At 37.3% G+C, this 144,179-nt stretch overlaps 1 protein-coding gene across 4 annotated transcripts; it reads left to right on the top strand.

The window, feature by feature from the left end:
• The first annotated feature begins 26,993 nt into the window (after nt 1–26,993).
• On the top strand, nt 26,994–139,930 carry LOC131060384 (vesicle transport protein GOT1). Of its 4 annotated transcripts, XM_057993585.2 has the most exons (8): nt 26,996–27,236; nt 59,460–59,611; nt 88,127–88,318; nt 107,818–107,909; nt 108,007–108,087; nt 139,143–139,240; nt 139,396–139,477; nt 139,568–139,930. In XM_057993585.2, exons 3-8 carry the CDS (start codon nt 88,291–88,293, stop codon nt 139,604–139,606), a joined length of 420 nt encoding a protein of 139 aa, XP_057849568.2. In that variant the 5' UTR covers nt 26,996–27,236; nt 59,460–59,611; nt 88,127–88,290; the 3' UTR covers nt 139,607–139,930. The 4 variants fall into 4 exon arrangements, with proteins under 4 accessions (XP_057849570.1, XP_057849568.2, XP_057849567.2 ...); XM_057993584.2 differs by lacking the exon at nt 59,460–59,611; XM_059219904.1 differs by lacking the exon at nt 59,460–59,611 and having other exon boundaries at nt 88,112–88,318.
• The last annotated feature ends 4,249 nt before the right edge of the window (nt 139,931–144,179 follow it).

The following is a 144,179-nucleotide window of genomic DNA, read 5'->3' as shown; positions in this document are numbered from 1 at the left end:
CATTCTTCTCCTCATAACCTACTTATTTCTATTTCTATAGTCTTGCATTCTTCTCCTCAATTGTGAACCATTGATTTTAATAAGTAGGCGGTTCACTTATATCGAGAATGACTTTGGCATAATGATTATAATATAATACAAATTTAATAATGAAAAAGTATATTTTTCTTAAAACCATAATCTTAATTTAATTATTAATTTGTAGTGGAATATTATATTATTTTTAATATTTATGTAAAATTAATTATAATTAGTTTTAAGAAAATAACTATTAATAATTATAAAAGTGAAAATAAACATTTTTTGAATAACTTAATGAAAAATATTTAAATTTATGATTAAAAGTTATTAAATTATTTTGTATCTATTAAAATGATTAAAAAATTTGTGATTTTCAAAAAGCATTAAAAAATAGATTGATTTTGAAAATATATAAAATAAAATTATAAAGAATACATATAATGATTAGGTTTATTTTTTAATAGAAATATTTATATATAATTTTTATTTAATTTATTTTTTATAAGTCTTATAATTGATTTTATTATCTAGGAAAGTTGACTGGCGATGAATTGGATGATGGCTCTGCGTGTGGGTGGATGTCATGCTAGGGCCGAAGTGCCCTAGCTTGTGATTTGCGCTCTGCTTGCTTCATTCTAAGGGGGGAGTTCTTGCTTGCTAGGGGTCGACTTGTGCTTGCCTGTGGTTGGGTTTTTGGGCTGCTGTAGGGTTTTTTTGCAACCCGCTTATGTTTCTTCTGCTCTAGGTTGTCGTTGGGGTTTGTGGGGTTTTGGGGTTGGGTTTTTCGCCCCTTTTATTTTTCTTCTTTTGGTATTTTCTCTGGATCCATGGAGAATAGAGGAGTATCCTCTTCTCAGATGGTCTCTGGAGATCTGGCTATGGCAGATCCATCTTATTTGATGCATGCAGGTGGAAAGGAACACATTGGTCATTCCCAATCAAGGGCAGGCATTTCTTCTTCTAAAGAGCCTTTTTGCATGAAAAAGGTGAATGGTTGTTTGGAGAGATCCCAAGATTGACCAGTTCTGGTTATTCAACCTGAGCAAATTTTAGAGGATGTTGAATATTGGTGCAACCATGCTCTCATATGAAAATTCACCGGTCTTCGCCTCTCTATTCCTGCTTTAGAGTCTTGGGCACATCGTATTTGGAATCCTGAAGGAGACATGGAACAACGTATGGCAGCCAATAACTATTTTTTGGTTATTTTTTCCAACCTGGCAGATAGGAACAAGGCTTTTGAAGGTGGCCCTTATTTTTTCAACCAGGTGGGACTCTTTATCAAACCTTGGCATATTGGCTTTAATTCTGCTGAGGAGCTTCCCTCTCATGTGCCCGTGTGGATTTGATTGTCGAGGCTTCCGCTGGAGTTCTAGAGAGAAGATATTCTTCACTCAATCTCACTGCTTCTTGGTAAACTTGTGGGTTCGGCTTCACAAACTCAAGATCAAAAGATAATTTCCTACACTCGCATATGTGTAGAAGTTGATTTAAATAATCCTTTTCCAAAGTCAATGGAAATCTGTTTGGGGACATCTTCTTGGATCCAACAGTTGGACTATGAGACCCTACCATTTAGATGCAGAATTTGTCATGATTTGGTCATTTACAGCGGAGATGCCCTAGCAATAAATCTTATAAACCAGCTGTTTCTGATCCTCCTCACTCTATTCTGGGGGAAGATAAGGGGAAAGCGCATATGCCTAATGGTTCTGCTGATAAAGATGGCTTCATTCCTGTGAAACCTCAAAATAAAGACAAGGGAAAGAAGAGAACCTAGTTGGATAGGAAAAATGATGTCACCCTAAATAGGTTTGAGGTTCTAGAGGATTTGGTCCAAGAGGAAGGAGTTCCAATTGAAATGTCCTTGGGTGCCCAATTTTAGCATGAGGTGCTGGATGGGGATTCCAAGAAAGAGGGTCGGGCCCTATCTTTGGAGAATCAACAGGAGGTTCAAATGGTTATGGATTTGCCTTCCCATGTTCAAGACAACAAAAATCTCAGTGAGTCATAGGTCCCTTAAGGTGTAATGGTCATGGTGTCTACTCCTCCTTCCACTATTGTGGCCTCAAGTTCAGCAAAGAGTAACAAAGCCCCACCTATTTTAGGCTTGTAGCAGAAGATCCTCAAAAAGGGTTCTTTAGACAAACCTTTAAGGAGTGGATTAAAAATGAATCAGGAAAAGGTTAAGCTTATTGGTGATACTTTGGTTGAGTCGGGGTCTGTAAATCCCATTGATTCTCACTTCTCTTAACCATATAAATGATTGTGCTCTCATGGAATGTAAGGGGGTTGAACAACATCCCTAGACAAAAGGTTGTTCATAGATTAATTGACTCTGAGTCTCCTGATGTTGTTTTTATTCAGTAAACCAAGCTTTCAGTGGATGGTTTGGCCAGTTGTGCTTGTCGTGTCTGGCCCCAGGGCCTTTGGCAGGGAGTGAGCTCTCATGGTAGTTCAGGGGGGTTTTCTTGCTTCTCGAACCCGAGGAAAGTTTCCCCTTTGTGGTGGTTTTCTAGCAGGTCTTCCATTTCTATGGTCACTTCTCGCTTTGAGACAGGAGAAAGATGCCTCTTCTCTAATATTTGTGCTCCTATGGATCTTGTGGGTAAGTCTCATCTTTGGACTCACATCAATTTTGTTCAGGCTCAGGATCCTTTTCTACCCTGGATTTTGGCTGGAGATTTTAATGTCGTTACTAGTTTGGAGGAAAAGCGAGGTGGATTATTCAGGCTTGATCCTTCCTCAAATTTACTCAAAGATAATATTGGTCTCTTGAATCTCATTGATGTGAAGCCAACTAATGGTGTCTTTACATGGAACAATAGGAGGAGTGGTGTTGAGGCTATCTTTGAAAGGCTTGATAGATTTTTGGTTTCCTACTTTTGGGTGCATGATAGGTGGTCCACGAGTTCAGAAATTCTTGATTGGAGGGGTTCTAATCATTGGCCTATTAAGCTTTTTATTACATCTTTTAGAACCTCCAAAAATCCCTCTTTCAAATTTCAATTGATGTGGCTTCATGATCAGTCATTGAGGGATCTTATGGTTGATTGGTGGTATGAAGGGGTGCCTGCCCATGGGTGGGCTATGTACTCCTTTGGGAAGAGATTACAACTTGTAAAATATAGGCTGAAGAGGTGGAATAAACAATGTTTTGGGAACCTGCATAAACATAAGATGGCAGCTCAATCCAAGTTGGATGTGGCTATGTGTCAAATTAGGGATCAAGGGATGACTGTGGAGCTCAGTATGGCCGAGTCCCTTGCTCTAAAGGACTTAGAAGAGTGGGAGTTGCGTGAGGAGATTTTCTAGAAGCAAAAGTCTCATGTGGATTGGCTCCAAGAAGGTGATAGAAACACTTCTTTTTTTAATAATTATGTTAAGGCTCGTAGGTATGGTAACTCTATTACCTCTCTCATTTCTTCAGAAGGGGTTCATCTTTCATCAAAAGAAGAAATTGCTACGGAAGCTGTCAATTTTTTTTCTAATATGTTTACCAAAGAGGATCCTGAAGCTATGGTGGAAGAGAGGGTCATCCTAAACTATATTCCCCCTCTTGTCTATGTTGAAATGAATGATGCTCTCTTGTGCCCCATTTTGTTGTCTGAACTTGAGGGGGTTGTGTTTCAAATGAAAAAAGGCAAGGCTCCTAGCCTTGACGGGTTTCCTATTGAGTTTTTTCAAGAATTTTGGGAGATTATAAAATATGATCTTCTAGATGTGGTTCAAGAATCTCATAGGAATAAACAAATGCTCAAATCTATGAATTCTACCTTCTTGGATCTCATTCCTAATAAGGAGGGGGCTAATAGCTTGGATCAGTACAGGCCTATTGCTCTATGTAATGTTGTTTACAAGATAATCACTAAATTGATTGTTGAACGACTCAAACCTCTCCTCTACACTTTGGTTTCTAAGGAGCAAGGTGGTTTCATTAATGGAAGACAGATCCTTGATGGAGTTGTGATAGCAATGAAGGCTATTCATTCAATGGCTTCCTCTAAGGAGAAGGCTATGTTTATTAAACTTGACATAGCCAAAGCTTATGATAGGGTGAGTTGGGATTTCTTACAGAAGATCCTTTTGGCTTTTGGTTTTGGAGAAGAGTGGGCGAATTGGGTTCTTAGTTGTGTGACTTCTACCTCTTTCTCAATTCTTATTAATGGGGAACCCTCAAAATTGTTTAGCGCTTCATGGGAGCTTCGACAAGGGGACCCTTTATCTCCCTATTTATTTATTCTCATGGCTGAAGGTCTTGGCAAATTTCTCACTTCCCAGGTGAGACATGGTCTTATTCAGGGCTGGAGTTGGAATAATGCTTTACCTCCCTACTCCCATCTTTAGTTTGTGGATGACACAAGTTTGATGGGTAGGGCCAGAATCAATGAGGCGGTGAATTTCAGGAGAGCTTTGGATATCTATTGTAAATCCTCAGGTCAAAAAATTAATGAAGATAAATCATCCATATATTTCTTTAATACCCCTCGACTTATTTAGAATAGGATTGCCAGGATCCTCAGATTTCAGACAGGGTCTCTTCCTTTGTTGTACCTTGGGATTCCTTTAGATTTGGCGGGTCAGCGTGAAGATTTTTGGCTAGGAATTTTGGATGAATTTTGTTATAAGGTTAATCATTGGACCTATAGCTGGTTATCCTCTACTGGAAGAGTGATTCTTTTGAAGACTATGGTGCAAGCACTTCCCATTTATAGGTGTTTTGTGCAGGCTCCCCCCTCCAGCTTTGTGAGAGAGTTTGATGCTCTTTCTTGTCAATTTATTTGGTCTGGTAGTTTTCTTTCTTCTAAGTGGAGTTTAGTTAAATGGGACTTTGTTTGTAGACCGAGACATGCTGGGGGTCTTGGCCTCAGATCTATTGTTTTGGTTAGCAAGGCCTTGGCGGCTAAGTTGTATTGGAGGTGGTGTAACAGTCAGGATTAGGACTGGGCCAAGATTTTAACCCACAAGTATCTCCTTGGTGCTAATGATCATGAGGTGCCTCGTCTTAGTTTAGTGGGCAGGGGCTCTTGTATATAGGATACTCTTAAAAAGGTGCCCAACTTATTAAAGATGGTCTTTTTTGGATTTGTAATAGAGGCTCTGAAGCTCTTTTTTGGCAAGACTCTTGGGATGGTTACCCTCCTATTTTGTCTAGTTATCCATAGCTTCAGCCTCTTTCCAACATTTTCACTGATGCTGGATGGGTTAAGGTGGAGAATTTTAAAACGGTTAGGCGTATTGGACAAGTTGAGGTAACTTGTTAGAAGGATCCTCTTGAATGGACCTTGGGCAGTTCAGATGAAGATCGTGTGGTGTTGTTTAATATCTTGGAGGGTAGGTTATGTAGTTCCCTCAAGGAGAGAGATATTCTGGCTTGGGGTCCTAATCCAAAAGGCAAGTTTTCTGTTGCTGAAGGTTATGCTCAGCTTGATAGGCAATTGCATGGCCTGACGAATGTTCCCTAGTGGAAGAAGGTTTGGAATAGCTTTTCTTGGCTGAAATGTAATTTCTTCATATGGTTAATTGCTCAGATGAAATGTCTCACGTGGGAGAATCTTCGTAAGAGAGGCTTCCAGGGACCATCTATCTGTTATCTTTGTATGCGTAATGAGGAAGACTACTCCCATTTATTTTTTCTATGCCCTTTCTCTATGGATATTTGGCACAAGTGGTGGGAGGCTTGGCAACATTCTTGTTTTCATGCTACCTCCTTAATTGAATTTTGGGATAGCTTGGGCAGACCCCCAGCAAAGATCTCTTTTCTTCAAGTGGCCTGGGCTATTGGGCCAGCTCTTATTATCTAGAATTTATGGTTGGAAAGGAATCACAGGATCTTTTGTGATTCACATATAGGGAGTTCTCAGCTATGGCAGAAGATAGTTAATAGGCTTCAGGAGACAATTCGGCTAAATGCAATTTGTCTATAAATGTTGATCCGAGTGATTATGCTATTGTAAGGAATCTGCAATTGGAAAACATTAAAATGGACTATGTTGCTGGAAATAGATCTCATCATGCAAAGCAATAGATAAGTAGAGATGGAAGGTGGATTCCCCCTCCCGTGGGAATCTTAAAAATTAATATTGATGGCTCTTCCCATGGGAATCCTGGACATGCAGGTATTGGAGGTATAGGTAGAGGTGATGATGGTTGTGTAGTTTTTTTCTTCTCTATTTATACAGGGCAACACTCCAACAATCTTATGGAGGCCCTAGCTATTAAGATTGCAATTGAGCGAGGTTGTTCTTTAGGATGGAGGAGGATTATTTGTGAGTCAGACTCTCAGATTGTTGTGGACATGTTGAACAAACAAAATTTGAATGATGTGAGTTGGCAATTAGCTTCTGTGGTCAGACGGATTTTACAAATGTGTAACACATTGGAATTTGTCTCCTTTTGTCATATTCCCAGGGAGTGGAATAGAGTGGCTGATTGTTTGGCTAAGTGGGCTTTAGAGCATGTTGATGGTTGGCATTTTAGTGGAGGGATGGTATACCTCATGATTATCTTGAAACTTTAGACAAGTTAATGCTTGAAGACAGGATGATGCAAGAGCACCCTGTGGTGTAGGATCAATTTCCCTTTTATGTTTGTTTCATTTTCATTGTCATTTTTGAGGCCCTTCGAGGCTCCGGATGAGCTTGGTTTTTTGTGTATTTCCAAATTAGTTGGCCTTTGGTGGAACATCATCTTTTTGAGGGTTTTCTGAAAAGGTATTATCATTCGAAATCTGACGGTCGGATCTATTGCTATGGTCACTAGACTTGTAGTGGTGGTGTTGGTGGTTCCTTTAGGATCCTTTTGGTTTTTGTTGTTGTCTTGGTGGGCCCGAGGCCTCTTCTTTGTATTTCTATGATTTCTAAATAAATCTTTACCCCCTTTTTTCAAAAAAAATAATAATTGATTTTATTATCTATATTTTCAGATAAAATTAATTTTTTAAATTTATATGTTTATTTTAAAAAATAAATTATTTACAGTATTATAAATAATAAAAAACAAAAGAAAAAATTTAAAATAAATGATAAAAAATCTATCATTCCTAAAAATATATAATTTTTATTCAATGGCTAGTAGTAGCAAGTACTAGGGGAAGAGCACCAGTAGCCGTCATAGCTAACTTCGCACACCCACAGATCCTAAACGATACATCGAATTTTGATTTTTTTTTTTGGGTTGTCTTCGTATGCGACTTAACTTCTTCAACCTATTGATCTGGATTTTGGGTAGTAACGATCTGATCTCTAGGGTTTGTTATGCATTGAAAGGTCAAAAAGTGGTCATTTCAAAGTGTTGCCCAATACTTGACCTATTTTGCGTCAATACCCGCACACCAAAAGGCCAACATCCATTTATAAAATACTTAAAAAGTAATATATTTTTCATCTTTCTATAAAAATAATTAACTTAAAAACATATCATATGCATATAATTAAAAAGGAGATGAATATAAAAATGTTTAAAATGGGTGGTCAAAAAACATTTTGACCACCCATAACCCCCTTCTCACGTACGTATGGTGGCCCCACGTGGCATGAACTCCTGCTATCTTTTTTGCCCTAAAAACTTAGGGAAATGAAGGTTTTTGGTTGAATTTTGTCACTCGCAACCTTGTCTCTCTGTCAGCGGCCTCCTCTGCGAACTCTTCTTCACTCGCAACCTCATCTCTCCGTCGGCGGCCTCCTCTGCGAGCTCTTCTTCACTCGCAACCTCGGCCTCCTCTGCAACCTCCTTGTCGACTTGTTCCCAAGTAACAGTCAGTCTTCCTCCTTGCATATTGGATGTCCAATGATGGTTTTGCTCCTTTGCAGCTCCATTATGCTTTGTCTATTGATGATTTCTTCGTATGCGGTTTAGGGTTTCGTTTCAATGTTTTGTTACAGTTTAATAATGTCGAAATCCTCACACAAAATGGCAAAACAATTGAATATCTCTTCGTTTACTTCAAAACCCCTTCATTATTTTTCATTTCATTTTTTGGTTGCACTATTAAATGGTGTTTCTCTGTTTATAATGCCAAAATCCTCACAAAGAATGGAAAAACAATTGATTATTGTTCATAATTGTTCGAGACCCCTTCATTATTTATCATTTCTTTTTGTGGGTGTGTTGTTAAATGGTGTCTCTTTGTTTATAATGCTGAAATCATTATAGTGAATGTGAAAAAAATTGATTATTGTTCATAATTGTTCGAAACCCCTTCATTATTTATCATTTCCTTTTATGGGTGGGTTGTTAAATGGCGTCTCTCTGTTTATAATGCCGAAATCATTACAATGAATGCAAAAAAAATTGATTATTGTTTATAATTGTTCGAAACCCCTTAATTATTTATCATTTCATTTTATGGGTGCGCTGTTAAATAGAGTCTCTCTGTTTATAATGTCGAAATTATTACAGTGAATGCAAAAAAAATTGATTATTGTTCATAATTGTTCGAAACCCCTTCATTATTTATCATTTCTTTTTATGGGTGCGATGTTAAATGGTGTATCTCTGTTTATAATGCCAAAATCATTATAGTGAATGCAAAAATATTTGATTATTGTTTATAATTGTTCAAAACCCCTTCATTATTTATGATTTCATTTTATGGGTGCGCTATTAAATAGAGAGACTCTATTTATAATACCGAAATCCTTACAGTGAATGCGAAAAAAATTGATTATTGTTCATAATTGTTCGAAACCCCTTCATTATTTTTCATTTCTTTTTATGGGTGCATTGTTAAATGGTGTCTCTCTGTTTATAATGTTGAAATCATTATAGTGAATGCAAAAATAATTGATTATTATTCATAATTATTCAAAACCCCTTCATTGTTTATCATTTCTTTTTATGGGTGCGTTGTTAAATGGTGTCTCTCTATTTATAATGCAGAAATCATTACAATGAATGCGAAAATAATTGATTATTGTTCATAATTGTTCGAAACCCCTTCATTATTTATCATTTCCTTTTATGGGTGTGTTGTTAAATGGTGTCTCTTTGTTTATAATGCCGAAATCATTATAGTGAATGCGAAAATAATTGATTATTGTTCATAATTGTTTGAAACCCCTTCATTATTTATCATTTCTTTTTATGGGTGCGATGTTAAATGGCGTCTCTCTGTTTATAATGCCAAAATCATTACAGTAAATGTGAGAATAATTGATTATTATTCATGATTGTTCGAAACCCCTTCATTATTTATCATTTCCTTTTATGGTTGCATTTTTAAATGTCGTCTCTTTATTTATAATGTCGAAGTCATTACAGTGAATGCAAAAATATTTGATTATTGTTCATAATTGTTTGAAACCCCTTCATTATTTATCATTTCTTTTTATTGGTGCGATGTTAATTGGTGTCTCTCTGTTTATAATGCCAAAATCATTACAATGAATGCGAAAATAATTGATTATTGTTCATAATTGTTCGAAACCCTTTCATTATTTATCATTTCCTTTTATGGGTGCATTGTTAAATGGTGTCTCTCTATTTATAATGTTGAAATCATTACAATGAATGCGAAAAAAATGGACTATTGTTCATAATTGTTCAAAACCCCATCATTATTTATCATTACATATATACATATATAAACACACACACACATATGTGTGTGTGTTAAATGGTTAATGGGTGCGTTGTTAAATGGTGTCTCTTTGTTTATAATGTCAAAATCATTACAGTGAATGCAAAAAAAATTGATTATTGTTCATAATTATTCGAAACCCCTTCATTATTTATCATTTCATTTTATGGGTGCACTGTTAAATGCTCTCTATGTTTATAATGTCAAAATCATTATAGAGAATGCAAAAAAGATTGATTATTGTTCATAATTATTTGAAACCCCTTTTATTATTTATAATTACATATATACACATATATATGTATACATGTGTGTGTGTGTGTGTTATTGTCGACATATAACAACCTTCTCACATAAACGTGGCACGAACTCCCACTATCCTTTTGGCCCTAAAAACCTAGGGAAATGAAGTTTTTTGTGGCATTTTCATTGTTTGCTCTGCCTTCAATTTGTTAATATACTCACTGTAAATAATATTATCAGGCATACCATATATTACTTCCAATAAATTTCATATGAGAAATACAACAACATCATTTAGCCATTTACTCATTTGAGAAATGAATCTGCATCTTAATACTATATCAACAATATTCACTTTTTAATCACATCACAGTTACATCTTCCACTCATGCATCTCATGCTTCTAGTTTCTCTCCTTGTTATATAATGTTTCAAGTTATGTACCTATGTCTGTTTATATATATACACACACGACACCATTTTTTTTTGTTCAAAGATGTTCAATGATGTAATTGTTCACTATCTAATAAAATATCAACAATATCCATTTTTCAATCACATCACAGTTCACTATGTTGTGCTTCTAGTTTCTCTCCTTGTTATATAATGTTTCAAGTTTTGTACCTATGTGTGTGTGTATATATGTACACACACACACACACACACACACACACACACACACACACATCACAGTTACATACTGAACTCTTGCATGGCTTTTTTGAGTTCTCTAGCTATATGGTTATTGTCTATATTATCATGCATACAGAAATAGAGACACAATACCATTTTATTTTGTTCAAAGATGTTCAATGATGAGTTACAGAAATAGATTTCTTTTTCATCATTTATCTCAATGGCATTGAGGGTTTCATTTCAATGATCTGTCTCTCTCTATATATTTATACGGTAGCATTTTTTGTTGTTGTTGAAAGATGTTAAATGATGAAATTGTTCACTATCTAATAGAATATCAGCAATATCCACTTTTCAATCACATCACAGTTACATATTTTACTCTTGCATCTCATGCTTTTAGTTTGTCTCCTTGTTATATACAGTTTCAAGTTATGTGCCTATATGGTTATTGTCCATATATATGTATACACATACATATTGTAGACACTTAAAAATAATTATTTTTAATTATTTTTAATTCCTCACATAATTAATTAATTAATTAATTATGTTAATTCAAATTCTCCTCAATATTAATTAAATATAATTGATATTGTCACTATAGCATGTGACTGATTTATTTAATAAATCAATCCCTTTCTTTATTCTTCTAAAAGATTAAATCCTCACAAATCTTCCTCTTGGATAATTCAATTAATTAGCTAACCTACATGATTCCTACAAATCATCTTCTTAATTCATCATTAACCTAATAAATTCTTCTAGAAACTCCCTAAACTCACTTAACCTTATTCTTCTAATTTTTAATTCTCTCCACTCATTCTCTCTTCTAGTCAAATCCTCCTACAAATCCTAATCCCACCTAACATTTCCTCTAATCCCCCTCCTAATGAGTTGCTAATGGCTAATCATCATGATTAGCCACGAAGTCAACTCCTTGTCCCTTCCATCCAACCACTAGCTTTTAATGCTCTTTTCCTAGGTGAATGTGAGATCTTCAAAATCTCACAATCCTCTAGGCATCTCCTCTCCTAAGGAATTTTTACTTCCTTCTTATTCCTCCAATCCCCATGATTATCCCTTTTTGGAGAATTTTAAATTCCTCCTCCCCATTCTTCAAGGAATGTCACATCCCTTGCTCCTCTCAAGGCACATTGGGAAGTCTTCCCAATGTACCTTGAGGAGTGTGGAGACAAGAAATGTCTTTAAGGCATATCTCTTCATCTCCACACCCTCTCTTGGACCTTGTGTGAGCTCACAAGCAATCCTAGCCCTTCATCTAGAATCCATCTCAACCGTCCATTCTTCTTCTCCTCCTCTTATAAACTGAGGACTTCATCCCTTCATTTTTCATCTCTAAGTTCAGTAATCTTATGCTACCCTTTTGAGCCTAGAAAAATCATTTTAGCATCCTTATCATGTCAAAATCATCCTACATCCACACTTAATCATCTCATTTCCATTATCTTCCAAATCCATTCCATTTGTGCACAACATTGGAGAGCCATCCACATCAAGCAAGCAAGAGGAACACATCAAGTGGAGCATCATCCAAGGTCGCCTTCACTTCATCAAGCTTCATCCGAAGGAGAAGGTAAAAGGACTGTGTGAGGTATATACATTTTCATTATTCATGTTTTCATGCATTTCAAATTATGTCTTTGATTTCATATGCTTCCATGTTTGATTTGCATGTTTATTAACTAATCCACCTCACAGGTTTTTTTTACCTCTTCACATATATATACACACATATACATATATATGTATATGTATATATATACATGTGTACATGTACATGTACATGTATATGTATATATAGACATGTATATGTATACATGAACACACAATAGCATAATATGTTATATAACGATGGTTGATTCGAGTTCTCTGGCTATATGGTTATTGTCTATGTATATTTTTATATGTATATGGACAATAACCCTATAGCCACAAAACTTGTTGTAATCAACAACAATTTCCTTATTCAAGGGTAGTCATTCAGATTGGAACACATTGAATAACTAAATTCCTTCTACAGTTAATGTTAAATATTATAAATCTTTTTATTTAAATTATACTATTTTTATTAAACCAACATTTCTTTCAATATAGTCACTATAAATAATATTAACAACCATATTGGACATCCAATGATGGTTTATGCTCCTTCGTAGCTGCATTATGCTTTGTATATTGACGATTTCTTTGTATGCGGTTTGTAGTTTCATTTCAACGCTCTCTTACAATTTACTGTGCCTATATGTTTTTTGTCCACACACACACACATACATATATGGTTATTGTCCATACACACATACACACTCACACATATACATGTGTGTGTGTGTGTAGAATAAAACTGAACAATTCGAAGCAATGGAGGTCTGCATATTCAATATGACATGAACGACTGTTTCCCACAAAAATTCAAATTTGAAAATTTCTATCTACCACAATTGAATGCATTGCACATTTTAATTATATTATAAGACAAAATTTTCCATGTCGCTTTCATTACAATCCAATTCATTGCATATTTTTGAGTTCTGCAAATTCTCTTTGCACATTCCTTAGGTAACTATTTATTTGCAATATGTATGTACGTTATGCATATGTATGTATATGTGCAATTCTATGTACATGTGCATATGTATGTAGGTGGATATGCATATGTATGTACTTATGCATTCAATAATGTATGGATGATTTGTTGTTACAACGTTATGCTACCCTCGATTATTACTATTTTTTGTAGGCGTGCTAGAGCATCAAGGGAAGGACCATACTTGTGGAAGATCATCATATCAATGTAAATGTGTTTATTAATACACTTCAATTCTTTAGAGATTATGCCTTTAATGCTTACATTTTATATTAATTTGTGTAGATATCTTAGGTAGTTATGCATTTCTTATTAAATGTGTTTCTTAACACACTTTAGTTTGTTTTGCAGTTTGTTGTGATTGTTATGGCAGGCAATGATCTAGGAGTCACTATGTCAAAGACAACAAGCATTCCTCTCAGGTAAAGTCAATATGACTTTACTTTGGTAATGATCTAGTAGACAATGCAATTTGTGAATTGTTTATGTTTCAATTTCTAAATTGTTTGTGTTTCAATTTGTTTAAATTTCTCACTTAGTTCATATGTTTCAATCTTCTCTTTGTTGGACCTGTACTTTGGCAATGATCTAGTAGACAATGTAATTTCTAATTTGTTTATGTTTCAATTTCTAAATTTTTTGTGTTTCTATTTGTTTAAATTCCTCACTTAGTTTATATGTTTCAATCTTCTCTTTTTTGGACCTGTACTTTGACAATGATCTAGTAGACAATGCAATTTGTGAATTGTTTATGTTTCAATTTCTGAATCGTTTGTGTTTCAATTTGTTTAAATTCCTCACTTAGTTCATATTAATGCAAGAAACACACTTAGTTCATATTGATCAAAAGGAAGTGCCCTATTTGAGAAAAAAAAACTAGACAAATAATTGTCTTATATTGCCTTAAAAAATGTTTTGTTAGATACTGGCAAGGAGAATAACTTGGTAGCTAACAAGATATCTTATAAGGTAGTAGAAAATAGTTCTTTGTCTGGTGCCTTTTTACAAATTGGACACTTCCTTTTATCATTTCGATGCAATGACCCAATGGACATATTACACACTACAATTTATATATGATGACTGCAATTTGAATACTTATAATATGATGACTGCAATTTGAATACTTATAAGTGTTCAAATTTCTCACTATCAAAAGAGGACATATTAGTGGCATCTGAATAATCAAATGCCATTGATATGGCCTTTTTGATAGTGAGTAATTTGAATACTTATGTGGCCTTTTTTGATAGTGAGAAATATACAAGATCAATTCAATTGATATATGAGAAATATCACATCACAAAAAACAAACATATGAGATTTACAACAACACCATCAATTCATTGGAATATCCATCTGAGATATCTGAAAACAATGGAGTTCTGAACACATTACAAAATATGGCAGTATGTCATTCTATAATCACATCACAGTTATATCAAAACTCAAAATCTACTCTTTGGAGGGATCACAAAATATAATTCATCATACTCGATCAATTCTCTATTTGGGTATTAAATGGAGGAGGTGTCACAAATCCAACCCCAACGGACTATGGCCTACTAGGGTATAGCCCAACAAATGTGTTTTCTTTGCTGGGAGGGGTTTGTAAGCAACTTGCTATTTGAGCAAGGAATGCTTGGTTTACACCTAAAGTAAGTTGCATGGTGTTTGAGGATCTAGGTGCAGTCCCAACTTGCATAGTATTAATAGCTACAAAGGTTGGGGACAAGAGGTTCATCATTTCCATGAGAATTGGGTGTCAGATGGGTAGAGGTTCTGTGACTGTGGCCACATCTTTTGTCCTCTTCGCACGCTTGGCTGCCTTTTTAGCTTTCATCCTCTCTTTCTCAAGCTTTGCTTTTGCATCTTTCTTTGCCTTGTCTTGTCTTCGAATGAACTTGTCTTGGGAATCCTGCAATTTTTGGCCTATTTTTCCACCCTCATAGCCTCCTTTTCTATCGCTTCTACTTCACGTTGTTCCTTCCTCTATCTCATTTGTTCTTTCTTTCGTTCTGCCAATTCCTCTTCTCTTTTCCTTTTAGCCTCTTTATCTTTTTCCCTTTGAATGTACTCATCAGATGTCAAGATCTATGATTGGCTACTAAGACGTAGAACCCCTTTCCTACCTCCACGTGAAGATTGATTCATTCTCTACACTGGAAGTCTTAAGAATTTGTTGATTTGCCTTGGCACTTGCTGCCCATCCTCTTGTGTGCATGGCATAAACTCAGGTTCATTTTCACTTATGTGAACTTCATCTTCACAATCAACACCATCTTGCTGCTCCCAGTTGACTGCATTGGTGAAGTAATGTATCACATCTGCTAGATCAATTTCTGGCAGACTTGGCATGGAAAGCATTACATCATCATAGTTGGCTGCTTCTTGGGCCAACTCTGGTATGTTAGCTTATGTTGGCAAAGACATGCAGAAACCCTCATTTGGCTGGCTGGTTTGTGGGGGCAGATCTGCTTCGGTAGTTTCTGGTGCCAAACTTGTACCCTCAATCATTGCTTGTGTTCTGCTATGGAGCTCTACAAAATCTTGAATGTCTTCCTCATTAAAACTAGCCAACCGCAAGCAAGCTTCCGCTGCCATATACTTCGGTTCTTCATCCCTTGAAGCGACACCATGTTCTGTTCCAACAGCTGGTTGTATATCAACTGCAACCTCAAATGCCTCACTTGGTCTCATATCATTCTGTAATGTGTTTCGATTAAGTGGCCAAATCCTTGTCCTACGGAAGCCACAGATTATATTAGTCGATGTTAATGCTCGGGCAAAGGCCTTGCTCACAAGAGTTGCCAACTCTTCCCTTCCAATTTTAATTTGTGGGAACTTTGACATCCATATACTCCTCTATTGTTTGAAATAATTCTTGAAAGGTGAGAATACAAAGACATCAAGTGGCTGCAGTTTGTGGCTTGTATGAGTCGGAAGGGTTACCAAATCTATACCTATCTGCCTTGCTTCTTCAATTGTCTTGAAGACTACATGTCTACCATGACCGTCAAAGATTAGTAGGGCCCTCTGTGAGGGTGAAACTCCACCAGGGATTGAATGTGCAAAATGTTCCAACCAATTTAAGAACAACTCCTTCGTCATCCATGCATGTTCTTGGACTGCCATGCATGCTCCTAGCTCGCAGTTTGCAATGTAGTTTTGGATATGCCTCTTAGATTTGAACAAATAAAATCCAGGAATGCAGAAACCACATGCACTGACACATGCCAAAACAATGATCCACTCTCTACTCTTCAAAATTAGGTGTGGTACACACCTCTGGCCCAATTTGGCTATAACTCTCATTCCACAATTCCTCCCAACGTGCACACCAGTCTCATCACAATTCCAAATCTGACTGCTACCATAGTGATTGAGGTTGTACATCACCTCCAAGTTGTCATAGAAAGAGGCAACAATAGAAGGTAGAAGCATAATAGCCCTATCGAAGTCCACTCCTTTTGCTGTTCTCATCGTCAGATCAGGGTGCCTTCGTCTAAAACCTGTCCACCATGACCTCCCTGGCATCCTATTTTTGAATGGATTAGGCCTATTCTCATTAATTTGGGAAACAATTGATTGAAGTTGACTGATTTGGAGACCGTGACCAATTTCAACCATGTCTTTGCACCATTGGACATCTGCATCCTCCTCCTCTGCTGATAAAATGGTGCGTGGGCCCCTCACAGTCGTAGTTGTGGTTCCCATCAACCATGCCCTCAAAGAGGCAATGGGGATACCATACTTGATTGATGTGCCTCTAAGAGACATGTGTCTATTCTCTATGCATGATATTGCCTCTTTCATGTCAAATATGCTCCATTTTGGTTTGGGAGCCTTTGAGGCCACCTGTACTTGTGGTGTTTCTTAAATAGGGTTACAATCTGTAGTAGGATGGTCATGTACAACAATAGTTTCCACATCAGTTGCATTGTTAGGTGAATGGTCATCTACAACAAGAGTCATTGGGTCTTCATTTTGGACAAAATTATCTCTTCGGAGAAGTGCACCCCACGAGTGACTCTAACTGTTCGACATCTAACAGATCTGTTTCCCTTTCTACCTGCAATGATTATGTTCAGTGAACCTGCAATGATTATGTTCAGTGAACCTGCAATAGATCATTGAAATGAAACCCTCAATGCCATTGAGATAAATGATGAAAAACAAATCTATTTTTGTAACTCATCATTGAACATCTTTGAACAAAATAAAATGGTATTGTGTCTCTATTTCTGTATGCATGATAATATAGACAATAACCATATAGGTAGAGAATTCAAAATTCGCCATGCAAGAGTTCAATATGTAACTATGATCTGATTGAAAATTGGATATTGTTGATATTATATTAAATAGTGAACAATTACATCATTGAACATCTTTCAACAAAAAAAAAATGCTACCGTATAAATATATATACAGGGACAGATCATTGAAATGAAACCATCAATGCCATTGAGATAAATGATGAAAAACAAATCTATTTTTGTAACCCATCATTGAACATCTTTCAACAAAAGAAAAATGCTACCGTATAAATATATATACAAAGACATATCATTGAAATGAAACCCTCAATGCCATTGAGATAAATGATGAAAAACAAATCTATTTCTCTAACTCATCATTGAACATCTTTCAACAAAAAAAAAAGCTACCGTATAAATATATATACAGAGACAGATCATTGAAATGAAACCTTCAATGCCATTGAGATAAATGATGAAAAACAAATCTATTTCTGTAACTCATCATTGAACATCTTTCAACAAAAAAAAATGCTACCCTATAAATATATATACAAAGACAGATCATTGAAATGAAACCCTCAATGCCATTGAGATAAATGATGAAAAACAAATCTATTTCTGTAACTCATCATTGAACATATTTCAACAAAAAAAAAATGCTACTGTATAAATATATATACAGATTCAGATCATTGAAATGAAACCCTCAATGCCATTGAGATAAATGATGAAAAACAAATCTATTTCTGTAACTCATCATTGAACTTCTGTAACTCATCATTGAACTTCTGTAACTCATCATTGAACATCTTTGAACAAAATAAAATGGTATTGTGTCTCTATTTCCGTATGCATAATAATATAGACAATAACCATATAGCCAGAGAACTCAAAAAAACCATGCAGGAGTTCAGTATGTAACTGTGATGTGTGTGTGTGTGTATTTATATAGAGTATTGTTGATAAGTATGAAAAATTGATGAAATTAACCAGCGCTTAGAAGAAGATGGAGCGCAAGGAAGAGTAGGTTTGCGAAAAAGGGCAAGAGCGCGAGGTTAGACAAGGGTCTAGTTACATCCTTGATAGTAGGAGCAAGCGCAACACAGATGTTCCCCAAGACAAGCAGAGAAATGTGAAATGGAAAGTGGTAGATGTAGATTGGGATGAGAATGGCTTCACATAGCACGAAGAGATTAGGGAAAACACTATTCCTCGGGCGTGATTCAAAGATACTAATGTAAAAAATATTATCAGAAACCCTAAGCAGATTGAAGTTGATTTATCAGACGAAGTTGATGATGATAGATCTATTTTTGAGAACCACGCAATCATTGGGCGAGTTGTTGGCCCTAAACTACCCAGAATAACAATTAGATCCTGGGTGGATAAACATTGGGGGAAGCATGTCGTCATTAAATTCTTGCCGAAAGGTTTCTTTGTTGCAGTTTTTGCGAAGGCGGATGAAAAAGATCTGATACTTTGTTCGCAAAACTGGTTCTTGGATAGCCACCCAGTATATCTACAACCCTGGTCTCCTAATTTTGATCCTACTTAGTTGGCGATATATGATAAAGCTCTATGGATCTGTTTATATAATCTCCCATTAGAATATTGGAGTAACCCTAGTTTAGAGCGAATAGGCCAAACTTTGGGCACACTTCCGAAAATCGATGAAGCAATTATTGACGTGGATCTTTACACTTATGCTAGACTTAAGATCGCGACTGTAAAGGAAATTCCTACCTCCATCTCCATTGTGACAAAAGAGGGGAGATGGGAACAACATGTTGAGATCGAAAAGGAAATCACTCCTTGCACCAGATGTGGAAGCAGGATTCACACCTTCGAGAGATGTGGTATGTTCGTTAGGAAAGCATTCAAAAAACCCCCCAACAAATCCAACAAGGTATGGAATCAAAAGTCTTTAGGAATTTCAAAGAAGTTACTACTATTGAATGGCTCGGAATCTAATAACATCAATCTACCTCCAAAGGACATTTCCCAAGAGAACTACATTTCCTCATAAGGTCCCACTTCCAATAACATTCCAATCCATGTTCCATCCGTCCAAAATTCTCCTTCCCCTGCTCCTAAACAAGATGATATCGAGGATGATAAGCTATCTGTGGAGGGGTCTGAATCTTCATGGCCAAATAATGCTACCGAAAATTTGGATGACTTGGATAATTTGGATCCCAGATGTATTAGTCAATCTGCGAACGCACTCCTGGGTAGAACAAAAGGATCGAAGGGGCGCATGACTCACAAAACTATCAGGGAACAAAGAGCCAATGAGAAGGGAATTGTTAGCATTTTGGAATATCTTAAAGTATCCAAGGGAGGGAATCCCTCCCTTGGAGAAAGATGAGGATCTCCTCTTGGAATGTCAGGGGCTTAGCTGCCCTTGACAAAAGATGCTTGATCAAAAGGTTTTTGACCAAGCTTGCGTCAAATGTAATTTTGTTGCAAGAGACTAAGTTAAATCTAGAGAAGGCTCTGGATTTTAAAAAAAAATGCTTTAATTGGGATGGTATGTTTCAGGAGGCAAGAGGCTCAGCAGGCGGCCTTGGGATCCTTTGGAATCAGTCATACATCGAGGTGAGTCCTATTGCTTCACATGAGTTTTGGATGGCGTGTATTGTCAAGTGTAAAAAGTCAAACTTGTGTTTCCCTCTGTTCGACATCTATGGGCCAATCAAAATAGAGGAGAAGCGTAGGCTATGGAGTGAGGTGACTGAGTTGGCTCTTACGTTGGATCTTGGGAAAGTTGTAATGGCGGGGGATTTCAATGCTATTCTTAGTCTTGATGACAAAAGTGGAGGATTAAGGAAGCCCTCTAAGGTTTTAGAAGATTATCGGGAATTTGTGACCAATTGTAAAGTAGCTGATATCATCCCTAAGAATAGGACATTTACTTGGAATAACCGAAGGAGAGATTTTGCAAACATCGCTGAAAGGTTGGACAGGTTCTTTGTGGGGGAGTGGTGGATGTTAAGCCACCACCCCATATCTTTTGCAATAGAACTCCAAAGCAGATCAGATCATTATCCCATATCATTAACTATAGGTCAAGACACGAAGGAGTATAAGAATTATTTCAAGTTCCTAAGTATGTGGTGGCAGGACCCTTCCCTCATCAACCATCTCAAAAATTGGTGGATTGAAAGTAATGTTTTCTCTGGTTCCCCGAGTTTCAAATTCACTAAAAGAATACAATATGTCAAAAGGAGATTAAAGGACTGGAACAAAACCACCTTCAAAAATGTCTTCGCTGAGAAAGTTAGAATAGAAGCAGTTAACACACAAGTGATGGCTTGAGGAATGACAAATGTGGAATTCGAAGCCAAAAAATCCCTCAAGATACAGTATTCTAAGATTATAAAAAGAGAAGAATTGTACTGGAGGGATAAGTCAAGGGAGAATTGGATCACAGAGGGAGATATGAACACCAAAATTTTCCATGCTTCTGCAAAATCTAGAAAAAACGCCAACAAAATCTGCTCAATCAAAGACAAAAATAATTCTTGGGTCCATACCTCTAAGGAAATAGATCATGTTGCACTAGATTTCTTCAAGAGGCTTTTGGGAGATGGTCAGGCGGATGCGACCACTTCCTTCCCAATTCTTGATGATATTATTCACCCGATCATTTCAGAAGATGATAGAAAGATGTTGACTGCCCCTTTTACCTTAGATGAGATTAAATCTGCCACCTTTGTGCTGCATCCATACAAGGCGCCAGGTCTAGATGGGATAAATGTTGATTTCTTTCAAAAATGTTGGGGTTTTTTGGGTGAAGATATATGGAGGGTGGTCGAAGATTTCAACAAATGTGGGAAATTTGTCAAGGAAATAAATCATACCTTGATTTTCCTTATTCCCAAAAAAGCAGTATGCCCCACTATGAAGGATTTTCGGCCGATATCTCTATGCAACACACTATATAAGATCATTTACAAAGCTATGGCAAAGAGACTTAAAGTTTTGCTCCACAAACTAATTTTGGAGCACCAGAACGGATTCACCCTAAGAAGGGAGATAGCTGATAGTATAATTCTAGTTTCTGAAGTCATACACTCCATGCATAAAGAGAAGATCAGAGGAATGGCAATTAAGCTTGATGTGGAAAAAGCTTATGACCAGGTGGTATGGCAGTTTCTTCTCTGTGTCCTTGAAAAATTCGGTTTTCCTCCTCAATGGATTGCTTGCATTGAGTTCTGTATCTCTTCGATTAACTTCTCTCTTTTAGTTAATGGTAGTGTCTGTGGTTTTTTTCCTACCACAAACGGGCTGCGACAAGGCGACCCCCTTTCCCCTTCAATTTTCATCATAATGGCAGAAGTTCTGGGGAGATTAATCCAAAAAAAAACATTTGCAAGGGGAGTGGAAAGGCGTCTGTATTCATGACCAGTTAGATGCCATCACACACTCATAATTTGCGGATGACATTGTGGTATTCAGAGAAGCCTCTTTGGTAGAAGCTAAGTGTATATTGGAAACTTTGGATCAATATTCGGAAATCTCGGGCCAAGTAATGAATAGAGATAAGTCACAACTATACCTTTTTAACACCTGTAGACGAATGTAGTTAAGAATCTCGGGTCTCATGAGGATCAAAATAGTGGAACTTCCTATGAAGTACTTGGGCATTAAAATCGACAAGGGCTACCGCCAAAGTCATACTTGGGATGATGTGAAACAATCTTGCGAGGCTAAGTCATCACAATGGAAGAACAGATGGTTATCATAGGCTGGGCGTCTAATAATGATTCGATCTGTTCTTTCCACTATTCCAATCTATAACATGTCTTGCTTTAGATTGCCACAGGTGATTGGGAGGAATTTAGATAACATGTTGAGAAAATTTGTATGGGAAGGAGCGAAAGATGCTTGCAGAGTTCCCCTCATCAACTGGGATAAGATGTGCTTTCATAAAGAATTAGGTGGGGCTGGATTGAGGAAAATGAATCTCCAAAACATTACCCTGGGTGCAAAAATTTCTTGGAAAATGTATCGGGAACCTCAAAAACTTTGGTGCAAAATCTTTCAAAAAAAGTATCTTGACACAGATCGATTAGATAGAATCCTCACAGTGGTGAATGCAGACAGAGGATCTGCAACATGGAATTTTTTATGGGATTGTAGATCAGTGATTACGGACCACATCTCTTGGCATATCGGTATCGAGGCCAAAGAAAATTTTTGGGCGGACTCATGGGAGGGAGAACCAACATTAAATGAATTAATAATTGACCGGGCATGGATTAATACAATTGAAGCTCAGTACGGTTCCTTTGTTTGTGACTACTTTGACATAGATTCCTTTAATGGAAATATCAAAATGTGGAAATAGGTGGATATTGGTGGTTAGGCGATCTACAACCAACTGAGAAATATACTAAGCAAAAGACATATTCCAGTTTCCAATGTAGAAGACAATATCTTTCAGTGCGGCTCGAAGTCAAGTGAGTATAGTGTGAAACTGGGATATGAGGCACAAAGGGAAAAAGGTCCGTATACTGATTGGCCACATAAGTTATGTTGGCACAATAGACTTCTCCCCAAAGTTGGTGCCTTTCTTTGGATCACTCTACATAACAGAATTCTCACAGGGGATAGGCTCAATCTGATTGGCATCTCTGGCCCGAGCATATGTGTCTTATGTAAAAATGCGGAAGAAACTACTGACCATCTGCTATTTACATGCCCAATGGCAGAGGCTTGTTGGAACTGGTTTTTTTATAAAATAAACTACACTACTGTTAGGAACTTGAAGCTAAAAGATTTCCTTGCCTCTTGGCCTACAAAAACATCATCAATGTGGAGTGACATTTGGACTACAGGCCCTTCAATGATTGTTTGGCATATCTGGAAGGAAAGGAATAGAATAATTTTTAAAGAAAAATGTCTACTAGTGGACAGGCTCATCGAGGGTATTAAAGTGTCAATTGAAGAAATGATCAACAAGAAGCAGAAAAAACAGATCCTACACTATAGTGAATGGGATAGAAGTATGGAGAAGAATTGGCTCTTGATCACACCCTCCCAATTGCCCAAGCCCTTCAATAAGAAAGGCAATAGAAAACACATTAGATGGAAGGCACCACCAGTTGGTTGGTTGAAATTGAATTTCGATGGGGCATGTAGAGGCAATCTGAGGGCTTCTGGATTGGTGCAGTGGTACGTAACAACGAAGGTAAGCTAATCTTGGGAATTTATGGGGCCATCAGGGAGGCTACAAATAATGACGTTGAAATTCGTGCCCTCATGGAAGGCCTTAAACTGTGTGTGACTAATAATATGTCCAATTTAATCATAGAAGGGGATTCCTTAATTGTAATACAAGGGATAATCAAAGGCAACTTTTAGAGTAGGAAACTAAACAAATGGATCCCATGCATATCTCGACTCCTCAATGATATAGGCACTTATGAAATTGTTCACACATATAGAGAGGGAAACCAGGTGGCAGACTGTGTTGCCAATTTGGGAACTGACATCCCTCATTGTTCTGTCACATTTGATGAAAGTTCTGCCACGGATGCAGTCCGGGATCTAATAAAAGCCGATCACGTTTTTTAAGGTACCTCCGATAGACTCATATTTGTTGGCATGCCTTGGTCGACTGATGGGATACTGTTGGAATTCGGTTCCTTTTTCGAACTTTGCATCCATAAGGACCGATGGCGCTTAAGGCATGTGGACCGGAAGTATAGTAGAACTGAAGACACTTTCGACACTTTCAGATTTGTTGGATTCAAGGCAGATTCTCTAATCCTCATTGAAGATGGTGCGGACTTGATGAAGTCTCTAGATTTGGTTGTGTTGTTGCTATTTATGGGGTCCCTCTCAGTCTGCTTCCATACTCAAACTGCCTCCTCCTAAGAGCGATCCGTGCATTAAATAGCCTATTTTGGTAACATATCGTGTGTTAACTGTGAGGAGGATCTGCATGGACAACTGCAAAATTTGTTCTATACAATGGATGCTGCTTATGATGCCATGGAGGGACTGGTTGGCCTAGTCCTCAACCACCAGAGGCACTGGTGTGATTCAAAGATCTTCGAGGCTATGCTACTCCTGGTGGTCGATGTTTTGGAGTCATGCGAAACAATGGTTGGGCTACTTGGAGGTTTTGTTAAACCTTTGGTGGCGGATGAAGTGGCTAATTGCATTCTGAGCTTACCTATCGACCATAGGCTGAGCATCCTTAAGGTCTACTTCCAATTGGAACTCTACCTGCCCTCGGACAGCTCGGAAGATGGGTCGACTGAGGAGTATGGGGAGGATTCAGATAATGATAGACACAACTGAGCTATGGAGAGATATCTGGAGAAGGAGGCTGAGCGTGAAAGAATGAGGATCTTCAGTGAGAACGCTTGGGAGGTTTTCCGTTGTGCAGTAAGGAATGGCAACATGGAACCCTTCCGCAGGGTTACCCGCTCCGTTGGCTGGTGGTTGTCTGACCAATCAACCAACAATGTCATCAACGTTGGTGAATTTACATCTGCTATTTTACAAGCCATGCATGGCAATTATTAGTAGGAAGCTTGGCATTTGGGTTCTTGTTATGCCATTTTTGTAATGGTATTATATGTTTTCTCGACATGTACTCCTTTTATAAGTAATATGGGGCGTTATCCCCTTACTTGATAACACTTACCCAAAAAAAATAAAAATAAAAATTATATATATATATATATATAGGTACAAAACTTGAAACATCATATAACAAGGTGAGAAACTAGAAGCACGAGATGCATGAGTGGAAGATGTAATTGTGATGTGGTTAAAAAGAGGATATTGTTGATATAGTATTAAGATGCAGATTCATTTCTCAAATGAGTAAATGGCTGAATGATGTTGTTGTATTTCTCATATGAAATTTATTGGAAGTACTATATGGTATGCCTGATAATATTCTTTATAGTGAATATATTAACAAATTGAAGGCAGAGCAAACAATGAAAATGCCTAAAAAAATCTTCATTTCCCCAAGTTTTTAGGGCAAAAAAGATAGTGGGAGTTCATGCAACATGGGGCCATAATGTGTCAGCGGGAAGACTGTTATGGGTGTTCAACATATTTTTTGACCACCCATTTTAAACTTTATAAAAAAAGTTGTCTGGCCCGGTGTGTGTGTGTGTGTGTGTGTGTGGTCACTATAAGTAATAGTATCAGGCATACACATTATTGTAATGATAAATAATGAAGGGATTTTGAACAATTATGAACAATAATCAATTTTTTTTGCATTCACTGTAATGATTTCGACATTATAAATAGAGAGACACCATTTAACAATGCACCCATAAAATGAAATGATAAATAATGAAGGGGTTTTGAAGAAAACAAAGAGATATTCAGTTGATTTGCCATTCTCTGTGAGGATTTTGGCATTTTTAAACATTCTTTGTGAGGATTTTGGCATTATTAAACTGTAAGAGAGCATTGAAATGAAATTGTAAACCGCATACAAAGAAATCATCAATGGACAAAGTATAATGCAGCTAGGAAGGAGGTAAACTATCATTGGACATCCAATATGGCTGCTAATATTATTTACAGTGACTATATTGAAAGAAATGTTGGTTTATTGAAAACAGTATAATTTGAATTGAAAGATTTATAGCAGGACAAAGAGAATTTAGTTATTTTGTGTGTACCAACCTGAATGTGCACCCTCGAGTAAGGAATGTGCAGAGGGTATTTGCAGAGCTCAGGAATATGCAATGAATTGGATTGTAGTGAAAGTGACACAAAAAATTCTGTCTTATAATATAATTCGAATGTGCAATGCATTCGATTATGGTAGCTAGCTATTTTCAAATTTGAATTTTTGTGGGAAACAGTTGGTCATGTCATATTAAATATGCAGTCCTCTATTGCTTCAAATTGTTCAATTTTCTTCCATGCTTTGAATGAAACTTGGTTTTTTAAATTGGATTTTATGCAAATTCTTGGATATTGGGGAGCCTTACACTAGTTGTTACAAATGCAGGTACCAAATAAAGATCCATTTAATGCATGAAGCTATGAAGCTGTGAAGTGATATTTGGAAGAATGTACACTTGAGTGTCTAAGAAGTCTACAATTGATTATTTTTATGTCATGTAATGTACCAATAGTTGTGCATATGTAATTGTAATTGTAGTACATTTGTACTCTCAAGCCACTTGCATAAAGTGGCAAATGTAAACATTAAGTTTAAAAAAAAAAAAAAAATGTTTATTATTTGTCCAAGATGTTTTGTATTAAAATAAGAAATATACCAGTAGTTGTTTACTTTTTTAACTTTTGGTTTTCAACTATTAATTCATTTGTGAACATGTATTGGTGTTAAAATAAATATTTACTGGTATTTTTATTTATGTACTGACAATTTTTTTTTATGTTTTGGGGGGTTAACATAGTATTAAGATGATGGTTATTAGAACTATTTCAGCTATTGGTACTCTTCCTCTAATAATAACATATGCAAAAAAAAAAGAAAAAATAAAAAAGAAAAAATAAAGGTTACCTAAAAAGAAAGAGTAAAAAAGAAAAAAAAAGAAAGGGTTCACCTGAAAAGAAAGGGGAAAAAATTGAGAGAAGTCGAATTCTAACCTACCATATTATATGCATAAAAGTACACCCCACAACAAATTATCAACTGTTTTAAATTGGTTAAAATCAGTTCATTGAAAGGGCCCATCGCTGTACATCTCCAACCCCTTCATCAAGACTGTCCAAAACTTCAATTTCTGTCTTATGAAAACAGGAGTCTCAGATCTCCAGTAGAATGGCACTCTGATATTCATAACGTTGTCCGATCAATCCAATATTGTTCAGTCCGAGGCCAATTCATTTCGCTGATCTCAAACTAACCTCAGAATTTTTGTTAGAGGTATATATATATTTTGAAAATATTCACATATCCTTCCATGGGGATTTTCTGTTTTAATTGGCATGGAGTAAATACTCAATGAGAGATTTTTTTTCCCCTTTTTATTTGATAACTACTTTTGTTTTCAGAAATCAATAAATCAGCTTTCTTTGTGCCTCAAATATCGCATTCGTAAGAATAATAAACATTAGGTCCTAATGTGCTAGAAGATCTTTACATGGCAACCTCACTAGATTTCCACTTCCACAGACATTCTGTGCTACCTTATCGTGCTAAGGGATTTCGAAGCTGAACTACGCTCTCGCAAATGTTCCTAGTTATCATTGCTACACAATTCTTTGAACTTGGACCATACTCCCATGATTAATAAACGTGAAAACCACACTGGAATGTGCCCCAAAACTTTTACAAGACAACCGCATCGGATTTTGACGCGCGCTTTATTCCAGTTATCGCTCACTCAGCAAAATTGATAGTATGGAGGCGCAAACCGATATTGTTTGAATCGAAAATCTGTAGAGTTAGTTATCCAAGTTGAAATTCAAGTCAGGTGAAAGATTGCAGCTTTTTGTAGAATCTGCCTTCTTTCAGTAGTACTGGGTAAACTGCTATACTTCTGGCTGTGCTTATACCTATTACACCGCCTTTCTCCTCGGTGTTACCGATAGATACCTTTGCCATTGGTAGATAAGCTGGAACTACCGTAACTTACGATAGGTATACTCCTATTTTAGCCACAGATGCTGGTGATACTATTGGTGGTGCCACCGATACTTCCACAAGATCTGGTACTGGATACACTACTGGTTATGGACATGGATGAGCAACAACTTTAGATAATGTTTCCGCGTCACTGAGGAATCTAATATTGGGATCACTCCCTTATTAGTAATGAATTCATCTAGGGCATGAGGGAATTGCTTAGAAATAATTACTGGACCTTTTGGATACTGTATCTTTAAGAGTTCATCGGCTCCTTAGTTTGCTTCCTGAAGTTACATCTCTGATCCTCGGGATGCCAATGAAGTCAACCTGTTGATTTTCATTCCTTTATATGTTATGTATTGAAAGTTCATAGCTTGTAATAACAAGTGCGAAGGATATGTGTTTATGTCCAGGCCTATCCAACACTCACTTTGGTAGGGCAGATCCTCTTGCCGAGAACATATATGTGAGGCTAATGGGATTGACTATTGACAAGGCAGGGGTGATTCATTCTTTAATGGGGTCCAATTTCCTTCTCATCATGATCACTCTTTAAAGGTGTATAGTGCATATTTTCTACTCGACCTTCTCTAGCTTCTGCAACTTGGGATCAAACCAATAAGCAAGGGGCATTTTTTTTATGTGCTGAACCTCACCAAATGAAAACAAAAGCCTAGCCACTGTTGTTGTTGTTTTAATTTGTCACTTTTGTGACAACACAAAACAAAACAATGGATGATGAAATCCTGTCTTCAAATTTGTAGGTGAAGCTCCTTGATTTAATCTACTCTAAAATCTAAAACAAAATACAAGCTCCCAATATGAACATCAATTTATTCGTTGAGGTTTTGCATAAGGAGCAGGAGACTTTAAAGAACTCCTATCTCACCAATGAATTTTGATCAATTTATGATAGCTAAACATAGACAAGAATACCATCCAAGGTTTAAAACATAGGTCCTTTGGAATCATGTTGTAATGTCCCCAAATCGGAATAGACCTATTTTTGCCTAAATTGACAATTCCAACAATACAATTTATCTTTTTTGACAATAACATACTAAAGTAACTTCATCTAATCATTAATAAACTTAAGAATTGATGAATAAATAAATGGATTAGTGAAAAAATATATCATGTAGAATGATAAACACAATTATTTTTTTGGTCGGTAATATATATATTTTATTAATCATCAGAAAATAAGATTACAAAAAGTAGTGTGTGTCCATCCTATCCATCCAAAAAGCAGACCACCCACCAAATCAAAACCTGAAACATCACTAAAAAACCCCCAAACGACAAAACACCAAAAGGCAGAAGAACGGTCATGATACATCCATACAATTAAGAAACAAAATCTCAGCCTTGAGCTGATACGGCTAGCAAAACAGAAAAACAAAAAAATTCATTCTGCAATTAATTGTTTTGAGCAGACTCATCTTGAGGCTTCGACAGAGCCATCACTGCGTCCAATGTGCGCTTCCTAGGCCTCAACTCACGACCCACCTCTGCCTTGGCCACCTCGTGCACCGCTCGCAACACTTCTTCCACTCTCATCAACTCTGCAAAGGTTTTCAAGGCCTCCCAACCACATCTAGTGTGCACCCTAAATCATGCTTTCAATTCATCCTCTTGCCATCAGACAAAAGGAATGAGATTCACCAACACATTCACACCTTCTGAGACATCAATACCAACTCCAAGGATGACCCATTCAAAAATAGAATCCATACCAATCAAATACTCTTCAGCAATGAAATCTCACAACACCCTCTTCACCTTATCCACTGAGTCCTCAAACTCTAATCCCCGTGCTGCAATTAGGGAGTAAATCTCCATATTAGTCCGGTTCCGATGGCCAACATGTGCAATTTCCTCTCCCAAGATTAGCTTCACCGCTTGCACTAATCTCTCATCCTTGAAGAGGAATAGACCCTGCAAACGCCTATCTGTGGCTTTGCCCACAAAAGGCACTAGCTTTTTCTTCGTTTTAAAAGTAAAACTCACCTTCATTACGCTAGTCTCTACAATGACACCACCTTTGATTTCTTACCTCTTGATCACTGCAACTCAATCTTTGCTTAAACTGGAAGAAAAACGAATAGATTAAGTAAGGTCGACAAAGATAGATATAACTATGAACTCATCTTTATTATCCCCAATGTCATCGTCCTTCGCCGTTGATAGTTACCAAATTCATCAATGCATTATCATAAATGCATTGTCCTTGCAGTGTCCTCAATCTTGTTTGCTCGATTTGGCATTAACTCCACCACCACTTCACACCAATTAACTTGTTCTACTCCCATCACTTTGAACTTGCAAAAATCTAGGAGTTGCCACATGTTGGTTGAAATTTTTGTACGCCTGGGGGATGTGCAAAATTGTGGTTTTAGTCACAGTGTGTAACTATGATACTCCTAATTTAGGGAAGACCCCCCCTATCTACAAACTAAAGTAATCTAATATGGATGAGACTACAGTCTTTCTTCTTCTTTCAAGAAAAACTATACTTTTTTCTCTTCATAGAAAAGTAATAGCAATTGGAAATAAATAACAACAAATATAGAAATGAGACTTTTTTGTAGGATTTTTGGAATATAAAGGGAAGCAAAGTTTCCATGAAGACACAAAGACCTCCGTCACTTCCCCGGGACAGGAAAACAGAAAGAAAGCTCAAAGTCTTCAACTATCTATTCTCCTATCAACCTTTTCAGATGATTTTCTGCTAACCAAGCATTGTATGTAGCAGCTCAAAGTCTAACTACATGATGCACTTCACCTTACATGCACAAGTCTTAAAAATAGAAGCAGCACAAAGTCTACAAGCTATCTTCCCACTTGAGCATCCTACAATAGTTTCAGTCATGACAAGCAGCTCAAAGTCTGCAGTATCAAATCTTTAAAACCAATCTAAAATTCCAAACACAATAAGCAGCTCAAAGTCTGCAAGATTCAGCTTGAATCCCTCTTATATAACACCTCAAAACTCACAATCAATCACTAGAAAATATTGTCACATAACACCTAAAATCAACACAAAGTTTGAAAGTAATTTGCCTCTTTTAATTGACTGCAATCTGATTTACAACTAAGCTCAAAGTCTTAGAGTGTACATACAAACTGGTAGAGTTTTGTTGCATTGCCAAAAGATAAAAATTACAATAGACCCCCTCAAGTATTTATAGGAAAGGAGGCTTGAGAAAAAGGTGGGAGTATCCCAACTAACTTGAGAAATTCTCTCAGCCACCATGACTTATTCCAACTACAGTTCTAATTGAACTCAACTTGTAGTTGCTTTACATGTAATTACAAAAGTGTAATTACAAAAGTGCAAGTGATGAGTTAACTTGTAATTACAAAAGTGCAAGTGATGAGTTAACTTGCAATTACAAAGGTTTTTTTTTTTACATGTAACTTGTCAAAACAATATTACAAATGCATAATTAATCTAAGTCTCCAAAGACACGACTCCAACTGCATCATCCTTTGTCTGTGATGATCTTCATGCCGTTTCAGGATGCTAGAACTTGAAGTATTCATGATTTGTGAAGACATCTCGAACCTGTTGATGTGTATTTTGTACACAATCAAACACAGAATAAAATACCTAAGGGTACCTTATCCTCTCTTGAATAAAGCCTCTGATTGCTGAAGATATCGCGAAAAAGGATCAATCAGGATGACTCCAAGGTTCTTGTATGGAGGGTCTCTACGTGTGGATAAGCTCTCTGTGGTATGATGTGATTTGCTGGAATCACAAGGGGACTTACATTTGATGATTGAGCGTCTGATCTGCTTTGAATATTGCTGGAACATAGGCTCTTACTAACTTTGACTTGAAAAAAAGGAAAAAAGAGGAGGGTGAGGAAAGAGTCTAATCCTAATACTAAGGAATGTAGGAGCAATGATTGATCTTTGATGAAATTCTAACTAGGTCTTGTTTTGACATCGCAGGACCATCTCTACAAGGCTAGTGCGATCTTCGAAGGAAAGCTTTATGATGTTCAAATCATCACTGCAGGCATAGACACCATCAGGTTGATGCATATCAATGAAGAAGCGACAATTGAAGTTAATCTTAAGCTGAATGATTCCAGTTGACTACGCAAGGCAAGTCTGCAATCAACAAACTGCTAGTAGTATGGATATACGAATTCCACCATCAATCAAGCACATTTCTTCCATTCATCTAATAACATGAAATCAAATATGAGAAGTATAAAGACCATGCAAATTGTTGAATCGACCCATAAATTTCACCATTTCTTCAATGAAGTTACAAGTCTTTTACAACAACATCTTGGCAACAATCTTTGCCTTCTCTACTCTACTCTACTCTAATTGCTATTCTATCAACTATATTCTAACTCTTCCAACTATCTTCTAACTCTCTAACTATTGCTAATTACTTTACAAATGAAATGCCAGGGCTTATATAGTGCCCACAATACAATTCGATGGCTAAGATCAATTTGAGATCAATGGCCAAGATTCAATAATGAAAACCCTAATTAGGGTTTGTTACAACCATTACCTAACATTTAATGCTCGACCAATGAAATAATTGTATTGCTTGGACACATGTCCTCTCTGGAAAATTCCACCAATGGATAGCTGAGGTAGGTACATCGGAGTTTGTGCCACCTTCCATGAGTTAGGTACATTGAATCTGGACATGCTGAGGTGGACCACACTGACTGGAGGAGTGATGACTGGGATGCCACCTCATCTGACACTTGTAACTTGGTAGATATTCAACTTGATGTTGTTGAGAAGCTATCTTTAATTAACTCTTCTGAAATTATTTGCTTCTTCAACAAACCCTTGTTCTGACTTCTTGTGTCCTTGATGTGTAGGATGATTGATGTACCTTGCCTTGGAATACTGGATTGGAAGAGGTCGCCCTTATCTTGATGATGCTGGATCGAAGAAGGCCGTCCTTGTCGATGCTAGGCTGGAGGAGGTCGCCCTTGTCCTTGCTAGGCTGGATCGAAGAAGGTCGTCCTTGTCCTTGCTTGATCGTCCTTGATCTGGCTTGATTTTCCTTGAGAAGAGTCTTCCGACTTGTAGATCTTTCGAGCTTGGAGTCGCCATCTTGATACCTACACAACATTTCAAAATTAGTAATATATCTTGAAATCTAAAAATTAAACTTTAAAAGGAATATTCAAGATTTTAATTAGGAAACTTCATGATAAATCTTGAGTTATCATTTCCTAATTAACCATGTAATACTTAGATTTTTCCCAAAAATGCTTAAAAAAATCAAACCTTGAATAAGGGTGTCAAGATGATTTTGCCATACCTCTTGAGAATTAACTCTAAAAAATAGATGAATTTTGGCTAGGCAAAGTGTAGATCAAAGCTCTCCCTTGGATAAAATGCACCTCCTTTAGCTTGGAAAAGAACTCCACCTTCCTCTTCAAAAATCTGGAAATTCGCCTTCAAATACCTTCAAAACATCTGGATTTTATCCTCCAATCTAGCAAGAAATACGCCTCTCCAATAGCCTTCAAGATGAATTTCGCCTTCCTTAGTATCCACACTTGGTAGAAATTCGCTCCACACAAGCTAGATTTCGCACCTTGTTGTCCTTCTCCAAATCGCACTTGTGTGAATGAATGAATGATGGATTAAAATCGCTCAACACACCTCTCTTATACGGGCGCTCATCCTTTCATTTCCCATAGGCCGACTTGAAAAATAGGCCAAAAGATAAATAAAAATTAAATAAAAGGAGAGGCCGACTTGAAAAATAACATTAAATAATACCCCAAGCGCTCCCATTTTATTTTTAAAATAATAATAATTAATTTTAAATGCCTTTATAATTAAAAAAATTTGATTTTTTTAGGCTCAAAATTAATTATTAAATACCATGCGCTTTTATTAAATGCCAAAAATATTTCAAGGTTTTATCGAATCTGGCATTTAATGTAATTTGAAGGATATTGGCGCCTAGGCATGGCAAGATAATGGACATTAACAAGATCGCTCTGGTCCCTTGGTGAGGGACAGGAGCGAATTTACCTTTCTAGACAAATACTCCATCATTTCATCGTCCTTAATCAAGTCTGGATGCTCTATCATGTTCATTTTGTCCTCCATCATGCCTTTGATGTCTCAATTTGTCCAAACAAGGTCAGGAATGACTCCACTAAGCCTTTTCGCTCTGGACCCTTGGTGAGGGACAGGAGCGATTCGCCTTGGACCCTTGGAGAGGGACATGAGCGCTTTTCGCTCTGGACCCTCAGTGAAGGTCAAGAGCGAAATTTGACTTTTCGAACTCTCTATCAGGACAATTTTAATGGAATATAACATTGTATAAGTGACATTTCCTTCTATGTTTCTTCTTTCTTATACTTTAAGTTATATTCCATATATACTTTCAGGATGTTTGAGAGTGGTTTCAGACCTCCAGGAGTTATATTGCAAAATCTAGTTTTTGGAGGTTTTTCAGTTTCCAGACTTAGTCAAATTCAGGATCAGGACATTCCAGACTTAGTCAAATTCCAGGATCGGGACTTTCAGACTTAGCCAAATTTCAAGATCAGGACATCACTCAAGCCGGACTTGCTTATCCATGTGATCACCTGGGCGACACTCAAAATGCAAAGGCTAACTGACAAAACCCTAAAAGACCTAGAAAACAAACCCTAAAAAGCAAAAAAGCAAGGGTCCCCATTTGCAATGGGGCGATGTGTGAAAACGTCACAACAAAACCGGAACGGGAATTTGCATCCTTAATGATCTTTGTGTCCTTGGATGACGAACTTCAATCTGATTTTCTTGTTTGGGGTAGTAATGGCTTTTCAGGAGGGAAGTTCTTTGCAAGGCTGAAGTAAGAAGCCTATCTGTGTCTTGAAAGCATTCTATGCTCTCAACCATTCATTGTCACTTATCCATCCCCTTGTGTGGCTCCATCATGTTGCTGTTCTCTCTTTGAATCTTCCTCCAATCTTGGAATCTACTTGCAAAATAAGGCCCATGCTTGAATTTATTGATTTGTTAAGTCGCGTGTGCAAACCGGACTGACAAGGGAAGGGATAAATTGATGCAAAAAAGGGCTTCACAAGTGAATTTCAGGTTCTGGAAGCTGCATTACATGTGTGGAAAAACAAGTGCATTGACTTGTAATTACGGAGAACAAACATGCAACTCCATGTGTAATGGACAACTACAAGTTTGCACTTGTAATTGGACTTTTAAGACTCATTTTCAAGTGTTTTTTGAGTGCATTTTGGACCAATTTCGGGTTCTGGATGGCTGACTGAGGGTGAAGAGACAATTGCAATTGGGTTTTAAAATTCCGACTGCAAGTAGACTTTAAGTGGGAAAAATGAATGAAGGTGAAATGAATGGATGAAATGGGGTTTTGACATGAGGGGAAAATGGAAAGAATGATATCAACCGGTAATGGCAAACTTGGAAAATGGGACAAACTCTTATTTGCAATCAGATTTGTAAAACCCGAAATCAAATGAATGGGAAAAATCTGAAAGAGGGGAAAATCATGCAAATTTACAAATTGCATTCAAATCACTTAGAAACTCAAATCCTTGCTTGGTCAAAGGCCCTAGACCAAAACAAATGAGCTTGGGAAGAACTAAAATGCTCCATAAATAGACATGCTGAAAACCCTTGGCAGCCAAAAACGGATTTTGATTCTACCTCCTCCTTCAAAAACGACATCCAAAGAGGAAGAAAATTGTGTCAATACGCCTAGCAAACCACGTATGGAAGAAAGGAAACCAAAATCGCCTCCATTAATGCTGTAAATACGGATTGATAGGGTGCCAAAAACGTGGCAAAAAGGGCCACGACTTGCTGTTTTAAAACGTCCAAGGAAGGGCAAAAATGTGGCAAGAAAATCACCAAAAATGGAAGCAAAAACTCCCACGCCTCTTTCCCTCAACACTTGGCACCATCAAATCTGGATTCAAATCAAAAGAAATGGATTCAAATTCGAACTTCTTGGGAAAAACTTAGGTCGGGTTCTTGGAGAGAAGGAACAAGTTTAAAATGCTTGCAAAAGACACATAATCAGGTTTTAAAAACCCTTTTACAAGTTTTAATTGTTTTACTTTTTCAACTCCTAAGGCAAATTCGGGTTTTAGGGAAGAAATGACAAAAAGAAAGAGCAAAACAACTTGTAATAGGGAAATAAAATTCCCATTACAAGTTTAAAAAACATAAAGGAACATAAAAGACTTGTAATAGGGAAATAAAATCCCCATTACAAGTTTAAAAATAACACAACTTAAAAGAAAGACTTAAAAATCTCAAAAAGACTTGCAAAAGGGAAATAAAATCCCTATTACAACTAAAAGCAACACATAAAAACTTGTAGTAGGGAAATAAAATCCCTATTACAACTTAAAATCACTTAAGTAAGAACTTTTAAAAGAAATTACAAGTTCTTTTTAAACTTATAATTTTAAATTCACTTGCAATTTGTCCAAAAAGTTCCTACAATGGCTTAAAAGACATAAAAAGAAAGGAGGAAATAAAAAGTAAGTTACAAGTGACAAGTTTTAAATAAAGTGCACTTGTAATTGTTTTAAAATTTTCCTACAACACTAAAACAAGAGAAAATTAGAACTTGCAATCAAAGGAAAATTTTCTACCTGCAGTTAGGAAGAAAAAACCCAAAATTGAAGGAAAGACATAGCAAACGAACTTGAAATGCGATGAAATTTGAAATGTGAATCAAGGATGGACCGAAGGTTACTTTAGTCCAGCAAGAAGCAAAACTTTTGCCCCGGGAAGCGTGCCTTAAGAGTAAAATCTTCAACCTGCAGTGACTACTTTGAAACCTGAAATTGCACAAAAAGCTAGGAAAATGAAGGCCAAAACTCACCAAAACCTGGACAATGATAGAAAAGACACCCCCCAATGATTTGACACTAACAAATGTGAGTTTTGCACCTCGTAAAACATGCCTTGCAGACAAAAATGACGCATTTTAAGCAAAAAGCTGTAGGGGTTGTCACATTTTTGAAAATTCAAAAATGAGGACAACACCACAAAATCATTCTCTTCCACCACATCATTTGCTGACATACTACGAAGATCTTCTAGCTGATATTCCTGTGTCTCTTGAAAAGATGTGGCCCATTTGGACAACACGTCAGCCGCATTGTTTCCAGTTCTTCACACATGGGAGACTTTAAAGTCTGCAAAAAAATTTAAATCATGTTTAATTTTTTGAACAAATTTATTTAAACACCACCCTGAGCTTATCCTTTGATAATTGTATTTACGGTAATCAGGGAATCGCCTTCCAGATAGAATTTTTTGATGCCAAATTTTAAGCCCCATTCGTCTGCCAAAAGAGCAGCTTGAACCTCTACTTCATTTTTAGTGCCTTTCTCTAGTCTCTTGGCTCCCCATGCAATAATATTGCCATGCCAATCCCTAAACACCACCCCAGCACCTGAATCTCCTGGGTTACCCTTTGATGCGCCATCAAAATTAGCCTTGATCCACCCTTCCTCCGGTGGTTCCCATTGAATATTAAATTGTCACTTTGCATCCTGTAGGGATGGATCATCCCGTCTAGGCCCATGAACAGGCTTGAACTTAATCCGAGGCCAACATCCCTGAATGTGGGAATCTTCTTTTGATAATACAACATCCTTTACTACAAATCTAGATGCCGCTGCCCCTACCACTTCCTCAATGGATGTGTCAATCCTAGCAAGAATCCTATCCAATGAATCAGTTTTGTCTTGGAAGATTCTTTTGTTTCTCTCCTTCCAAATTTCCCACCCAACCATTGCTGGACTAATTCTCCAAAAACGAGAAAATTGACTTTTTGCAACTTCTTGGTTAACTTAAAATGACTTCCTTTAGCAACCCCGGGAGAGGTCCTTGCCATGCCAACTTACCCTGCACCATCTTCCAGCATGCTGAAGCAAATTCACATCTTAGAAGTAGATGGTCCGCATTTTCTTCATCCTAACCACACATAATACATTTTGTTGGATCTATCATCCCTAGTTGTTTCCTCCTTTCTCCTGTTAGAATTCTGCCTCTTATTGCTAGCCATGCAAACGCTCCCACTTTAGAAAGGCATTCTTTTCCCCAACATAAATCTGTCAGCCATTCATCCTTCTCTTCTGTACTATCCAACAGTTAATATCCAATCTTTACCAAATAATTGTCATTTTTCGCTCCACCCCACTTTACTTCATCCTTGCAGCGAGCTACAAACACTTTCCTTTCTTTAAAAACTCCCTCCATTATTCTAACGTGATTTGGATTTTGCAGCACCCCTCTCACTGATTTCCAACCCCATTCAACCCTCCCATGAATGATAAACATTATTACTTGCTAACTACCCCCCATAACCAATCATAGTTTAGTTTGATAGGAAAACCTCGAAAGTGCACTGGTAAACTGCTCAACCCAACTAAGCCCAAGAGTGCACAACATCTTTCTAAGACAACTCACCCCTTGGCCCATAAGTGGTAGGAATGTCCCACTAAGACAATTCCATCCCTTTGGGTGGCCTACTTAGCTTGGGGGAACCGGTAAACTGCATCTTCCTAGCTTATTTCCATCAACTTCACATGTAATTGGTTATGGGACTATATATATATATATATAAGAAAACTGATGCATAAATACCTAGATCTCATACCAATTACTTGTATAATGCACAGTGGTTGTATGCCTAAAGATTATTTTCTTATATCAGATCTCCACTTGATCGATGCATCTTCCTAGCTTATTTCCATCAACTTCACATGTAATTGATTATGGGACTATATATATATATATAAGAAAACTGATGCATAAATACCTAGATCTCATACCAATTACTTGTGTAATGCACAGTGGTTGTATGCCTAAACATTATTTTCTTATATCAGATCTCCACTTGATCGATGCTTATTGAATTCCCTTCTTTCTGCTTCTCCCATTGTGGCCCTTTACCTTTATATCTTTGTGTCTCTTGGAGAGAGACAGCGCTTGGAGGTTGCTGTGTTAACATGAGGGTCACAACCTTTCTTAGTAACGTCTCTTCATAACTCAAACTAATTGTCTCCTTAAGTGCATTTAATTGCTGTTAGTCATCAATTGCTATGATGTTGTCTCCTTAATATTAATCAATGGTCCTTTCTAAAAGGGAATCACTGTCATATTATTCCTTCTATTAATTGCTGTCCAGTTTATGGTTTCTATTAATCGTTGATCCCCGAGGAATGACTTCTGCTCATTCATGTGTGCTGTGTGTAGAGATTTTAATCATTTACTGCCTTCTATGGATTTAAAATTTGTGATGTCTTATAAATAAGACAAATTTTTTGTGGATTAAGTCAAGGTTAATATTATTACTTAGGTGGGTGCATGACAGTCCGTCCTTCCCAAGATTGCTTGTCCCCAAGCAATTTTAAATTTGTATGATCGAAGATCTCAGCTCCTTCCCAAGTAGCATCTTTCGTAGGTAGACCCTTCCATTTGACTAGGCACTCAATAGTTTTATTTCTTAATCTCTTTCCTCACATATTAAGGATGGTCTTTGGTTCCAAAATCGGTTTGCCTTCATCATCTAGTGGTGGCAACTCTGAACATGGGGTAATATGTTGTCCTAGTACCTTTTTGAGGCAAGACATGTGAAACACATTGTGAATCCTGCTGTTTGTGGGCAGCTCCAACTCGTAGGCAACTTCTCCTATGTTTCTCAAAATTTCATATGCTCCATAAAATCCAGGTACAAGTTTCTCGGCCCCACTTGCTTTGATTGATGGCTGTTTATATGGTTGCAATCTTAAAATACCAAGTCCTTGTTTTCAAATGTCCGTTAGGTTCTTTTTCTATCCACATACATCTTTTTCTGGGTTTGTGCTTGATGTAGGTTGTCCTTAAGTGTATTTATGATTTCCATATTCTGTTGCATAAAATCTTTAGCTCTTGACATACGACTTTCTGTGAGGATCAGATCTCCAAAAGATATGGTGGGTGGTGTTGGAGAAATACTCTCCCAAATGTAGCCATTTAATCCATGCATTTTGTTGCTATGTGACATAGTTCCTTAAATATCCCTCCAACCATTTATTGATAATCTCTATCTGCCCATCTATTTGTGGGTGATAACTTGTGCTGGGGTTAGTTTTGTTCTGGCTAGTTTAAATAGTTCTTGCCAAAATAGGCTAAGAAAATGGCTGTCTTGGTTGCTTACAATGCTTCAAGTTAGACCATGTAGTATGAAGACATTTAAAAAAAATATCGGCTACTTGAGGGGCTATAAAATTTGTTGATATGGCCATGAAATGTGCATATTTGGTTAGACGGTCTACCGACACATAGATATCTTTGCCTTGTACCTTAGGTAATCTTGCTATGAATTCCATTGAAACGTTTTCCCACTTTTGATTAGGAATGGCTAGGGGTTGAAGAAGACTTGCCGGGAATGTATGTTCTTCCGTAATGTCCCCTTTTCTAGGTGACATGAGATGAGCAGGGGTTGACCTACCATTCGAGTTTCCGTAGGTCAATGACATGGTTAGGGGACTCATTCTGAGGGTCATGGAGCTTTGTAGGGGCTCTATGAGCCATTTTGGACCTTCAGACGACAGTTCCTATTTTTTAGGGAGAACTGGCAGTTGACTGAATGACCACCTGCGGGACCAAGGAGTAGAGCAGGATCCTTTGAGTAGTTACAGGTGTTTGGAGAGAGGTTCCTACTTTTTAGGGCGATTCCCTACTTTTTAGGAGGTTGTGGCAGTTTCCATATTTGAGGTTCCACGGGACCATACCATGGTTTTAGTTTTAGGAAGATTGGGTGTGTTTCCTAGTTTCTAGGAGTATCCCTAGATTTTAGGGATGGGACTGCCAGTTGGCCCATCTTGTCCGGCATGAGTCATAGACAGGTGACGAAGTCAGATTCATGTTTGGTTGGTTATTTTGGGCTATTATTGGATCTATGGAAATATTTTAATATATTTAAATATTTCCTAAGTTAGCGATTAAATAAATTAAAATAAGGCTATTTATATAGCCATTTCGGAGTAATAAGGGGTTTTTGGCTTCATTTGGTTTGATATGCCTATGTGTTATAGCTCGTTAAAAAGGTCTTGAACTTTGCTACATGATTCTCACTTCCCGGAGTCTTTTTGGATGCTTGAAGCTATTTATTTGCAATAAAGTGATATTTTTTTATAGTTTGACCCCTGTTGACGTGTCTTTTGTACACAATCAAACACAGAATAAAATACCCAAGGTTACCTTATCCTCTCTTGAGTAAAGCCTCTGAATGCTGAAGATATCGCGAAAAAGGATCAATCAGGGTGACTTCAAGGTTCTTTGCTGTAGGATCTCTACGTGTGGATAAGCACCAGTGGTCGTTGTGAATGCTGTTTCTTCAAGGGGTCTTACGCACTTTAAAAGTTGGTCCGTGTTACTCTTACTTGACTGCAGGAACAGGAATTTCCTAACACTAACAAATTCTCAAAAAAAGATCAAAAGATAGGGTTTTCAAGAGGTGAATTCTACTCTAATCCTAAGAATGACTCAATGTAGGCTAGACTTGGTAAGATTCTACCAATTTTAGTATTGCCAAGGAATTACAACTCTACTGGAATTGATGCGATCTTCTAAGGTGATTAGTGATTTTCAACTCATCAAGAATTATAGATACTACCATAAAGATACAGATCAATAGTTCAATAATGACTGAAGGTTCAAGCAATCTAAATATCTCCAGTTGACCACGCAAGGCGTCCTTACAATTAGTAAGAAGCTAGTGGTTTGGAACATGAATCTCACCAAAGATCAAGCACAACACTTAGTCCTTCAAACTTAAATACTACTTCGACTGAGAATGATTCAAGAAAGTAAACAACCATGAAGATAGCCACAAGAATTGCAATAAAACACCATAACTTCAATATTTTATTGATCTCAAAGCCAAAATAGACAACAATTGTTCGAAATTCTTTCTTCACTACTCAATCTTGCTACAAAATAACTTTCTCTCTAAGCTCTTCTAATCTCTCTCTAATAGCTAATGACAAAATGAAAATGAGTGAGGGTATATATAGCATCCTCAATTACAATGAACGGCCCAGATCAAAAGAAGATCTATGGCTGAGATTCTGACACCTAAACCCTAATTAGGGTTTGTTACAAAAAGTTCCCCTTTAGATGAACATTATTAAATGCATAGCCAAATATTTAATTGGCACAAAAATCGAGGAAACATAGACCAATGATAATTAAGATGCCACATCATTCTATAACAACCATTCTTCTAGAACTTTGTTCCCTTTCCAATCCTCTTTCTTAGCATATGCAACGAATCTGGACACAATTCCTTCAATCTTAGCAATAGGAATCTCGGGAAGATTCCTCATTCGCTCCTCCAAGTGGATAACCTGATCAAAGGCAGTGAGAAGAGCCGTTTCCCATCCAGGTTCGAGTTCTTTGATCTTCTCAATCAGGAGCATAGTAGTGAACATTAGATCCTGTTGCTCATCTGTGATGACATTCTCATCTTTGCAAAAGATGACCTTGACTCTCTCTTCCAACTCTTGGAGGTCCACATCCGTCTCAACTTCGATCCTCCTACCAAGAATGGTACACAACACTTCAAACACCCTATCCTGAATTGGATGGATGACACTGTCAACTTGATTGCATTTGGTGCTGACGTCCTCAAAAAGAACCTCTTTCATCTGAAGTAGAGTTGACCATTGAAGTAGGTTATGAGCTCCTCCATCCATTATCTTTTCTTGTGCTAGGATCTTCCTTGGTGTTTGCCTGATTACTTGCAGAACAGGAATGATAACATCTCTAGTGTGAGCGAAAGCGGCTACAGTTATCATTAGGTTGTGGACGATCTCAAGGACTTGGATAGCTCGGTGGATTGTCTTCATCATTCTTGTTGTAAATTCAACGACTACTGTGTGGGATTTGTCAATCCAAGAGCTCATAAGCTGAACCAAGCTTTTGACTCTTTCTGCCTCGCCAACTGATTCAAGGGGAAGTGCTTGCACAGGAGATACTGCCGGATCCTGACGTCTCAAGGGCTGATTGAGATGACTAAAGTAGCCTCTCCAAGCACCGACTTCTCTCTCAAGCTTTCTATTCTTTTCCATTTCTTCTTTAAGTTTGTCTTTAAGTGCTTCAAATGAATCGGTTGCCTCATCCAGTGCCTGTTCAGTAGTGAGTGGACCAAGCTCAAATGTCTCTACATCATACTCATCTGCAAGGATTTCACCTTCATACTTGTCCACTACTGGCGTAGCTATTTGCAATTTCCTGGATCCTGCCTCATCTTTGATCACCTCGGACATCTTGGTGGCCTTCTTCTTCTCCGTTACCTCTTGAGAATTTCCTATAAGACTCTCTAAGTCAATCACATCTTCATCTTCAATCACAATCACCCTTGTCAGTCTCTCTTTTAACCAATCTGGAATGGCGGATCTTGTCTCTCTAACTTGTATTTCCTTAAGTAACGGTTCATCTTCTCGGAGAGGAGATGTTGCCTCATCATCATTTTCCTGATCCTCTTGTAGCTCATCAATTTGTAGGGGTTGACTTGATGAATGCTGAGGTGTTTGATGAATCTATGGAATCCATGGATTCCATAGATTCATCAATCTCAGGTACTATCTTCTCTTGACCTTCAGCTTGACTTGCCTTCTTTCCATGTCGAGAAGATGTGCCTGATGGGCGATCTCGATTGGCCTCTTGCTTCTTCTTGGAGGGTTCTCTTTTCTCAGGTCTTTCTTTCCTCTTTGCGCCTCTAGGGTGAGAATTGTCTTCACTTGCGCTCGCTCCTCCTTCTTCTGGTCTTTCCTCCAAAGTAAAAGTCATTGGTATGTTCTGCTCTCTTAACTTCTGATGTTGTACATCCACCCATCTGCGAGTACATGATAAAACTAGAGCCATCAAAGCTCTCAAGTCCGAAATCTCAGGCTCGCTCCAATCTATCTTCACTCTCTTATCTTCTTTGTCATAGGATGACTGGAGATGTCTGCCACTGTCTTGAGCTTGATTGGCTACTCTGTAAACTTTGCATTTCCTGATGAAATCTAAAGGTAATCTGGAATGCATCTTTCTTTTCACTTCTAAATCACTTGAGAGATTCATCCAAAAGTCCTCTACCTGAAATTCGTGTTTGTACTTCCTGCCAACTGTCTCCTCCATATAACCATGAGGATCGAAATTCTCCCTCGAGGCAAAGAATGTGAATGAATATAAAGCCAATTCCTTCTCCGCATCTTCCGAGGCTTGAGTATTAGGACATACCTCAACTGAATTCCCTAATATGATGGGCACGGGAATTCCATTTCCATGCTTGTGTCGGAATGCCTTTGCATAAGCTGCCAATTGTCTGGTCACCTCAAGTAGCACTATCCTGTCTGTCGGATACCTCGGTAACATGTAGGGAGGTGAAGGACACCCATGAATTCTGATATATGTAAACTTTTGAAATTGGATGAACCATGCACCATGCTTCTTCACAAGTTCTTGTGCATCTAGAGATAGTCGATTATGAATCCCACCTTGCAATATCCTAGTGATGTTCATCGTGAAGGTGTCATTGACTAACTTGTAGTCACCTCTAGGAGGATGATGCAAATGAACATAAGAGTCACAAACTCTCACTTCTCCGGGTCCTCTTTCGATCACTCCTCTGTGAGGTAGCCCTGCATATTCGAAACTCCTGATCAGGGCATATATGACATATGAGCTCATGTGGAATGATTTAGTAGGTCTTAGTCTTCTCAACTGCACATCCAGACAATGGCTAATAATTCTAGCCCAATGAATCGTTCCTTTTCCTTGGACTATCACTTGGATGAAGAAGAACATCCACTTTTTGAAGTAGAAGGCTTGAGGAGCCCCTGTAACTCGATTGAGCAAAGTTATCAAATCTCTGTACTCCTCTTGGAAGTCGATCCTATGTGGTGTGTTGGGAATCTTGCTCAGGCGAGGACGACTTTTGAGCAACCAATTCTTATTGATGAGATTCAAGCAAGTGTCAGGATCATCCTCATACATTGACCTGGCTCCTTCTAGGCTTTTGTAAATCATATCTTTATGCTCTGGAAGATGAAGAGCTTCACTTATAGCCTCCTCTGAAAGGTAAGCCAAAGTGTTTCCTTCCTTTGATACGATCGATCGCGATTGTGAGTCATAATGGCAGGCACACTTGATCATCAGTTCATGACACTGGACTGCTGGAGGGAAACCGGCGGCCTTGATGATGCCACTTTCAATTATTCTCTTCGCGACAGGTGATGGCTTGCCAATGTAGGGGACCTCTCGAGACTTCTTCATACTGAAGTTTCCCAAGTTGGTATCTCCGATATTGCTCCATTTGGACACGATCTTGGTCTCCAATTCTTCGTTCTTCTGATCTTCCTTCATGAGAGCCGGGCGACTAGTAGATGCTCCTGCCTTTGAAGTCGCCATCTTGACACCTACATAACATTTCACAATTAGTAATATATCTTGAAGTGTAGAAATATAGAGTAGAAAGGAAGATTTAAGATTTTAATTAGGAAACTTCATGATAAATCTTGAGTTATCATTTCCTAATTAACTATGCCAAACTTAGAATTTTCCAAACAAAAGTTCAAAATTCAAATCTTCAACAATGGTGTCAAGATGATTTCGCCATACCTCCTCTTGAGTATTAAACTCTAAGAAATGATGCAAAAATAGGTGAATTTCGCTAGGCAAAATGTAGATCAAAGTTCTCCTTGAATAAAATGCGCCTCCTTTAACCTTCAAAAGAATCAATTCCACTTCCTTCTAGCCTTCAACACTTGAAAGAAAATCGCTCCAAACAAACCAGATTTCACACCTTCAATTAGCCTTCCAAATTCGCACTTGAAGCAATGATTGAATGATTGATTAAACTTGATCAAAGCATCCCTATTATATAGAGCGCTTACCTCTTTGCTCCCTCTAGGCCGACTTGGCAAAAAGAGGTTAAAAAATAAAATAAAACTCCAAAAAGGAGGGGCCGACTTGGTAAAATAAATAAAAATAAGACCTCAAGCGCTCCATATTTAATTATAATTTAATAAAAAATTAATTTTAAATGCCTCCAAGATAAAAGTTTGATTTTTTAAGGCTTAAAATTAATTTATTAAATGCCAAAATGTCTTTTACTAAATGCGAATTTAAATTTAATTTTCCAAATGCCTCAAAATTAGTAATTTTGGTGATCATTTTAAGGAATATCAATGCTCAATAATGTAAAAAATGAAGGATATCACCAACTTCGCCCTGGACCTTCAGTGAAGGTCAGGAGCATTTTTTCAATCTAGTCCTTGCATACCTCCCTTTTTCGTCCAAAACTTCATCTAGGCATTTAGATGACATTTTTAACTGCAATCTTGAGTTTGATTTCATTTGATCTCTAGGAGGAAAGTGCTATTAGGACTTTTTTGCCCTGGACCCTCAGAGAGGGTCAGGAGCGATTTTTCAATTTTTCTCTTAATCCTTCATCTTTTAATTGTCAATTCTCCTTGTGGGGTAAGCAATGATCTCCTTCACTCGTTCTATGCATGCTTGATTTGCTTTTGCAATGCAAAATAGGGGCTTCAAAGTTTTTCGCTCTGGGCCTCCAGTGAGGGTCAGGAGTGACTTTTGCAATTTAGGCCAGGATCATCAAGTTTTGGAGGTAAATCCTTGTTCATCACGTTTTGGAGGACCTTTCCACCTTAGCACAACCTTGCCTTAGCGCAATCTTGAAGGGAAGTTGTTGGTTTTGCAAATTTCGTCCTAGGCCTTCAGTGAGGGTCAGGAGCGATTTTGAGTCTTTTTGCACAAATTCTTGATGACCTCAACTTCAAATTACCTTCAAGGCGTAGAACATCATTCTTCACTCCCTTTTGAGTCTTGAAAACAAAAATATCATCTCGAAATGCAAGGAAAATAAGCATACTTGGAAATTTCGCCCTGGACCCTTGGAGAGGGTCAAGAGCGATTTTCCCTATTGTCATCAAAATTTGCACTCCTAGCATCTCAATTCCACTTCAAGGTATTTCAAACACCGTTTCTACCTTGTGCCTAGGCTTAGCTTTGCTCAATTTTGGAGAAAAAAGTTGGATATTAGGTTTTTCGCCCTGGGCCCTCAGAGAGGGTCAGGAGCGATTTTGCAAATTCAAGTTTATCCATCTTTTGTTAGCCCTCCAAATTATCTTCAACGGGCAAAACACACCCTTCTTCATTCATTCAAGCAAGATTTTGTCTTAATTCTTCAAAGAAAGGAGAGAAACTTAGAAATTCGCCCTGGACCTTCAGAGAGGGTCAAGAGTGACTTTTCAAACCTGGCTTGATTGCCTCCTCGTTGATTGTCCAAGTTATATTCAATGGGTAAAACACACTTGCCTTTATCTATTCCAATCATAAAAATCACTTTGACCTAGCAAGAAATGTGCCTTTTGAAAATTTCGCTTTGGACCTTCAGAGAGGGTCAGTAGCGAATTTTGCCCTCTAGACCAAAATGCTTCACTTTTCATCATGAAATGTCCTTGCTAGGGAAGATTTCATCTTGTTTCACGCTATGAATAACAGTTCATGTCCAAGAAAGGTCTAAAAATGTGTATATAAAGAATTTCGCTCTGGACCTTCAGAGAGGGTTAGGAGCGAATTTACTCCCCTTGGGCAAAACTCCTTCAATTCATCATCTTCAATCAAGTCTGGACACTTTATCACGCTCATTTCATCCTCCACCATGCCTTTGATATCTCAATTTGACTAAACAAGGTCAGGAATGACTCTAATAAGTTTTTTTTTCGCCCAGGACCCTTGGAGAGGGTCAGGAGCGATTTTGATGATTCCAACAAGATCCTTCATCATTTCAAGTTAAAACTCCTTCAGGTGGGTGGAGAAAGTCATTCATTTTCGATTTATGCCCATTACTTGGTCCTTTTTCACTATAAGATGAGGGAAATCAAAATTTCGCCTTGGGCCCTCAGAGAAGGTTAGGAGCGACTTTTCCCTTAGCCTTCAAAATTCATCATTTTCATGCCTTCAAATCTTCACAAGCATCAAGTCACATCCAATCATCCCTCCTGGAGACCCTGCACAAAACAAATTAGAAAAGTCAGTGACAAATATGTCTTAAATAACATTTTCGCCTTGGACCCTGAGCAAGGGTTAGGAGCGATTTCACCCATTCTGGCTAAATTATTCAAAATTTAAGTCTCCAATCACTTCACAAAGCAGAGTTAGGTCATTCTCAAGGCTAGGAACCAATTAGCAAGCCTTCAAAATTCATCAAAACTTCCCCAGGCAAGAACACACCAAAATCCTCTTAAATCATCTCAACACTTAGCCAAAATTGTGAAGGAAATCCAGTCTCCAAGGATTTTCGCCCTGGGCCCTCAGAGAGGGTCAGGAGCGAAATTGGCATTATCAGGCTCTTGATCTATTTCCTCACTTATTCAACTTAGCCCACTAGACTCACTTTCTTCACTGACTGCATCTAACTGACTTAGACCAGGAAACAATTGGATCTTACCGTAAAGACCTTCAATCTAGACTTAACCTGAGACCAATTTGACTCCCCTGACAGGCTTACCTTATTTCAACCATCCCAATTCCTCAGGAAGACACTTAACAATTTTCCAAAATTTGACTGGACTTAGCTTGAATGATGTCAAAAGGGACCCTTAAGGCTTAGCCTTAGCCCAGACAAACCACTCACTCACTCAAAACCCTAAAAGAAGAGAGAAGAACAAGCAAAACAAAAGCAAAAAAGAGGGGGTCCCCATTCTAATGGGGCGATGTGTGAAATGGTCACAACAACGCCATAATTGGGAAAGTGTCACTTTAATTATAAAGCGCAAGCTTTATTATTCTTTAGGGTTCGACTTGCAAAGGGAAAGGAGTTAAAAGGAGATGAAAACCTAATTGATAGCATCTTTGATCATTTTGAAACTTGCGAATTTGGGAATTGCTCTGGAAGAGTGATTTTGGTCTGGGATGCAAACCCCAGGTCTGAGCTTGCTGGGACGTAGCCCTCAGCAGGAGTTGACAGTGGATTTATCCAGGATTGCACAGAGATTGTCAGAGGTAGAAGACACATCTTCTTGTCCTGAAGATTCAACGTGCATATTGGGGGTTTCAATAGGGCGGCTGGTCTATTTCAGCTGGCACATGATTTGCAGGAACTTCCATGCCTCCTTTGCAACCACACCTTGTTTGTATGTTGGCTTGAAGGGTTGTATTTAGCTTATTTGGTCTTCCTTGTTCGTTGCTAGTAATATTCCTCCATCTGGCATCAATCCAGATTGAGAACAGCTCCAAATAAATGTATGGATTCTTGCTGAATACAAAACTAGGTTATTTGCCTAGTATGATTTGCAGTATTTTCAGATTGCTTAAGTGTTCTTACATATGAACATTGTTTACTGTTTTATTTCACAGTTGTTGCTATTTATCAATTACTTTACTTATAACATCAAAACCCAAAAAGAAACAATCCCCTTCTGCAACTTCTGTCTATTCTATAAGATTACTAGAAAATTACAAAAATATAGTATGTTTAATTAAGAATTTACAGCAGCAACAGCAAAAGGATCCATTTGGAATCTTTCATCTTCTTTATTCCTTTGTCACACCATGCATTACCTAGTATGTTTTAGTACATTTCCTTTGAGACCTTTCCATGAGAATCTTTCCCTAATTTGTTTGTAAGTTTTGTAGTATCCTTTATGCCTCGACAAGGGGTTGCCATGGTAGGTTTTCATAATTTTCTTTTTTATTTTTGACCTCGGGGTGATGCATATTCTATTTTTGTAAAGGATGAGGTCATCAATGACTTGATATATTTCATATTGTACCTTTCCTTCTAATATTTCATTTGAGAGAATGCCCTTAGCATATTTTGTAATTATGGATGTTTTCCACTTTGTGGGTACTATTGTTATGGAGCCATGGTGGGGTCTTTGTGAAAGGGCATTAGCTACAACATTGTTTTTTTTCCCTTCATGTACTCATGTTGAAATCATATGCTTGTATCTTGCTTAACCATTTTTGTTGTCTATCATCAAGTCCATTTGGTCTAGGAAGAATCTTAGACTATTATGATCGTCTTTCACTACAAATCTCCAACATATTAGGTGTTGCTTGAATTTTTCTAAGACATGCATGATTGCTAGAATTTTATTGTTGTAAACGAAATAGGTTCTTTCTGTTTCTTTGAGATTTCTACTTTCAAAGGCTATGGGGTGCTTGTTTTGCATTGACACTACTCCAATGCTTTCCCTTGAAGCATCACGATTTAATTCAAAAGGTGAAGCGAAGTCTGGTATTTCCAAAACGGTATAGGAACTCATTACTTCCCAAAGTCTTTTAAAGGCTTGTTGTGCCTCTTCATTCTAGGAGAATGCCCCTTTCTAGGTTAAGTCAGTTAGTGGGACAATCAATTTTGAAAATCCTTTGACATATCTCTGGTAGTAGCTGCAAATTCCTAAAACATCCCAAGCAATGTAACCAAGGGGTACCCAAAATCACATCGGTATCCCTCATATTTATAAAATAAAATTTGTCTTTGACTCGGTGTTTACCCAAAGTGATGTTTAATTGGGGGATTTTCGTCTTACATGTAGTAGATCCGTTAGCCAAGGCTACTTTAAAGCCTTTAAAGTCTTCGGTTTCTAATTTTATTTTTGCAACCAAGTTTTCATCAATAAAATTGTGGGTTGCTCTGCTATATACAAGGGTTGTTACTTTTTGCCTCTTAATAACACCTCAAATTTTGAAAGGATGATGCTTGGATGCCTTTGAGATGGAAGCCAAGGTTCCATATTCCTCTTCCTCTTCATCAACCTCATTCTCTTGCTTGGGTTTTCTTCTCTTTCCTCCTATGCTTCATCATCTAATATTGCCTCTATATTATAAGCTTGGCTTCTTTTCCCACTTATGTGTCTTGGTTCCCATTTTTCTTTGCATTTGAAACACAAATTTTTCTTTTTAAGGTCCTTTTGATTACAAGTATATCCATTCCTCCATTCCTTGTTGCATTTATAACACAATTTCTTCTTTCTACCCTCTTCTTGTTTACAAACATGCCCATACTGCCATTTTTCCTTGCAATGTAAGCATAAAGTTTTTCTTAGTTTATCACGGTCATCTCTCGAAAGAAAGGTTCTTTTATGCCCTTCCTTAATATAGAAAGGTTTATCTTTTGATGTTTTTAATTAAGAGTATCCCTTTCCCCTTGTTTGGGTGGTATCAAGCCGTGCGGATTTTAGGATTGCCACTTGGAGTGTGGTAGGGTTCAAGGCACTTACTAGGCCATAGGTGGTATCCAATAATCCCTCAATAAATAGGTAGGTGAGCCTTTTCTTGAATATTTTGGGTACCATGACTGATAGTCTTTGGAACTCTGTCACTTAATCTTCAATGGTTCCTTCTTGCCTTATTTTGTAGATTCTTTGAAATATCTTTAGAGATGTTTTTGGTCAAAACTTTCAATCAGTTTTTCTTGTGAAGACATCGTAGGTTTTATGCTTTGATGGTTTTGGGTGACTAAGCCATGGTGCCACCAATCATGGACGACCCTTTCTAGATGTAATATGGCAAATTTAATGGCGTCTTCTTCTAACATGGGGTAAAGCTAGTTTTTGGATCCATGACCTTTCCTGACCCATCAAAGTTAGGGAGGGCCAATTTGCCTACTTTGTATTGTAAATTTTTATTAGTTTGATTCCTCCCCCCTTCTATGTGTATTTCTTGTCTTGTTCTCACAATATACCATGAATGGAATGCTCCTCTTGACTTTAGGGTCAAGCCTTGAATATGATTTGGCAAGTTCTTTCAAATCGGGATTGGGTGTGTTAATCTCATCTTCCCTCGACGACCCTTCCCTAGGTAGGAAGGGAGGCTGAGTTATTCTTGGGGTGGATCCTAATGTAGTTCAATTTTCATTTTCAGATTAGTTAGGGGTGACATCTCTCCCATTTTCTTGGTTGGGTCTAAGAGTACTCATGGTGGTGTTTATATTTTGAAGGGTTTGAAGAAGGGATTGAGTTGTTTGTTCATTTTGCTCCATAAAAGCCCTCAATTCATGTTCCATTTGTTCACTCCTTGTGTTGTCTTGGTTGGGGTTGTTGCTTGTTGCAATTTTCTTCTTTTCCCTCTCTAAAGCCCTTTCACTAAGTTTCATCAACTACATTTTATCCCTTAGTAGAAACGATGCTCTGATACCAATTGTAATGTCCCCAAATTGGAATAGATTTGTTTTTTTCCAAATTGACAATTCCAACAATATAATTTATCTTTTTTAACAATATCATGCTAAAGTAACTTCATCTATTCATTAATAAACTTAAGAATCGATGAATAAATGCATGGATTAGTGAACAAATACATTATATGGAATGATAAACATTATTACTAGCTAACAATCCCCCATAACCAATTGTAGTTTAGTTCGATAGGGAAACCTCAAAAGAGCATCGGTAAACTGTTCAGCCCAACTAAGCCCAAGAGCACACAATGTCCCACTAAGACAATTCCATCCCTTGGGGTGGCCTACTTAGCTTGGGGGAATAGTTAAACCGCATCTCCCTAGCTTAGTCTTTATATATATATATGTATATATATACTCACTCATTTTTGTTTGAATTTTATTGTTTTATGTTTATTTTCTTGCCTTCTCTTTTTTAGTCCTATTTTTATATACTTTTTATGTCTTATTTCTTAGTACTTTGGTATTCATATATATATATATGTTTTTTTTTCTTTTTTCTTTTTGTTTCTTTCATTGGTCTTGTATTTGGTATTTTATTGTTGTTCTCTCTTTTTATTTTTTCTTTTACTTTTATTAATTTTTTTCTCCTTATTGTCTTTTGGTCTTTATGGTCAATTTTGAGCCTGGTACTTTGTGCTATCTCTTCTCTCCCCTCTCTATTTTAACCCTCTGTGCAATTTATCATTTTTCTCTTTTAGCTCTCAATTTACATCCTGATGATGGAACATGGAGTTTGATCTGAAATGTTGATGCAAAAAATTCTCACATAGTGTAATCTAGAAACAACACAAGAATTCATCTCGCTAGCTTATTTTCACCAACTTTACATTTAATTGATTATGGTTATATATATATATATATATATATATATATATATATATATATATATATATACTAAGTCACAAGGTTCGAATTCGAATTCGAATTCAACAACCATGAAATTCGGATGAAATTCGACAAGGGAAAAATTCGAATTTTTTTTTTGGATAAAATTCACCTTATATAATTTTGTTTATTTTTAAATATATGTAATACTTCTAATAAATTATCAAAATAGTTTAACATTGCTAAATAGATTTGAAGTCATTATAAAAAGATGGCACATTTATAAAATACAAACCATAAGAAACATGTGAAATCACTATTGCGAAGATGTTTTCTTTTCAAAAAATTACAATAAAAAGTCAAGACTTTAGAACTTAAAAAAAGCTCTAAGTCATCAAGAGCACTTGGCTCAGATGGTGTAACATCATCATCTGTATCACTATCCAATTCCTCATCAAGAAAGTCAGGCTCATCTGCAACTGACACTTCTATGTCTTGTGGAATGCGTTGTTGTGAAGAAGATGTGGAGTTGCTTGCTGATTTGTTCATGAACAATTTCAAATTGCTTCGAATGTAGACAAGATCTCCCAACTTTCCAGAAAAACAATTTGTTCCTCTTCTTGGAATGGATGTGGTCAAAGCAACTCCAATTACTCTCACAAGATGATGAACTTGCTCCCTGACTCAGTATTCTAATGGCAAAGTGCTGAAGTTCAGGTGTTTGTGCTCCATAGATCATCCACCATCTATAACCAGGTACCGCATCTCGTGTCATACCATATTTGGTTCTTGCTATTCCAAACAATCCTTCTGCTCTCTTGTATACCCAACCTTGGTCTCTGATTAGAGATGCAATTGTTGGATCTAGTTCAAATTTGCTGATGGCTTCATGAAACCCTGCCATAATTTCAAAACAACTTGTCTATCAATATGAAATAGCTTAGGCTCCAAATAGCAAGTTGCTGCATGTAAAGGTGTGTGCATCATTTTTCATCTGGAATCAACTGCCGCCCATATCTCCATGTACTTTGCATCTACATTATTTAGTGCTCTTGAATAGCTTCCTACAATGATCCATGCTTTCATAAAGCATGCCAAGGCAAGGTTTGTCACCATCAACCATACGAAGCACATCAACAATTGGCTCACATATACTCAGAACCTTTGTTCCACTTTCCCAAAAGCTACTATTTAAAACAATTTGCTCTATGTTCTTGCTCTTAGCACTTTTAGAAAGTGCTGAATTTTCCCACTCATTAGAACACAACAGATCTCAAAGCTGCTTTCTCTTCAACAACTCTTTTCAATGTGATATAAAATGAAGCAAACCTTGTGTCACAAGGCCTCAACAACTCCCTAGATGCATACTGCCCGTAAAGATTCAATGTGAGATGATGGTTTCTTATGAAGTTTGCAATTGTTCTCCCTCTATGGATTGCTTCATGTATCCATGGAAACTTATCCAAATCATGAAGCAACAAACCCAAACAATGTGCTGCACATGGACTCCAATATATTTGTGGGTATTTCTCAACAATCAACTTTTCAGCTCCCACACAATTTGCTGCACTATCAGTTACCACTTGAACCACATTTTTCACCCTACTTCAAGAATGGCTTCCTCTAATATTTGAAATATGTATTCAGAAGTTTTCTTGTGGTTCATGGTGTCAATCACTTTCAAGAATGGTTACTTTGATTTTGGTGCTTATTGGGGATTTTCCTTGGTGGATGCCAAGTCTTGGACCAGTTAAAGACAAATTGGTGCTCACTAGGGATTTTCTTTGATTGGTGCCAAATTGGCAATTCCATGCCTTAAATGCTAAAACCAAAAGCTGACATTCATTAAGAGTTTTCAACTTTTTTCTAATGGATGCCAAAATGGGAAGTTGATGACTTGGATGCCAAAATTGAAGATTTTAAAATATGATGTCAAAAATGAACAAGGCATGGGCACTTGGAGTGCTTTTTAATGTGTTTTAAAATGATTTTGCAGAAACTCTTAGTCTTTCCTTAAAATTGCTCCATGTTTTCGTTCTCAAACGTTGTTCCATAAACCTCTTAACTTTGATGAGTTTTCCATCATTTTATTGCCTCAACAAATTTTTACTTGATGAATCTTGAATTTTTGTTGTCAACCTTTTGCCATTGCCACCATATCTTTTCACCAAAATAGCAGAAAAAACAACAAAAGTAGTTTTCTTAAAGTAAAATTTTGGATTTTTGTGCTTATCTTCTCATCCGTGACAACAAAAAATATAAAAGAAAAAAAGAAAAAGCAAAAGGCATCTTTTTCTAGACATAGAAAGTTTGATCTTTGTAGACATTGAAGTTCCCTATCTTGAATATTGGACCTTATGAAGTGACCACTTTATGCATGGAAGATAATCCTTGTATATGATTCTATATTAGTAATCTTCAGAAGATTTGCCCTATCCTTGATCCTTCATACCTTTGCCTTGCATTAGTTGCTTGAGTATTTTTTAATTTCACTCTTTTTTTTTCTTTGCTTGTGGCAGTGTTTCTTTTAGGATTTAGAACTTGATAATCTTAATGATGAGTAACCTGCATACATCAGTAGTGGACCAAGACAAACCAACACAAGGACTTGGGCTATGTCGACTAGAAAAATGACATAGTTGACATTGATGTGACAAGAATGACTTGACATTGATGCTACAAGTATGATTAAAGTTTTAAACACAAAACATTTTAGGGTTTTGGGTACCAACAGCCAAAACATCAGATTTGGACACTTGTCTATTCAAGACCACAAGATGAGTTGGGTCTTTGGCTAAGTCTATGCAAGATTGTTATGCATGCAAGTCTTCTGAGTCTATCGTATCAAACTCATTTGTGGGTCCACTATGTGTTTTGTGTGTCATAGAAGGTTCAAAAGAGAAAAAAGTTATACTTGTTCTTTTATACAACTCAAATGTAATGGTTTATTAAGCAATTTTGCCAAATAAGTGTGATTTTTGCTCTTTTTTTTAATAAGTTTTCAATGATTTCAAATAAATATGCAATGGAGAGCACTATTGTAGTCAAGTAAATGGCCAATGGAGAGTATTGTCATGGTTAATAAATGGGTGATGCAAAGCAAGTTTGTAGTCGAAGCCCATTTTTAAAAATAGTTACATATGTGAAGAGCATTTTTCAAGCATTTTCTTGGGATCTTTTGTCACCATTGGCAGAACCAAGTATGGAATGAGTAGGGCCCTTTTTTTAATTGTTCATGCATTTTCTATGTGCATAAAAACATGAAGCCTTTGCTGAGCATGAATTAAGTTTGAATCTGACTATGATCACATATTATGTAGGGACTTGCACCTCAATGTTTTTGTCCAACTTTGCAAAGATTTTGATGCAAACATCTTTGGCTCACAATTTTTTAACAATGCAGGATAAAACTTCTTATCTTTCCTAGGTCTTGGACAATTATAGGTTGTTGATGGATTCTAATGACAACACTAAGGTTTATATCAATTCAACAAATTGACATTTCCTAATTTCCAGGCATTGGTGACTTGACTTTTAGAATTGAGTGAAAAAGGTCTCACGAAAACAATAGAAAGAAGAAAGAAAGAAATTCTTTTAAGTCCACGAGGCTAAACATTAAATAGCCTATAGGGCAGTTAGACTTGCCATCTTCAACTTTTGCAATTCAGTCCTTTTTTTATACAAGATGATGATTAGCTCCCCCAACTTCTCAATAGCCCCCTCACTGAAAAGGCTAAACCAAAACCATCTGTCAAGATATTTATATAATTGTCCCTAATGTCTCTTTAGACATCACACTCCAAATTGAAGTGTCTTTTAGATTCGACTGCTTCGGAAATGCGAATAATACATGCCCTTTCTTCCCAAGCTTCATTTGGGTTTTTTATGCCTGATTTCTCATTGCAGTTGATGAGAGTTAGTTCTTAGTTGAGCAATAAGAATTTTGGCTCTCCATGGAATACTAGCCTCTATGTATGCTTTTTGATGAGATCAAATGTGGGATTGAACACCTCAATATAATATTTCTTGTTTCTCCCTAGCTCTTTACTCCAAGTATGTTAATTGAATTTATTGATAACAAAAGCGTTTATCTCTTTGTTGTTGATGGGGCAAGCATTCAAGTAGATATTCCATTTACTCGTCCATTTATTGTTTTGTCTCATCCAAGTTTTCTTTCTTTTGTTCAAGCTGTCATACCTACTTCCATTTGTTCAATTCTTTTTGAATATCTTATGAGACGCATCATATCAATTACTTCAATAGAGATTGCCCACATTTCACTCAGCATAATATCATAAATAACTAGTGTTCCACGGGCGTTGGGGACGGGGGGGACGCGTTTCCGGGACGGGGGGACCAAGGGCCTAAATTTGGGGACGGCGGCGGGGGGGGTGGTGGGGTGGTGGTGCTCATATACTTATACATATACATATAGTACTTGAAAAACTAGTTTTGAAAAGATGTATGACAGTATTATAGTGTAAGAATTACATTTCAAATGAGACTATAGGAAATTTGAAATACTAAATCTAAATACCAAGATTTCTAAGTTGTGTTGTTATATGGAGCCTAATCAAACTCGGAGGTTAGATTTTCCCTACTTCTATCAGCGTGGTTTCCTCCTATATTTTTCAACGGGGGTTTGGGGGCAGCGCCCCCAAGTTGGGGTCAAGGGGCATCGCCCCTTGCGCGTTCCCTGTCGCTATACAGGGCGGGGTCGAGGGGCAGCGCCCCACAAGGCCAAAAATACTTTTATTATTTTCTAAAGGCGTCGGGTGTTATTTTTCTATTGGCCCACGTCCAATTAGAGTTACCCCTTAACCCTCAAAAAACTTAAAAACTCACTTTTTTTTTAAATTTAAATTTTAAACATTGCATATAAGTGGGGGCGACAGGAGACGTCTGGGCGTCTCCCCATCCTTGGAGAGACGTCTGCACGTCTCTTGAAGGACGGGGAGACGCCCAAACGTCTCCCAAGGAGACGTGGAGGCGTCTCCATGTCTCTCTAGGAGACGCCTAGACGTCTCCCAAGGAGACGTCTCCACGTCTCCACGTCTCCCTCTTCGCGTCTCGGCGGCGCTTGGGTGGCAGTGGCAGGACGGCGGGGGACGTCGCTTCCCCGTCCCCCCGTCCCCGAGACGTTTCTGACAGGGGGACGTGCCCAAAAAGGGGGGGGACGCGTCCCCGTGGAACACTGTAAATAACCAAACTTTCAATTTTGAACTTGCGTGTATTCAAGTGTTTCTGTATTTTCTCAATTTGTTTCCACTTTGAGTCAGAAGTGCTGCTAGCCTACAATTCAAACCCATAGAGCACAATTGGGAGCACTAGAAGTCCAAAAATAATCCAAGAAGTTTTCCAATCCCAAATTTTAACCTTTCTACATCTATTTGCTTTCGATCCTCCCAATTTTCTCTTTTCTGCAACCCTCCCAACTTAGCTTGTTGAAGTCAGTCCCAAGATATTTGTACTTCGTAACTTCTTTAAGAATATTTAATATCCCCTTCCGAGGACTAGCCTAGGAAACCATTTAGCCTATCTTATTCTCATAGGCTAAAGTTGATAGTAAGGGAATAATTTAAATTAATTATTTAATTTTATCCAATAAAGTGCATTTCTGGGGTAATGTTATATAGTTAATTTAATAAAGTGTTGTAAGGCAACTTGAGTGAATAATCAAAGAGAATTATTAAAGTCACTTTATTGTTTGAACTTAATGAAATATTAGAAGTGTGGGATTTCAAAAAGTCTTTCGAGAAGTTTCTTGGGTTATTATAAAAGAATGTTTTGAGGCTTGTTTGCATATGCTTGGATTATTTTTTTAAGTTGCAATTTGGATAGCTTATTGAGGAGCTGGAAACCCTAGGATGAAAACCCTAAGGGTCCTAGTTTTGGTAGTGCAAGATTCTACCCTAGCTGGCTGTTGGAGGGATTGCATAGATTTCTAACTAGGAGTTCAATGTTTGAAGTCAAAATTTGTGAAGGCCTTGTAAAAGACAAATTTTCAGTTATCTGGAGACTTTGGTCTGAGTTTTGGATGCCATAACTTGTATTCTTCTTCCTGGGAGAATTAATACTTGTTCAGTGAAGGATTCAATACATATTGGAGGAACTTGTTTGGCATGGCATGAGATATCCTAGCTGAGTTGTGGTATTTTGGGTGCTCCAGAACTAAGTAAGGTGGATGCCAATGATGTTTGAGCTGGTGTAAGGGTGAGATGAAGAACTAAGCCATGTTTTGGGCTTGTATTTAACTCTGTTTAGGCACCATGTCTCTTCTATGATAGGCATGAACACCTTCCAAACCCTAGCCACAGGTTTCGATATGAATGGCGTGGGGTTTTATTGCATCTTTATGGGCAAATGACAGTAGAATAACATTTTTTGGTGCTAGGAGTGTCTCCTATCTGGCTGATGAAAATTACTTGACTGATTTCTGAGTTGATTTAAAGCAGAGATAAGGCATAGGCCTTAGAAGGGAGTGAGGAAGAACCTCTGAGCAGTGGGACTGGGTTTAGGTATACGCCATTATTCTTGGACAAGCACGACCTGTCTCTGAAGTGGACAGCGATATAACCCTCATTTGGGTGTGGTGATTCATTCTGAGGTAAGCCAATTTTGAGCATTGCTGCTGATTTATAATTTCTGCTAAACATTTCTGTCATTGCTAATACTAAGCAATCGAGCCAATATGATGTTGTTATCATTATCAATGAAAGGTCAGATTTTGAATACTTTCAGTCTTGTTATATCTTATCTGTCGCTCATACATTTAGTATATCAGTGAATGTTAGTAGTTGTGCATGCCATCAAGACAAATTCATATTTTGAGATTACCACACAAAACAACATACAAAACATAATATGTCTAAAGTTAAACAATAGCCATACACCTATAAACAGTAAGAAGTTGGAAAATTTGAGGAAATTTGAGTTTGGGATTTTAAAGAGTATTGCCTTCAAAGTGGTACATATACTGGCTTTTTCTTCTGTTAGATAAAATCATGACTTAGTCTTGTTGATATTAACTTGCATCCCCACTACACTATAAAATTGCTCTAGGGCATATAAGTTCTCTTGCAACGCTTGAGCCAAATTAGCAATCAAAATAGGGTCATTAGCATAAAGAAGAAGCCTTATTGTTGGGATTAAGGTGCCTCAACCTTAGGAGTCCCAAGTGGATATTTAATTAATTATCTAATTGGTCTTGTGTGCTGTTTTTAATTAATTTAATGTTACATTATATTCCAAAGTGCATAGCTTAATTGTGGGGCGCGATGGCAAGTTGGGTGCAACAAGCGTTGAGGAGAAAGTGAAATTGTGACACTTGTCACAAGGAGGGAACTTTGGAGAAGTAAAATTCTTAAGAGCTCCTCAAAACCCCCTCCAAGGGACATGTGGCAGTTGCTTTGTCCTATCTTTGAGCACAGATTTGGAAAGATTCTCAGTGGGACCTGTTGGTGTCTGTTTTATCATCTACCAAACATTAGAATAAAATACCACAATGATACTCTATCCTCTCCTGAAAAACCACTGCTTATGTTAAGATTGCGAGAAGATCATATGATGATTCCAAGGTCTATATGTGCGAACAAGCAACTTTAGTGGGGATAGCTTCTTGGGTAGTGTATGCTGAAAATCTCAAGGGGGACTTACGCTTATCAATTGATATCATTCAAGTTGAACTTAGGCAGATTTAACAATTTATGCTTTATGTTTTTGGATTTTTTGGCTTAGGACTTCAAAAAGGATAAAAGAGGATAGGGTTTAGGAATTCTAACTAATTCTTGGAACTCAAGAGACAGTGTAGACTGGGTGAAACTAATAACAATACTCTATTTCGCCACACTTGGGACAACTACACAAAGTTTGTGCAATTTTCTAGGATTGTGCTTATGATTTTCACACTTAGGAATAGTACCCACAGTTGAACAATATTATTCCAAGTAGAAGTTAAACATCCACATTAAAGTCTCAGTCTAACTTTACACATTGAATGGAAATCAACCATCCAAAGAAAGTATGAGCAAAATCTCACCAATCTATACGATCAAATCTATCATTCATTTAACAACTTCAAAGCAAATAACTTAAGAAAATTTAATCTATGTTGAAGGGAATATGCAGCCATGCAACCATTTAGCAATAAAGAGATTTCAAGACAATACTGATAATGAACTTCTATTACTCAAATAGCTCTAAGCAACAATTTCATAAATCTCTCTACATTGAAATGAAATATGAGAGAACGAGTTTATATAGAGTTTCTGAAAACAAATGAATGGCTGAGATCAATCTAAGATCAACAGTCCAGATCAGGATAACCTAACCCTAATTGGAGTTTCCCAAAATAAGATCTAAGATCAACTGCAAATGAGACAAGTGGCACAAGATTATAGGATTGTACCCCCTTCTTCTGATATTCGATGAACCGGAACACAATCGGGTCAACTCCCTCCATTGTGACATGTGGCAGCATGTCGATCTTGAATTCTAATCCTTCCAAGTCATTTGCACTTAGAGAAAAGTGATTTCCCAGTCCAGTTCTTGTTTATGAAAAACATCTCTGATGGACAGGAGGTTCGATGCCTTAGCCAAATTGCTCTTCAAGTCTGGTCCTGTGATGGCAAAGAAGATGCCTTGTGTTCTGACCTTCAGATTCTCCAACTGCATATCCCTTTCCCAGATAGTTTCTTCTCCAAGTATCTCTATAACTATAAGAAAAATCTTGTCCTGAATTGCCTTTATCTGTTCTTCTATTCTATCAGCATCGACCTTTACCTTTTTCAAGACTTCTTTTTGTGCAACCAATGTCTAGTGCCAACTGTTGAAGTCATAGTTAGCCCCTGCTTCCATTTTTTTTCTATTAACCAACTCTTGTGGTGGGATTCCTTTTAGCTCTCTAAGGCATGGGATAATTTTATCTTGAATATCTTGGAAGTCAGCCCACATTTCTGCCATGTTCTCAATCCTAGAAAGTAGAGAAGAGGTTTGTTCATATGCTGATGATATTCCTTCCATAAATGTGGTTGCTTCTCTCCTTATACTTTCCATCCAATCTTTAGTCTCTTTGGCTGTTATCTTTTCTTCCTCAGTATTTTCAGCGACTTCTTGTGAATTCAAGAGCAGAAGAGCTTCTGGATTTGCTTGATCAAGTGGCTTAGTAGTCAATTGCCGAATATATTCTTTTAAGCGCTCAACTTCTCTCTTATATTCTTTCTTCTTTTCTGTCTCTTCATCCAACTTTGCCTTTATGGAAGCGACTGAATTGTCTAAGTCCTTTTTTACTTGGGTCTTTGTGCTTGGGCCTAAGTCAAAAGTGGTAATCTTATATTAATGGGGACCAATATCTCCCTTTGCCTTGTCTACCTTTGGCATTGCAATCTATACTGTCCTGCATCCTACTTCATCTCTTTGGATGGTGGAAAACTTTTTGGCTGACTTCTTTACTGTAGTTTGCTCTAACTTGGCTAAGAAATCAGCTATGTCATCTTCTTCTTGTTCCTCTACTATTTGTGTGTTTATTTTCAACTTTTCCTTCAACCAATCAGGAACAGTAGGCTGCTCAATGCCTTCTACTCCTTGGTTGCCTTCCATTTCTTGGTTGCGTGCAATACCCCAGGGAGCGGAAATCATTCTTCTTGAAACTCTCCTTCTTCATCATCCATTTCATTTTCTGATTCCAGAATTTCTTTGCCAGTAGGAGACGATGGTTGTTCATCTTCTTGATGGATTGATTCTACATTCTCCTCATGAACTGGTTAAGGAATCTCCATCTTTGCCAATGACTGATCAATGGCCAATATATCTATGTTTGTAGATTCGGCAGAATGAGATGGTTATGGTTCCACCCTTTGTTTCTTTTGAGTAGGTCCTTTAGTCACAATTGCCTTTCCTTAGTTTTCGAAGAACTTCCTACTTTTTGTTTTGTTCCTTCAATTTGTCTGGCACTTTGAGAAGCTTCAACATTTGAGGAACATTCCTTTGCTTCTCCCATAAAGTCATACGTCAAGTTCACTCTTCTTCTTCTCAGCCTTTGGATTTGCTAATCAATCCACCACCTGGAATAGTTTTCTACTGGTCACATCAGGGTAGCTAGGTCACCATGTTTAGGTTCTGACCTTTTAATAGGAGGGAGAGGTGCATCCTCATCAAAGCGTGGCTGAGTGCATTCTTCACTTTCCTCCACTTGATCTAGCACAGGGAAAAGTTTAGTGATCCCGACTAAACAAATTGACAACTTAGACCGCATCTTTTTGTGACAGCATACTCATCAGCAACATTTGCCCAATACTCTTCTATATCCACCCTAAGTCTAAATCTTTCTCCATTCACTGATTCAATGTTGCCACGAGGATCAAAATTTACCCTGGATTGGTAAAAGGTAAAAGAGTACCATTGCATCTCCAATCTAGCTGTTTCAGCTGCTTGTGCTAAAGGACAAGATTCTAACATGTTTCCAATGAAGAATGGAAAAGAGATAGCAGCCTTCTGTCTTATCCTCTTGAAGCTTTGATATGATTCTAACTGTTTGAGAACTTCCAACAGGACCATCCTGTTGGTTGGATAGATTGGCAATCGATAAGGACAACCAGTGAAACCTTGGATTTTGATATAAGTGAACTTTGGAAACTGGATGAACCGGGATTTGTACTTGCCAATGAGACTTTTTGATTTAGGAGAAAGTCTTTTATGAGTACCTCCTTGCAATGTTCTTGTGATATACACGAAGAACGCATCATTCGCTCGTTTGAAATGATTTGTCTCCTTGAGCTGCAGGTGAGGATAACAATCATATGATCTGAATTCATTCTCACCACCTCCAACTGTGCCTTTGCAAATCAGTTCTGAATATCTGTATGTTGCAGCCAGTAGATAGACTATGTAAGAACTCATGTAAAATGTCTATGTTCTCTCCAAGTTCATCAATTGTTCATGAAGGTTGTCATTGATTATGCGGGACCAATTGAATAACTTGGTTCCTGAGGTGATTTCATCTATGAAATAATACATCCATGTGTGGAATAGTGCACGATCAGGGCTGCCCATTATTCTGTTCAGTAGCAAGATGATGTCACCATATTCTTCCTTGAAGTAAGGACGCAACAGATGCTTTGGTACTTTCCCTTGAGGGCTTTTCTTCTCTAGCCAAGACTTGTTAACATTCGTAGCACATAGTATAGATTGACTGTCATAGACCCTCTTGGTTTGCTCCTTAGTCTTGTAGGTGGCCTTACTATGGATTGGTATGCCAAATGTCTCTTGAATAGATAATTATGAAAGATTAGCCAAGACTCTTCCATCTAGTGCAATTATCTCTCTTGATTGTGCGTTATAGTGCAAGGCACATTCAACTATCAGCTTAGCACACTCCATGGTTGGTTGAAATCCATCTGCTTGGACAATTCCATTGTGCATTATTCTATGAGCAATAGGTGCAGGAATGTGTCCATCATGCTTGTACATTCTTTTCTTAAATTCTTCTAGATCAACATGTCCGAGATCTGTGTCAGTGATGTTCTTCCTTTTGGATTTGAATTTCAACTGTGCTCCCTTGCTGGCGAACTTCATCGGTGCTTCTTTGATCGTCCACCTGAAAAACACATGAGCAACTAATATTATTCTCAGAATTTTTCCTGGAAATTTTATTTTCAGCCTATTAAAAGGTTAAGTTTCTGTGAAAAAGTAGATTGAAAGTGAAGGGTTTGGTCAAGAAACTGATAAAATTGAGGAAAATAAGACAGAAAGGTAAGAAAATTCAGTCAAATTGAATCTTTGAATGACTGAAATTTACCTTTTACTCTGAAAATCTGTCTTAAAATTAGAGAAAGCACTCAATTTCTTGACCTCTAACACTTTGAAGATTTTTATTTCTTGAAAATTTCTCTTCAAAAATTCAAAAATCACAAGTTTTAAGAGAAAAATTCTCTTCAATGCTCTCCAAATTCTCAATCTAAGTAGTGAATCGTGAAATGAATTGGTTGAAAATATATAGAGCATAGGGTTCTTAAACTTAGAAGTTTTACTTTTTTTGTTTTTAAATTATTTTATTATTTTTTTGTGTTTTTTTGTTTTAAGTCTTTCCAAAATGGAAAGTTTATTTTCCTCTCAAAATTTCATCCTTTGCCAAAAAAGCAAAAGAATCTTCTAGAATTTTCCAAATTTTTTGAATTTCTTGATTTTTTTTTTGGAAAATTTTGTAAGTGGAATTTTCTCTTGAAAATAATTTTTTGAAAAATAATTCGTGAAAAATAATCTTAATTTTGGAAAATAATAAAAAATCTATTTTATGTGATAAATTTATTTTCCATCTTGCTGGTCTGATTTCATGTGAATTTTTAAATTTATCTTTCTGCTTAATGGATCAAATATTAGGTCTCTGGTCAGGCATCTTCACATATTCCATTTATGCCTTGGATGATTTGTGTCTTAAGTTTGATCAACTTGCTTGGACAATTTTTTTTTAGTCCTGCCTTATGCCTTGATTGCGAATATGTCATGTCTTAGGGTTTGTGTCTTGGAACAAATTTGTTTTTGTCTTTATGTCTTGATGGACATTCTTGTCTTTTAACTTTATTTTATGCTCCTTGCTAAGTTCGTTCATGTTTAGAAGTTGTCTTGACATGTGCTTGCTATCTTCTCTTTGGATAATCTTTGGACAAATTCACTCTGTCCTCATTCTTTCATGCTTATTCTATCTTCTTTGGCAAATTTGGAGGATAGGTTGTAAGGAGTTTGGACAAGTTTATTCCAATTCTTATGCCTTATACGTTTGGAAGTGTTTTACCTTGAATCCTTCTTTTATGTCTTGGTGGAATTGGAAAGAGTTTGGATAGTAATATGTCTTCATTTTCAAGGCGGACTTGGAATATGATCAGACAATTTGTCTTGCTTTATCCTTGCAAGATGAAGTTTGGAGATTAAGGCGGGGTTGGAAGTCTTTTTTCCATCTTTGCTTGGTTCTTCAAAAAATCAAGCCATGTTTCAATGCTTCCCTTCTTGGTGAATTTGGAATATGCTAAGACATATTACTTTGTCTTTGTGCTCGTCAAACTTCTGATCTGCTATCCTTTAATTCGCTGTCCATGATGAACTTGGATGAGTCTTGGACATGCTGTTTGTGACAAGTCTCATGCAAATTTTCATGCCAATTGATTAGGCAAACTCTAAGTTTGATTCCCAAACCCTAAGACATGCTTTATGGTGAATTTTGCTATCTGATCAAGTTCTTTCATAAATCTGATTGTCTTTTCATGTATTGAGAGTGGATTTTGATCATAGACTCATGTTTGCGCCTTCATCTCCATGCAAATTTTATTGTCTCTATCTTAAGTCTGATAAGTTCTTCATGTTTGGAAGCTGCTTTCTTTGCTCATCCTTGGCGAATTTTGGAAGAAGTTTATGCTGCAATCTTTGCTTTCTCAGAATATGCGAATTTTGATTAGCAAAAAGAAGTGTTAATGAAATAAAACCTTATTTTATAGCTTCTTGGTGATTTCTAGAAGCTTTATTGTTTTATTCCATCTTTTAAGAAATTCGAACCCTTTGCTTTCTTCTAGAAGAAATCCCTTCATTCTTAGCAACTTTTGAATGCTTTCCTTCCTTCTTTGAGATATGCGAACCTAATCCTTCTTCTAGAATGCGTATCTAGAAGGAAAGCTTCTTTATTTTATTGTTTTTATTGCCTTCTTTTTGGAAGCTTCCTTCGAATTTTGGAGAGTTTCATTGGCTTTCTTCTAGAAGGCGAATTGGAAGATTTTCTTCAATCTTTGCAAATTTAGAAAGTTTCTAAACACGTGTCTTGCTTTTATTCGGTTTATTCACTCCTCTACTTGGGCGAACTTGATCTCTTTAATGCCATGTCAGCAACTTTGCTTTTCAAACTTCAAGCGAATTTGATCCTTTTGCTCACATATGCCATGTCATTAATATTATTGCAACTTGGCAATTCTCATGCCAATTTGTAAGGCTTCTAGGTGGACTTTCCACATCCTTGGACAAGTGCTTGAACATGTCTAGGCGGACTTGGATGAGTCCTTGCCATGTGCCCATGTTTTGTTGCCTTAGTTTATTTTGACTTGATTTTGCCTTAACCCTACATAGGAGTTTCACTTATTCTTGCTAAGAGTCAAATTAGCCTTTGGTAGGAGTTTACTGAGCGTTGGGCAATTTTTACTTGGACATGAAGCGGACTTGACTGAGTCTTGGGCAATTTTCCTATGCCTTGGCAGACATTGATCCCGCCTAAACATCTTCCATGCTTGACATTCCTGGGCGAACTTGACTGATCATCTGCCAATTTCACTTCTCCAACTTAGGCGAAATTTTCAATGTGCCATATCCAAACTTTTTCTTTATACTTGATCAACAATGTTCATGCCATGTTGATATCATGCTGGTTCATCTAGAACAAAAACCCTAATTAGGGTTTCCACTTTGCTTTTTGCACTTGGAGACCTCATTTTTGAAATTTGAGAACATGGGCACTGATAATATGACTCATCTTCTGGAACAAAACCCTAATTAGGGTTTGCATTTTGCATTTTGCCCTCAAAGACCAAATTTTCAAATTTGAGAACATGGGTAGTAATAATTTGGCATGAAGATCAAAACCCTAATCTTGGAAAAAAACAAAAAAAAACAAACCCTTTCTTTTTATACTCGGAAGCAAAATTTTTCGAATCTGAAGACATGGGTAGGACTGATATGACCTAAAGAACAAAACCCTAATCTAAAAAAAAAGCAAAATATTTTGAAGCCCTTCTTTTTATACTTAGAGACGAGATTTTCAAATTCCAAGAGCATGGGCAAAGATGAAATGACCTGAGGAATAGAACCCATATGCCACTTTCAAAAAATCAGAAAAAAAAAAAAGCAAAAATTTCTAAAAATAGCAAGTTGTCAGAAATGACTTAAAGCAATTGCAATCTTCGTCCTTCAGACCTTCTAAGCACTTTGACAACATTCATTCATGATTTTGAACTTGATTTCTAAATTTGGCTCGAGATGACCTCAAAAATTTAAACTCAAAACTCCTAGAAAATGGACTTACAAAACTACAGAGCTAGGACAAAACTCTGAAAAGTGAAAACAGGGGGTCCCATCTGCAATGGGGCGATGTGTGAATTAGGTCACAACAGGACCAAATCTTCCACCCAAATAAAGTTGGAGTAATTTGGAAAGTTCTATTTTGGTAGAAGGCATATTTATCTTATCTTGTACACCTTGCATTTGTGGAATAAATAATATCTGTATTAAATATTATTTATGCAAGAGTTGTGCACAAAGGAAGTTTCTAATTATATGTAGGTACATTGAATGTGGTTTTTTGAGAAGCTACTTCTTTTTGCATTGTAAACTCAATAAATACAATGTGTTGAAGAAGAGAAGTTAGTTGATGCATTTTGAAGGACACTGTTGTTGGTTGAAAATTTTGTACACTTGGGGAAATGTACAAAATTGTGGTTTCAACCATAGTGTGTGAGTAAAACTCTCCTAATTAAGGGAAGGCTCGCCCTATCTAACTACAACTTTAAAATAAAATAGGATGGGACAACAATCTTTCTTCATTCAAGAAAGACAATATCCTTTTCTCTTCATAGAAAAGTGATAGCGATTCGATATAAAACAACAATAACAACTTTCGAAATGAAATGAGAGAAAGGAAATGAAGTTTCCTGAAAGCTCAAAGACTTCCGTCACTTCCTTCGGGACGAGACAACAATATCAAGCTCAAAGACTTGATTATGTGAAGTCCTATCTACCCTTTTCTATACTTATTTGATTAAGAACAAATTATAACAGCACAAAGACTGAAATATCTCATCCTTTCTACATAAAACAATGTGAAGTAGTATAAGCTCAGAGACTCACAACTATTTCTCACAAAATCTACTTCTAAATTCTATTATGAACAAGTGTAAGAACAAAGTCTTACAACTTTTTCCCTATAGAACTTCTACTTTAACTAAATTAATCTTCAATACTTGCAGCTCAAAGACTGCAAATCAAATTCGATTAAGTTCTCAAAGAAACACTTGCAAGAAAGGAAATATGGAACACAAACTCAAGAATGTAGCACAAAGACTCAAAGCTTGAGCAATTTTCTTCTATTCCTTTCAATTCTTCAATTTACACATAAAAGCTCAAAGACTTCTTTGCTGCAAATTTGGCAGAGTTTTTGCTTGCTTTAAAAAAGATAAAGATTACAATAGACCCCTCAAGTATTTATAGAAGAGGAGTCATGAGAAAAAGGCGGGAGGATCTTAACTAACTTGAGAGATTCTCTCAACCACCAAGACTTATTCAATAACTAGCTAAGACTTATTCCAACTACAGTCTTAATTGAACACAACTTGTAGTTGCTTTACATGTAATTACAAAAGTGCAAGTAATGAGTTAACTTGCAATTACAAAGTTATTTTTTTACATGTAACTTGTCAAAACAAAATTACAAATGCATAACTAAAACTATTCTATGTGTCTAAAGACACGACTCTAACTGCATCATCCTTTGTTTGTGATGATCTTCATGTCACTTCAGGATGCTAGAACTTGAAGTATTCTGGATCAATGAAGGCATCTTGAACCGGAACGAGAATTTGCATCCTTAATGATCTTTGTGTCCTTGGCCAACGAACTTCAACCTTATCTTCTTGCTTGGGGTAGTATTGGATTTTTAGGAGGGAAAGGGTTGCCTTCCTCTTTTCATGTTATGACCATCTTTGTCTTGAAAGCATTCTATGTTCTCAACCATGAATTGTTGTTGTATCTCTTCTTTGTATCATCCTCCAATCTTGAAATCTTGCTTCAAACTGAAATGCCACTTCAAAAAGATGATCAATCTTTGAAAGAAGGGAGGAAAACTCTTAAATAGAGATTAACCGTATTCCAAAACCCTAGCCACGTTTTTACCAAAAGGCCATGGGCAGCAAAACACCTTCCAAAAGCATGAAGAATCGGTCAAATAATAACTTCACCCTCCATGCGTAGATGAAAGAAGCCAAAACGACTTAGGAGAGGTATGATTCGTGGCATTTGAAGAAGTAAAACGTGGCATTTGAAGAAGTAAAACGTGGCATTTTCAAAAACATTTTTTGCTGTTAAAACACCTTCAAACCAGCAAACAAATCCACCAAATGGCATGAGAAGAGTTTCAAAATGCATGGAAATAGTAAGGAAACCTAAACGCCTCTCCTCCCAAGATTTCTCCACAAAAATCGGTGGAAATTGTCAACAAAATCCTCCAATATTGCTGGTCGGGTTTTTGGGAAAGAACAACAAGTTTCATTTTACATGTAATAGTGAAAATTGGGGTTTAATTCCCCATATTACAAGTTTAAAATGTTACTTTTCTCTCAACAAGGCAAAATCGGGTTTTAGAAATCCAATTGCAAGTTTAAAATTCCTCAATTTACACTTTATGGAGAAAATCGGGTTTTTTGGGCACAATAGCAAGTTTAAAATTGTCACTTTATTCCATTTCTAAGCAAAATCGGGTTTTGGAGAGAGATATGCAAGTTATAAATAACTTGTAAAGGGAAAATAAAATCCCTACAACAAGTTTTAATAACTTAACACATGTAATAGGGGTTTAAAATCCCTATTACACGCAAAAGACATTAAAATAGGGGTTTTATAAAAGAATTACAAGTGACTTTTAAAAATGCAATTTAAAATTAACTTGTAACTTATCCAAAAAATCCCTATTATGACTTAAAAAGCCAAAAAGCATCAAAAGGGAAATAAAAAGTAAGTTACAAGTTCTTTTTTCAATAAAGTGCACTTGTAATTAGCCAAAAATATCCCTACAAAAACTAAAACAAAGAAAATCATTAAAACTTGCAATTCAAGGAAAATTTCCCACCTGCAGTTAGGGAGAAAAAACCCGAAATTGAAGGAAAGACATAGCAAACGAACCTAGAATCCGATGAAATTTGAAACGTGGTTAGAGGATGGGTTGAGGATTAAGCTAGTCCAAGGGCGAATCAAAATTTTGCCCCGGGAAGCATGCCATAGAGTAAAATCTTCAACCTGCAGTGACTGTTCTGAACCCCCAAATTGCACAGAAAGCTAGGAAAAGGAAGACCAAAACTCACCAAAACTTGGACAATGATGGCAAAGACACCCCCCAATGATTTGACACTATCAAATGTGAGTTTTGTACCTCGTAAAACGTGCCTTGGAGACAACATATTTTAGGCCAAAATTTGTAGGGGTTGTCACATTTTTGAGAATTCAAAATGAGGACAACAACTGTTATGTTGCCGGAATTATTCTGGAATTAGATATCACAGTTGAAAACACTCGCAAGAGCATAGACTCTACATATTGTTTGTAAAACCTTTTTATTGTAATACAATTGATCCGTGCTTTGGTGTTGTGGGTTTTTCCCCAAAAGGGTTTTTTCCCACGGTAAATCTTCTATGTCATGTGTTTATGTTAAATCTGAAATTTATTTGTGTGTTTTCTTTTATTTGTAATGTTGTTTAGGGGTTAACAAAGAAATTTGTATTCACTCTAAGGAGTTTGCATTTGGAAGGTTGTTTCCACTCCTCTGCTTTCCTTTCACTTATCACAAACTCCCCCAAACGGACCCCATCTTCACCTTGTGAATTTAACCATTCCTCAAACTTGCCAATATATAAACCAAAAAGAGTAGGGCTAAGGAGCACCCTTCCTTAGTCACAATGTCGTTTCTAAGTCTTTTTGGAATGCCTGTTGAAGTTCTAATTTTGACTTTAACCTCTTCATAAAGCCTATGGACAACCGCTTTAATATGCAAAGGAATCCTTGAAGAAAGCACACACAAAATCAGTATAAGACAAAGTTTTTCAATTTATAACTTTAGTGATCATAAAGCAATAATGAAAGCATCTACACAATTAAAATCTAACAAGATGCACACACGATTTTACATGGAAACCCTTGTGGGAGAAAATCAGGGCAAAATATTGCTTTTATAGAGAACTCCTTACAACTTTGTAGGCACCAACCGACAAGAGACATCAATTCCCTCCATTGAGCACCAACTCAACAAGAGACACCGATCTCTTTGAGTGAGAGGCTCCAACCCCTTGAACTTGCAATGTAGAAGGCACCAACTTTCAAAAAGAAAAGTGATTATGATGTTTTGGATCTGTCCTAGATCCTTTCGAGGACTTAAAAAATTCTTTAATGTACCTTGTTGAACCAATTTAGGTTTACCTTACTTTTAATGATTAAGTGTCTAATATTGTAAATGAATCAGTGATCTCTAAAGAATTGTATTGCTTGGTGCAAATGGATTTATGAATATCTACATTTGTTTCACTAATGGCTTCGTAAAGGAATGAGGAATTCAATCAATATTATAGATGGCAAGATCTGAGTTTATTATAGATTCTGCAATTCTGCTCCAAGCAAGAAATCTGATATGTAGCGCAATCTGAGAAAGGAAGGATGACTAATATAACTACAAATCAATCCTTCTTAAATGCAAACACTATGGAGTGGATTGTGAATGTATATCTATATGTGAACAAATATATGTCTTATATACACAGTCACTGTCTCAGATTAATATCAATGTAATCACATGAGTATTTGTAAGAGAGACAATTGTCTTAGTCTAATCGCTATGTCTGATTATAATCCTTTATTCTTGTGAGAATGGTAATTGCTGTCTCTTCTTATCAATTCCTTAATTTCACTCGTCTTATGGTCTGCAAGGGTGGATTCACCACTCTTTCTTGTCTTCCTTTGCAGTCTGCTATGGATTCCAATAATAGCTAATCCAATCTCCCCCTTCCACCTCTATTCAATCTTTATTTATATCTTCAAATCTCTAAGAGTCATATCATTTTGGATGAACACTTCATGAAGAGACATGCCTTTTAATTATTAATTGTTGCTTCTCAATTAACTAAAATCCCATCATACTCCTCATGAGATGAGGGCTTTATTCAATAGTTATGTGCTTTGTTTCTCAAGCGCACCCTTCTCATGAATTGTACCCTTTGGTATCAATTGTTTCCCTTGATCACTGGCTTAGTTTGTTAATTACTAATCGCTGCTTGTATTTTGATCATTGCTCGATTACAATAATATATTCTTTATCACTGTTCCCACATTTCCTTCTATAAATCAATCACTCCCCCTTCCCTTATTGATCAATGTCTTGTGAAGACTTTGTAATTGCTTGCCTCTTTTGACTAAGTCAAACCTGACTTGTTTAATTAACATTGCTGACTTGTCTTAACAGGTCGCATTCCTTAATGAATGTTTGTTCATCCACTTGCCTTTCATTTGTCTTTGTTTATTAATACCAATCGATGCTCCTCCTCATTGGAAATCAATCAGTCTTTAATAATCATATCATCATGAACACCACCTTTCACTTATCCAATCATATTATTATTGAATGACTAACTCACTGCCTTGTGTTGTAGTTGAGTCACTTAATGATAAAGGATCCTGAGATTGCTGACTTGTTATTATATAAAGTTATAAACTCTCAATCATCTTTTGATTAATTGCTTTCACCAACTCACTCACTCGTGGTGAAGATGGCTGTTCAATCTTGAGATAATCCTATTAGGAAAATTGGTTTATCCTTATATGGTTTATCCATGGTGGGGACATGACAAATTCTGCCCAGCCCTTAACATAAATCTTCTTTGAATTTCTGCTCTCATACCTGTTGTGATCTAATCACACATCACCCCATTGCAAATGGGGACCCCCTACTTTTTAGGCCCTTTCGGTCTTTTGGCTTTTGTTTGTTGGGTCTTTTCGCAACAGTCTCGTCAGTCCTCTTAGTTTGCAAGTGTTTGGGGGTCGATTTGATCAAGTTTGTAACTCGTTTGAGCAAATTTGGCTAAGTTTGGAGCCTATTTTGTCGGTTTTAGGGTTCCATCCTTCAGACTTGGATTTGGGGCCTTTCCTTTAGGGTTTCAGAAAAATTGAGCTTTGCATTGGACTTAAGACCCTTTAAGGTACTTACACATGAAATTTGAGCAAATTTCTATTTTTAGAAAGTTCCTATTTTTTAGGGTTTTCACTGCCTCTCAGATTGGTCTAATTTTGCCAAAAATTAAACTTACTATTTTTATCAGTTTCTATTTTTAGTGTGTCTCTATGTCCTGTTTTGACCTAACCCTAACATTTTGAAACACTTACTATTTTGGGAAAGTCTATTTTCGACAGGTTGACTACAAGCACATGTGCTGACATTGAAGGCTGAGCACTCTTGAACATTTCTAAATCCGGAAAGTCAAAAAAGCAAACTAAGTGATAAAAAATGGCTAATTATGGACACCCATTCTAGAAGTGGAAAACATGAAAAATCTTCTACGTCTAGCACGACAAAGCACTTCAATTCCAAATGTGGCATCTTGAAACTGAAAATGGTTGAAGAATTGCTAAGTCTGGATGAAATGCCGAGTAAAATCCTTCACTAGAGCATTGCATCCAATTGCAAGGGGATGCCAAATTGGTGTTGTGGAAGAATTCCTCCACAACACACCTTGTAGGTACATGAAATAGTGCCCAAGGAAATGATAGAGCGCTAGAGTCAGGGTGTTCCTCCACACCACAAATTCCTGTTGCATGCTGTTTTAGTGCCCAAGGAGAAGCTAGAGCGCTTAAGAAGGGGGGTCATGGAAGGTTGCCAAAACAATGAATTCCTCCACTGCAATGCATTGGCACCCTGTTGTGACGTATTCACACATCGCCCCATTGCAAATGGGGGCCCCCACTTTTTGCTTTCTGGAGTTAGCCCTTTTGGTTTTGTTGTTAATTGTTTTAGTGTCTTAGCCTTTGCATTGAAGAGATTGAGCCAGGTGGATCTCCTCAAGAGGTCAGGTCAACTGAGTGATTAGGGGTTATTTAGATCATTCCTAGGGTGTTTTTTGTGTACTATCCGGTCGCACTTCAAGTTGCTAAATCAAACCTTGGTTGAATGCATAATGTCCTCCTAGGTCCCATCCCTTACATCAAGGACAGAGCTAATTCGCCTTAAGGAGTTTGGAATGTCATCCTAATCCTCAAATGTCCTGAAATTTGGCTAAGTCTGGAATGTTTTGGATCCTGAAATTTGACCAAGTTTGGAAAATTGAAGAATCCTCCAAAAACTAGATTTTGCATTATAACTCCTGGAGGTCCGAAACCACTCTCAAACATCCTGACAATATATATGGAATATAACTTAAAGTATAAGAAAGAAGAAAGATATAAATGTTATACTTAAATGAATCCTGACGGAGAGACTAACATGTCAAATTGCTCCTGACCCTTCCAAAGGGTCCAAAGCGAATTTCAATTTCGCTCCTGACCCTTCCAAAGGGTCCAAAGCGAATTCCCTTATATCTCCCTTCTTGGTCTTAATTTGCCTCATAAACCTTGTCCTTATGGCGTAGTTGAGAGAGTATTGAGGTGTGAAACAAAGTGAAGTGATGAAAAGTAAGGAATTTGAGCATAATTGCAAATTTCGCTCCTGACCCTTCCAAAGGGTCCAAAGCGAAATTCCGCAAAAGACCTATTTCTTCACGAAGGACATCAAACAATGGACATACATGGCAAAGAAAGGATTCAAAAAGACAAGTCTAAAGCAAGATGAGTGAAAATGAGGAAGAATTGAGCCTAAAAGAGCAATTTCGCTCCTGACCCTTCCAAAGGGTCCAAAGCGAATTTCTCAAAAGCATCTATTTTCCTCACAATTTTAAAGCAAATTGCCCTCAAGGTATTTTCCTAAGGTGGTTTGAAGCTAAGCAAGTAAGCTAGGAGAAAGCTTTATCAAGGACAAGCCCTATTTTCCACATTTCGCTACTAACCCTTCCAAAGGGTCCAGAGCAAAATCTTTAGGATAGCTTATTTCCTCACCAAAAGCACTAAGTAGACACTACTTTGAGAGCAAGTTGACTTGATGGTAATAGAAGGAAGTTTGACAAGTTAAATTCAAGGCAAAGAAAGGAGAAAAGAAGTGCGAATTGAGCCAAAAAGAGAATTTCGCTCCTGACCGTTCCAAAGGGTCTAGAGCGAATTTGTCCATGAAGCATTATACCTTGCTCCAACCTATGAACTAACTCATTCCCAAGCATTTTTGAAGGCAAAAGACTTGTTGATGAGAAAAGGATGAAAAATGAAGATTCAGGAGGGAAAATCAAGCAAAATGTAAATTTCGCTCCTGACCCTTCCAAAGGGTCCAAAGTGAAAATTTGAAGCTCTTGACCCTTCCAAAGGGTCCATAGCGAAATTCTAAATAGGTCTTGTCCTTGGCCATGGTCTAGAGCGAATTTCTCCTTTCATACCTTCCTGAGAATCAAGTGAGTGTTGTCTTCATGAGAGAGGAATCCAAAGGTGAGAATCATGGCAAAGCAAGGTAAGAAGAAGGTAGAGTTCAACATAAAGGAAGAAAATTGCTCTTGACCCTTCCAAGGGGTCCAAAGCAAATTTCGTCATAAGACACTATTCCTTGCTCCAATCTACAAGCTAGTGCATTCCCAAGTAATTTCGAAGGCCAAAGACTTGTTTTAATAACTCAGATGCTTGAAGGACGAAGCCAAGTGAAGGAAAACAAACAAGCCATGATTTTCGCTCCCGACCCTTCCAAAGGGTCCAGAGCAAATTTCACTATAGGGCCTGTCCCTGGAGAGGATCTTGAGCGAATTTCATTCTAATGCCCTCTTGTTGATGATTTAAGGTGAGAAATATCATGTTAGAACAAATATATCATGTATACTTAATCATCCTTTGTTTGTTTTGCAGATTAACAAAATCAAGATGGAGGAGGATCAGGCCAGGACAAGGAAGACCTACTCAAGTTTCATCATCATTAAGGACACTTCAAATGCATGAAGGAAGACTTCAAGTGTTCGAGGGAAGTGTTGGAAGACGTCAAGTGTTCAAAGGGTTGCAAGCAATAGAGCAAACTATCCTCAAAGAGATCACAAGATATCAGAAGAAAGATCTTGTAAGCATTTCAAGGCGAAGTGGGCTACTAAGGAGTGATCTGACCATAAGGAGGCTTCATCAAACATACGAGAGTCAAGGGGTTACATCATTCACTAAGTACATCAAGGATGAAGGAAGATCAATCAAGGTCAATGCAAGGGCAAACGCAAGACAAGGTGGCATCCCAGTCACTGTTCCTCCAGTTAGATAACTCCACCTTAGCATGTCCAGATTCAATGTACCTGACTCACCAGTGATGGCACAAACTTCGAGGCACCTACCCCTGACATCTATTGGGCCACTTTCATGGAATGCAATTTTCTCATTGGCTAAGGAGAGTTTCTTGTAACAAACCCTAATTAGGGTTTTCATTGTAAAATCCTAGCCATTGATTGTAAATCAATCAGAGTAATTGAAATGTAAGGAGCTCTCTATATAAAGCTCTGGCTCTTCATTTGTAAAGGTTAATAGTTAGTTCATAGAGGTTAGAATAGCTAATGATTAATAGAAAATAGAATAGCAATTAGAGTAGATTAGGAGGAGAAGGTAAGAAATTGTTGCCTAAATTGTAAATGAACTTCATTTTCATTGAAGTTAAGGTGAAATGTTCTTTCTTGCAATATGCATGGTTTCTTGTTGAATCTTCATTTTAGATGGTAGATAATTAGATTGAATGGAGAAAAATTGTTGAATGCACTCGCGTGGAATCCGCCTAGTCCAAACCACTATCCTCTTACTGATTGTAAGGGCGCCCTGCGTGGTCAACTGGCATCAAATGAGCTTAATCTCGAGTTGTTACGCGTCTGTTGTTCATGCATTAACTTGAATGATGATCAGTGTTTGATAGTGATGATTTGAACATCTTCAGAACTACCCTAGAAGATTGCACTGAGTTGGTGTCAAATTGTTCAGTTTGATGGTAAGACCTAGCCCAGTAGGACTCCACCTAGTCGTTCATCCATCTTCTCGCATTCTAGGTCTTAGAGTAGACTTTCTGAGCCTTGTATCTTTTGCTATTTCTTCATTCTTCTAGCCAGTAGATAGGACCCGAGTTCCAGCAAATCAGATGCTTAGGTAATTGAATGTAAGTCCCCTTGTGATTCCAGCAAAATCACCTCATACCACAAGAGCTTATCCACACGTAGAGACCCTACATATCAGAACCTTGGAGTTGCCTCGATTGATCCTTAGGCGAAATATTCATCATTTGGGGAAACTTTGTTCAAGAGAGGATAAGATACCTTGGTATTTTATTCAGTGTTAGCATGTGCATGAAAAACACATCAACACACCCAAAGGTCAAGTGGAGTGCTAGAGCAAGGGGGTCTCCTAGAAAAGGTAAGCAAGCAAGAAATTCCACCATCATGCCAATTTGGAGCCCAAGTCAGGTGATGGAGCCAAAGTGAGGGTGCCATGGAAAAAGCCAAAGTCAACGAAATTCCTTCATGATGTGTTTTTGGTGCCCAAAGCTAGGTAGGAGCGCCAAAAAGGGGTTATGTAGGAAAAGAGTCAAGGATGAAATTCCCCCACTCAATGGAAATTCCGCCCTTGTCAGAGGTTGGGCGCTAAAATTAAGGTAACAATAAAAGATGAATCAAGAGGAATTTCCTCAACTATGGCAAATCAACGCCCAAGGTAAAAGCAAAGCGCCAAAGAGGGGTATGAAGAAAAAATGCAAGAAACATGGAATTCCTCCATGATGAGGAATTAGCGCCCAAGATGGTTGAAGGGCGCCAAAATGGAGGGGCAATAGCAAAGTTTAAGAATTCCTCCACTATGCCAAAATAGCGCCCAAGGTCAGGAAAGGGCGCCAATTCCAAGGTGCCAAGAAAAGTGAAATTTCCTCATCATGGAATCCACACCCAAGATTAAAAATATAAATTCCAAGGCAAGGAAAATAGAAGTCAAGCATGAACTGAAATAGAAAATCCCCCTTGGAATTTTTTTTGAAAAATCCATTTTTGGGCATAAAAATCATCCGAATTTCAAAATGATGATAGATTTGGATTCGTGAGAGAATTTCCTCTCTCCTGGACCTCGGAACTCAAAATTGGAAAAATCCCTAAAAAATAAGAGATGTTGAAAATTCATGAAAAATCTCCTCTAGAACAAGGAAAATTCAAAACTTCAAAGAAAACTCTTCCTGAATCAAATTTTCTCCCTCCTGAAGTTCTCTCTCTAAGGGTTTCTCGCAAAGTGGATGGATTGTAAAAATCTTAAGTAAATCTTTCAAATATCCCTCCAAAATTTCAAAATGGAAAGATTGGTGAGTTGGCGACACAAAAAGAAGAATATTCCAAGTTATGGTGCATGACTCAAGGAGTCAATATAAAATTCCATTTTGATACTCAATGATAATGGCGGGTCCCGTTTGTATGGCATGTTGAAGAGGAAAGTATGATGCATCATGAAAACAATTGCCAAAGTTGGTCTTTTGCCAACTTAGCAAGTTGGTGAGACTCGAGAGAATTCTATTTAAACATGCAAACACAATTCATTTCTCACGTGCGAATTTGGAAAGAGCTAAAGTTGGAGAGAAGAAGCAAAGTCAGACTTGAAGAATTTTTCATTCATTTCAGAGGCTTTGTTCACGAAGGAATGGTGGAGGCAAGTAAGGCAGCAACTATTTCTAGGTAGGCACAAATTTTAAACGAGATGAAGGGATTTCTTTTGGATTCAAAAATTGTGTCCAAGTGGGAGGAGATCAGCGACACAAATCTTGGAACTTTCAACTTGGCTGCTTTCCGAATTACAATGTCTGGAACAGCTAGACATGCTCCATCACCCGTTGCTACTAGAATTGTCAAGAGTGGAATTGTTGCGGCAGCTAGTTTCCCTCCATCTATCTAGTGTCTAGAATTAATCTTGGAATGCGTAAAGCACTACAATTCGGAAAGAAGGACGATTCTGATCTTGGGCGGAAAGCTTCTTGCCAACTTGAGTCCGGAAGCTATTGGGGAAACCTTTGGAATCCCATCATATCATTCATTCCATGACCTACAAGACTAAGGATAGAGCTGAAGTAGCATATGATGTAGGCCTGACAGATGTGCTGGAGTAATCAACAAGAATTGGATGCAGAAACCAATACCTCACTCCAAGATGCCCAAGCAACTCACGATTTTTTATTTCAAGCAAGAGTATGTGGACTTGTTGATGATGTTAAGAAGGATTATGGGGTGCCCACATGCCATCAATTTTGAGACATAAATGTTCTTCCATGTTGGCAAGGTCATGAATGCCAACAAAATAGTGGATTGGGCTAGGTTAATTAGCCTTTATGTGCATGAACAACTGCAAAATCTTAAGGATAAGAAAACCCAATCCTTATACATGAGCTCATATGTGATTTATTCACTCGCGAGGATGGTGGCTTCGATGGCTTGCCAGGAAATGGGCCCATGGGATGTGGACCAGCACAACTGAAGGTCCATGAATGTTATCCTCAACTGCACCCGAACAACGCTAGCTCATTCAAATTGGTGAATGACACTTTTACTATGTATTTAACTAGGTTGATGCAAAATTAACTTCATACAAGAGTGTCACTTGAAGCCAGGGCATTGGTGCACAAGTTTGGAGCTGTGTTCCTGCAGTTTCCAAAGTTTACTTATATCAGGACACAAGGATTCTCCTCCCAGCCAGATAAATTTCCAAGATATTCGTCAGATAGACTGGTATTGCTGGAGCTTATCAAACAATTGATAGCATATGACCAAATTTAGAAAAAGAAAAATAAATTATCCATTGAGTTCCCAATTGTTCTGGGTGATTATGTGGAATTGTGCCTGAACCTAGCAGCGGCTGAGAAGGCAGTGGAGGAATTGGCATTCTACCATTTACCATTCTACACAACCAGATCTTACTTTGATCCATATCACAAAATTCAGAAGGTAGTTTGAATGAAGTTTGTGCATAAGTTTCACCTCAAGATTTTTGGGCTAGTGCCACAGATGACCTTGAGGCCAGGAAGAAAATGTTTTCCGGACTACCCCTTAACATGATTAGAATTGGTGAAATAATGCAAGTGCTGGATCAAGTGAAAGAGGATCCAAACGTAGTGCAACCGGAATTTGAAAAAGTAAAGGATCAACCTATCCAACTTTCAGATTGGTCAGAACCTGAAGTTGATGATCTAGACATTTTGGCCAGACTAGTTCTGAAGTTCACTAGGCATTGGATCGATCGACATGTCAAGACGTTGAAGGAAAGGAATGTCCACCTGAGCTACCAGTTAATGGGAAATTTGGATTCCCATAATGAGGCCACAAAAGGATCATCACAAGCCCAAGCCGAGGAAGGAGAAATCCAACAGAATGGAGTTGGACCTAGTGAAGGAAAGAATGCTCCAAAGAGGCCTAGGACAAGGAAAAGAAAGGAAGCTCAACCAAACGTTCAACTGGAAATCCAACCAGTTGTTGAGCTGGAAGTCCACCAGGATGAACCATAAGAGAAAAGAGCAAGGGTGGAAGAAACTCAATCCCCATCCAGTTCTTCAAGCGTGCGAGAGGTGGAAATGCTCACACAAGAAAATCCACTGAACCCACCACCGGGCGATTTTCCTGATAACGCATTTGCACAAGATGTTCTTAGTGTCAGCACCGCACACAGGTCAACTCAACCAGGAGATCAAAGGCAAGAACTTCCCTCCCATCTAGAAGAGCCACTCCAAGAAAGTTTCATAGAAACAATCCTTGGAGAGATGGAGGAAGCTTCACAGGAGCAAGCACATATGGAAATTCAGGATTAGCCGATAACTGCTCCAGATTGGCTGAGAGATAGATTAAGAAAAGAACCAGAAGAGGAAGTGGATCCAACACAAGAGTTGGAAAAACTTCTTAGAAGAATGGATAAACCAACAGAGAAGAAGGCTGCTCGAAAGTTTTCCAAGGTCACAAGGGATGAGTTTGGATCTAGAACTTTGCATTTAGTAGAGCTTGTAGTGGACAAGGACAAAAATGAAATCACGCTAGATGATTATGTGATCAAAGAGGTTGATTTAGGGTGTGCTTCCACGATGCAGGTGATAGATGAATTTGAAGGATCTTCCTTGGCTATGAAGGAATAGATGCAGAAGATGAAGGAAAAATGTAGAAGGTTGAAGAGTGAAAACAAGGCCTTGTGCAAGTATGTCAAGAGTTTCAAACATCCACTTAGGGAGGAGGATTTGTCATTTGTTCCTCCTTCCTCTCTTCCTAAAGAATTCATTGATGCCGCTGAAAAGGTTAGGAAGATTGCCCAATATTCTAAGGAATGGGTGGAGGATGTTTTCACCAAAGTCGGAAATTCATTGTAGACCTGCCTAGCCTTCATTTTAGATGTGTCGTCCTTTTGAACCGGCTGGAGGTAGCGGATGGTGCATGGGAAGTTGTTCATATTTATCTGGACCTGTCCATTCCACGACTCAGAGCCTTGATGAAAGTTTTAAAGAAGACACTGATAGATGGGAGGGTGATTCAAGATAACGAGATTTATGATTTCCCGCAATGGTTTTGCACCATTTTCATTGGAAGGGAGGCCTTTTATAGATTCAACATGGAGTCTTTGACTTTGAAAGACTCAATCATAAGAGTACAGGAGGAAATCCTCAACGCAGTTGAGGCACTATTCATAAGGAAGTTGAATGAGGGCGGAGTGATAGTAAATTTTCTAAGGGCCTAGTTGCATGAATTTTTCTTTGTGAGGGCATTTTCCAAGGCACACTTGGAAAATGTTTCTTTATTTTCGAACACTATGCAGAGGACACAAGAAATGGTAGCGGAATGAGAGAGCTTTCTCTCCAAGAGTGAAGGAGAAATTACTTTGATGGAGTTTAGGATAGAAAGTGTGCCAAGTGTCTCCGTAGGAGAATTGGAGACTGTTGTCACCAAATTCATTGCTTATGCCATTAATGAACGAGATAATGATCATCCATTTTTGGATGAGGATCTTCTAAACGAATGACATAGTGGCATATTTATTGCTGGAATACTTTGACTAAGTGGCAGCTGGGTCAATGCATGTTGAATTAATGGAGCATCTTTTGCATGCAACCGTCACATTTAAGGCATTATGGCAGATTCTCTTTGCATGCAACCGTTGCATGTGGAGATGATGGAGCATTTATGGCATGATGGGGCGATTTTTGCATGGAGGAATGTTCAATGCATGTTGGGCAAGTTCAACGAAGAGTGACGCATTTAATGCATTTTGGATACCAATTGTAATGGGCATAATGGGCACTTATTGTTGATTCCCACCTTGTTGCACCATGTGTGGAGAATCTTTTAGGGGAAAACCCTAATTAGGGTTTTGCATGTAGCCAAGGCATGAAGCCTATATAAAGGGGTGACCGCCTTCATTTGTAAAGGAGAGATTGCTTTTTGAGATTGCTACTATAAGTTGTTGAAGCTGTAACTTAATACATTGTTCAATTTGATGGTGTATACTTGTTTTGTTTTGCAACTTGCATGGTCTCGCTCTCTTCACTTAGAGTAGATTTGCTTTTAGTGGTTAGATGAATGGGGTTTTGATGAGAGTTTTTGCAGTGAAGCCCTTGCTCATACCTTTTGTTAGTAGCTGATTGTTACTAATTTGCAAGGTTACTCTTAAGTCTTTTTTATGTGTAAACTTAACTTCGATCATCGGGTGGATATTGTTCTATAATTGTGTCCATTGGTGGTATAAAAATCCCTTGCACAACCTTTGAAGATTGTACCGTCTTTGTGTAGATGTATGAAGATTGGCGAAGAAAAGTGCGGTTTGGTTTCACCCAAGCAATCATTGTCTCCTTGTTCTTAGAGTAGCATAGATTTCGTAAACCCTTCCCTTTTATTTTCTGCATATTTAAATCCAAAATCCTAAAAAAGAGCTTGCCATTGACAACTCATTCGCAAATCGAATTCCTTGAAAGTTATGAATTGTTCAATCTTCTTCATGTGTGCATATGTCCCCTTGGATTACCGACAAATCACATCAACCAACTGAGTCACGTCCATTGCACTCAGGAACCTTGCAGTCGATTGTTTAAACTCACTGCAATCTTAGCAAACAATTGTACTTTGGTCAAGAGATAGTGAAGTGACCGTTAGGCAACTTTATTTTGTGTTAGGCGCTGTCATAAAAAGCACATCAACAAAACCCTCACTCAGATCTGCAATATAGTCTTGAAAAATATGCTCACAAATCTGAAATATCTTCACAACATGCCTTCATGAATCTTGCATGAATTCACCATAGAAGCTTCACAACTTCACAAGCATGAGACAAATTAATCTTATAAATTCTTCTATTCTCTGCTGCAAATCTACTCTTAGAATAGGAATGATATTCAATGAATGGATGTTTGAAATGTCCTCCAAAATCTCTTATTTATACCTTCAATGTGCCTCTTCAACCATAAGACATGTCTCTTCAACAAGGTCGGCCAAGGGAGTCTTTAATAACATTTAATTTAAATTTATTTCTTCCAAAATGGGTGCCATAATTCATGAGGTCAGCCTTAGCATTAATAGATATTTTTTATTTGATTTGCACTTGCCTAAGGTGGGCGCTTCACCCTTCTAGGTTGGTCAAATAGGAGGAGGCACTAAGTAATTTAAATGTCCCTTTTCTAAGTCATTCTATTCAAGAAGGTCAGCCTACTCGGCAAAAATATATTTTTTCTTAATTTATTTCCTTTCCAAATGAAGTCGTGTTGATGTGTAGCTAGGTCGGATCCCTTCTAGGGCCGACCTGGTACACCTAAATGCTAATTGGCTTGTCGGCCTTAGCATTTTGGCAGCTTACTTTGTATGTTAACTCAAATTGGGGCAGTTTGGGCGATTGATTTAAATTTTAACTTGTAAGACTCATTGATATGTATCTTGTAGATGGGTCTTGACCCATATGCAACTTGTGAATTCAAATTATATCTTGGTGCCAAAATATGCAAGGCCAACCAAGGGATAATAATGAGCATCATATCATATATAAGCAATGTAACCAAGGATCACAAGATACAACTCAAGCGAATTATATTTGCATTGGCAAATCCATCTAAGGCAACGAATTGGAGTTCTCAAGCTGGGCGATCATCCTCAAGGTTGAGCGAACTTGCATACCAAGCTGGGCGAACATTACCTAAGGCTGAGCAAATACCATCCCGGGCTGCCGAACTTGTTCAAGGGCTTGTGAAGTATGTCAAGGCTGTTGAATTCGGTGTTAGATTGATAGTGACCTACATGTACACTCTGTCTTCCAAATTCAGATAAGTTTTGCTATAGTTGATGTGTGCCCTAAGACGGGTGAAGTTGTAATCTGCCACTGTGTTATTGTTCAATCTGATCTGAGACATTTCTTGTTGGGTTTTTCACCCCCAAGAGGGAGGTTTTCCCAAGGTATCACTGTATTATGTGCGCATTTCATGTTTTCCATTTCTTACTGTCAATCTGATTGCTAAAACTAACATGGTATTAGAGCTAGGTTCGAATTAGGAGTAATCGGATTGATTGTAGTTGTTCCTCCTCTTCCTATTTGCTCTTATCACTTCATTCAAAATGTTGAATAGTCTCAGGGTTGAAGATAGATTGGACGGTGCATCCAACTTCATGTCATGGAGATTCGGAATCATGCTTGCATTGAATGGAAGTGATCTTGCAGACTTTGTGGAGAGATCATCCATTGAACTTGAGGCAGAAGAGGAAAAGACTTCATGGAGGAAGAAAGATTTTCAAGCTTAGAGAATGCTGGTTGACTCTGTGAAGGATCATATTGTACCGATCATCTCCAAGCCGAAGACTGCCAGTGAAATGTTCAAGACATTGGAAGAGATGTACAAAATCAACAACACCAGCCGTGCCCTAGCTTTGAAGTAGCAGCTTCATCACATCAAGATGATGAAAGGTGAATCCGTCATAGCACACTTTATGAGGATTTCCGATTTGAGAGATCGACTCTCATCCATTGGGAAGGTTGTTGATGACAGTGACTTGACCATGCTTGCTCTCAATGGTCTTTCGACATCTTGGGAGTCTTACATTCAAGGAATTAGTGAAAGATCAGAACTTCCCAAGTTCGATCGTTTGAGAGCAGATTGCATGCAAGAAGAGTCACAGTTGATAGCAAGAGGAATTGAGTGTGATCATTATGATGTAGAAAATCAAGTCCTTGCTTCGCATATGGATAAAGGCAAAGGAAGAAAGTGGGATAGAGACAAAGATTCAGATCCTGCCGCTAAATCAAAAAGGAAGGAGGACTTATCTCACATCCAGTGCTTTAAGTGTGACAAGTATGATCATTTTGCTCGAGATTGCAAATTCAGGTCTACTCTTCTTGCTTCTTCTGCAGAAGTTGGCATAGGGACACTTAGGAGGAGCAAAGGTCAAATGAAGACTTCCTTTTCTAAAAGGAGGAAATGTTAGAGGGAGCTTGACATCTTTAGTTTCAGAGGGAGCTTGTCATGCTCAAAGGGAGCCAATTTCTTTCATCAGAGGAAGCCACATCTTTTGGTTAATGCATTCTTCTTTGGGAGAAGTTTGAGGTGAAATTCCTCGTTCCACCCTCAATGAGGAGGCATGGTGGTGATGCATTCTTCTCTAGGAGAAGTTTGAGGTTAGAGCCCTCGTTCCACCCTTTGTGAGTAGGTATGGTGGATCCACCCTTTGCGAGTAGGCATGGTGGTAATGCACTCTTCTCTGGGAGAAGTTTGAGGTGAAAGCCCTCTTCCACCCTCTACAAGTAGGCATGGTGGGCCCACTCTCTACGAGTAGGTATGGTGGGTATCATGGAAGAAATTCCATATTGTGTTTGTTCATCTTCTGGGAGTAGCTATAGTGAACGTCTTATGTGTTGCATCCATGGGAGTAGCCATGGTGGTTGTCACAACGTGACTTGTTCAGAAGGAATCCTCCCTAGCTAAGAGGGAGTGTTGATGTGTAGCTAGGTCGGATCCCTTCTAGGGCTGACCTAGTACACCTAAATGCTAATTGGCTTGTCAGCCTTAGCATTTTGGCAGATTACTTTGTATGTTAACTCAAATTGGGGCAGGCCCTATTTGGGCGATTGATTTAACTTGTAACTTGTAAGACTCATTGATATGTATCTTGTAGATGGGTCTTGACCCATATGTATTTTGTGAATTCAAATTATATCTTGGTGCCAAAATATGCAAGGCCGACCAAGGGATAATGATGAGCATCATATCATATATAAGCAATGTAACCAAGGATCACAGGATACAACTCAAGCGAATTATATCTGCATTGGTAAATCCATCGAAGGTAGCGAATTGGAGTTCTCAAGCTGGGCAATCATCCTCGAGGTAGAGCGAACTTGCATACCAAGCTGGGTGAACATTACATAAGGCTGAGCAAATACCATCCAGGGCTGCCAAACTTGTTCAAGGGCTTGTGAAGTATGTCAAGGCTGCTGAATTCTGTCTCAGATTGACAGTGACCTGCATATACACTCTTTCTTCCAGATTCAGATAAGTTTTGCTATAGTTGATGTGTGCCCTAAGACAGGTGAAGTTGTAATCTGCCACTGTGTTATTGTTCAATCTGATCTGAGACATTTCTTGCTGGGTTTTTCACCCCCAAGAGGGAGGTTTTCCCAGGGTATCACTGTATTATGTGTGCATTTCATGTTTTCTGTTTCTTACTGTCAATCTGATTTCTAAAACTAACAAGTCGGTCCAGCAAGCATGTGATATTTATTAAACTTGTTTGGCTTGTCTGAACCTTTGACATCAATGACAATTTAATCCAAAAATCTCAAGTTCCTCCATTCTATACCATAATTTGTCCCTAGAGTCCGTGTCAAAAGCAATTTTAAAGTCAACAAAACAACAAAAGTCTCCTCCTTTCTCCCAATCTTTTCAATTAAATGCTTCAAACTGATGCCATGGTCAATCGTGGAGCGTTTAGGCTTGAAATCTGCTTGCACTTTTGCAGGCTTATCTTTTTCTTCTACCCATTTACTGATTTTTTTTAGTATCATAATATTAACTCACATTGCTTCAACCAGTTGATGGCACTCTTATCCATTGTTGCTAGTTAATGCAAATTTTCATAGATCCGAAAATCTTTTTTTTTTTGCTTATTCTTGGTTGACAGAATACTACTTATAAGTTGATGTGGTCAAATTTTGTGTCTCACACTTATTTTATATCCTGAAATTTTTATTTGATAACCTAGATTATGACCTTATCATCTGTTAGTGTTTTTTATGGAAGGTTAAAGGCTGAGCAGAGGAGTACATAGCGGCACGCCATTTCCCACCAAGAGTATACTTCAATTTCAGTCTATTTTAAGAGGGCTGTTGTGAGGAAACATCAGTTCAGATTTTGCAGTTTGTTTGCTATTTGAACTTAGCCAAGTTGGACTTGAAGTCTGCACCATGTCTTATGAAATGGATGATGTCAAAAGTAAGTTTACTCATCCTACTCTGTAGCTTGTATGCACTATCCGACTTCTGTTTCCTGGATTTGTTTACGAAGCCTTCTTAAATTTTGTTTGACTATATATATTATATCTCTTGGAGTAAATGAATGATGCAATTTGTTATGTCTATAGATGAAAAATAAGAAATATATAATATAGAAGAACTCAGAATATGCTAAGAAAATATGAAGACACTTGCCTTAGAAATGAAACTGATGCACTCGCTCCATGAAAAGATGAAGATCCCTCTGCAAACTTAATGGTTGTGGTAGACCCCATAATAACCAAACAATAACTTTTGAGAAACCATTTAAGATGAAGATCCCTCTGCAAATTTAATGGTTGTGGTAGACCCCATAATAACCAAACAATAACTTTTGAGAAACCATTTCTCAAAAGATGTGACAGGGAGAAAGGATAATGGGAATATGTACAGAGAAGGGATTTCTTTGGCCAAAAGTTGTTTACACAAAGCATTTATCCTTTTTATTTTATGGTTATGCAAATAGCTAGTTTGCATTATAGTTAGCACTATTATAAGCCCATTCAATTGTATTCAGAATGTAAATGAGCTGTGTTTATAGGAATACTCTAGGGCCTATATTGTTTGTTTGTTATTGTCTAATCATGGCTATAAGGCCTTCTGTAGGCTTAAGTTATTTACTCAAATTCCGAGGATGTATGGTACTTTTCATGGGGCCCTTTCTCTTCCATGTTTCTTATCTGTGGTACACTTGCACTTGGTCCTTTTACAAACCAACATTTGGTCTCTCTCTTATATATGTGCCTTCACCTTAATTTCACTTAAAACACAACCTTAGTATGATACCTTTTGTGAAGGTTGGGTGTGCCAATGATATGTAAGCTCTTAAACCTGTAGAACTTTGGAAACACAAAATAATTCTACTTGTTACTTGCTTGAAACAAAGGAAGTTTGTTTAAGAGAGAAGAATATGTGAGCGTAAATAGAAATTTAAACTTGCAAAAGCAGTCATGGAAATTCATAGGGCTCACATATTTTATCCTGAAAAACCCATAAGAGGAAATCAGATTAAGTGATAGTGGCAAATGCTTTGCTAACTTTTTTTATTACTTGGGAAGGGGTACAACTAATGGGTGCAGCAATGGTTGTCCTCTACTTTCTATCAATCTCCCTAAAATTACTGAATAATAGAATTTCCTTGCTCTCCATAATATTTCCCAAATCCTCAATGATCCAAACGTTTGCTTCAATCTCCTTTAATAGAATCATTTTTAGTCCTAGAAGGTTCTCTTGGGCCCTAGAAGAATTTTTGTGCTTGCTGCAGATGAAACAATGTCTGTTCATTTCACAATCTGAATTTTCATGATCAAGAGATGCTACCATGGTTGCAGTTCTGACTTGAATGCCACCACAGTCATGTTACCAACAGACACAGCCCCAGTTGTGGTCCTGCCCTTAAGCTCTGTTTTTCTTGATTCATTTTCTGCCCTATGTCTGAATCTGAAATCATCTTACTGTTCATGTTTTACTCACCACATCCTTCCAGATCAGCCAAAGTGCACATTGGTGCTACCATTAATACAGTTCTAGTAGCTTGTGCCAAGCACCTAGTGCTAGTCTACTACTTTGGCATCAAGCCTTACCAAATTTTGTAGTTGTGTGGTTGATATTTCTATGACATTTGTATTAGTATGAGCATTTAGACAATGACCTAGGGCTTTGGTGTTCAACATCCAAATGGCCTAGGGCTTTGGTATTCAACCTCCAAATGGCCTATTTTTTTTAAAGAATGTCTTTTTATGTGTTAATTTGTTTTTATAAATTTTACCACTTGCTCAATCTATTTTGATTCTTTTGTAAATCATTTACAGTACAAATTTTTCTTAATTCAAAGGGAAAGTCGCCTTAGTTAATGCCCTTGCGTGTAATTCAAAAATAGACTGTAATGTCCCCCTACTAAGTTTAGGCCTATTTTAACCATAATTAATCCATCTCAACATACTTGTGACACAAATTAAATTGAATTGGAGACAAAACTATCTCAACATGAATCCAATCAGTGATATTCCACAATTCCACCAGTAAATTGTTCATCTATCATACATCATTGATTTACTTCCCATAGATTGCATGAAACTCCTCTTCCCTATTCTGCTAAACCTTACAAGATAGAAGATTTGCTGTGCCAAGGGTGCATGCCACAGTCTACATGCAGCTCCCTCAGGGCTTACTACCCGTCTTGGGACATTTTTGCCATGTGACTGATTTGCTCCGCCTTTCCCCCACACACTCCCTATCTTTGCAAGTATTAGAGAGAGAGGAAGAATTAGATCACTGCAGTCTATGGGTTAAGAATTAAATTTGGTATGACATTATCCCATTGCCGTACCCCTCTTGTAATTCCTCATTTCCTCTATCATGGCTGACTTTAATAATCATCCAGAACATATTAAAGAAATCCACTATTATGCATGTGTTTTACATATAATAATCAGACATAAGCAATAGCGATCATTAATCAGCAGTGAGCAGATACAAATAATATTCACTATACTATATAAGCAGTCATAAACAACAATGCATGGTTAATCGATAGTATATATATACAGTATTTACTATTTTCTATGTCATGGACAGAAATCTCATACCAAACTATAGAATTGAATCAAACTGCTGTGTATTTCAATATCTTATGGAATGCCAAATCTGACTCCTTCGATCTGCAAATTCTACCTTTGAAATCTGCTCCATAGTATATATTCATGTCTGTGGTAATAAGATTTGATGTCTTCTGTAGTGTTTTATTTATATGGACTGTAATGATGTCAAGGTCTGATTTCTATTATCCCTATTCGATTCAGTTGCTTGTTTGCAGATTAAATTCTTATTTCTGTTATGTTCCTCCCCTCCCTGCATTGATGTTTAACATCCCTTTATATGCTACGAAGGGATGTGAGGATGGGTTTGCAATCCTTCATTGTCCCCCTTTATTTAGACAAATCAAACTTTACTTATTGCTGCCTTACGTGGGACCCTTAGATGATCGGGGCCCACTACTATTTGATATTGATATTAATTTATTTCATTAATCATTTCATGAATAACATACATTAATAAATATTAATCAATAATAATAGTTTCAGATATTAATTAATAAATAAATAAATATTAATTAATTAATAATAATATTAAATAAACACTCATTAATAAATATTAATTAAGTAATAATAAAATATTAATTAATAATAATTGTCACATTTATTTCATATTCAAATTAAATATTAAATTAATAAATGATCATTCATTAATTAATAGTAATTTATTTGCTACATTTAGGTTATATTCATTGATTTGGGAAAAAATATGGTGATCAAGGATGGGGCATGACATAGACCTACATGGTAATGATGATGGCAAATCAAATGTGAAATTACACTTTCTAATGTAAAGAAATTCAAAGTCCTAACATGTTTACCAATTAGGACATGTAAATAATTAAATTAGGACTTGGTAGGAGAAGACAATAGGAGGCAAGATGGGAACAAGGCTAAAAAATGATGACATAGGGCTGAATAAGAATGAAGCAAAAAGGAAATTAGTAAGAAAAATAGAAAGAGTTTGAAGAGAAATTGGATGAGAGGAAAAAGGATGACAATAAGAGGGAAGAAGATGGAATAAAATCACATAAGAGACTCCATGATAGCTTCAAAATGATGCATTGAGAGGATCAAAATCTTCATATAGATGGTCCAAGAATTCAAGTCTCCAAATCTTGAATGGATTGATGAAGAACTCTAGAGTGTAATAGTGTGTCTCAATACTGTGTTAGGGTGTCATAGTGTCCTAATGAGGGTAGGAAGGATCCTTCTATATATTTTAGGGTTATTTCAAGAAGGAACCATTTGAACTAACCTTAATCAACCTAAATAAGACTTCATTAATTTTTTGTAACTGAAGGAGGGTGGGAAATGTGTGCTCTCACAAGGGGTACATGCATAAGTGTACCATATCTCGAGGTGGATGAGCTTAAACGAGAAGGAAGATGGGATTATAACAAGATCAATGGAGGTGGTTTAATCTTCATTAGATATTGAATGCTAAGGGTATGGAATAAATATAAGGTGAAAAGATAAGCTAGTCAGATGAGAGGATAAACAAACATAGAATTTTTGGAACAATTATGTTGAAAATGAAAAAATAGCTAAAGTGTGAATTAACCTTATAAGAAGGGTGGAGACATGTGAAAGGGAAAGGGGAACATAGGGATAAGGAAACAAGTCCTAGGGAGGTGTCAAGACTCAAGACACATGGAGAGGGTAAAATGAAAAGTTGAAAGGGAAATAAGCTAAGGAGTGGGGGAAATAGGAAATTATAAAAAAGGGTTAAAATGTGAAAGATAGGAAAAACACATGCAATTTATGTTCTTATACCACCTTAGTTTTAGGTTTCCACCCAAATTAATGGCTATTTTATGGTTGCCACTCTAGTTATTAATGATTTCCACCCAACCAGGGAATTATAAATTGATGATGTTGTCAATAATTATTAGGTTACCACTTGAAATTAAAATTAGCAACTAGTGATGTTGTTAATGGTTATAAGGTGGCGAACTAGTTGGATTAAAGGCCAAGCTAGACCTAAAGCGATAGTAATTGTAGTCATCATCAAGATCAAGTGTCAAAGTTCAAGGATAAAAAATATGAAGTAACTAGAGTGAGTGATGTAGGATATATGCCCCCCCTAAAATGTGATTGCTGAAAGAAGATGCTAAGTGAAGAGAGATGATCACTTTAGGGATAGTGGTTAAAGGGAAAGGGAGAAAGAGGAGAGTTGCCAACAATTTTGATGAGGGGAGAGGAAAAAGTGATGGAGAAGGGGGACAACTAGGTCATGACCCCTTGAGATGACAAAAGATAAATAATCATGAGGGAGATAATCACCATATGCCCTTAAGTGACTAAGTGGAAAAATGACAAGACAAAAGAGAGAGGGACAACTAGGTCATGCTATTAAGAGAGGAATGAAAAAACATTGCAGTGATCATGGAAATTGTGAGGGTAAAACATTAAGCACCAAAATATCAAGGGATAAGAAATCAATTGGAAACATCAAAAATCATAATGAAAGAGCTATAAAAGGAAAATTAGAAGGACGTGATTGGGGCTACATCAAGCTATGTGGAAAGAGTTGGTCCTCACATACACATACATGGATCATAATCCTTCGTGTCATCATGATGAGATGTGGTATAATTGAAAGAAAAATAAAAAATCAAATGTAGAAGAGGTAAATAAGGAAAATCAAAGGAGGTTACTAATTAAAATAAGAAACAAAAAGGAAGAAAGAATTGAAAATAACAACATGAATTGAAGAAAGAAAAGGATGGAAGGAAAAAAAGGTGATTGAAAAAGGAAGACAATTGGATAACCAACAAAAGGGAAACTAACAATTCCTCAAGTGCTTAAGATGACTACTAGGTCAATGGATTCCAATAATTTGATCCTAGGATTACACAACAAGATGAATAAGAGGTTTTCTTACTTCTATTTGTGGCATACAACTTGTAGTTTCAAATGGGAAAGATGTGTAATGGTGTGGATTGTGTAGAGGGAAGAAAAAGTGTAGGTGGCTTGCTATGATTTTTTCGGAGAGTTTGCTGATGTGGACCTTGGATTCTAAAGGATAGTGGGAAAGGAGATAATCATGTAAGGATTGAGAAATGGAAAAGGTAGAAGGGGTGTCCAAAGATAAAGTAATAGATAACATTCAAGCTTATTACTAATCCTAAAATAACTTTGAGGTGGATTAAAAGAGAAAGGTATTGATAAGAAGTGTGAAATCTCAAGTTTAGTAGAGTATTTTTCTTTGATTTGGCATTTGTGTTCACATCTTAGGATTGGATGTTTGCATGTCTTTATAGCTTAGGTTGAATCCATCACCCAATAGTACAATCATCTTTATTATATATTTAAAAATAATAATTTAGCCCTACGGTCTATTCCCATGCAACAAGTAAGATGCAATGGCTCATCATCATGGATTAGACTATTAAGTTATGGACATTTTAATTGTGGATGTTTCCCTCATGTCTTAGGCTAAATCATCTATATAAGAGTATGGACATCTACGTGCCAAGTAGTACTCATGTCTAGAGGAGGAAGGAAGGGGTAAAGTGATCTATTCAAAAGTTTTTAAGAATAATGAGATTAATCTAAAATCAAAGTTGTAAGAAATATAAATAATGATGTTTAAGCAATAAACTAGCACCTTGGAGGCCAAATTCAAGAGTAAAGGCAACAATAAGGTTTACTAGACTTGATCAAGGTAGTGAACAAGTCAAACTAGGACATTACAATATAGGTCACCAATGGAACGAATTTTACCTTAGATACATAACTTATGATGGTGGGACAATGCATAACTTATGAGCTTTAGGAACAAAATTTTAATCATAGGCAAGATACCATCACATTACCACTCAGTAATGATAATGTATTAATAATAGATTGGCAGTTCAATGTCTCTTTATAGACTCTTTATAAATCAGATTTCTGAGAAAAGACAATTTATGTATAATCTTATTTCACATGGCCAAGTCTTCAAAACAACACTACAAGCATACACACTAGATTGCACTATAAGCCCAATATGAAGAACAACAGGCAAGGAGCCTTTGTCTAGGTTTGTTGAGCACTATCCCTTCACTAGAAATGACCTACTTTGTTGTGTCGATGGACAACAACAAAGTAGGATTATGGACTCGTCCCCACTTGGGCTGCAATCTATTTCCAGCCGCTATGCCTATCCTACGAGCATCTCCAACCATGCCTAGAGAAAACCTCAACGTCTCTTTCCCTTACCGAAATGTTGGCTTGCTATCTCGCTAAACAAAAGCAAGGAACAATGGACTTTGTCTCTACCTGTAGAAGCCCCCATCCCTTTTTCTCGCCCCAAGTGTCAATACTAGCTCCAACGGGTGATAGCTGTGAGAAATGTTAGGTGGGGGCGTCGTCCCTCCTATCATGCCTGCTAAGATTTCTACCCTAGCTAGCAAGCGTTCATTTAATGCTAGGACAAAAAACTTATTCAATGACCTATCCTTCAACTAGCCCATAAATATATGCCAATCTTCCTAAAGTCGACCTCCTGATAAACTACCACAAAGTTGACCCAGGCACTATCTGCCAAAAACTTAGACAAATTTGGCCCATTATTTTAATTATTCAATAATTCCATTTACTAATAATTAATTAATTAAATCAAAATTCAAATAGATGAGTTAGCCGACTTGACGTCTTATCGAGGACACCACAGTTTGCTTGTGTTGAATGTTGCTTGTCCTCAAGAAACTTCAAATTTGTATCCAAACCTTCCCATGTTTTCTCATCTACATCCTCATGGGAGACTACCTCTATATAGTGTATTTGTCCTTTTCCCAAATACCTATGATTTGGTTGCCATTATTCTTTGCATTTGAAGCATAGATTTTTCCTTCACAGCTTGTTTTTAGACATCATTTGATTTGGCTTAGGCGGTATCATGCTTTTCTGAAAATATTTCTTTGATAGCATGGGGGATGCTTGCTTGGAACTCCATCTTTCTTTAGTGACCGAATCTTCAAAATTCAAAGCTCTTTTGATGGCTTCTTGCAATGATCTTGGATCAAATGCTCTTACTAACCTTTTAAGGGGTTTAGCTAGGTCTTCCACAAAGAAGACTATAAGCCTTTTGTTTGACACATTAAAAGTCATTACCACAAGCCTTTGGAATTCTGCTACATAGTCTTCCACCTTAGCTTCTTGCTTCAGCTGTGCTAACTCCTTAAAATGAGTCTTTGGATTGTTCCTATCGAACATTTCTATCAAACTTTGGTTGAAGTCTTCCAAGGTTGTATTGGAATCATGCCCTTGGGTTATCATGCCATGGTACCACCATTTGTGAGCTATCCCCTCAAGATGCAAGGTGGCAAATTTGATAGCCTTTTCTTCAAGCATTGGATTCAATGAGAAATATGTGTCTAATATCTGCAACCAAAACCCTTGCTGAGGAGTTACCAACACCATCAAAACTAGGAGTGGTGATTTTTCCCAAACGGTGTTGAATGTCTTGCCTCTCTTCATACCTTCTTCTCCTAGGCCTAGTTGTTTTCTTCATCTCATAGAAGTCCCTGAAAGTCAAATCTTTGTGTAATGCAGGGCTTAAGGATTATATGCATCATGAAATCTTGTCATGTCTTCCTCCAAATCAGGTTGTTCTTCCTGAAGACTTACGGCTGCTTTAAATCTTGTCATGTCTTCCTCCAAATCAGGTTGTTCTTCCTGAAGACTTACGGCTGCTTTTTTCAGAAATTTGGCCATGGAGCTTCTTGTATTAACTGAAGCTTTCTCACCACTAGCTGAAATCTTTTCTCCTCCATAACTATTGCCTTCAACTCCATTTCATATAGGCCTTCCACTACTTAGTTGCTGGTTCATTCCTCTTAAAAGTTGATCCATCTCCATCATGGTATCCCTCACGCCGGTATGGAGCTTTCTAATCTCACTAATGAACTCTTGGGGACTTGCCTCTTCCTTGTTGCCCATGACCATCTTCTTTTCTCTTAGCTGGTATCTATGATCCTTGTCACTCATCAATCCACAGGCTGGCCGAATGCCAAACTTTGATACCACTGAAATATTCGTACTCAAATTTCAAACTTATATGAACAGTTGTTGGAAACTTTAACTCATAAATTCATCAGAGCTTTAGGAACACAATTTTAATCATAGGCAAGAGACCATGACATTACAACCCAATAATGATAATGTATTAATAATAGACTGACGGTTCAATGTCTCTTTACAGACTCTTTATAAATCAGATATTCTGAGAAAAGACAATTTATATATAATCTGTTTTCTAATGGCTAAGTCTTCAAAACAACACTACAAGCATACACACCAGATTGTGCTTTAAGCCCAATACGAACAACAATAGGAAATGAGCCTCTGTTTGGGTTTGCTGAGTGCGATCGCTTTACTATAAATCATCTGCTTTGTTGTGTTGATAGACAATAGAAAAGTAGGATTTTTAACTCGTCTCAACTTGGGCTGCTCTTGTCATCGTTAGTCTTCCTCTTCCCTCGAGAGGATGTTTTGTTTTCACTCTCGATGTCCATCGCTCGATTGTAAGCATCGGCATACGAGGACGGAGGCACTACTTTCATCTTCTTGTGTAGCAAGGGGATCAATCCCTCGATGAACCATCTCTTCTTCAACCCGTCAGCTGAGTGGTTCTCCATCTTGTTCAACAACTTCTTGAGCCTACAATTGTATGCTCGTACATTCTTCGTTCCATGACACCTTGTGTTGATTTGCCGGGTCTGCATGCTAGTCGATGATGATTCCCTATAGCATGGTGGGAAATGCCTTCAATTAGTAATCATGATTGTCTTGAGTCTTGACCATTCACCTCCTAGATTGTTATGCAAGTCTTACAATGGCGTACGGGATCTTCTAATTCGTCCCTTGTGAATTTCGGGAGCTTTTGCTTCTCCTAGGTGTTCATCATTGTTTTCATTCGAATGGTACCATGTGTATTCGACCAAATTGAGCCATCTCGCTCGTCTGTGTCCCTATGCCTCTCTTGCACTCTCGGCCACACGTGAGCTCTCTACATGTCCACCTTCTGTGTGTTCTATGCCTTATCACTTTCTTATTTTCTATACTCTCTCCTCCTTGGAGTCTTCGGCTTAGGCCCCCTTAGTCTCGGTTCCTTGGCGAGGGACAAGTTCTTGATACGGTGCAAATTGGTTTCAAAAATTTCGGCAACTTCGGTTTGGAGGTTCCTTTCTTCCCTTTCGTCTCGTACTGATTGTATGGATGGGCTATTGGTACTCTTTGTAGACTCGGAGTCTTCTCTTGAAGCAAAGTGTAAGGTTTGGTTCTTTGCCTAGTTGGCAGGATCTTCACTTACTTCGTTGTTCGGGAGTGGCAGGTTTCTGGCAACCTCTTCCAACTCACTCCATGTACACAATTATTCTCTCTCTTGACTATGGCTTCTATTGGCACCTCAACTCCTACTTCTCGCTAGACTCTTTGAACTTTCGACGGTTCCCCGTAATGACAGTCTCCTCACTTTTCTCTCTCAGGCAGAGAGATCTCCCTATTAATCCCCCCCTCTCTCGAGTGTCTCTGGTACGTTGGTCCTTATTTGGTCGTAGGGGCATTAATTGCTACGAGTATCCTGCTCTTCTTCCTCCCTATAGGTTCTTTCTTCGTATTGTTGTAGTATTTGTTGCCGATGTTGCTCTTTGTTCCTTTCCTCCCACTAGTCTTGAAATTCAATCAAATTTTGTGCCAACGGCCTTGGCATTCTCTCGAGAAGATTAAAGACTGCGTGGTTTTATGAGAGTTCATCGCATATTGTGCTCTTAGGGACTGCTCTCTCTCGAGCTTCCCTCTGCATGTACTGATCGACCGAAACTTCCCACCGGTTTACCAAGTCTTGCATCAATTGATCTTTCAATGTTTCTTCCTTGTCACTTTTTGTTACTAGTATTCCATTACTCTACCATGCTTGTCGCCACTCTTGGGTACTCTCAAATCTTCAAGTTCGATTTGGCAACGTCACCAAAATGTTTACTGCTATATCTGATAAATTAAATATAGGAAATAATAATACAAATGACAATGCATACCAGACATAGTAGTAAAATATATCGTTATTCGCACATGAAATTATTACAGAGAGGAAGACCAGAGATGGTTGGGCAAGGATTACAATTGATCCAACTATACCATGCTACCTTCCTTGGCGGTACACAACATATTTAAAGGGCTCAACGATTGCCAAGAGTAACACAATCGTCAATCAACTAGCACATAACTACCCGAGAGTGACAACCCATGTAATACAAATAATATTATTTGAAAAGACATTTTATGCTGACTACATTTTCCTCCTCACCATTTGACATGACCTCAATGTAATGTACCTTTCCCTTTCCAAACACTTGTGGCCATGTTCCCAAGGTTCTTTGTAGTGAAACATAACTTTTTTCTATGAAGTTCATTCCGAACCTCATTAGCTAAGGTGTTCTTATCTTTTTTATTCTAAAATAGTTTTGGGTGAAATCTGTTTTTAGGGGTCGACTCTTCATGTTTCTAGCCCTCTTAATGTCATCCTGCAAGGTATTAGGATTAAATTCTTTGGTCCAACCACGAAGTGGTTTTGGCAATCCCTCCATGAAGTGAACAATCAATCTATGCTTCGACACATTTGTGACCATAACTATAACTTTTGGAACTTTGAACCAACTTATCTCAACTAAGCCAACTCTTAGAACTGGAGTTCTAGATCCTTTCTATCAAATCTACCAGTCAATCTCTAAGTGAAATTTCCATAGGAAGTGATGCTATTATGTCCCAAGGTCACTAATTTGTGGTACCACCACTCGTGTGCTTCTTCATCTAGATGAAGCGTGGTGTAGTTGATTGCTTCTAACTCTGTCATGGGATTAAGATGAAAATAAGTGTCTAATTTCTGCACCCATGCATGATCAGTACACTTACTTGAACCATCATAATTGGGAACGCTAACCTTACCCACCTTACATTGCAAATCATAGTTTGACATGACGAGTTTTTCCAAAGACTCACGAGACTCACGAGTCTTGAGGCTTGTTGAGTCGACTTGTCAAGGACGCCTGAGTCAAGTCTCGAAGAGTCTCTACCAAAACTCACCGAGTCTTGGCATGAGACTCGACGGAGTCCTAGACTCAAACTCGCAAGTCTTGACACAAGACTCTTGTGTCTGGATGTGTTTTTTAATATTTTTTTTCACTTCTTTTTGCACTTTCTTGTCCAAAACAGGTCTGCATAATGAAATAGGGTTGGAAGAAGCGGAGAAGAGGAGCATTCGAGATCGAAATAGACAGAAGTAAGTGATTTTCATGTTGTTGGCATGCCTAATCTTCAAAAGATAGCCATTTGTATTTTGTCCCAGCCATGTAGTGCTTGTGGGTGTGAACACTATTGAAGCTTATTTGAGAATGTTCACACAAAGGAGATAAATAGGTTGACCCAGCAGCACCTCAATTATCTTGTTTCCATTCTGTACAATCTTCACTTTCAAACTAGAAAGGTGGAGGGCATTTCACATGAGTCCATCGACTTGGACGATAGTGATCCATATGGTGAATGGACTGGCAATGAACAAAATGATGACGATGTCCTCCTTATTGAATAAGATCTTGCAGAATTGGAGAAAGGAGCAGCAGAAGCAGAATTGGATGCAATGGAGGAGGACAAAGACAGTTTCGAAGAAAAAATTCATCATCATTTAGATACCATAGCACCTTCTAGTTCGAGGCTTGAAAAATTGAGTTACATGAGAGGAGAGAGGAAGATGTAGATTTTATTTGGTTGTTTTTCTCATTTTGATATCTCATTATATGTAAACATTTATAAACTTATGATGCTGTTATACATTTAAAAGTTTGAAACTATGAGTACGAATGATGAAATTTCAAATATTGCGTTCGAAGATCAAATGACATGTGTAATGTTTGAATTATGACAAATTGATGATCAAATTAGGCTCTTATGTTCTCTAAATGCATTGGATTTTTTTTGTTTGTTTGTTTGTAAGACTACCGTTTTCTTCTTTGCTGAGTCCTATCTTGAGTTTTTTGACGATTCCATGCTGAGTCTCGAGTTCAAGTCCTATTTTGCTTCTGAATCTGAGTCCGAGTCCTAAAAATTTGCTGCAAATCTTTGTTATGCCCTTGCCCTCTCTCACCTCTAGGTCTGTTTCTATATTTTATTTTACAGAAATCTACCAAAGACATAAAAGCATGAAACTCATCTCCCAAAGACTGATATTCCCTTAAGTAATTTGTCCAACCTTCACGAAGTCTCTGCTTTCCTGTTTGTTCTCTAGGTGGTGACCCCAAAAATTCAGGCATTAGAGGCCTAGGAGTGGTTCTACTAGCTGTCTTGGTATTGTTTATTGGAATATTAGTGTTGCTATCTTCTCCTAGGTTGTCATTATGCCCATTATTGCCATTGTTCTCATGATCACTCTGATTGTTTCTGTTATTCGCATTCATGGTCTCCATCATCCGGGTAATGGTCTGAACTAACTGTTGTTTCCCCCTAGCTAGATCACTTAGCATGGCTAAAACACTGGGGTCTGCTGGTCCTGTCTATCCCTCATATTTCATTCCTCTTCTTAATTTGAAATAAGGACACCATGTTCTCTTCTTCTGCTTCTGTAAGTGATGTATGTTGTATCTTCTGGATTCATTAAAAAGTTTCAGACATCAATTTTGTTTCAAACCCAACGAGGTTGGCAAGGTCATTCACTCTGATACCACTGTAAGGTTTCTTCTTGGAATGCTACCACTTCTTTTTCATTTATTTTGACCATGGTTATTTCATCACATTGTTTTCTTGTATCTGAAAGTTCTGTAGTTTCCATATGTGCTTATTCTGCTGAGTTAATTTCAGATTTGCAGATTTGGAATATATTGAATTGCAAGGTGTTAATACAACATTCACAATAACTTGAAATTGATGAACAATATAAGAAGCAAATATACAAGCTGAAAGTCATTTCATTTCATACAAGGCATGAACAAAGATACAATAAAACATGTTTACAATCCCCTGACCTTATAGACAGCCCTATCTGATTCCTTTGAGGAAGGTTGGCACTTATTCAAACCTCATGTTGCAGCCACAGTTGAACAGAAACTGAAAGAATGTCTGGAACTGTGTATTTTCTGCCTCAAACTCTCCACGCCATGAGAAAAATGCTACTAGAGTTCACATGCCGTCCTTTGTATACTCATCCCTCTTTCTTCATGAAAATGCCAGCCTAGAGAACCTTTGACCCAGTAACAGGAAGACCACTCACCATAGTTGAGTGGCCAACAACAATGATCCCAAATGCCACAACAAGACTGAGAGATTACTTTGGAACTGCCAACTAAGTCTCACACCAACTCCTGAAGGTAATAGCGGCCAAAAAAGTGAGTAGTCCAATGCCTAATTATCATAGATGTCATTCACACCTCAACCACCATTGTCATTGCTTCTTTAAAGGATAGAATCACCCAATGTAAGGAATGGAAATTGCCTCATACTCTGCTTTCAAACTACCATGGCATCCAAGTTTCCTGCAAGCTTTCCAAACCTTCAACTCTGAAATTTGTCTTAGCATAAGACTTCACAAATTTCAACAAATCTTCCATCTTGAAATCTGAGTGACTCCGTCTGCAACTAGCTAGGGTAGGTATTTCACTACCAAAATCTATTTCTGTTTTGTTTTTTGTCCTAGGGTTTTTACTCCACAAGAAGCTCTCCAAAATTCCAAAATAGAGAAAATAAACCAAGCATCTCTAAATGAGCTCCAAGATCTTCTTTTATTTAACCCATAGAACTTTCCCAAAGCCTTTGCAAATTCCCAATTAAATAAATCATTTAAAACCCATTTAATAAAGTGACTTTAATAATTTTCTTTTAATTTTTCACTTAAGTCACTTTATTAAATTAATTAAATAAAGTTACCTGTAAAATGTACTTCATTTGGATAACATCAAATAATTATTTAGATTTATCCCCTCATAACCGAACTTAGCCTATGGGAATAGAATAGGCTAAATGGTCATTCGACTACTCCTCAGAAGGGGACATGACATTGCATGAGCTAGAGTTTCCAAAAAACAACAAAATTCACAAATTTTCTATCATGCTTAAAGAAGGCCTTTGGACAGCTAGTTACACTGTCACTCAAGTTGCCACCACTTGATGATGAAGGGAAATTGATTTTGGAGATTGAGACAATCATGGATGTAAGAGAGAAGAAGATGAGAAAAAAATTTATTCCAGAATATTTGGTGAAATGGAAAAAATTGCCTATGGAGGATGCTACTTGGGAGGGAGTGGAAATCTTCAATCACCCAAGTCTAAAATTGCTTGTGGACAAGCTTTTTTGGAGTGGGAGAACTATCATGTTGCCTTCACTCATGAGGCATAATGTTGTTACTTGATTTAATAAAAACTGTTTTTAATCACTAAAATAATAATTATATTATTAATAATATTAATAATTAAAAAAAAAAAATTTAAAAATTAATTCAAATCTTGGCTGACTTGTTTTTGTTAATTTTGGTGCCGACCTGGATGTTGCAAATCTGGGTGATCTTCATTTCTATCAATATTTCAAATAGGTATAAATTCATCGTTTGTTGGAAGCATTTTGTTTAGGTGAATGTGTGGAATAATACTGCTGTTAACAACTCTTTATTTGGGATGAAAACCTCAAGTAAAATAGACCAGGTTGGATGCCAAACCCACCTTGGTTCTGTTAGCAGAATTCTTTCTGAGGAAGTTGTAGTGAATTTGACTCAATTCATTGGTTACAAGAGTAGGGCGATTTGGGGATAGACCTAGAACACAGTCACCGCAGTCAAGAGCCTATTCAAGCAGTTTGGGATAATTTGGGTGATCAGACCTAAAGCATCAGTTAAATCAGATCTGAGATACTCAGTACTAGCTAAAGAGACCCTGCGCATATCCTCTGAAGTGGCAGGTACTTAAGTTCCAGGCCTAAGCATGAAGTTATCTATCAATAATGATCTACAAATTGAGGGCTGCATGCTTCAATCCCTTCATTTCTTGAGTCGAACTCTTGTTCCTCTTAAGCGATTGAACTCCTGTACATACAATCCTCTTCCATGAGTTGCTGCTAGTCATAAAACTTGAAAATTCAGATTAAAACTAGACAAGGAGTGTCTGTCTTTCGTTGTAGTGCTGCTAACAGATTCCTTAGCACTCCTAATTGAGACAAGATATTCTCTTTGAGGAAATTATAGACAACCTTTGATGTTTCTCTTTTGGCAGGTATAGCTTCCACCCATTTGGTAAAATAATTCAGTTAGTTAGCACAAACACATGCCCCTTTCTTGAATTTGGATTTATAGGTCCAACAAATCAATACCACATTCTTGAAAATTTGAAAAGGAGCATTATTTATCACTGGTTTCAAGGGTATAGAAACCATCTTCAATTTTCCAACGAAGTGTTGGCATAAGTGGCACCTAATCATGTGCATCTTTGAATAAGATAGGCTAGTTGTAACGAGCATGCAATATTTGAATGCTGTTATGTGGGAGGAGAGCTGCCCACCACAAGTTTGATCATTAAAATATTCAAACAGTTTTGTTTGTTATTCTTTATTCATGTACCTTAGGAAATTATCATCAAAGCTCTGCTTATACAAGACATCTTTCTAGATGACATATTTTGTGATTGGAGCCTTAATGTTTTTTTCTGTTTACTGTCCATATGATTAGGTCAATCACCTTATGTGAAAAAATGTAGTTATTTCTTGATACAACTCTTACGTAGGATCAAAGAATGGTACCAGATTCAAAACTGATTCCCCCTTTTGTTTCTGTAATCTTTGCATTCTTCTGATCACCATCTTGCAACCAATTGACACAAACTTGGAGTTGTCTTGGATTGGTCATTAAGGATGGTATTTGATATAATAATATGTTACACTTAATGTCCGATTATACTCTGTATAGAGTCAGTTATGTTAATCATGTAATAACACCACATCAATAATGTCAAAAAAGTAACTTACAATTACGTTACAAGCACCTTGTAACTTCCACATTTAATAATAAATAGAAGCCACATCATTGAAGTGTGTGCCATTCAATTCTCTTAAACTTTGTGCATTCATTCTTCTAACAATAATTTGGGTGAGTCTTGTGAGCTGCCTTTAATGTTGTGTTGGTGAGATTTGACCACATTCTTAAGACTCATACAATGGTCAGGCTTGCATTTTGAGTGCAGCCAATTATTGTTACCGCACCTCACCACATTTTTAATTTTCAAAATACTGTTTATTAATCTTTTGATTAGTTGCTATTTGTTTGCCCAATTCAGTTTTTAAAGATCCATGTAGATTGAGCTGATCACTATATTGTTAAAATTGGTTCTCACTACTTAGACCGAATTATCAACACATAACCCTGAAGAGAGTTTTACCTCTTCCATTTTTAAATGTGTTTACAAGGTCAACATGTCCATTTCATAGTGGATGGTTGTTAGGAAGAACCACATAAGAATATCATCTCTATAGACACCATAAGGATGCCCAACCTTACCAGAACACTTCATCTGCAACTATGCCAAGAGGTAACTGATCATATTGAGATGCAAATTATGCTATAGGAATGACACATTTGGCTGAGGAAAATCTAGAACTTCAACTGATTTGACTTCAAGGGTGTGTGCTTTGATTTATTCCATCCCTTTTGAAGTGGTTATATTGTATACACAAGTATTATCTTTATTTGAAAATAACCAACTTGTATATACACAAAAAACCAATATTAGAGACTTCTATGGTCCTTGCTTAGGGTGCATTGACAATTGTTTTTCTTATAATTCAAATCTACATGTTTCTCAGAATTCAAGATTATGATGCTCTATAGCACAAATCAAGGACTACTTTCATTTGCATCATTTAAGGTTTAAACTAAAATCTGTTTTGCCCCTCTCTAAACAAGCAACTACATGAATCTAATCTTGTGATTTTTTCAATATCTGTCATACCCCGTTCCCTTTATCAGATGCACTAGATTATTCTATAATGATAATAAGTTTCAAAAATTTATCTTTCTTAAATTTATCTTACCAATAAGAACATAGCCATTGTCAATGTATTCATCTAATATTAATTAATTGGCAATATAATCTTAATTGATCAGCAATATAACCTTAATTGATTAGCTATAATAATTGTTGTTAAATAATTGATCATTAGTAATATTTAATAAGGCAATGTTAGTGGTTAAATAATCTAACAAGTTAAGGGACACAATATTGATTAGAGGCTGTGAACCTTAGTTATTCCTAAACAAAAGACACCGTTTAAAACGAGGAGGAGACACATCCTTCCTACGCAGCCCATCACATCAGCAACACATGTATTAAGTGGTCCAGCGAATCATTTACGTGGGACAATTTTTGGAGAGGAAAAAGAACGTAGGAGGAGACGATAGCAAAAGAACAAGGCTGGGTGCTGTCAGATATTGGAAGGCATTCAATCTACACACTGAAGGTATCACTCTGCAATTAGCCAGCAAACAGAAAGGCAGGTACGAGGGTAATACCCTGTTAAATTAATAATAATTCTGTAGCACCCCTTTCCACACAGCAAATACTGAATCAACCTTAACCTGTCAAAGAATATGGGCTCAGTAATAAAGTGTCTGGGTCTGATCATAATTCTCCTATCATTCTGAAAGAAATAAACATCTAATTAAGGCTATAAGATTATAGATAGAGTCTAGTCATAATCTACTAAAAATAATAGTTGTAAAGTTATAAATCTCTGCATTATTAATATCACATTAATTGGATGAATAGAATCTCAGCACCAATATTAATCACAGCATATATGTCAATATTAGATAGAGCAATCATCTTTAGTACACTTTAGATTGTAGGCAAATGTTGAAACTCTTCATGAATGGGAGGGGGAGAGGTAGGTAAGAGGGTATAAGGTTGCCATCTAAGTAGTATACCTTAGGTGGATGTCAAATTCCTGCCACCAAGGCCAAGAGGGTCAAAGTCCTGCTCTTGAGCGTAGATTGGACAAATTGAGGATCCCACTACGATCTCCATGCCATTCTTACCATGATGGGCTATTAACTATAAGGGACGAGACATGGATAGGGAAGCTAGACAAGTACCCACTAAGTAGTATACCTTGGGTGGATGTCAAAGTCCTGCCACTGGGGCCAAGAGGGTCAAAGTCCCACTCTTGGGCTTAGCATGGGTTAGTTTGGTCAAACCTATCATGTCCCCACCTCTATGCTTACACTATGCTTGATAATAAATAGTAATATAAGAGATGTTTAGTAACTCTAACAATATCATTAGATTTATATGTATATGTATGTGCACTTGTGTTTCTCCATGTGATGGTTGCAGGGTTTATATTTAGGAGCACAATGAAGAAATAATTGTTTGGAAGTCATTTCTCTTACCCTAATTTTATGTAATTGTGAATGTAGGGTTTCATTTAGAGAAAACCTAGAAGGGGACATTACAATTGGTTTAAATTAAAATCTGTTTTGCCCCTCTCTAAACAAGCATCAATATGAATCTAATCTGGTGATTCTTTTTGATATCTTCAAAGGAGAAAAACTCTATTTCATACTAAGCTGGCCTTGTCATTCATGTTTCTTGATAATGAAGAGTATATGTCCTCTGAAATGTATTCTTCCCTTCATCTATATGCACGCCTGAAATTCTCTTTGTATTTAAGTTATGAAGATTTTTGTCATCTCTTGTTATTATTATTTTGATACCATCCAGTTTATAATAACTCTTTGCTTCTTCTGTTTGTTTATTTTACAAGGATTGAACCATAGCATAGCATGAACTTATAAATCCATGCAAGAAACTAAAATTACCTTTTCCAATGTTACAGAGATTGGGATTGGCCTCACTGGATTTGGACTTCTTTTCTCATTTTTGGGAGTGATTTTTGTTTTCGACAAGGGTTTATTAGCAATGGGAAATGTAAGCTTCCTACAGATCTTGAGACAGCAATAGCGTTTGCCATTCTTCATAAGTTCTCATGCATACTTACATCATTGGTCATTATGATCCTTTTCAGATTCTATTCTTGTGTGGGTTATCATTAACCATTGGTTTAAAGTCAACAGTACAATTCTTTACCACACCTCAGCATTACAAGGTATGAGTTCAGCACATTGAGTGCACACTAGGTGATAATACTTTTCTTTATCATTGGCACATAGATTCTGTAAAGATAGTGATTCCAGCTTTTATGTGTGCCAGAACTGTCTTGATTGGGTTACAAAATCTGTTTGTGTTGGGATGCAAGGTGTACAACTTATGCTTTGCTGCTTGTTCAAATTCTTTTAAGTTTGCTTTCCAAATTTAAGCTTCTTTTTGCTCGTTCTTTTGTGTTTTTAACTTCATTCCTTTCTTCTAGCATATGCAAAGAATCTCAGAATAGCGGAGATTAGCTTTCTCATAAGAGGGGTAAAAATGGCCTAAATTATGAAGAGTCATAATTTTTCTAGATACAGCTATTTTATCTTACCAAAAGCATTCTGATTGAAGATAAAAAACAAGTTATGTCAGAAGCCAAAACGATCTAATTTCATTATTCATGTGTAGGCAATATCTTTTGGAGTAATGGGTTATGGATATTAAACACTATCATGACATAATAACTTCTTTATTTCCAATATATGCTAACCCATTTTATTTGGAGAATAATCTTAGTTTTACACATTGTGAACTCCTCCATTGATGGCCTATCACAATCTTGACACATGCTTGCATATGATATCACTTGGTGGATTCACAGTTAGTTACTTGTACCTTTTCCTTTTTGAACTGGATACTCTTCTAATTTTCTAGATATTGTTCTCATAATTGTTTAGTTAAGTTTTGTTCATGCATTCATTGAAATTTATGATAATAGCTGCATATGAGGATTGTGTTCGAGTTAATGAATGAAAAGAAATCGAACAAGTTTGTCAATTGATAAAATTTGAATAATATAGATCTGCAATTTTTATTTTGAATTTAAGAAATAGATCAACAAAATTGTCAAAATAGGTAAAAGTTTCTAAATGGATTTGAAATTTATATATAAATTCTGCCCACACTTATACACCATGATAAGCTTATCAAAGTTAAAACTATATAAAAAAAATGAAATCATGATTTTAAAGATGTTTTTTTTATCATAAAATGACAAGAGTCAAGACTCTAAAACTGAAAAAATGATCTAAGTCATCAAAAGCACTTGGTTGAGTTGGCAAAGTGTCATCATTACTAAATTCATTTCTCAATTCATCACCAAAAAGGTCAGGATCAATATATATTGGCTTTTTTTTTTTTTTTGGAATATATTGGAGTTGTGGAGAATAAGTGGTGTCTTTTGTTGCTTTGCTCATAAACAATTTTAAATTACTCTGAATATAAAACAAGATCTCCCAACTTTTCAGACAACTTTTTCCTTTAGAATGAATGTTGTCAAAGTAACTCTAGTTCCTCTCAAAAGCTAATGAACCTGTACCTTGGTTCAATATTTAAGGAGTAAAATTCCATAGTACAGGAGTATCCTCTCCATAGCAACTTGTCCATCTATACCTAGTCATGTCAATCTGACATAACATATTTGGCTGCTTGAATTTCAAACATCTATATTTTTGTCACACATTTTCAACATTGGTCCCTAATTTGACCTGCAACTATTGGATTCGGTTTAGATCTCCTAGTGGCTTCATAAAGCCCAGTGTTTAACTTTTCTATCACTTTGTTTGCCTATATGAAATAGTTTAGGCTTGAAGCACAAGTTGTATGTAAAGGAGTGTGCATCATTTTCCATCTGAAATCAATTATATCCCATATCTCTATGTAGTCTTCTTCGATATTGTTGATTGCTTCTTGAATGATTTCCTTATAATGGTCCATACTCTCATAAAGCTTTCTGAGACAATGAGTGCTACTATCAACCATGTGAAGCACTTCAACAATTGGGTGACACACATTTAAAACCTTTATTGCTTTTTCTTGGAAATTGTTGTTTAGAAAAAAATGCTCAATGATATGTCCTTTAAGACCCTTAGCAAGAACATAAATTTTCCACTCATTGAAGCATATCATAGAAGCAATCTTTGTTGGGAGTATCTTGGAAAAACCAAAGAGGTTTATATTCATTTCTCAAGATGATATTGTGAAAATATCGGGAAAATATCAAGAGTACAAAAAAAAAGAAACAATCTATGTTTTTAATATTTTTAGTTATCCTAATGTGTGTGTGTGTGTGTGTGTGTGTGAGAGAGAGAGAGAGAGAGAGAGAGAGAGAGAGAGAGAGAGGAATACAAAAATGTAGAAAAGTTCACACAAAAAAGAAACAATTGATGTTTTTAATATTTTTAGCCATCCTAATGTGAGAGAGAGAGAGAGAGAGAGAGAGAGAGAGAGAGAGATTTGAAATATGGATTTTTCTCATTAATTTTGAATTTTTTTTTATAATGCACATTGCATAGTGCATTATTACATAGTCCCACTGCAAATTTGAACTGCTCAAAATCAATCACAAACTACAAAATACAAATGCCAAGCTATAGAGTGATCGACTCTAGCTTTAGAAGAAGATGATCCAACTTGTGTGCTCATTCTTGCCTTCTTTGCCTTATTTTCTTAAAAGGACTTTCATAGCCTGCTTTGCTTGATGGGTAACTTTTGGAGGACATTTAAGACTAAGGCAACTCTTCACATCATGGCCTGATTGCTTTGCTAAATGCCATTTGAAAAGAGAATCCCTACATTGTACACAACACCACAAAAGTTGTACTTCACTTTGTTTGTGCTCTCAATTGACATGCAATATGCCCATGCACATTCTTTTTCATGCTACATGATAACCAGATCTAAATAAACTTGCATTCAACCTTTCAAATGTTAAAAAAAGTTTAAACATTCCATGATACAATGTTTTTATGTTTTATAAAATAAGATTTTACGTTTTTATAACTTAAATTTTATGTAGTATTAAAATTCAAAATAAAAACTATGTAATAATTTTTTTTTGACTAATGTAAATAAAAACAAAAATCAAAGTTAAAAATAAAAATTGTTTTAAAAAATCATTAAACAACTTAAAAACTAAAAATAAAATACACGTTCAAAAACAATTTAAAAATTAGAAAAAAATAAATTAAAAAAACACAAAAGAAATATAATCTTTAATATTTACTTGTTATTAAACTAAAATTCTCTTATTTTAAAACTATGTTTCTCTGGTTTTTTTTTAAAACTATGGTTGGTTAAATTTTTAACGTGACTGGTGACATTGGCATGACACGCCCTCCGGCTCCACATGAAATGCTTTTGACTAGGAGCTATGAACTGGTGAGGCCACAAATGGGGGACCTCATCCCCACACTTGACTTTTTCAAAACCGCAAGCTCAACAACCCAGCGAAGGCACAAGGCCTGGGAGCTCAGTGGCCCAGCAAGGATTTTAACCTTGGCGGCCGCTTCAGCAACAAAGTTTAATAACCACAACACTACACGTCCAAAGACAAAACTACGTTTCTCTTTTATTTTACTATTTTAAGTATGATTTTATTTTATCTGTTTTTTTATAATATATATTATACATATTAAGGCCTTGGAACCATGGAAACAAAAATGAGCTATAGCATCAGGTGCTTGTGCCAAGGAAGCCACCAAGTCCACTAAAAGCAACAAATAATAGTCTTTGATAGGACCGACAAGGAGTCAAGTCGTAACCAATATCAATGGAAAAGCAAAAAGCAGTTTTCTCCAACATAACACCATCACCAAAAAGACAAACCAACCAACCCAATCCAAAGTTTACACATCAAGATCCAAACACCAGAAAACTAGAGACACAAGGGGCCAAGGAACATTACACAGGTGGCTGAGGCTGTAATATGCTACTCCGAATTGCAACCCAATTTTTCGCACCTTATTCCCACAGACAATTTACCAAACAGTTTGTAGGTAGGCTCTGCTGTTATTTTTCAATTTGCCTTTTTTAAGTATACAGATGCCAATGTTCATTTGCACGTGTACATTCAAGCTCATTTGCAAGTATGTTTAATTCCAAAATTCATGCATTCATTTAAATACAACATAGATTGCTTAAACTGAAGGAAAGATTATCTCTGTTATAAATATCAGAGTGCAAGGTGATCTATATATTGCCATTGAACTCATAAATACAAGGAGAAGATTTTAACGCTGACCTCAACCTCAATGCTGATTATTAAATCTGGGAATACATTGATATTGCTCAGTAATATTCCATGTATGGACTGAGTTGTCTTGACATTTCAGAATACAGTCTTCAAGATCCCTACTCCTAACAGAGTATCTTTGCCCCTAACTCCACATCAAAAAATATAGAGGAAATGCTGCAGCAGATTAAAAGTCTCAATTGCTGTCCGGCAAATGCACAAACTCCAGTCTTCTTCCCACACCAAAGTCACAGAGATAAATCGACCTCCGAACCAATAAACATACACCAGTGCTGAGAGATGCAATACCCAGCCTACTAATTCTCAGGTCCCTTTTATTGCTGTAGCAGAAATAATTTCTTCTAAATAGGCTCAGTTCTGAAAGTTCATTTTGTCTTCAACAACACAGGGCTTCAGCAAATACTGTCATGTCCCCTCCTTGATCGTTATTTATAACCTAAATAAAGCAATTATTATTATAAATTAATATAATTAACAAACGATTATTTGAAATTATTAAATATTATTATTAATATTTATTGATAAATAATATTTTTGAAATATCCTAATAAAGTAAATTAATATTATATTATAAACATTTAGAAATATTATAAACAAATATAATAATAAATAAATTCGGAAAATATATGTAACAAAAATAATATAAAAACTGCCTTCATCCTCATCAATAACCTGCAAAATAAATAAAGACTAAGTGGTCTGCAGGTGTCAGAGCTGTTCCCTAAGTTGTAGACAATGATAATTAGTCATGAGTAATAATAAATTGGTTAAGTAAGTCATGATCATCACAGCCATCATTATCGACTTAAGGAGAAGACTAAGATTAGTCTTGTTGAGACATCCATAATATCAATGGAGATCCTTACTAATAATTAAACATCCTTGACCATATCATCAACGTATCTAATCGATGGTTATAAGCAAAGTTCCTAGACTCGGACTCGGCAAGGTCGACTCGATTCGTGACTCGGCTATGACTCGGCAACGACTCGACAATGATTCGGCAAAATAAAAAACCCCTTGAAATTAAGAGATTTTTAACGATTTAAAACTTGTTTCATGCACCCATTATTGAATAAAGCCCAATTATAATGTGTGCTAGCTTGTTATGCCATGAAAGGCATGCTGGTAGAGTATCTACTTGTTTGGGGCTTCTGTTTAGTATTTTCTTTGGCCAAATTGAAATTCTGGGAGCACCAACATGAGACATCATGAACATCTTCACTTGGAAACTGTAAGGAGTGCTTTTATATGGTAGCATTAAATAGTGTGCTTGTTGAACTTAGGTTTTACCTTGGGACTATAGTTGACCTTGGTCTTTCTTTGACCTCTTATTTTTTAGGCTATATATATATTGGATGGAAGGGGGAAATGTGAGGCCAGAAGGGTTTGAAAATATGCTCCTTAGAGACATGTCCCTTGCCAAAAATAACCTTGTGCCCCATGGGGGGATTTTTTGGGATGTGGGGACAGGTAGGAAATGTCCCCAACTCACCCCCTTTTTTCAAAATTTTAAGAAACATCCCTGTTGTGAGGTACTCACACATTGCCCCATTGCAAATGAAGACCCCCACTTTTTGCTTTCTAGGGTTAGCTCTTTTAGTTTTGTTGTTGTTTGTTTAAGTGTCTTAGCCTTTGTATTGAAGGGATTGAGTTTCTCAAAGGTCATTAAGTCAAGTGGATCTCCTCAAGGTGGAGTGAAGCAGGTTAGGTCAGTTGAGTGATTAGGGGTTATTTAGATCATTCCTAGGGTTTTTGCGTACTATCCGGTCACGCTTCAAGTTGCTAAATCAAACCTTGGTTGAATACATAGTGTCCTCCTAGGTCCCGTCCCTTACATCAAGGTAAGAGTGAACTCGCCTTAAAAGTCTGGAATGTCATCCTGATCTTGAAATGGCCTAAAATTTGACTGTCTGGAAATTTGAAGGATCCTTCAAAAACTAGATTTTGCATTATAACTCATGGAGGTCCGAAACCACTCTCAAACATCCTGACAATATATATAGAATATAACTTAAAGTACAAGAAAGAGAAAAGACATAAGTAAATGCCACTTATACTTAAATGTTATATTCCATTTATGAATCCTGAGAGACTAACTTGTCAAACAACTTCATGTTTATCTTGTTTCTTGCAAGTCAAAACATTCACTTGTCGTGGCTGAGTTTTGGAGCTCGGACTCGGCGAGTTTTGCCATAACTCGCCGAGTCCGATTCCCGAGTCAGCAAAACTCGCTGAGCTTGGCTTGACTTGCCAACTCGGCGAACTTGCCTAACTCGCCTAACTCGCAGCGAGTCTGGGAACTCTGAAGTTATAAGAGTCATCGATATTAGGCAGAGTTTGGAATATGCAGATGACAACGATAAAGTCATAAAGACTTAACCAAGCAAAAGATTAGTCATCGATATTGCTAGGCAGCACTTATGATCTGGTAATTGCTAAGCATCAATGATTAGAATGGCAAATAATAAACAATATTGGGGTCAGCGTTTGTGGTTGAGTTAGGAAACACGATGATAATTAAGCGGTTACAACAGTCAACACCGATTAGTTAGTCATGGAAGGATGTGATTAATGAAGGAAGGGAGACGTTGATGAATGGGCATAAGACATGTCGTTCCATTTCATACGATATAAGAGGATATTTCCATCATTCAACAAAAGGGGGGAGATATTAATATGGAGAGGAAGATCATTCATAACGGAGGAGGAAAAAAAATATAAATTATCTGGCAGCATTTATCAGATCAGATCAGAACTGTTATTAAGTTACAGGCAGTAACATCCCTGTTCTGGGTGGTATGCATGGGGGATGTGTTTAGTAAGTATGCTTAATATATGAAGCCCATGAAATCCGATAATGTTTATATGCAGAATTTAATAATAATATTAACATAGATTGTAATATGTATTCTAGTAATAATTAATTTCATAACAGTGGCAAACCAGATCTGTTATGCGTCAGAATCTGTCTGCCCTTTTACCAGCCATTGAATATATTAACAACTAATGTCTTAAGCATGGTAATATCAATAATGTATATTATAGGTAATTAGCAAATATATCAATAATGAATTATATTATTTAATTTATTTATCTATTTATGTGTATATATGCAAATCAGATATATATATGGTGTAATATCAATAAGGTTATATACATAATGTCTTAATCAGACAAATGACAGTATTAGATTGAAAATTAGAAAGAGTTCATAAGATAATAAACGGTAAGGAGAATATGTTTATATGTCACTACTGTCTGTGTTTAAGCAGCTGGATAAGGAGATTTTTTCATGAAGGGGACATTACAACTGGTTTGACACTTGCATTCAGAATTATGAATGTATGATAGATGAACAATTTATTTGTGAATAGTTAATTGATTGAGTAGTGGAATATCACTGTTTGGATTCATGTTAAGGTAGAAATGTCACCTAATATATTTGGCTTGAGTCATTGTTGACGTGTATTTCGTACACAATCATACACAGAATAAAATACCCAAAGGCATCTTATCCTCTCTTGAATAAAGTCGCTAACTGCTGAAGATTTCGCAAGAAGGATCAGTTAGGATGACTCCAATGTTCTTTTTAGTAGGGTCTCTACGTGTGGATGTCATGCGAGCAGGACATCTGTGATTAAGCAGGTATGTCACAATATCTTTGTACCATTCATCATGTGTGACGTCCTCTAATTCATAAACTTGTTGGACTAATCCTGGTCCATCAATTGCCATTGTCTGCGCCAAAGCTTGTCCTCGAACAAGTTTCATGGGCTGGATTTCAATATCAAATTCTTGAATAATGGCGACCCACTTGCCTCTTCTTTCTCCTAATTCATTTTGCATGAGAAGAGTCTTGACTGCTGCATCAGGCACTATTGCATAAATTTTGGCCCTCAGGAGGTAATGTCTAAATTTCTTAACGGCCTTTACCAGTGCGTATGCTTGTTTTTCGATGTTGGGATATCTGAGTTCTGCATCTTTTAGCGGGGTACTCATGAATGCAATTGGATTTTCATCCTTTTCCTCGCTTCTCTGGGTAAGAATAGCGGCACAAGTGTAGTCAGAAGCGAAGGAATATAGATAGAAGGGCTTGAGATAATCTGGACTGATCAATACTGGTGCTTCTGTGATGGCCGTTTTTATCTCCTCGAATGCCCTTTTGGCTTGTGGAGACCATTCAATCTTTGCGTCTTTCTTCAACATCTCGTTCAGGGGTCTGACTATCTCGGCAAATCCGGTAATGAATTTTCTGACGAAGTTAATCTTGCCGAAAAATGATTTGAGTTCCTTCTTGCTAGCCGACAAATTAATAGTGGATATGGCTTTTACTCTTTCAGGATCGATGAAGATTCCTCTTTCTGAAATGACATGTCCTAAAAGTTTTCCTTCTGTTACTCCAAATATGCATTTCTTCGGATTGAGAGAGACACCATATCTTCTGCACCTTTGGAAAACTCTTCTTAAGTCGTCCACATGATCTTCTCTTTGCCTGGAGAAAACTGTGATGTCATCCATATATATAACAATGCATTTACCAATTAAGTCCCTGAAAGCGATATCCATGGCTCTCTGGAATGTGGCCCCGACATTTATAAGTCCAAAAGGCATTCTCTTGTATGCAAACGTTCCCCATTTGGTGGTAAAAGCAGTCTTTAGTCGATCTTCGGGCTCGACCAGAACTTGGTTATATCCTGAGTATCCATCCAGAAAAGACATCATCTGTGACCCATTGACAATTTGTAACACTTCATCTAGTGATGGTAGCGGATAATTGTCCTTTTCTGAAGCTCGGTTGAGATTTCTGAAATCAACACACAATCTAATCTCTCCATTTTTCTTTCTGACAGGAACCAAGTTGGCGACCCACGTCGAATGTCTTACCGGGAAGATGATCTTGGCCGAGAGCAGCTTCTTCACTTCTTGGTAAATCAAGGGTTCCAATAACGGATTAACCGGTCTTTGTCTCTGCCTAAATGGCTTGCTTCCTGGCTTCAAAGGGATTGTGTGAGTGATAATTGTAGTGTCGTAGGTCTTGAGATCTTCATAACTCCATGCAATGACATCTGGGAAATCCCTCATGTTTTTGAGGATCCCATTTCTTTCAGTTGCTGTGCAAGATTTACCAATAAACACATTCTTAGTTTGTATGTCGTCACCTACGTTGATGGTGTCACACATGTTTCCTTCCATGCTGTGGTTCCTTTTCTCTTTCAATTTGTCGGGATCAAAAATTCTCTCCAATTCTACCATTCCTTTTGGAATAGTGTTTGTCTTTAAATTCAGGACACCTTCGGCATCAAATTCTGCTTCTCCTACTTCTTCTTCATCAATGATCTGGGTTAAGAAGACATCTGCGTTGGTTAAGAAATCCAGGATGTGCTTGTCGTCTTCGAAAACTTGGAAATTGGTGATGTTATCTGGGACCGAAGGGACTGGCGTTAATTCAACTGTGAACTTCTTCAATCCTTCCATTGCTAATGGTATCAATGAACTGGCGGCTTGTGCGAGGGAATTAGCCACTTGATTCTGATGTCTGTATATAGAATTGATATTGAAAGCTTCAAAACTCTCAATGAGATCCCAAACTCGATTTCTGTATCTAGTCAATCTTTTGTCATGGCAAACATACTGCTTCCTGATTTGCCTTATAGCTATCTCTGAATCTCCATATACTTGTAGTATTTTTGCCCCCTTTTTGATGGCTAATAATAGTCCATGAATCAAGGATTCATATTCAGCTACATTGTTGGTGCAAGGAAATTGTAATCTGTGAGTGGCAAGGTAGGTTTCTCCTGTTGGGCTAATTAATTCGAAGCCGGCTCCAGATCCTTGTTTAGACTTAGATCCATCAAACCTTAATGTCCATATTGTATTTTCTTGATTTTTTGTCTCTGGGCCTTCCTGACTTTCAGTTGATGTATCGGATAAGGTTTCATCTTCCACAGAACTCTCGGTCTCTGAATCTTGAATTTCTTCTAAGATCAATGCCTGCGGGGGCTCTCTTGTATACTTGTTCTAATGCGGTTTGACATAAAGCACAAGATAGTTCTGAATGGACGGCATTGTGTATTCTACACCAATTTGGAAGAAGCAGATCTCGGACGGACGCCAAATTACCAAGTTGCACACTTTGCTGTATGTTTCTATGTACGAACCTCCTGAAATTTTCAAACATTCCATCATCCTCTTGGTCAGATCCTTGATCGCTTTCGATGACAATTTCTGTAGATTCCATCACTTCTTGCTGGCCATCTTCATCTTGTATGTTTCGTATCATCAGGACTTCCTCCACTTTGGGCTTGTATGTCCCCAGATCGGATTCTAAGAAAAGGACTTCATTGTCTTCCCCGTACTCAGTTATCATAAGTCTCAATCTTGGAGTGCTATCAATCTTGATTTGATTTGGGACTCCTCTCCATGGCAACCACATGTGTGCAAAGTCTGTCGACACATACCCATTCAATTTTCGTGACCAATCTCTACTTAGAAGCATCCCATATGAATCAGGGATATCCACCACTGATATGTCTATGAAATTTTGAACTCTTGGGTCCGCGGCCAATTGCATGTGAATATTGTTCAACTCGCCCATGACTGGAACTTCTGTCTTGTCTAGCTGAGTGACCTTTCTTTTGGTAGGAGCAGGAGTTATTCCTAGTCTTTGACAGACAGCCAGGGGCATCACATTACTGGAAGCTCCTGAATCATAAAGGCAATTGTGTAATAATTTCCCAAAAATTCTAACTGATAGCAAGAACGGGGCCGGTTCATCTTTTCCTTGAGAAGGGGCTGAAGAATCCCCATTGTGTTCTTGATGTTTCACTTCATTGACTTTTGGATAATCGTCTTTTGCTAGACTCTCCTCTTTTGAGTGATCTGTTTTGTTTAAAGATTTCGCTTTCTTGACCACATCCCTTTTAATTGCGACTTCCTTTTCTGGAAGAATCTGGTTAGTGGCGAGGCCTTCTTTGATGGTAGGTTGAGTTTTCTTAGTCTCGCCCCTTTTGAGTAATACCTTGCTTCCAACATGTCTTCCTTTTTAGCCGGGAAGGTTATGGTCTGGACCAAGCATTCTTTTTGTTCGGATTGTCCTTGGTCATTCGTTTCCTCTTGGGTCACATTGATAGTGGCTTGAGCTCTGTTGGTCAAGTCTTGAACATTTGACCTTACTGTACTAGACTCACTCAAACTATTGATGACTGCATCTTTGATTTGTGACACTTTGAGCAACTCGTAGAGTGGTAGACTAACTTTAACTTTCTTGAGTTCATCTAACACCAATGCGGCCAATCTTTTCATTTCATTGCCTACAGGGGGTGCAATATTCCTCTGTCTGTATTCTTGTGTGTTTTGTGGATATTCTGGATTGTTGCTGGCTTGGGGATTGGGAGGAGTAGAGAAATTGTTCGGAGGAATTGATGTAGTTAGGGGCTCTTGATTCCTCTGATTTCTGTGATAAACCCTTTGGTTCACACCTCCTGAAGATTGGTGAAATACTTCTTTTATCCCTTCTACTAGGACACTATTGTTCAAAGGTGGAAAATAATACTCTGAGTCTTCTATAGGTCCATTTGCTGATGCAGGTGGGAACTAGGATCCTGGAGGTACCATTGGTCCATTAGCAGACTCTGGTGGAAATCTCCCATTTCGTGTTTGATTAACCTCTTCTTGTGAATACTTGCAGCTTTCAACAATCATGGCTTGACCGTACTGCGTGGTTGGGACCATTTCGTATCTTGTCGTGGGCGGATTTTCAGGTGGATCAGTGCTACGCATCTCCTGTTGGAAAATGTCGGCCGCGATCTTGAATTCAGGACACTGTAACTCGGAATGTTGGTTTGTATTGTGGAGTCTACACCAACTGGACAAGGCCGCCTCTGCTAGAAACACTTTGCTGGTGGAAGGATTTTCTTGATTCTGTGAATTGGGTGGGTTATCTATTGGCGTCACCACATTTCCGTTATTGGGAGCAGTATTCCATGGTCGCCTCTGGAAACCTTGATTATTATTTCTTTGAAAATTATTTCTGAAACCTTGATTGTTATTTCCTTGGAAATTTTGATTGTTCGTATGTTGGCCATGGTTGATCCTTTGCATACTTTGGAGTTGATTATTCTGGTTCCTCAGGTGAGTTACCTCGGTTGATAGTTTCTTGACTTGTTCAATCAACTCTTTCATTTCGTCCTTTTCTTCTTGTGTCCTTGACGAGCTTGTGGCATTTTGCAGGTACATAGGTTGTGCGGGTGGAGCTTGTGAATTTGGAACTCCAGGGTGAAGGACCAACTGGTTTGCAGGCTGTACGCTCGGATATGTTGCTTGTGGAATCGGATTCATAACTGGAGTCTGGTTAGCCAATGCCATTCCAACTGACTGCATTTGATTTGATGCTGCGACCGGTCCCATGTGTAGTAGTGGCCCGGTGATATTTTGTCCCATGTGCTTACTAACTTCAATAGCCTTTGCATATGCTGCGTTTAGATCATTCGGGATCGGATGCGTCCTTACAAACATAGCAGTGAGATGATCTAAAGCTCCATAGTAAATTTCCCTTGGGTCCGCAATGAGATAAGGGTGTCGTAACATCGTGTATGCGCGGTGAAACCTGTTGTTGAAAGAAGTGATGGGCTCATGTTCTCTCCTTCGGACTTCCACAAATTGTCTATATAACTCAGCTGGTGTAGTTGGTATACCAAACTTTGCAATGAATGCATCTTTCATTGCGTCCCAAGTTCTGATTGACCCTGTAGGCAAGTGAACGAACCAAAAGTATGCCTCTTCTCCTAATGAGTAGGGAAAAAGCCTACATGCTACATCTCCATATTCGATTCACCTGTTACGAAGAAGGTCTTCGAACATCTTGATATGATCTTCTGCTGTGCGATGGAAATCACTGACATTGAACTTGGAACAAAAATGTTCTGGATTCTTTGGCATATCATGATAGACTGCAAATTCCAATGGTGACGGGTTGTTGATTAGCCAAGTTGCGCCATTAAGCACATGAGGAGGAGGAGGAGGAGGCGGAGCCTGGTGAGCCATCGTACTCTTCGAGGCTTGAGAATTTGAAGCAGGACTTGATGAACTGGCTTGGCCCTTTGTCTGAGAAATTGCTTGGATACTTGATTGGATCGCCGCTTGTACTTGTTCTTGAAGAACTTGTGATGACTCAGGAGATTCCTCCAATCTTAGTTCGAATTCCTTGAGAGTGTCCTCTCTTTTGACTCGCTTCGCCTTTGAAGTAAACTGAAGTTCACTTAGATTCTTGATGCCTGGTGTTGATCTCAATAATCTTTGATGTTTCTCGGGCGAGAAAGAACCAATGCGATCCAGCGTGAAGTCTTGCAAGGATTATTGTGGGTTCCTTTGATTGCGAAGTTCTCTAGCTGCGACCCTTTGATGTTCCTCGGCTCTATCCTCTTCTTGCTCCAAGATGATTCTAACTCTGTTATACTCAACTTCACTTCTCCTTATGTTCCACGCTAGATGATTCAATCCTGAAACGATATCTTCTTGAGTGTTGCCTATCTGCAAATTTGGTTGCAATACTTGATTCAATCCTTCATGTGGCAACACCATCGTGATTCATGATTGTGCTAGGAATGTATTCTTCTCCAAAATTTTCGGACTTCGGAAACTAGGGCCCTCCTTCTAGCGGCACTAAGGATAAAGTGTCAACATTATATGCTTCAAGGATCTGTTCTATATCGCAGAAATCACGAAGGAGTATATTTGAGGTGTGTTGGCAAAGGTGAGGCCAAACAAATAATTGAACATTTTCATTCCAAGTTTGGGACCGGACATGGAGCCAACCTCGCTACAGCTCATCAGATCCTAAGGGCAGGATATTACTGGCCTACACTTTTCAAAGATACATTTAATCATATTAGGACTTGCCACACATGCCAAGTCGCAGCCTTTAGAGAAAAGAATCCTGCCATGCCACTAAATCCAGTGATTGAAGCCAGACCATTTACTAAATGGGGAATGGATTTTATTGGTGTCATCAACCCCGCATCCTCGGCACAACATAAGTATATCATCACAGCTACAGATTATTGTACCAGATGGTCAGAGGCACAAGCACTTAAAGTTTGCACTACTGAAGTTGTAATCAAATTTCTGGAGGAAAACATAATCACAAGGTTTGGATGTCCTTATGCGTTGGTTTGCGACAATGGATCGGCATTCACATCATTGAGATTCTCGAATTGGGCTTTTGAATATGGAATAACCCTCAAGTTTTCATCAAAAAATTATCCTCAGGGTAATGGGTTAGCTGAGTCAACCAACAAGAACCTGCTCAGCGTTATCAAGAAATTGCTAGAAAGAAGTCCGAGAGAATGGCATACCCAATTGAGATTCGCCTTATGGGCAGACAGAACAGGACCAAGAACGCATTAGGCATTTCACCTTATTTTCTGGTTTATGGCCAAGATCCAGTCTTCCCCATGCAACTCAGGATCCCAACTTTGAGATTTATTCAGGAGTACATGGAAGACACTGATGCTGTTCAAGCCTGATTGACGCAGTTAATGAATCTGGAAGAAAAGAGAGATCAAGCATTAGAAACTTTTGCAAAACACCAAGGAGTGGTGAAAAGATGGTTCGATCGACAAGCTAGAGTCAAAGCATTCCGGATCTCAGATCTTGTCTTATATTGGGACAAGGCACACGAGAAAAGAGGAGAACATGATAAGTTTGATAAGCTTTGGAAAGGCCCTTATCAAATTTCAGAGATATTGGGAGAAAATGCATTTAGGTTGAAGACATTAACTGGAGAAGACATCCCATTGCCTGTCAATGGGAGGTATCTCAAACATTATTTCCAATCCTGAAATGCCCAAGGCCTTCCCTTGTACATAGTTGGTTTAGTTTGCTTTCGTCGTTGGTTTGCTTTTCTTTCGTTTTGGTTTGCCTTTTCGCTTTGTTTTTTTTCGTTTTTTAGTTTAGGTGTTTTGTTTTAGGTTAGTTGTTTTGTCCTGAGGGGTATCCATTTGATATTGGGTGATTTTGTTATGTAACGCTCTAACTTCCTGCTAGGTTGTTGGTTGCATTTGGAAAATCATGAGGTCTTTTGGAATTACAAAGAGAGTTTCTTTTAATAAAGCTTTGAGTCAGGACACATTTGCATTGAAGCAAGATTAGCTTATTGAACTCACGTATTTTGTCTTCCAGTTATTATATCTTTTCACACTTATAATCTCCGAGTCGTTATGGTTTCCAGGCGAAGCTGTGATCAGTGAAAAATCTAAAGTCTGACTTCAGCGCCACCGCAATCCTCAAACCCTAGTGAGCTTCATTGCTCACGAGCCAAAGAATTGACGGAACTGAAAAGCAGTATCGAAAGAAAAAATGAGAATATGAGAAATGAAAAAAGCAAAAGAAAGAAAATGAGCTGACAAAGAAATATCAAATTGGCTAAAGGGAATATACGAGTAACTCCATCGGGGCTATAGACGCCTGGCTGGCAATGGAGCAATATTCGTGAGCTTGCGGCGATAGCCTCGTCGGGACTATGGACGTCTGACTGGCAGCGAGGCTCTATCCAGGATGCTTTTGGAGTCTAGACAAACTACGTAACTTATCACAGGGGAACCTGAAGATCATGATTGTCTTGTTGAGGGGAATTAACGCATTTGCACACACATGGGTAACTGTGGACTTGATACTTTGTCTCAATATGATGGTCTCTTCTTGTAAGTGTTTCTTAACTCCTGATTTTGTTGAGGGAGGTTTTCTAAGTTTTTCTTCTAGAAAGATTGATTCCCAAATGTTTTTCAACATTTCTCAGTGGTGTCGCCAGATGTTGTGACCATTTCACACATCGCCCCATTTAAATGGGGACCCCCTCTTTTTGCTCGTTTTTGCTCGCCTTTCGCTTTGCTTTTTAGGGTTTTGGTTTAGTTTGTTAGTTGTCTGGACCAGGGTCAAGCCTTAGGGTTTCTTTTACTGTGTTTTCAAGCCAGAGTCCAGTCCAATTTTGAATTTGAGAGCTTCCTCCCGAGGGATGCAATTTTGGAAATAAAGTGAATTCGCCAGAGGCTAAGTAAGTTGGTCTAGTTTCAATTGGATTTTGAGTGCAACTCTGAAAATTTGTCTAAGTGTTGATGATGAGTTTGATTTTCGTCCGATTGAGTAATTTTGACCAAATTTTGAAAATTTTGATAATTGATCCTGGGCATTAGAAATGACTTGTTTTTGCCTTGTGAAGTGATTAAACTCCCAAAATCTTGATGTTTTGGCCTGTAGGAGCAAAATCGCTCCTGTCCCTCAGTGAAGGACCGGAGCTCGTTTCTCAAAATCTTACTGTCCTTGCAGGATCCAAACGAATTTCAGAGTGGAAGTGGTAAAGGGAGGCATGATCTTTCCATTGAATATAATTTGAAGAATTTCGCAAAGACAAAAATGTGCCAGGAGTAAAAATCGCTTCTGTCCCTCAGTGAAGGACCGGAGCTCAAAATCAAACATTGCCTTGTCCTTGCAGGATTCGAACAATTTGACGATTTGAGGAGAACCAAGGAGATATGTTTCATCAGTTGAATATAAGTTGAAAGCGCAAACATGAGGAAAACATGACTTTGAAGCAAGATCGCTCCTGTCCCTCAACCAGGGACCAGGGTGAAATTCAGTGGTAGCTCCCGTCCCTCTCCCAGGGACCAGAGCAAAATTCCTCATAAGGCAAAATTTGAGCAAAGATCAAGTGAACATTAATTTTGAGGCAAGTAAAGGTGGCGTGACGAACTCGTTGAAGACAAATTGAAGATTACAAGACATCAATAGGAGACTCAAATTGGCCTAGGCGCTCCTGTCCCTCAGTCAGGGACCAGAGCGATTTTTGCCTTAGGTCAATTTCTCGCCAAGTTTGAACAAACTCCCGGCCAAGGATGAATGAAAAGGTGTACTACAAGACCATTGAAGATAATTTTTGAAGTTAGCAAAGTGTGATGGAGCCTACAAGTCCAAATTCGCTCCCGTCCCTCAGCCAGGGACCAAGGCGAAATAGTGGTTAAGTTGCCTTTCTTCCAAGTTTAAGATCACTCCAAGTCAGGATACAAGGTGGTAATGGCATTTCGAGGTGTTTCGACGAAGGACGAAGTATCAAAGACCGCCAAAGACGAAGGATCTACACTCAAATACCCAAATTCGCTCCTGTCCCTCTCCAAGGGACCAGAGCGAAATGTTCAAATGTGTCCAAATTTATGTTGATTAATCACATTTCAAGTGTTTGAAAGGAAGTAAGGAACATCATTTTGCACCTTGAAGACAATTGCAAGTCAATATGATGAAGATTTTGCACTAAATGCCCTAGTTCGCTCCTGTCCCTCAGTCAAGGACCAGAGCGAAATTTCTATGGAGGCTTAAGTTTTGGATGTTGATCACGTTTTGAGTGCTCAATAAGGATCAAAGGACCTCATTCTACGTTGTGAAGGTGCTTGCAAATTGATGGAAACAAAGATGAGCCCAGAATACTAAAGTTCGCTCCTGTCCTTCAGGCAAGGACCAGGGCGATATTCACTATATTAGCCATTTCCTTCAAAAATCACGCTAAGTAAAGGACGTACAAAGTTGCACAAAGTCTAAGGTGTCTTAAGAGGATGATATGCGAGGGAGTTGAATGTCAAAAAGTGAGCAACTAGAACAAGGAGACAAAATCGCTCCTGTCCTTCAGTCATGGACCAGGGCGATTTTCATTAAATCACTCATTATCCTTCAAAAATCATATCAAAGCAAGATTATATAAAGTTGAAAGCGTCATTTGGAAGGCGATGAACATGAAGCAAAGGTTACAAAATAGCAAATTTAGGCTAGAACACAAAGTTCGCTCCTGTCCCTCACCAAGGGACCAGGGCGAAAACCATTTAAGCATCAAAATGCCTTGTTAAGGACGAATAAGGTAAACTTGGAACGAAGGGCTAACGTTTTTACTTCCTCATGATGAAGATTGGTGATCGAAGAAGCCAAGGTCAAGGAGAAAACATAAGGTTCGCTCCTGTCCCTCACCAAGGGACCAGGGCGATATCAACCTTAGGAGGCATCCATCCACAAAGTCAAGTTAACCAAGTTTGAAATTCCTAGCAAACATGCGAGTTTCAACGTGAAGATTGTAATTTTGAACGTCAAAGGTAAAAGAATCAAGGCTAAAATGCAAGTTCGCTCCTGTCCCTCAGTCAGGGACCAGAGCGATATGGTTTGTATCTTTCTACCTCTCCAAGTTTTGGTGCTAAAACATTTTTGAATTTTATTAAATGCTAAAAATCGATAAATTTAATTAAAGATAGCATTTAAAAATAGCGCAAAGCATTTATTAATTAATTTTTGCCCTTTTAAAAAATCGAATTAATAAACAAAGGCATTTAATTAATTAATTATTAATTTAATTAAAAATCGAATTTGAGCGCTTGGATTTAAATTCTTACAAAGTCGGCCTTTGGTTTTATTTATAAATTGTTTTAAAATTGCCTTATTTTGCAAAGTCGGCCTTGAGGTAGTTGTAAGGGTAAGCGCCTATAAAGGGAGGGTGATAATTTCGTTTTCAAATCATCATTTCACCTTCATTCATATGCGATTTCGAGAGGACAAAGAGGAGCGAATTTCATAAAGGAGAAGTGCGAGTTTCTATTCAAAGTGGTGCGAATATCATCAAAGAGGAATACGAACTTTGATTGGAGGTGAGGCGAATTTGCTATCATCAAGACATGGAAGACCCCTTCCAAAGGTGGCGAATTACTAAAGAGGACGTTCATTTGAAGAGAGATCACGTGGGAAAGCTTCAAATTAATTTTTGCCTAGGCGATTTTCTTCATTTTGCATTTTAGAGTTAAACTCTCAAGTAAGGTATGGCGATGTGATCCCTTGTTTCGAATTTGAATCTTGATCGTCATAGCCTTAAATTTTTGAATTTTGAAATTTTGAATCTCAGTGGCTCAATCGTTTTTTAGGAAATGATAACTCAAGGACTTATCATGAAGTTTCCTAAAATTAATATCTAATCTATGTTATACATTGCAAAATCTAGTTTCTTATTATGAAATGTTGTGTAGGTATGGCGACCCCGAAGGCGGGAGCATCCACCAGTCGTCCAGCTCTCATGAAGGAAGATCAAAAGACCGAAGAAGTGGAGACCAAGATCGTGTCTAAGTGGAGCAACATTGGAGATACCAACTTGGGTAACTTCAGTATGAAGAAGTTTCAAGAGGTCCCTTACATTGGCAAGCCATCACCTGTCGCCAGGAGGATAATTGAAAGTGGCATCGTTAAGGCGGCCGGCTTCCCTCCAGCAATACAGTGCCATGAGTTGATGATCGAGTGTGCTCGTCATTATGATCCTCAGTCTAGAACGATCGTGTCCAAGGAAGGAAACACTTTGGCGTATCTTTCAGAGGAAGCTATAAGTGAGGCTTTCCATCTTCCAGAGCACAGAGATATGGTCTACAAGAGCATAGAAGGAGCCAGGTCCATGTACGAAGATGATCCAGATGCTTGCCTAAGCATCATCAACAAGAACTGGTTACTCAAGAGTCGTCCTCGCCTGAGCAAGATCCTGAACACACCACATAGGATCGATTTCCAAGAGGAGTACAGAGATTTGATTACAATGCTCAACCGAGTCACGGGAGCTCCTCAAGCCTTCTACTTTGAGAGGTGGATGTTCTACTTTATCCAGGTGATAGTTCAGGGAAAAGGAACAATTCATTGGGCTAGAATGATTAGCCATTGCTTGGACGTACAGTTGAGGAGACTCAAGGCTACCAAGTCCTTCCACATGAGTTCATACGTCATATATGCCTTAATCAGGAGCTTTGAGTACGCAGGACTACCTCACAGAGGAGTGATTGGAAGAGGACCCGGCGAGGTCAGGATTTGTGATTCCTATGTCCACTTGCATCATCCGCCAGGAAGCAACTACAAGTTAGTTAATGATACCTTCACAATGAACATCACGAGGACGTTGCAAGGCGGGATTCACAACAGATTATCTCAGGATGCACAGGAACTAGTAAAGAGGTACGGTGCTTGGTTTATCCAATTTCCGAAGTTTACTTATATCAGAGTTCATGGATGTCCTTCACCTCCATACATGTTGCCGAGATATCCGACAGACAGAATAGTGTTACTTGAGGTAACAAGACAGTTGGCAGCTTATGCGAAGGCATTTAGACACAGACATGGAAATGGAGTTTCTGTACCTATCATCTTAGGCAATTCAGTTGAGGTATGTCCTAATGCTTTAGCCATGGATGACGCAGAGGAGTTAGCTTTGTATTCTTTTTCATTCTTTGCTTTGAGAGAAAGCTTTGATCCACATGGATATATAGAGGAGACAGTCGGTAGGAAGTTTAAGCATGAATTTCAGATAGAAGATTTTATGATGAATCTCCTAGACGATCTTGAAGTGAAAAGAAAGATGCATTCTAGATTGCCTTTGGATTTCATCAGGAAATGCAAGATTTACAGAGTGGCCGACCAAGCTCAGGACAGTGGCAGACATCTCCAGTCATCCTATGACCGAGAAAGCAAATCAGTAAGGTTAGATTGGAATGAGCCCGAGGTCGTGGATCTAGATGCTTTAATGGCTCCAGTCTTGTCTTGTACTCGCAGATGGGTTGATGTGCAGCATCAGAAGTTGAGAGAGCAAGGCTTAGCTATGACTTTCACTTTGGAAGAGAAACCAGCCGAAGGTGGAGCTAGTGTAAGCGAAGGTAATCCTAATCCCAGAAATGCAAGTGAAGGCAACCTTCGAAGTGCAAGTGAAGGCGATCTCCATCCAAGAGGCTCGAAGAGAAAAGAGAGACCTGAGAAGAAAGAATCTTCCAAGAAGAAGCAAGGGGCCAACCGAGATCGTTCATCCGGCACATCTTCTCGACAAGAGAAGAGGACACTTGAAGTGGAAGATTCTATGGAGTCAATGGTACAGAATGATAAAGAAGGATAGGCACCAGGTGGATCTCTTCAAGACAATGAGTTGCATGAAGATGGGGAAGATAATGAAGTAACATCTCCTCCCAGAGAAGAAGAATTGCTCAAGGAAATACAGGTTAAAGAGACAAGATCTGCCATCCCAGATTGGTTGAAGGAAAGATTAACTAGGGTGATCGTGATTGAGGACGAAGACAATGTAATTGATTTGGAGAGCCTTGTCGGACATTCCCAGGAAGTGACAGAAAAGAGGAAGGCTACCAAGATGTCCAAGATGATTAGAGATGAGACTGGATCCAGAAAGTTGCAGATAGCTACGCCGGCAGTGGACAAGTATGAAGGTGAGATCCTAGCAGAAGAATATGATATAGAGACATTTGAGCTAGGTCCATCCACAGCCGAGCAGACACTAGATGATGCCACCGATTCATTTGAGGCCTTGAAAGACAAGCTTAGGGAAGAAATGGAGAAGAATAGGAAGCTTGAGAGAGAGGTTGGTGCATGGAGAACATATTTCAGTCATCTCAATCAACCTTTAGGATGTCAGGATCCAGCAAGATCACCCATACAAGCACTTCCCCTTCAATCAATTGGTGAGGCAGAGAGATTCAGGAGTATGGTCCAGCGTATGAGTACTTGGATGGACAAATCTCATATAGTTGCCGTAGAATTTACAACAAGGATGATGAAGACTATTCATAGGGCTATCCAGGTTCTTGAGATTATCCACAACTTGATGATAACAGTAGCTGCTTTTGCTCATACCAAAGAGGTTATCATTCCTATCTTGCGAGTAATCAGACAAACATCGAGGAAGGTCTTAGCACAGGAAAAGATCATGGATGGAGGACCTCACAGTTTACTTCAGTGGTCAACCTTACTCCAGATGAAGGAAGTTCTCTTCGAGGACATCAATATTAGATGTAGCCATGTTGAGGAGGTTATCAACCCGATCCAGGACAAAATATTTGAGGTACTACGTTCTATTCTTGGCAGGAGGATCGAAGTTGAGATAGATGTGGATTTGCAGGAATTGGAGGATAGAATCAAGGTTATCTTTTGCAAGGACGCTAATATCACAGATGAGCAACAGGACCAGATGTTTGCTACCATGCTCCTGTAATATCCCTTGGCTAATTTGACCCTGTTTTTGCTTATTTGAACACCAAGGAATATTGTCAAACATTTGGCATACAATGTTTGAAGCCGCTGTAGTGAATTCTTTCTTTGTCTTCTTTGGGTTTGTAGGCTGCAAATGAAGTTATGGAAAGCTTCTAACAATGCAAAGTTGTTATAGAAATGATATACTAGCTGTTTTAGACCTTTCCACACATATGTAATGACTGAAATTAACTAGTACAGCTAGTTGACATTAAGACAAACACTTGTCATGCATCCCAAAGTACACCTACAGCCATTAGGCATTTAAGCAAACAATTGGCATGAAAGCTAAATGGCTGATCAATGTTGAATGTGGAATATGCAATTTATATCTCCATTAAACATATGCAACCTCCAAATATTTCATGATATAATCATAATAGAAAATGATGCAATGAAGTAATGATTTTCTAATACAATGACCATAGATAGAAAACCTGGTATTTCAATGGCTGCCTTGATATATTGGTTTGATTCTCCTCATATGCAAATCCCTTGTCAAATATATATAGCTGTTCAACCTTTCTAAATCCCCTTCTATAGAACTCCAACTACTGTAGCGCACTGTTCATGCGCACTGTTCACGGCACGGTAGCGCACTATTCACGGCACTGTTCATGCGCACTGTTCACGGCACTGTAGCGCACTGTTCACGGCACTGTTCACGGGGGTACTGTAGACGCGGGTACTGTAGCAGCTCACAAAATAAATAATGACAATGCATTGGCAATGTTTCCTCCAATATGGTCTTTCAACTTCCAGATGAAATTCATTAACCAGCTCAACATTCCATGGATTCTTCTTCAATTTGTGCATAAATAGTGACCCTGAATGAAGTCACTCCCAATGGCAAATATCAGTGATTATTTCAGCACCTCAGATGCCCTAAACTTCGAAGAATTTACGCTCTCCAAAGTGCAAAGGTTGAAACCTTGGTTTCTTCCTCTCTCAAACTTCTCCCATTTCAAAAATTACAATTCATCAATTGGATGCCGAGAATGAACTCTTGCCTTTCTTTTTATTCTTTCCTTAAGAGAGCTCAAACACCTTCCTGGCCAATGTGGGATAAAAGATTTATTCCCACATTAAATTATTCACTTAACGCACTTTATTATATTAAAGTGACTTTATTATTATAAAGTTACTTTAGAACTTTATAATAATATTAAAATATTAAATAAATCACTTAAGTCACTTAAACTTTAATATCTCTTGATGTACTTGTCTGATTGCTAAGCCGTCTGAGCCCGGAGTTGACTCTCCCTGTTCTCCATGCGATTGGATGCCTGTCTAAAAATAGAAACCCTGAATAGTAACTTACTATAAATAGTAAGTGTGCCAATCTAAGTCAAAAAACTTGTGCAAAGGCCAAAACCTAAATCCAGCTGAAGAGTAATGTCTCTAATCACCAAGTAATTGCCACAGGAGGCCCTCTATCAATAATTGTTAGCCTACGAGGGTCAAATGATAGGCTAATTCTTACAAACTCTGATGCTCGCAAAATGGGGACATTACAGCTCCTGATTGAGAAAACTAAGGAACTTGAACCTGAATGGGACGCTACTCTTCTCGAGGCATTTGATCAGGTCATCCACTTGGAAGAAAGAATGAAGAATCTTCCCGAGATTCCAATTGCTGAAATCGAAGGAATCGTGTCTAGATTCATTACATATGCTAAAAAGGAGCATTGGAAAGGGAATAAGATTCTAGATGAGAGGTTATTATAGATGACATGGCACCTTAGTTGTCATTGGTTTATGTCTCCTAGATTTTTGTGCCAAATTTAATAATTGGCTATGCATTTAATGTTGTGCAATAAAAGGGGAACTTTTGTAATAAAACCCTAATTAGGGTTTAGGTGTCATGATCTTGGCCATTGATCTGCTTTTTGATGTGGACCGTTCATTGTAATTGAGGATGCTATTTATACCCTCATTTCTTTTCATTTTGTAAGAAGGAAAAACTAGAAGTTAGAGAGAAGTTAGAAATTATTGAGAGATTAGAGTTTAGAAGCAATTTACTTTTGTAGCAAGATTGAGTTTTGAAGAAAGAATTCAAACAATTGTTGTATATGATGGCTTTGAGATCAATGAAATATTGAAGTTATGGTGTTTTGTTGCAATTCTCTTGGTTATCTTCATGGTTGTTCATTTCTCTTGAATCATTCTCAATCAAAGTAGTGTGTTAATTCGAAGGACAAAGTGTTGGACTTGATCTTTGGTAGGATTCGCTTTCCAAACCACTAGCTTCTTGCTGATTGTAGGAACGCCTTGCGTGGTCGACTGGAGATATTTGAATCGTTTAAACCTTCAATCATTGTTGTATCTTGGATATGTACCTTCGTGGTAGTGTCTTTGGTCTTTGATGTATTGAAAAATCATTTGTTACCTTAGAAGATCGCATCAATTTCAATTGAGTTGTTAATTTATGGCAATATTGAAGTTGGTAGAATCTCACCAAGTCTTGTCCACATTGAGTCATTCTTAGGGTTAAACTAGATTAGACCTCTTGCAAACCCTATCCTTTTGATATTTTTTGAAAAACTTGTTTAGTTTAGCAAAATTTTCGGCAACGTAAGGCCCCTTGATGACACAGCAATCACAACGACCACTGGTGCTTATCCACACGTAGAGACACTACTAAAAAGAACATTGGAGTCATCCTAACTGATCCTTCTTGCGAAATCTTCAGCAGTTAGCGACTTTATTCAAGAGAGGATAAGATGCCTTTGGGTATTTTATTTTGTGTATGATTGTGTACGAAATACACGTCAACAGTCATATGTATATTGAAATAGATTGATTATGGTTCAAATATGTCCAAGCCTAGTAGGGGACATTACAAATACCATGATTATGCTATCTCCAGCTGTTTCAAAGTGGATAGAACACATTACAATGAAAGGAATCCTACTCACAGCAGAGAGGGATCATCATATTGACACATCAAGCACCTACAACCAGCTCTCTTATTTTCACGCCAAGCAAATATGAATGCATAAACTTCAGCTGGCTGCCATGATTATCCCTGAGGGAAGCTCATGCCAATGAGAAGAAAGAATATTGCTGGATAAGAATTAATGACCACCTAAGACCATGCGCCCAGCAACATAAATAAAGGCTCACACCTTCCAAACACACAACTACAGCTAGGATTTAGGTATCTATTGGCAACAATAGATGGATATATCTCATTCCAACAGTATATAGAATATAGAAATCGACTTGCAATAAGAAATGGCTAGGGTACCATTGTATCTACACTAAGAATGCTCCAATGAATGGTCACATTTTGAGCAGAAAATACAGGTCGACCTCCTTTCCAAGCTGTGCCAAAAGAATAGGAACTTTTTTCCTCATTCAAAACTTTTATTTAAATGACCCATCAAGTCCATAGTGTGAAATTAACCATTGTCATATTTGTCATATTATCTTTTGTCTTTTGTGCCCTTGGCTCTTTTGATATGGAGAAAGAATCCAATACTTCTAGTGAGGTTTACAGTTTAAGGAATAATGTCACCCAACCAACACAAAAAACTCAGAAAATTGAGCAAATGAAGCCACGCCAAGATAGAGCCTTTTTGTCTTATGCGCACAAATTGCTTAGCAATTCAAGCTCACGCCTTTAGCAATTCAAGCTCACGCCTTTAGCAATAATCTTTGCTTTTCTCTGTCTTTCGTGCAATGGAAATATTATGGAAGACCTGTAGCATTCTTCGTATGAGCAGAAATTATGGCCAAAATTAACTTGATAAAGTAAAAAATCAAGATTCAATATATGGTCTTGCATCCTTTTCTATAATATATCATTCATTGATTCTACAATTTCATAAGCCTTTCCTCAAATAAAGAACACCTTCAGTGTAAAATTGCCTCTTGTGAAATTCTAGGTAATGTTGTGTGAGAACGAAGACTAGCAAAATCAATTATAAAGTTTGTCCTACCTTCGAAAAAAATCTTCTGATGAAATGGCAAAGAGGATGAAGCTCTATTATGTTGAAATACTAGGGTACAAGCTCTCAACATCAAAAGTGAAGAGAATGAGAATGTTGCCAAGGGAAAGACTGTAGAATGATGGTTTAAGAGAAGGAAGCGATTTTATCTTATGATTTATTTTTTAACAAAGGATAGGAAGCAAAGTGTGTTGAAGCCAATGGAAGGCAAGCTCCAACATGGAGCCAAAATAGGAAGTAATGGACCTGCCCACTAATTGGGTTTTACAGATTTTAGGCAATGGATAAAAGACACAAAAACTTGGGCAGTTCCAGGCTTCACCTTAAGCAAGAGAGCAGTTGGCTAAGAGCTAAGAAATATTTTTGATTCTACACGACACCATTTGTCTAAGAGAGGCAAAAAGAGTATCCTTGTTAGAAATTAGGATCTTAGGTCACTAATTATCACAAAAAAAGTATAAGATAAATGACATGAGAATTACAAGATACATGAATTCAACAAATAACACAATATGTGCATGGAGAAAACCTTTCTAGGTAAAAAATCCCATAAATCATCATTCTATTTTAAAACTCTTACATAATTCCCTATTAATTATGGAAAAAGCCAAAGGATATCACTTATCAATTCTACGTCCAATAATATGACTTATGCATAGTGATAGAATTTACTGCAAATCTCCAAGTTGAATTACTTCTCAATGAGAGAGAAGCTCCTTAAATGTACGAAGGGGTGGCAAAATATCTGAAGAGGTATTAGTATTCAAAACTACCATTTAGAAATGATTAATAATCTAATAGTTTATTAGATTATTAATTATTAAATGGTATATGCTTTATAAAGCATATAATATTCATAAGGTCTTATGAACTTGTAGTACAACAATTTATAAATGTTATAAGGGTATGGACCCTAATAACATTATGTTCTAACAAATCTAAGACTCTTCAAGAACATCATCATAGAGATCCAAGTGAAAGATTTACCACAAACCTTCATAAATGAACCAATCCTTGGAAAGGACTGAAATGCCAAAACTTTTATCCACAAACCAAATGAAAACTAAAGAGTCATCGGTGTAGTGTCTCCCTTTGGAATTTCCCTAGATTTTGCCTGAGAATCACAAGTTTAATAAAATAATAAAGCTTAACATAGTTAGAATCCTATTCTTACCAATAAAATATCTTCAAAAAGATTAAATCTGCAATCATGTTAGACAAGTATTGAAAGCATATTTCATTAGGAAATCATTTCAACTAGGGTTAGATATCATATATTCATAACTATTTCAAATCTAGTAAGACTACACAGTATTCATAATGCATAATTGGAGTTCAACCATAATAGGGCTTGGATGAGAAACATGATAGGTGTCATGTCCCCTCCTTAAATCGTTATATATAACCTAAACAAAACAATTATTATTATTAATTAATATATTATTTATTAATGTATGAAGATTTGAAGCTATTAAATACTTATTTATTTATTAAATATTATTATTAATTAATAGTTTCTTGAAATATTCAAATAGAATAAACTAATATTATTGTATAAACAATGATATTACATACTTTTGTAAGGTAGCGGTAGAGTAGTATTTATTAATTATAAGTTACAGGCAGCACATCTTGTGTATTCGATGGGATGCAACAGCAATTCGTATACATCAATTCGATAATAATCAAGCATTTAACCTGAGCGCTTTTATTCAATATCAATTCGATAGTCAACTACAAACTAATGAATATCTTTATTAAGAGGTACGTTTTAACTAATTATCAGTAATTATAATGATCAAGACACTGATCACATGTTAAGAGACGTAATTAGTTCATAATGGGAAAAACACAACCGAAGGGTTACAAGTACTTACAACTCTCTACGAAAAATCAGAATGCAAGTATATAATAAAGGGAGAATTCATTCCATCGAAGGGGAATGGAATATATATATTATGGGTAATCATCAGATAGAATATAGATATTGGCAACCTGGGATTGTAAATATATCCAATTTGGATCATTTGAGCATTTGGCCGAAAAGGCCCAATCAGGCAGTAAACATCTTTGTTCTTGGTGGTATGCATGGGGATGTGCTTAATATATATGCAACCTATAATATTTTTATAAAGGATTTAATAGTAATGTTAATATACTCTATAATACGTAAGACAGTCATACTTACCCCATATACAATGGCAGACCAGATTTGATGCACATCAGATCTGTCTACCCTTGCAGCTACCAGATAGACTAATGATTAGAAATGGCATTATTAATAATTGATATTGTAGGGAATAAATATATATATATATATATATATATGGTTTGATTAGACCAATAACAATATTAAATTGTATAATAAAAAAGAACTAAATAGTAATATAATTATAGAAAATAATATAATGGTTATAATTATTATAATATTTTATAAGAACAGCTCTATAGTAAAATATATATTATAATACTATCTGAAAATAAATATAAATATATATAGAAATATATGGAAATGGTAATTTGAATTACTGATTGAACTATGGAATGACACTGATTTCATTCATGTTAAGATAGATTTGTCTCCTACTTAAGTTAGTTTAAGTCATAAATGTATAGAAATAGATTAATTATGGTTAAACAGGTCTAAACCTAATAGGGAACATTACAATAGGGCACCCAAAGTTGTCCCCATGCTAATCCTAAGAGTGGATATACCATCCTTCTTGTCCCCATGTTGTAATCCACCATCCATATAAGGTGATGTGCTTAGTGGCTAAACTTGTACCTTCCCTCCCTATCCATGCTGTCTTATCCACCCTTATATTATTGAGATCCCTTGAGTCCATCCAACAATCAACCCATGTAGAGGTTGGAGAGGAAACTACAATAAGGTGCCCAAAGCGATCCTCTACCATAGGCCCGAGAGTGGATATACCATCCCTCTTGGCCTCATGAGGTGGTGTACCTAGTGAGGAAGCGTATATCAGTTCCTCCTCCTTGTATTCCCTCCTTTGCTTTGCCATGATTGATTGCTGCTATTTGGTGAATAGACTGGACATCCACAATATACCAATCTATTCACCAATTAACATTGAATTATATTATATTGCTGGATATCTCAATTATACATATTAAAATATCCATTCGTACCACACTTGAACAATAGCCTGCAATAAATAATGATTTCTGGTTTGATCTGTGTCTGAATGCTGGTGTATTTATAGTTGATCTGCTTCTCTGAATTCTGATGCTTGCTTAATTGTTTTTCCTCGATGCCTTCTCCCCATTGTGGTGTTCTCCATTTAATATCTTAATGTTTCTATGAGGAGTGATGTCTCTTGGTTGTGCTTCTCTTTATGCAATGGACATGCCTCTTCAATTGCTGCCCTTTTGTTTATTAACTTAATTGCATCCTCAAGTGATACTCAATTGCTGGATATGCCTCTTTAATTGCTGCCCTTTGTTTATTAACTTAATTGCATCTTTAAATGATACTCAATCGCTAGGGTCAAATTAGGTATTGCTGCTGTATGTTGTTTGCCTCCTAAATTATCAAATCGTTGCTCCTTAGTGTGGTCAACATATTAAGAATAGTTGCTCTTTCTTGGAAAACCCTTAGTCTGGCCAATCGATGCATCCTTCTTGCTTATCCATGTCCTTTTTTTGATTTAGGAGGTCAGAAAATTGTGAAGTCTTTGAGAAGACATTTTTCTTCCGTTAGGGTTTTTATTGCCAAGGTGGGGGCATGACAGTCGCCCTTCCCAAGATTACTAAATTTGAGAACAAGATATATGGAAATAAATGTGTTACTGAATGGTATAGTGGAATATCCATGCCGATAATGGTCAAGTACAAGTTCTCTAGAACACATCTCAGTTTAGTATCATGAGAGTTTCCTCAACAGATATTGAAAGATGTATGTATAGACATGAGCATGATGGATGTTTCATTTGGAGACAACCATCTTGATATGCATGTTGGAACCCCAATATAACAACAAATTAAAAGTAATCACATGTAGTACTTAGCAGCATGTTTTAGGTTGCATATTCCAACATGATTTTTTTGTTTAAATTTATGTATTTACTCCAACAATAACTATTGTCTTATTTATATGCCTGCACAATGGAGTTTTGGGAGTATGTATTAAACATTCACGCACATTTTCATCCTAACAAGTTTTTTTTTATGTTATTTTCCCTTATACCATTTGTTTAATATTTAGCACTCAATAATCCAAAGCATGCTCTTTACATAATTTAAAGCTTCCTTTCTTTCCTAGTTTTCCAACCAAGCAGTCTTGAGATAGTTGCCCTAGAAACACTTCGACATACTTAACTCAGAAATAGTTTGCATCAATAGTCATGCCACTCTTATTTTTCTTGATTGATAAATTCATCTTGTGGGATGTCTAGCTTAAATTCCCTAGCTTAGGGGTATCTCTTAGTCAAATTCATATAGGGCTTACACCGGGCCTTGTCCATTGGCTTACATGGTATTTGATGTGAAAATTTTCCCAATTCAACAGTTGACTTTTATAGATTTAAGCAAGTAACATGTCTTCCAGGTACTTCAACAAAGGTTTACATGTTTTCCACTTGAGCTTGTCATATTTGACACACGTTCAACTCTTTACAGTATAAAAAAGAGCTCTATGTATTTATCTTGATGTTCTCATGATTTCTTTTAGATATGTTGTGGCAAGCCATGCTGAAATGTTTGTGCTTCAAGGTAAATGGAAAGAAATGCTCTTTTGGATCTCCACAAGGACATCCCATAAGCTATATTGCCATCATGCTTGGCTGTGGCCTATAAAGCTATCTTTACCTTTTCTATACAAGATTTAGTAGCCTTTATTTGTCATATATTGTATTATAATGTTTGTACTATGCTGCAAACAGTCTACTCTGAGCAGTGATCTAAATACAATTTTTGCACTCTGCAGGGCACAATTGCCTTTGTAATAGGTTTCTTTGTTCTTATTGTTGGTTGGACATTTGTTGGCATGTTGCTGGAAGCATATGGGTTTTTTGTCCTCTTCAGGTTCATATCTCTAGATCTCAACACATATTCTGGAATTTCAGATACCAAACAATATGCCATGTCTTATTAACAGTACACCTTGAGGTTTTCGTTGGTCATCAACAGTTGATAAGATATTTATGGTGCTAATCTTTGGATAGCTGTTTGGTTTGCAGTGGATTTTGGCCCACTGCTAAAGTGTTTCTGTACAAAGTGCCTGTTCTTGGATGGTTTCTCCATCACCCATTTCTTGCCTTTGTAAGTCATGCATATGTTTTGATTTGGGTCTATGGAAGTCGTCGACATTGCAAGCTTGGGAATCTTACATGGTTTCATGCACATTTGCAGCTTTTTGATCGTTTTGGGCAGAGGAGGGTTGCAGTCTAAGAAATCAGTTGCCAGTCAACAATTTTTGTTGACATTTTCATTTTCTCTTTTTCAGTGTCTATCTTGGCATTTTAATCAGGTGTACTGTGTATGGCTTAGTAGCATTATTTATTTATTCTTTTAGAATGTATCAGTGAATTATGGTATGTCCATATTCTCTCTCTCTCTCTCTCTCTCTCTCTCTATATATATATATATATATATTTTTCAAATGTAACATCTCTTTGATAATTTGTTGCTACAAATAAATTGATGTTTTATTTACTGTACTAACAACAGTACTTTATGGTGCATAGGACACACGGGCAGGCAAATTTTATTGGATGTTGTAACTTCGCAAATTTTACAGTTTAAAACACCTAGAATCCTTAACCATTTGTTGTATTATATTCAAAATTAAGGTTTGCAATTGTGGGCGTTGAAACATTTCCTCCTTTGTCATATGAACTCAGATCACAACCATTAATGCTTCATGTGCAAAAACTGAAGAGCACACGGTTATACTGAGAGGGGGGGTGGGGGTGAATCAGTATAACAACAATTTTCACCAACTTAAACTTTTTCAACTTCAATCATGAGTATATAACTTATCTCATAAACATACTCATTGCATCCAAATATTTATATGAGATCTAACAAATAAGAACACAAGTAGAACACAAGATATATATGTGGAAACCCTTACGAGAGAAAACCATGGTAAATCAATGCTTTTATATATTTCTTCTTTTACAATATTTCGTAGGCATCAACCTACTAGAGGCACCAACCCCTCATTCTGTTTGTGAGCACCAACCCACTGGAAGCACCAACTCCCAAATCTGATTTTGTGAGCACCAACCCACTGGAAGCACCAACTCCCACTTCTGAATTCGTGAGCACCAACCCACTGGAAGCACCAATTCCCACTTCTGAATTTGTGAGCACCAACCCACTGGAAGCACCAACTCCTCAATCCAGAATTAGTGAGCACCAACCTATGTCATATAAATCTGAATTTCCACTTTGACAATGTTGCTTTTTCAACTGATGATGGACACTTAATTCCTTTCTTCAAACTGCTATGATGAACATTACTAACCAGTCATATAAACCTGGCCACACTTTCCTCATAAATCTGTGATACAAATCAGTTTGTAAACCTTTCACAAATCTATCTATAATCTGCCCGTTAAGTGATCATACATCTATCTATAATCTGCTCTAAGTCTGCTTCATAAACCTGCTTGAATTTGCTTCACAAATCTGCTAGTCTGATAAAAATTCTACAACCAAAAATGGTCACAATCTTCACTTCAAAATCTGCTATAGAATGACAATAATACTGGATATTCACATACACACTTTGTAGGTGTACGCCATTTTATTTCTTTACTGCTCTCACAATTACCTACAGCTTCTCAAAGATTTTCTTCTTATTCCATACTCTACACACATCATATTCTTCTTCACACTAAATACGTGATTGTCTTCACACACACATCACACTCCTCTGCTTAAAATCTGAACTGTATTTTTTATATTCTTTTTTTCTTTCACACACACATGTTTTCTTCTTTATACGTGAAACTCCTTGTGCATATGAAATGTACCTTATTCTTACAATAACACATTTTGTCTGAAAATTATTTCAGAATTATACTTTCAGTTTCAACATTATGCTCACGTCTCACATCATATTTCCACACTCCTACACATTCAGAGCATATATGCAGCAGTATCCTCCTTTATACTTTTGATTATTTCCACAGCATTTATATTTTTTTTTTTAAACTTCACTTACACTCTTCAGTTCACTCTTAACAATGAATTACATTTTCTTTTTATTCTTTAGAAACTTTCATTGAAAGGTTGTGACTTTTTAACCCAAGTGGCGGTAACTTTTCTAAACCATAACCACATCATTTTCCTTGCTAATTGATATGCTTATTTGTTTGACATTGTCTTTGAATAATCTTCTCCTTACTAAATCACTATCCCTGAATTAATATTGATAAACTTCCTTTCAAAAGTATAGACGCTGTCCCAATATAAGTCTTCTAAAATCGGTGTCTATAATCACTGCATTCAGGTGACCACAATAATAAATCGTTCTATTAGTTTACTCTGATTCGTAGTCTTCTATATTGAATCGCTGTTCATATACCAATCATAGTCGTTGTTCAGAGGAAGTCGACTCAATTTGATCGTCGCTGTATGCATTTCCTTATCCCAGCCGCTCCACATTTATTGACTTGCCTGGTATCTTCTTCGGTAAGATTGGAACATCGATATTCCTTTGAACATTCTGGACTCCACGAAAGATATCAACCGAGTTGCTATAGAGCAGATTCAGTCATGCTCGATCCCATTTATTCGATCATTTCATAGAACCTATATAGAATGAAGTCGATACTAGCTATAATCATCATGTCCTTAGCAAAATATATTGCGCTTGCTCAAACCTTTGGATCGCTGTCTCTGTTTGATAAAACAAATCACCACTTCAAATAGAATCGCTGCATAAATAGATGAAGCCGCCATAATGAAAACCACCATTATTAATAATGCCATCTGCTGTATATTCACTATTTTTAACATGGATCAATACATTTGCCAATATGGATCATTCCACTTGTTCACGAAGATCGCTATCATAGAACAGATCGCTATCATGAAGACATGAAGATTGCTATCATAAAACTGTTTGCTGTTCACCTTAGTATTTTACAGAATCGCTGATAATATTATTCATGTCCTAGAGTCTCTCCACTAATAAGTTAATTGTCGCTGTTTTCACACTTATTAATTCTTCTATTCTCTAAAGCAATCGGCCAGAAAGATTCTCGCCTGAACCAGCACACACACACTCGTTCAATCTCTTACATCGACTTTTGACCATTAATAGAGTAGCTGTCTTTCATGAACTCGTTGTAGTTACTCCTTCACAATTCGCTGTCATTCATCATTAATTAAAACTTTCTATTAGTTAGCATAGTCGCTGCTATAACGAATCCCCATCTTGTTCTTCGTCTAATTGCTATCTTTAATATTACCACTCTTAATACGATCAATTCTTTTAGACATTCTTTCATAGTTCGAATCAAGGAGGTGACAACCAGTGCAACAGGCAGCTTTCGTGATGATAGAGTCGCAGCGTCAAGGAACTCCCACTTCTCGTATATCAATCTTTATGGATACATCTTCTATAAACTTTTATCAAATCGCCCTTGTATTATGAGATTGCCACCACTTCTAATTGTTATTCGACACCTCATGAATAAAGTAGTACGTTAAACTTTATTAATGTTTGCTTTTTTAGCAACCATATTTGTGGTTGACTATACATGAAGTCGATTAACCTTAGACTTCAAAACCCTTCTATCTCCGAACATTGAACAATGCTATACTTGTCATTTGTGCATTACGCAGACCTGTGAGGAAGTCGGCTGCCTTTCCAAGGTTACTGCGGTGAGTCAGATTGTGGTATACATGAGTCAGCCTTGGGATGACATTGATGGCAACATCAATACGCATAAATAACAATATGCTCCATCTAACAACCATTTTACTTAGTTTGCTACTGAGTAATATAGATAACAGAATGCTCTATTAACTTCACATGCCAACATTTATCTCTTCACGATTTAGTGGCCTGTATATACCAGTCTTCTGTATGCTGTCATCTTTTTATATATTACTGAGTATATATATACACACAGTATATATGTATTCTGTAGCCATTTACTGAGACAATATATCAGTTTGTTGCTTAGTGGTTCATTTTCTTTGTAAACAGGTTGCTACATTGATCACTGTATACCCACATATACATGTATACCCACATCCTTGTATATGGAGTTCATCTTCAATACTGATCGCTAATCTGATTATGGAGATGTCTTCTTCATATAAATCACAGCTATCCAATTCCTTAACCATCTCCTTTGACATTGATGATACATCAATGACAATATTTCCATCAAAAACAACTATAATCGTATTTTTCTTTTACGATGACAAAACCCATGAAAGTTTCTATTACTAAGAAAGCTAAATTAAGGATCGTTCGTTTGCATAATTATACTGAGGCAAAAGAGTTTGTTGTAAAAGGTTCAAACCAATTGGTCTATCTTCATTTCTTATGGAAAAATCAAAAGATGACTCGTAACAATCCTAAAATGTGCACCATATTTAAAAAAAGGATTTTAATAGGATTAAATAATTTAATAAATTTCTAATAAGTATAATGAACAATGTTGAGATATGCTTCATTGAAATCAAGATATATTTTAATATTATTTTATTACAATGATTTCTATTTATAAACTTTTTGTAATGAAGTACAACATAAATTATACCTAATAATAGATATGCTGAATAAAATACAATCAAATTAGACAACATGTTTAACTAACTCACATATATAGTGTTCAACATCAACTACAATCCAATATACAATAATTAGATATCTAAATATCATTGTAATAATATGCAAGTGTGTTTTGTCCCTTGAATGCTCCATATGATTTGTCCCTTGAATGCTCCATTTGTATATATGGAAGCTGATACCTGCATATTGAAAGGAGCCCTA

Source organism: Cryptomeria japonica, chromosome 4 (genome assembly GCF_030272615.1).
Source record: "Cryptomeria japonica chromosome 4, Sugi_1.0, whole genome shotgun sequence".
Taxonomy (NCBI): Eukaryota; Viridiplantae; Streptophyta; class Pinopsida; order Cupressales; family Cupressaceae; genus Cryptomeria; species Cryptomeria japonica.
This window is presented reverse-complemented; position numbering and strand designations above follow the sequence as displayed.

Coding starts and splice junctions, on each gene's coding strand:
- LOC131060384 (XM_057993584.2), top strand. CDS start 88,291: ATGTCTTATGAAATGGATGATGTCAAAA. Junction 88,319..107,817: donor TGAAATGGATGATGTCAAAA/GTAAGTTTACTC, acceptor CCAATGTTACAG/AGATTGGGATTGGCCTCACT. Junction 139,241..139,395: donor GGGTTTTTTGTCCTCTTCAG/GTTCATATCTCT, acceptor TTTGGTTTGCAG/TGGATTTTGGCCCACTGCTA.